The sequence below is a fragment of the Gossypium arboreum genome, chromosome 4 (genome assembly GCF_025698485.1).
Source record: "Gossypium arboreum isolate Shixiya-1 chromosome 4, ASM2569848v2, whole genome shotgun sequence".
NCBI lineage: Eukaryota > Viridiplantae > Streptophyta > Magnoliopsida > Malvales > Malvaceae > Gossypium > Gossypium arboreum.
The window spans coordinates 9,752,331-9,896,509 of NC_069073.1; the positions used below are offsets into that span (position 1 = coordinate 9,752,331).

The 144,179-nt window shown below is 32.0% G+C and overlaps 10 protein-coding genes and 1 long non-coding RNA gene across 15 annotated transcripts; 8 read left to right on the forward strand and 3 right to left on the reverse strand.

The window, feature by feature from the left end:
• Positions 1 to 334: 334 nt before the first annotated feature.
• Positions 335 to 1,188, forward strand: LOC108459987 (uncharacterized). The gene is made up of 2 exons (XR_001867448.2): positions 335 to 605; positions 850 to 1,188. It is a non-coding gene; the product is annotated as an uncharacterized LOC108459987 (long non-coding RNA).
• Positions 1,189 to 11,197: 10,009 nt separating this feature from the next.
• On the forward strand, positions 11,198 to 14,532 carry LOC108458480 (uncharacterized). Its single transcript, XM_017757901.2, has 5 exons — positions 11,198 to 11,819; positions 11,922 to 12,901; positions 13,388 to 13,804; positions 13,884 to 14,125; positions 14,209 to 14,532. The coding sequence occupies exons 1-5, from the start codon at positions 11,650 to 11,652 to the stop codon at positions 14,461 to 14,463; spliced, it is 2,064 nt and encodes a 687-aa protein (XP_017613390.1). The 5' UTR covers positions 11,198 to 11,649; the 3' UTR covers positions 14,464 to 14,532.
• A 4,251-nt stretch (positions 14,533 to 18,783) lies between these two features.
• Positions 18,784 to 21,233, forward strand: LOC108458122 (60S ribosomal protein L34-like). 3 transcript variants are annotated; one of them, XR_001867249.2, is made up of 5 exons: positions 18,804 to 18,997; positions 19,082 to 19,161; positions 19,997 to 20,106; positions 20,212 to 20,393; positions 20,856 to 21,233. XR_001867249.2 is itself a non-coding variant. In XM_017757392.2 (4 exons), the coding sequence occupies exons 1-4, from the start codon at positions 18,919 to 18,921 to the stop codon at positions 20,303 to 20,305; spliced, it is 363 nt and encodes a 120-aa protein (XP_017612881.1). In that variant the 5' UTR covers positions 18,784 to 18,918; the 3' UTR covers positions 20,306 to 20,613. The 3 variants fall into 3 exon arrangements, 1 of the variants encoding a protein (XP_017612881.1); XR_001867248.2 differs by having other exon boundaries at positions 21,003 to 21,233; XM_017757392.2 differs by lacking the exon at positions 20,856 to 21,233 and having other exon boundaries at positions 18,784 to 18,997; positions 20,212 to 20,613.
• A 236-nt stretch (positions 21,234 to 21,469) lies between these two features.
• Positions 21,470 to 22,969, reverse strand: LOC108458710 (putative NAC domain-containing protein 94). Its single transcript, XM_053027371.1, has 3 exons — positions 22,567 to 22,969; positions 22,157 to 22,464; positions 21,470 to 22,100 (listed from the first exon to the last, which is right to left on the reverse strand). The coding sequence occupies exons 1-3, from the start codon at positions 22,736 to 22,738 to the stop codon at positions 21,582 to 21,584; spliced, it is 999 nt and encodes a 332-aa protein (XP_052883331.1). The 5' UTR covers positions 22,739 to 22,969; the 3' UTR covers positions 21,470 to 21,581.
• Positions 22,970 to 45,303: 22,334 nt separating this feature from the next.
• LOC108459487 (uncharacterized) lies at positions 45,304 to 48,307 on the reverse strand. Of its 2 annotated transcripts, XM_017758862.2 has the most exons (4): positions 48,124 to 48,307; positions 47,705 to 47,823; positions 45,821 to 46,158; positions 45,304 to 45,746 (listed from the first exon to the last, which is right to left on the reverse strand). In XM_017758862.2, the coding sequence occupies exons 3-4, from the start codon at positions 46,123 to 46,125 to the stop codon at positions 45,485 to 45,487; spliced, it is 567 nt and encodes a 188-aa protein (XP_017614351.1). In that variant the 5' UTR covers positions 46,126 to 46,158; positions 47,705 to 47,823; positions 48,124 to 48,307; the 3' UTR covers positions 45,304 to 45,484. The 2 variants fall into 2 exon arrangements, with proteins under 2 accessions (XP_017614351.1, XP_052882820.1); XM_053026860.1 differs by lacking the exons at positions 47,705 to 47,823; positions 48,124 to 48,307 and having other exon boundaries at positions 45,821 to 46,265.
• Positions 48,308 to 54,674: 6,367 nt separating this feature from the next.
• On the forward strand, positions 54,675 to 56,564 carry LOC108458711 (uncharacterized). The gene has a single exon (XM_017758114.1). It carries the CDS (start codon positions 54,675 to 54,677, stop codon positions 56,562 to 56,564), a length of 1,890 nt encoding a protein of 629 aa, XP_017613603.1.
• Positions 56,565 to 65,250: 8,686 nt separating this feature from the next.
• On the forward strand, positions 65,251 to 67,263 carry LOC108457697 (40S ribosomal protein S9-2). Its single transcript, XM_017756777.2, has 3 exons — positions 65,251 to 65,392; positions 65,939 to 66,320; positions 66,906 to 67,263. Exons 1-3 carry the CDS (start codon positions 65,365 to 65,367, stop codon positions 67,087 to 67,089), a joined length of 594 nt encoding a protein of 197 aa, XP_017612266.1. The 5' UTR covers positions 65,251 to 65,364; the 3' UTR covers positions 67,090 to 67,263.
• Positions 67,264 to 68,861: 1,598 nt separating this feature from the next.
• LOC108459985 (uncharacterized) lies at positions 68,862 to 69,771 on the forward strand. Of its 2 annotated transcripts, none has more exons than XM_053026984.1 (2): positions 68,862 to 69,332; positions 69,448 to 69,771. In XM_053026984.1, exons 1-2 carry the CDS (start codon positions 68,954 to 68,956, stop codon positions 69,471 to 69,473), a joined length of 405 nt encoding a protein of 134 aa, XP_052882944.1. In that variant the 5' UTR covers positions 68,862 to 68,953; the 3' UTR covers positions 69,474 to 69,771. The 2 variants fall into 2 exon arrangements, with proteins under 2 accessions (XP_052882944.1, XP_017614863.1); XM_017759374.2 differs by having other exon boundaries at positions 69,502 to 69,771.
• A 22,411-nt stretch (positions 69,772 to 92,182) lies between these two features.
• Positions 92,183 to 92,764, forward strand: LOC108460050 (transcription factor PRE6-like). Its single transcript, XM_017759433.2, has 2 exons — positions 92,183 to 92,355; positions 92,430 to 92,764. Exons 1-2 carry the CDS (start codon positions 92,236 to 92,238, stop codon positions 92,583 to 92,585), a joined length of 276 nt encoding a protein of 91 aa, XP_017614922.1. The 5' UTR covers positions 92,183 to 92,235; the 3' UTR covers positions 92,586 to 92,764.
• A 9,644-nt stretch (positions 92,765 to 102,408) lies between these two features.
• LOC108457916 (uncharacterized protein At3g28850-like) lies at positions 102,409 to 104,485 on the reverse strand. Its single transcript, XM_017757127.2, has one exon. The coding sequence runs from the start codon at positions 103,800 to 103,802 to the stop codon at positions 102,648 to 102,650; it is 1,155 nt and encodes a 384-aa protein (XP_017612616.1). The 5' UTR covers positions 103,803 to 104,485; the 3' UTR covers positions 102,409 to 102,647.
• Positions 104,486 to 139,897: 35,412 nt separating this feature from the next.
• Positions 139,898 to 141,361, forward strand: LOC108460049 (homeobox-leucine zipper protein HAT7-like). The gene is made up of 4 exons (XM_053027260.1): positions 139,898 to 140,150; positions 140,221 to 140,325; positions 140,409 to 140,754; positions 140,839 to 141,361. Exons 1-4 carry the CDS (start codon positions 140,059 to 140,061, stop codon positions 141,130 to 141,132), a joined length of 837 nt encoding a protein of 278 aa, XP_052883220.1. The 5' UTR covers positions 139,898 to 140,058; the 3' UTR covers positions 141,133 to 141,361.
• The last annotated feature ends 2,818 nt before the right edge of the window (positions 141,362 to 144,179 follow it).

The window sequence follows — 144,179 nt, forward strand, 5'->3', positions numbered from 1 at the left end:
ATATGTTAAATAATATGTTCTTATTTTAAAAGGGAAAAGAAACTTCACTGTAAGCATAACAAAACTAAAAGGATAATCTATAAATAAAACTAATCATTTAAATAAAATTGCGGGCCGAAATAAAACGCGCACAAATAGTCGGGGATCAAAATTGAAAATGACCCAAATCACCAAAAACACTGTTCATGCGCGGACCAATTCGAAACAGTGCACAAACCTTTGGAGAGAAATGAAAGAGACATAATGGAGACAGATTAAAGGTAATGCAAAGTAGGAAGGACTGGCTGCGAAATTTACCCATTTAAGGGAGCATGCGCAGAACCGACCTGTCCATGTGCAGGCTATTTTTCTTTTCCCTAAAAGCTATTAAAATTAAGCCACCTTTTTTGAAAAAAAAAAAACTAAAACCTATTGAAAACCCAAATCCACCTTTTTAAAACCCCTTTTCCTTTTAACAATCAGCCCTTTGATTTTTTTTGAAAAGAACTTAAGAATTTTTTGAAATGTTCTCTCAACTCATGCACTCATTTTCTCCTCTTCATCAGACACCACCTCCGTCAAAGGTCCCATGTGCGATGGCCACCGACGACATGAGCACAACTCCGGTAAGACTTATCTCTTTTATACTTTGTCTTTGTTTTGGATCCGAAAAAAAAGAAAAAGGAAAACAAACAGAAATAAATTACAGCAAAAGCTCACCTTCAAAAAAATTTCTTCTTAGTTGATCTCTACTGATTTTGTGTTTCTTTTTGTATATCAAAAAACGTCCCCCCCTTTTACAATGAAAAAATGAAGGTTTTATAGCCAAAATACAAACAGTTTACTCTTATTTCTTTGCTCAAGTCGTAGGTATAATGGACGTGGGGCGTGGGTCCTGCTTCACGCTAGTTGGCCGGACATGCGAGGTGGAGTGCGTGGTGGTGGAGAACGTGGGTAGTGGAAGCATGGAGGCAGTTGGAGGCTAGGGTCTTGGCTGAAAATGTTTTGGGGTTTGTGGGTTAGGATTAAGTATTTGGGCTTCAAAATTGGGTCTGTTTTTGGTCTCTGGGATTTGTTTTTGGTTTAAAAATTTGGGCTTTAATGGTAAATGGGCCCGGGCAAAAATTGGTACCCACAGTACCTACCAGGATAAACAATGTTAACTTTTTACATAGTCTAATGAATATTTGATATGTGACAAGGATCAAATCATCATAATGTCATCATAATGTCATCATCCAATTTTTAAAAATATACAAAATCTAAAACTTATTAAAAATTATGCAAAAAAATTATAACTTTTCTAATTTTATATAAAATTATGTATTTTTATTTTTATAAAATTTATTAAAAAATGTTTTGACCCAATTAATATTTTCATGATTTTGATTTATTTTTTATAAAATTAAAAATTTATGTTTATAAAAACATTTGATTTTTATATTTTATTTCATAAAAATAAACTTTTCATAAAATATTATGAAAAATAATAAAAGATGTGTTTATAATTTTGAAGTGTTATAAATATATTTCAACTTTTTATATGTTTAATATTTTTTATTTACATTTGATATAATTTTAATTCTTTTATAATTTTTGGATATTGTAATGTCATCATTGTTACATGTCAAATATTAGATTCATTATATATCAATTATTCATTGGACAAAAAAAATTAATACTGTTTGTCTTAGGTACCATTTTGTATAATGGAAGTTGAACATAGACATTAAGATCAGTTGTATGTATTAATTATAAAATATTAAATATTTTTTATTTTTAAAAATAATTGTATATTTTTACAAATAATATAAAATAATATACTCTAAATATTGTATAAAATTTTTATATTGTTCAACTTATCAATTAGTTGAATCGATGAAATTTTCTTGATAAAAAATCATAATGTTTTCATTCTTTCAAGCTCTTTATATGAAAAGTAGAGAAATTTAAATATTTTAAAAATAAAAATACAAAGACTTAATTATAAATTTATGAAGAGTACGGTGAATTATGACATATTTTAACTTTAATATTAATTTAAGTAATCAATGTTTAGAATTGGAAAAAGAGCTTCATTCCCAACAAAATATTAAATTAGTAATATTAGTTAGTGTGTAAAAACAATACTAATTATATATTGGTGTACTTAATAACTTGTGAATTTTTGTACAAAACTAATTAATTAATTAACAATTTTTAAACAATTTAAAATTTCTGTTTAAAATTTTGTTTTTATTTTTTTAATTAAACAGACAATTTAACTTAAATTATTGGTTAACAAAAGAATATGATTTTTTTGTTTTTAAACATAATATTAATTATATTTTTAAATATTATTATAATTTGAATTAACATCTATTTTAAATGTGTTTATTTAATTTATTCTATAATATGTTTTAAACCATTTTAAACATATATGTAAAATTAATAAAATTAAAATAAATATGTAGTGAATTTTTAAGGAAATTTCATTTTAATTATGAATTACAAAATATTTATTTTTATGTAAACTATTTATGACCTTTGTATATGAAATGAATTTTTAAGAAAATTTGTAAATAAATTTTATTTATTTATGACCTTTGTGTACTTGTAATGGGCAAGAACTGATGAGTAGAGTCGCTCATTTGCTTGCAGGAAAGGGGAAGAAAGTGATATGAGCAGTGGGGTACTTGGTTATTTTTTAATGTGATTTTACCACAACTTAAAATTTATTAAAAACTAGCATTTATCTTTTTTATACAAAAAATTAGCATTAATCAAATATGCAATAAATAATAAAAAATTTCCTTTTTCAATTTTTATTGTAAAATAATTATACTTAAAATTGAAGTAAAGTTCCCCGCCGAAAAACACATCCATGTGTTGATTAAATAAACAAAGAAAAATAAGAGTCTAACAAGGTTGAAAGAGCAAACATAAAATCAACTCTACCAATGTTAGGCCGAATTAGAAATTAGGCAACAAGTGGAGTTGGCAAGCCATCTTTGTTTAAAATAAACACCAAGAAAGATGGTGGGTGATAAATAACATTGTAATTGCTCAAGAGATTGTGCACTCGATGCATACCAAAAGAGGGAAGAAGTCATGGATGACCGTCAAAGTGGATTCAGAGAAAGCATATGATAGACTCCGTTGGGACTTTATTGAGGACACTTTATTGGATGTTGGTTTTCCTTTGACCTTGGTTAATGTCGCCATGGAATGTATCACGTCAGTCTCCATGCAGATTGTGTGGAATGGAAGGCTTTCTAATGAGTTTGTTCCTAATAGGGGTATTAGGCAAGGTTGCCCATTGTCTCTTGACATCTTTGCTCTTTGTATGGAGAGATTAGGTTAGTTAATTTATAAAAATATTGAGGATAAGAACTAGAAACCAATTGTTTTGGGGAAGGATGGGCTGCCCATTTCACATCTTTTCTTTCCGAATGATCTCTTCTTGTTTGCTAAAGATAATGTTGATCAAGCGCATAGAATTAAGGATGCTCTTAATTCTTTTGGAGCGGCTTCAGGACATAGAGTTAATGGACTGAAAACTACGATGTTTTGCTCAAAAAATATTGATGTTATCAATGCTATTGCCATTTGTAGAATTCTTGGTTTTCACTACTCAAATGATTTGGAAACCTATCTAGGATTGCCTTTGTTTCACAAGCGAGTCACAAAGAATACCTTTAATTTTATTGTTGATAAAGTTACACGGAAGTTGGATAGTTGAAATGCTAATATGCTTTCAATGGCTAGGCTGGTCACTTTAGTTCAGGCTGTTATGTTATTGATACCCAATTATTTTATGCAAACTATAAAGATCCCTTATGGTATTTGTGCAGAAATTGAGAAAATTGCTAGAAGTTTTATCTGGGGGAAGATAGATTCTAGAAAGAAGATGTCTTTGGTTAGTTAGGGAGATTGTTGCCAACCCTTATCTAACGAGGGCCTTGGTTTACGATGCCTTAAATAACAAAATGATTCTTTTATGCTTAAGTTGGGTTTTAATCTCCTTACTAATAAGTAAGCTTTATAGGTTAGAGTCCTCCGAGCAAAATACAAGATTATTGAGGTAATTTCAAACGACATCTATCATAGTAAATGTACTTTTGTCTAGAAATCTCTTTCAAAGGTTTGGCCTTTGCTACACCAAAGTTTACTTTGGTCTGTTAGTGACGGGAATCTTTTGAAATTTTGAACTGATAATTTGGATAGCAGATGTGGGTCCTCTTCTTAATTTTTTTCGGGTTCCCATCCCTTATTGATGCTTTTATCACCTTGAGTGAGGTTGTTTCTACAGATAGTAATTGGAATTGGGATTATTTACATTGCTTCATGGATAGTGATACTCCTTCTTATATTTTCGAAATCCTGGCTCCAAATTCTTTGGTTGGCTAAGATGCTCTTATCTTGAAATAGTCTCCAAATAGTGTTTATACAGTCAAATCCGCTTACAGTATGCTTTTGAAGAATTCTTTTAACCTTCCGGATGAAAAGTGAAAGCTTGTTTGGTACTTAAGGAACGTTTATTGACTAATGTGGAACGTTGTAAACGAGGAGCTTCGACGGATCCTTCTTGTCCGATTTGTGGGAGAGCTGAGGAATCTTGTACTCAATTTTTAAGAGACTATTATCAAGCGCGCGAGGTTTGGAAACAGATTATTCCCTCCAGCCTCTTAGCTTAATTTTTTTCTTTTTCTTTGCAAGATTGGATTTCGGCAAACTTGAGGAATGTTTTTGGCTTAGAATACTAGTATGTGATGCAGCAATCTTTATTTGGTATTATCTACTGGAAGCTTTGGAAACAAATGAATCTTACGATTTTCTAAGGGGATTTTTTTTTATTTTGCTAAAGTTATACAGGCTTTATGGTTTTGGGCGAGTTATATTAAGTCGAGGCTTGGCAAGCCTAGTGGACTATGAGAAAACGACGTGAGAATTGTAGGTGGAGTCCACCATCTACTGGTTCTTATAAAATTAATGTTGATGGTGCCCACAATCCGTCTTCGGGTTTTGCATCTTCAACAGCAGTAGCGAAATATGAGCATGGTAGGTAGCTCTAAGGGATTGGGAGAAATATTGGAAGATGTAGTGTTGAACAAGCTAAACTTTAGGCTATTTATGATAGCTTTCATCTAGCATGGGATTTCAAGTGGAAAGAGGCTATCGTTGAGACTGATTGCGCTTAGGTTATTAAAGGAATTCATGGTCCCCACATTCTGGCAGGTCTAATGAAAGAGCTTTTGCTTGAGCCTTGTGTTTTTCATCTAGCCCCTGTTAAAGTTGTTGATCGAATCTGATCAGATAATCATCCCTTACTATCTAATTCTAATGGTGTCTCTATTTATTTGTAATTGACTCTCTATTTTTACTAAAAAAAGATTTGAAAAAATATATATCAAAATAAACACCGAAACGAAACATAAGTATCAAAAGTATGTTTTCCCAAAATAATGACAACAATATTTAAATTTTGGTCCTTAAAATGCGAATAAAAGAGATAACCACCCTTTATAATTTAGAAAATGAAAGATTTGCTTTTTTTTTTATTTTTTTTTATTTCTAGCAATAGACGAGGATCATGGCTGGAAAAATAAAATGTTAAAAATTTGACCCACTGTTATTGGGCTCATCGAATAATTATTGGGCTACCGAGGGTGACTCACTTTTTTCAACAATCCATTTGTATATAGTCTATTTGTTGATATATGCCTCTTACATATCTAAGAGACTTGGATTCTTGGTTAAGAAAATTAGAGAAATGTTTTTTATAATTAAATAAGTTATATTATATGATGATATTTTAATATTTTATTTTAATAGAAATTAATAAAACATATGGTGGGATTTGAATCCTTACCAGTTAAATTAATAAAACCTTAAATTTATCATTCAATTAAAACTTTATTTTTATTTTTATATGTTTTATTTTAATATACATAATTTATTACCTTCAACGGTTCTATATATTAATAATGTTTTTAATTAATTTAGTGTCATAAGTCAACTCGATACTAACTCATGATTGATGACAACACCGTAATAAATAATTATAGTACATTTAGTATTGTTAATCTTATGTATTTAAATTTTGTTTTACTTACAATTTAATTTAATTTTTTTTATTTTAATATCATGTATATTTCTTATGGTATCGAAGTCGGAAGCTAATATATTGACATGACTTCATTTAGAATAATGGAATCCATAGCTTGGTTAAAGAGTAAACGATATCCTCTCACTGGCATTTTATGGATTATGAAAAAGGAACATGATCACATGTCATTTGTCAGAAATGAATGGTTGTTTGTACTATTTTTTAGCAATAATCTTTTAATCGTGGAAGATTCAATAGTGACAATGAGATAAAATATGATTGAAATGGGTGTAGAAAAGAGAAGGAATGAGAGCTTTTAATTGGTGTAGGTATGGAGAACAAAGAATGTCATTCAACATCAAATTTAACAACCCAATTACTTAAATATCATTTTGTAAGTTTTTAAAGTTGAGTGACCAAAACGTAAATTTACTTATAGCTAAGTGACTTACGTTGTAATTTACCCTATTTTATTATTTCAAGATTATTGTTTAAGATTATATAAACATTAGATAATATTATTATATTAAAGTTGGTACTTAAAAAATAAACAATCTTATGATTTTTGGATATATATTAAAATAATAATTTATTTCATAATAATAGGTGTTATTTGCACACTTTTTTTGCAAAACCTTTGAATAAATCTTTATGGGTAAACTTTACAGTTTTTCTACATTTTTTTTTAATCGTAAGTTGCATGCAAAAGTAAAATTTAGAAATTTTAAAATCAAACGAGTCCTTCAAAATGTTAGTCCAACAATTGAAGAAATCCAATTTCTTAAAACAATGCCAAAAGACCTTTCCTTCTCTTTTAGGTCTTCCTCCATGAATGAAAAATCAATGTCCCAAATAATTACGTACAAAGTTTTGAATTTTGATCAAAGTTTTGTATATGGGAAACATTCAGTAAAATTAAAATAATTTTATATTTTTTAATATTTTTTCGTATGATTAATATTGTAATTATTTAACCGTGAAATTAAATTCATCTCTTAAATGGATCTCTCCCTTAGAAGCACACAAACCATAATAAAATTTTGATTGAGTTGGTGTCCATTGGAAGTTATCAAAAGTTTATATTTTACAAAGTTTTATTATTATGAGAGTATTTTATTTATTTTATAAATTAATAAATTTAAATTAACAACACTATAAATATGAAAATTTAATTTTACCATTAATAACTTTATTATTTTTAAAATTTTCACTCAGCCTGTCATAATCTAAATATATATTATAGGCTTGATTTCAATTTAGCAAAAGGTCAAAATTGTGGTCTTATCTCTGACCTGTCCACCAGCAAAATCGCCAACAGATTATTATTTTATTAAAGTTCTTTTAAATATTAATGTTTAAAAATTTTATTAATTTTTTATTATTAAATTTTAAATATTTTAGAATTAATTTTAATTAATTAATTAATTTATTAATTAAATTAATTTAAATTTAAAATATTTTTAACTATTCGAATGACAATGAAATATTGGTATTATTACTATTCCTATCGAGCGTAATTGGGCATATCAATTTCTAATCTCACTATATGTTGTTGTCATTGAGTATAGATTTCAGTTCAATAGATTAGTTTTAATACAAATTGTTTTGATTTTAACTTATTTAAATTTTATATTAATTTGGTTCTATTTTATAATTATTTTAATATGTATTTATAATTATACTACGATTTACAATAATATCTATACTATTAAATTCAAAAATATTTGTCAAGTTATAAATGAGTTTAGACTAAATGGTATAAAAGTTCTCAAATTTTCTAAAAAATAATTAAGTTTTTATTTTTTTGACACTCAATTAGATATTTCAACTTTTAAAATACATTAAAAGGACATTATTTTTTAAAAAAACAATTAAGTCTTTTTTTATACTCTATTAGGTACTTTAATCGTCAAAATATATAAAAAAACTCTCAAACTTTTTCAAAAATTTACGGTTAAAGAATCTTTTCTATGCATTTTAAAAATTAAGTGCAAAAAAACTCAACTAAGTATAAAAAACCATGGCTTATTTGTTTTTTAAAAGTTTGAAGATTTTTTAATATATTTTAAAAGTTTAACTGTCTAATCGAATGAAAAAAAAACTTAATTATTTTTAAAAAAAATGAAGAGGTTTGTACACACGTAAACCATGAATTTAAGAGTGATTTGTTGAAGGTGTGAAAAGAAACTTCCAATTTAATTTTCCTCGTACGTGCGTTGACTTCGGTTGGTGTATGGTTCTGGATATATAAAGATTCTCATACTTCTTATTTCTATTTTCTTTTATATAACGTTTATTTTTCGTCTTAAGAAAGCGTGTTGAACCTTTCCACATTCACCCACACTCTTTTAAGATGCTGCAAACTCCTTTTATTTACTCGTAACAATTTATTTACGTTAATTTTTTTAACTTTTAAATTTACGTTAATTCTTAAATAACATAAAATAGATGATAAAATCAATATTTGTTAATTTTGATTACATGACATATATCTGAATTGTCATATGGAAGCCATGTTAAGAATTAATTAATTTTAAATTTTAAAAATTTAAAAAATTTAGAATATTTTAATTTTAAAAATTTAATTAATTGTTGATGTGCATATACATGACAATTTACGTGTATCTAATATCTGCAAAGTTAACAAATCTATATATTTTAAGGTAATTTAACAAATAATATAATTTTAAGAGTTAATAGAAACGAAAAATATGTTTAGTTAAAATAATTTTATAAATTAAGTATTAAAATAATATAATACATCTAGAAATTTATAAGAAGTTTAGTTAAATTATGTTTCAATCTCTATATTTTTAAATATTTAGAATTTAGTTTTACTTTTATTCTAAGTAATTTAATTCTTTTATTTTTTAGATTTAAAAATACAAGTTCAATTGTTAATAATGCTAAAATTCTTTTTGTTATATTCGAGTCCTTTACAATGTCATTTCTTTTTTTGCATGGCTACCAAATGATCAGTATTTTTATTATTTCAAAATATCACACCAAAAAATTAATAAAATAATTCTAATGGTGTTAACAACGAAACCTGATTTTGTTAATAAAATAATTTTTTAGTCAAGTGCGCTAACATGAACGCTATTTATAAGTTAGAGGGGAAAAAAGTGCTGAACTTGACGCGATTTTTTGGTTTTTAGATTTTTAATATTTTTATATACTGACACCAAGTCAAAAAGAGCTTGTTGATTCGATGTTGTTAGGCGTATAATTGGAAGGAATAATACGATCTTCTATCGTATTCGGTCTACTGAAGAATATATTGGTATGTCTAATTAAGTGGTTGGTTGGATCCATCAAGTGAAATAACAATCGGATTTAAATGATCTGTGCGGTTGAGGTCATTAGTTTAAGTTGGGTCCTTCTAGTTCGCAAGACTACCGTTGAGCTAAATCATGGATGTGTGTTTTGTGGTTACTTGTTCGGTAAAGATTAGTTGTTGGGTGTTCTAGCAATTAATTTACACATGAAAGGATTGGTGGCTTAAGGCATCATCGATCATTATAATTGACTTATTAGTTGGAGGAGAAGACTTGTTATCAAAGTTAGTTCAAAACCGAAGCAAAACTCGAGCTTTCAATTTATTTTTGTTTCTATTTATATTTCATATTAAGATTTTTAATGAAGAAATGAATTTGTTAATTACACAAATTGGGCTGAATTCTGATTTAGGTTTAGGGTTGATGGTAAGAGAAACTTGGTTAGGAAGAAATTGTTAAATACTTGGAAAGTGGCACTTTAATTCCATCTAAAAATGCCTCTAATTTCAACAAAGCTTTTCCCTCTTTCATATTTTCCTTTGTTTTGGTTCATCTAATTCCATAAGTAGCATGCCCACATATCTAATCAAATGTCTACTTTCTATGTTCTCACTTTAGCTGCTTTTCTTGCAATTTTCCATTCAATGAAAATTTCATCTTCACAATAAAAGGAGTGTTGTTAATGCTACATTTGAATTCCAAACTTTATATAATATATATAGGGTAATTGTTTAGGATACAAGTCACGTGCATCTTTTTTTTTTTTTTAAATACAATTTAAAGGTACACGATAAAATTTAATCTATTTGTGAAATTAATTTTTTCATAACTAATGTAGCAAATAGTTATCATCATTTTGTATATTTTTGTATGATTAATATTTTAACGATTCAGCAATTGAATTTATCTATATAATTGTATTTGTTATGCATATAAATTTTTGAACCAACTGATATCTCTATCATGTCGATTCAAAATATTGTAATTGAACGATTGAAAGTTTTTTTAAGTAAATTATATAGTTAGAAATTTTAAATTTATGTCAAATTTAACATGCATAATCTATATGAATGGACTATAAAATATAACAACAAGATTATTAAAATGTTAATTGTATAAAAATTATAAAAGATATAAATCCACCTTAATTTTACTTTTACACCCATATAAGTAATTCTCTTATTAAATATTTCAAAAGATAAATTAAAAGGACTTTGAAATTTTATGTCAACAAAAACAAATTATTTATCATTACATTACACCTGACAAATTCCAAAAGTATTTAATATAAAAAATTTTGTTATAGAAATTAAAAATTGAGAATAAGGAAAAAATGTTAGATTGGAATTCTAAACCCAATGAAATATCATTTTATAATAATGGTTAAATGAATAAAGCCTACTATATTTTGCCAATACCCTTTAGAGCAATACTTAAATTACTCCATTTGACACCCAAAAACTAATATTGTCATCTTCTCTTCATATTGTAATAGTAAGAAAAGATGTGCTAAAATTTAAATTTATTATTGCATATATTCTTTAATAAATTATTATCATAATTCACAATATTTAACACTTAATTTAAGAAGGATTGTATGAAATTATGATACTATATCATCCTCATACTTTTTCAATAGAAGCATGGCAAATCAAATTTTTTCTCCTGATCGATAACATAGAATCATATTTTCATATAATAGTTTATCATTCTAGCAAATATTTGGCCTTAAAATATTCCTATTACTTGGTCAAAATATTTCTCCTAACTAATTTCAGCTTTCCAACCAAAATTTTCACATTCAACCCAAAAATAAAAATAAAAATAAAAAGAATAAATAAATAATGAAAGGCGTAAACATTCAATTTAACCCAATTATTTTTTGCTCTTCATACAAACACATTTTGCACACTAAAATACAAAGGCAACAAAGCCGACCTTTCAACTAAAATCAAAATCTTCTCTCAAAAATCTCTCATATAACGGTCTTAAGAATTCCCAGGGCTTTAAGCAATCCAAAGATTAGATCAAAATAACACCTTGTAGTAGCTGACATGTTCTTTTCTTCCCTTTATTTTTTATTTTTTCTAATTCTCACTTAATTAGGTCAGATTTCAATCACTTTTGATCCTTCTTCAATTTCATCATGTTCATGGGGTTTATGTTTTATTAATAGGTGAAGTGTCTATTTTCGAATCCAAGTTTTCAAAGTTATAATTAGAGTTCCAAGGGACTTCTGATACTCTGTTTTTTTTTTTTTTTGCTTCAACTTAAAAAAAAGAAAGAGATTGATGGTTTATATTGATGGGTACCCTGAATGATTTTATGATCAAAACCCATTTTAATTTCAAGAATATGAGTTCTTTTAACTTGTTTTTGTTTCAAAACCTGGTTCCTTTTGGTGGGTTTTTATTGATCTCCATCTCTGCCCTGTTTTCCTCTCTGTTTGCTATCTTCAGCAAAGCTTTGTCATGGTAAATCAATTTTTATTTCACTTTAGTTTTTTTAATGGAAATAATAGTTTCTTTCTTAAATAATTCCTTCTATTTTTTTATATATATTTTTCATGGTGTCAGGATTCAAAGTGATGAGATTTCTAAGCTCAATAATTCGATTCCAATTGAAACAGAGCCAGAGGATGTCACAGAAGAGAAAACGAAGGAAACCAAACCTGTGGCAACTGAACCGAAGGTTAAAGACACTGAAATCATTGAAGAAGATGAATCTCCAAAATTCTTTTTCAAGTTTCAGTTTCAAACTCAGACTTTCGAAGAATTCAGCAAGAAATTTGAAGCAAAAGAGAAATATAACCTTGGCCTAGACTCAATTCCTTATACAAGCACGAACAAGTATGAGTTCAAGTCAGGGGATGATCTTAGTTGTATAATGGAGAAGCCTGAGGATTTAAGCTTTTGTGTGAAAGAAATATATGCTGATTCCAGCAATGGGTTCTTGTCAGAACAAGATTTCATGGAACAAAATTTGAAAGACGATTCATCAGAGAATGAAGTTGATACCCAACAAAGTAAACCAATTGTTTGCGAAAATATTCCAGGGAATCTTGAGTTTCTTTCAGAGAAGGACACTACTGTTCCAGAAACTGATATGGGTTCCATTACTTCAAGCCCTGAAAACCTGAGTGGTTGTGAAGATTTTGAGGCTGATTCGTCAAGGATCATTGAAGATGAAGACACAATGGAAGAGCTTCAGAGCAAGAATAAGGATATACATGTTTTAGATAATTCAGAAAAGTCCAATTTAGAGAATCCATTAGCTTCAGATCCTGAGGATTCAACTGATTTGGAAACTTTATGGGAACATCAAGAACTGCTAGAACAGCTGAAAATGGAGCTGAAGAAGGTTAAAGCAACAGGCCTGCCAACCATCTTAGAAGAATCAGAATCCCCAAAGATAATGGATGATTTGAAGCCATGGAAAATTGATGAGAAGTTCCAATATGCAGATACAATGAGTGAACTTCACAAATTCTACAAGAGTTATAGAGAAAGGATGAGGAAATTCGACATCTTGAATTACCAGAAGATGTATGCAATAGGTCAGTCTTTATCTTTTCATTTCATTTCCTGCCTATCATTACAAAATTCAATGCTTAATCATGAATTATCTTCCTGCTTATCCATTTTCATGTGAAGTGTTTTTATATTTAAACATAAATTTTGATTTGTTAATCATATGTCTTGCATGTTTGCATATTAATGTCGTGCCAACAGCTCATGTCTTAGGATATTAGCCTAGTTCCAACATCTCATTCAAGACACCAACCATCTATGAGAAAGCTTTACCTAACACTATGCTCCACAAAATCTTTTTCAAAGCGCTTTAAAAGTAATGTGAACAAAAGACAACTTGGAAAGCTGTTTTTCATGAAAAATCACTTTGAACTTTTTTTTTTCAACAACTGGCTTTTCGGATTATGATTAATGTGTAAGTGGCCAATTCTGCCTGTTTTATACCTTTATTTGGTTAAATTATAGTTTAGGTTTCATGCAAAGTTAAGTCATGTTGCTTGACAATTTCATAGGGGTTCTTCATTCAAAGGATCCATTTCAATCAATTTCAACCCACAAATCATCTTCAGCTCCACCAATTACATCTCTCCTCCCTCAAAACCTTTGGCCAAGAAGGCGGAAAACATCGGATTCTGACCCCATGTCGAAGTTCATCAACGAACTCCACGGTGATCTGGAAATGGTGTACGTAGGGCAACTGTGCCTTTCTTGGGAAATACTTCATTGGCAATACGAGAAAGCCATTGGAATATGGGAATCGGATCCTTACTGCATGCGTCGATACAATGAAGTTGCCGGTGAATTTCAACAGTTCCAAGTTCTGATTCAAAGGTTCATAGAGAATGAACCCTTTGAAGGTCCAAGGGTACGAAACTACATCAAGAACCGATGTGTTCTACGAAATCTCCTTCAAGTTCCCGTCATCCGAGGTAAATATTTTGTTCTTCTTGCATGTTAATCAACCATAATTTCAATGAGTTACTAATGGAAGCTGTGATTGTGGTGTAGAGGATAGCTTGAAGGATAAAAGGAAAAGTAGAAGAAAAGGAAGAGATGAAGATGATAATGCAATTACAGCTGATGTGCTAGTGGAGATCATGGAGGAGGCAATAAGAATATTTTGGCGATTCCTTCGAGCTGATAAAGATGCGAACATTGTGAACCGTAAGATGAGGAAAGGTGCTCAAGTGGAACCTACAGAGCCTGATGAGCTTCAACTTCTAGCAACCGTTCAAACTAGTTTACAAAAGGTTAGTCTTTACTTGATTCAAGTATTAAGATACATGAATTCGAGTTACTTGAAGAAGTAACATGTTGGATGATGAAATTGCAGAAGGATAAGAAACTTAGAGAACTAGTAAGGAGTGGGAACTGCATATTAAGGAAATTGAAGAAGAATGAAGAGGAGAATTCGGATCAAGTGCTTCACTTCTTCTCTCAAGTGGATTTGAAATTAGTGGCAAGAGTTTTGAACATGTCTAATGTGACAAGAGACCAACTTTTATGGTGCCATTCCAAATTAAGCAAGATTAACTTTGTTAATAGGAAGATTAATGTTGAACCATCCTTTTTGCTTTTCCCATGTTGATATTTTTGAAATTAATACAGCATGTATATCTATTCCTCTCGCAATATACAACTACACTTTAAAATATAATCTAAACTAACCCATAAAACATATGAATAATCAAATATGTCTGAAACCATTTTTTTTTGAAAAACAGGAATCAACTTTGTTTGAAAGCGAAGATTAAAACAGGAATCGCCACCGATCTTTATTAGGTGTGGTCGGATTACCTTTGTTTTAATAAAACATTTTAGTTTACTAAAACGGTGTTTTTGGTCTACGAAACTCGAGAGAACAGGTTCGGGAGTCGGTTACGTGCGAGGAAAGATTAGCACCCTCGTCACGCCCAAAATTGGTTAGTTGGTGTCCTAATGTCGAAAGTTGAAAATCGGGAATAGATTTAAAATACGATCCTTTTTATTAACGTTGATTTTAAAAAATGCTTGAATTAGATCAAAATAATTGCTAAAGATTTTCTCGTCTCGAGATATCGGAGTATCACATCCCGTAAGTTAGGACGCGATACCATGAACTCCCGAGCGCAAGTTTGTCTTTGATTTTCATTGGAATTCCATGTATTTTAAAACTCGAAAGGATATTTGGCCATTTAGGATCGACGAGAAAATCGAAACCCCGTAAGTTAAGGCACAATTACTCGATGTTCCAAAATGCGAAACATTGGCTTATTTTGAAAATTTTTGTTTTTGAGCAATAGCAAGTACGATATTTAAACGACGTGCATTATTTGTTTGGATTAAAACAAAATGATTTATTGAATAAATGTAACGAGGCTTGATTCATGAAGTGATGATATGAAATAAAAATATAGTAATGAGCCTAGGACAATGATACATGAACACAACATTATATGAATGAATAACGATAATACAAAAATACGAAATAAACGAATTAAAATACACACAATGGCAATAATCATACAACATTTAGATAATAACTTCGATAGCTAAAGACCATTAATGAATTAAATAATAATTTTAAAAATAATATAAAATAAATTAAAACAAAATAAATGAGTACAAAACATTTTAAAATGGCAATAACGAATTTGAAATAAATAATGTGAAAAGGAAATCAATAACACGCTAAACGATAAAAATATATGTTTATACAAAAATTTAAGATAAATAGTATGTACATATATGTATAAAAGTGTGAAATGAATAATATAAAACAGCAAATAATAATAATAAAATATTTTGAAATAAATAAATAGAGTTTAAAATAAGATATGTAAAACAATTTAAAATAAGCAATAGATAAATCAATTTTAAAAATAATAGATAAAAGTTAAAAATAAAAGGAGATTTAAAGAAATAATATGCAAAACAGTTTTTTTTTAAAAATAATATTTATAAAAACAATTTGAAATAAATTATATAGATAATATGTGAAAAGAATAAAAAATATAATATATATAAAATAGTTTAGAATACATAATATATATAAAAAATAATTTAAAACAAATAATAATACAATTTTAAATAATCATTATATTAAAACAAGTTAAGATAAATAATGTACATAAATAATCTAATGTAAACATCATATAAAATATTTAAAATAACATATAATAAAATATTTTAAAATAAATAAATGAATTAAAAGGGCTTAGGACGTGATTGAAAATGACCAGAATTCAGGGTATAAATTTGTAATAACCAAAATGAAACAAAGGGCCAAATCACAACAAGCTGAAAATGTAAAGGGCGAAATAGCAAATGCCCCAGACCCCTCTATGCGCAACGTCTTATCCTAGGACCAAAATGAAATGATGCTAAAGTTTTAGGGTAAAATTAGAAGTCAAAGAAAATAAAATAGGGCTTAATCGAATGGCGCTACAAAAAGGAGGAACCAAAACTGAAAATAGCCCATTTGGGCCTTAAAAACACAGGGATCCCTTTCTAACCGGGTCGGGTCGCACACGGTTGGTCCAAAACGGTGTCGTTTTGGCACCTGGACCCCCACCCAAAAACGACGCCGTTTGAATGTTGAATAAAAGACCCAAATTTTTAAAAAAAATTCATTTTAGCCTTCAACTTCAAAAAAAAATCTGAAAGAACTTTTAAACTCTCTCTCCCTCTTTTCTTTCTTCGGTCGATTGGGGCCACTGTCTGGCAGCCGCACCTCCTCCGTGGACGGTGGTCGGAGAGGTGCAAAACGACCTCTTTAGCCCCCGTTTAAAATGTTTGAAGACTAAGCCTTCTCAACCCCAAAAAACGAAAGAGAAAGGCCTCTTCTCCCCCTTTTTGGAATCGACGACGGCATGGAGAGGAGGACTCCGATGATGCGGCCACAAGGTAACTCTGGTGAGCCCTCTCCCTTCTCCTTTTTAATTTCGTATTTATAAAAAAAATAAAAATAAAATAAACTTAAGTTTAAATAATACGAAAATCACCTTAAAAGTTTAGATCTTTTGTTTTTCTATTCCAAAATTTTGGGAAAAAAACCCAGAAGAAAATACAAGTATGTTGATATGGCTTTTATAGCCAAATTACAAGATTTTTTATTTTTATTTTTTGTTTCTTTGTTATTTGTTTTCTTTGTTTGTCCTTTCTGCTTGCGTTTAGATATTCGTTTTGCAGGTGGTGTCAGACGCGTGAAGGAGGCGTGGTAGTGTGCGGCGCTGGTCAAGGGCAAAGGGGCATGGGCGGCTGCACCTTGGGGACTAGGGTTTTGCTTGCTGTTTAGTTCTGTGCTTGGGCTGACTTGGGCTTTAGGGCTTTATTGTTTGGGTCATTTAGATTTGGTTTTAATTTGGGCCATGTATTGGACTGTAATAATTTAGATTTTATTATTGTTTTATTTGAGTTTTATTTTTTGTTGGCCAGGCCAAAATTAGCCTATTACAAAATAATTAATTGTTTCAAAGGATGACCAAGAAATATAAATTATTAAATATTTTAAAATATTAAATGGTAATATGATATAAATATTACACATGATAGTTTCATATGTGTTGAATATATTGTATTAATTACGGTGAAATTTTGATATGGTAAATTAAGGTTGAGTTGTTAATATGTTATTATATTCATGTTTAAATTTTATTACGTGCAATCAAGTTTGTTTTCTAATTATTTAGACATATGTTTATATTTGAAAAAAAATTATTCTTTCCAAAATATTATATTAATTAATTATTTTATATTTTTGTGATATGTATTTAACAAATTTTATATTCGTTGAATACATTATATTAGTATTTTATTATGTTTAAATTACCACAAAGTGATTAAATTTAATAGTAACAACTGTAGTCACTACTGTCAGCTGTTGATATATTGGTTTTGACTAAAAAATTATAATTTGAATAAAATAAAATTGGATAACAAATAATAATATATTTATTATTTATTGAAGGCAATTTTACTCACCCAACTTTTATAAGTTTTCATTTTAGGCATTGAGAAAACTTGCAAAACAACACTGTTGCTAATAATTATTTTCATTTTATTTACTATTATCAATTTGGAGTTAGACAATGTTATTATATATTCATTTTAATTACCACTTTAATATTTTGGTTATTTATTTTATCTTTATCGTATTATAGATATGTGTATTCATTTTCTTTCATTGAGAATTCTTTTTCCATATTTTTTATTTTAGTAAGGTTTTAAAGAGGCACATTATATCTACTAATGAACATTTAAAGAGAAGTGTTATGAATATTTTATTATTAAGTAGATGTTCATCGAGATCAAAATAAAATTTGATATATTTTTGGACTTTAATAGCCATTATCAATAGAGTTTTATATCATGTATACTTCTTATGTTTACAAATAAAGATTTTGGAAAAGTATCGTAAATCATCTCTATTCATCAATAAAATTTATACTCTCTTTTGCTCCCTTATTTATTGTTCTCTTACTTTCTTTGTTATTTATTTCATAACATTTTTATTGTTTTCTAATTTTCACATATTTTTATTTTTAAAAATCATTTTAACATTTTTAATCAAAAACACGTTTTCTTTGACTTATATTTACTAAAATAACCGGAATCTTAGTTTTCTCAATACATGAAATTATCTAAGTTTCTAACAAATTAAAGAAAATAAAAAAATAAAATGAGTGGCTAAAATAGAATTTATTAAAGTTACTTGACTACTAAAATGAATGTACAATAATATTGCTTTATCCCAAATTCATGGAGGATGACCAAAATGAAAACGGTTATGTCTTGTTGCAAATATTTTTTTGTGTCCAAAATGAAAAGTTTTTAAAATTAAGTGACCAACTATATAATTTACTAACAATTCTGCATAATCTTAACCGTTGATAGAAAAACCTTAAAACATAATCGTACGATCTAGGGCTTCCTTCCTAAAGGATCCATACTTATACATTGTCTTCTCTGGTACAAAACCCTTTGGTCTCCACTTTGTCTCTCTTAAGTCTTACCATAAAACAGAGCAGAGAAGGTAAAACCCGAAGTTTGAAAACCATCAAAAATGATTCAAAGGCTCACTTACCGTACTCGCCATAGCTACGCTACCAAATCCAATCAACACCGTGTCGTTAAGACCCCTGGTAAGTCTGCAAGTTTAGAGATTGGTGCCGCATTTTTATGGTCTAATTTTTAATTGAAATTTATGTTGTTTTTTCCTTTTAAAGGTGGGAAATTGGTCTATCAGACAACTAAGAAAAGAGCAAGTGGGCCTAAGTGTCCTGTCACTGGCAAGAGAATTCAGGGTGTAAGTACTTCCTTTTCCTTTTGAATTTAAATTCAGGTTTTTTTTGGGTTGAAATTTTGAGTTTATTGTTATTTTGATTCATGAGTATGATATTTAGGTATACTTTTGCTTACACAAAAATAGTACTTTCTCTTACACAAAAATAGTACTTTCTCTTTGTTTATGTTCATGTTGCTGCTGTTGTTTGCCTAATGGATTTTAGGTTCCGAATTAAGCATAAAAAAAAATAAAAAATAAAAAATAAAAAATAAAAAATATTGGGATGGTTTTATATAATTGCTTAAGATCTAATGGAGTTAGTGATGCTGATGGTATGTATAGTTTGTCAAATGTAATGTACAGAGTTTAAACGTTTCAAATCCTAAAATAAGGAAATGTATTAATCAAATCATTTCGGAACTCGCAAGAACTTTGGATTGTTGGAAATTTAATGTGTTGTTGGTCGAGTGTGCTTTTCGTGCTTGTGGATGTAATGAAAGCTATAGCAGTATATCGCTGTAAATGTTTGCTTTAACATCATATCTTGATTGATATTGAAATCCCCAGATTGCATAATCATATATGATGGGATGGAACCCATTTTAGCATACTTATATAAGATACTTCATCATAAGGATGTTTTCTGTATATGAGGGAACCCACTAGAGCATTTCACTTTGTATCCGTTTATTACGGTACTTCATCTGTATATTAAGTTGAAATGTAAAACCTTGTTGACCAAAATAGCATCGTGGGGTTGTTTCTTTAGATTCAATCAACTAGGGTCGTACTAAAGATTTAGGTTGTGAGGTTTTTGAGGGTGGTCTTATGGGTTACTTACATGGGTTCATTGCAGATTCCTCACTTGAGACCTGCTGAATACAAAAGGTCTAGATTGCCAAGGAACTGCCGGACTGTGAATCGTGCTTATGGTGGTGTTTTGTCCTGCAGTGCTGTTAGAGAGAGGTATAAATAGAAAGTAGTGCATTATTTATTTGCTGTTATATGATCATGGATGCTAGTTCTGGTGTTTGACGGTTCTCATTGATTCAAATCCGATTGTTTTCGAAGGATAATTCGAGCCTTCTTGGTGGAAGAGCAGAAAATTGTAAAGAAGGTTCTGAAGATCCAGAAGTCCAAGGAAAAGCAAGCTTCAAAGAGCTAAGAAATTAGATGTCGAATCATCATTTCAATTCTGATATGTGATCAGCAAGGCTTTGGAAAGTGCCACCAATGACTTCAGAAGATTAGAGGTTCTCTTTTTCTATTGGCAAATGGACTTCAATGTTTACAATGTTTTGATTAACGACAAATTTAGTCATTTTGGATTACGTTTTGATCATCGAATTTTAAAAAAATTATGGTATGATCGTTAATGTTATTAATTTATTGTATTTTGATGATTGAGTCATTAATTGTCATTTACACATGACATGTTATATCATCATTTTAGACAAAAAAATTAAGGTTAAATTGCATTAGTCCTACATTTCCTATTTACGAATTTCGTTCTTTAAACAAATTGAGACGCAAAGGAGATGAATAAGAAGAAAATTTTTATTTTTTATTTTACCAACATCAAGCGAACTAGATGATTAGTTATTGGTTAAAAAGGAAAATTAAAATTCCTTCAATTTTCTTCTATTTCATCCATAAATCCATTTTCAGCTTCTTTGCATCATCTACTTCATCTTCACTACTTATTTGCTTGGCAGCTGGACGGTATAGACGACCCACATTCTCTTCCACCTTGATCAATTGTCTCTCAGAGACCTCATGCAACCCTTCCAATCTAATCAGTCTTCTATATCTGTCTCTGTGAGGAAGAGTGAGTTTCTTAAATTTGGGTTATCTTGGAACAGGTGGCAAAGACTATTGGTGGGTCTCGTCAAGACTGTAGGGAGCATAGGAGAGAGTGAGTTTGGATGATAGTGGCAAGGATGAATCGGGAATGGGAAGCAAAGTCATGGTGGATGTAATTGTAACAATCTTGCTGGAAGAAGATGAAAGAGAAAATGTGTGACCAAACTCTTTGTATAATTTTAATATGAATTATAAGACCAAATTAAGTTTATTTGCTTTGCGTTCCCAAATATTTTGTTAAGAATTTTTTTTTTCAAGAACTCAAAAAACAAGTATAGTATCTAGTTATGCAATTCAACTTAATATTATCATGTTATATCAGCTTGCGTTAAGGATGAAGTAATTAAAATGTAACAAATTGATAATATTAATGACCATATCATAAATTTTAAAATTTATGATCAAAATACAACTTAAAACAACAAATTAAGTAATTAATTCTATAATCATAAATAAATTCGCTACTTTTATAATGATAATATCTACTTTTATAATGATAATATAAGTATGTATATTTCAAAAATTTCTATATGTTGAGAAGAAAAGGAAGTGAAGAGTAAAATAACAAGCAAGTATATTTATGTATAGTATTTGTCGGTTGAATATGTAGTGGACATCTCAGTTGGATATAGAGATGTATCCCATGGTAGATTAGGCTTCCATGAATCAAGCACATTTGGCGACATGCTAAATGGAAATCCCATTAATGGAATACTGCCCCAATCCCCATCATCATTCCTCGTGCCTTCCATATCTTGGGGCAACCTGATTGAGAAGCCATTAAAAATCTGTTGTTTCCCCTTGAAATCTATACTCTTGGAGTTGTTCCTAACATCATCAGCGATCATTGTTGCATCTGGGCTCAATACCACGGAAGGAGTATCGACCGTGCACTGTAAAAACATGGAGTTATTGTGAAGGTCTCCGTTGGGAACAGGCAATGAAGAAGTTGTCCATTGTTGTGCATGTTGCACTTCATTGAAGTGATTGAAAGGGCCGTAATGGTGGGGTATATCAGATGGTATGGAAGTATAGGAAAGAGCTCTTTGAGCCATGCAATTGGTCTTTCTAAATATCTTACATATAGCCCACGAATCCTGTAACGAAAAACAACGCAAAAATTTCAGACAGTTCATAATCAAAGAACACAAACATTGGAGACAATTGAATGGATTAATATCATTACATTAGCAGAAAGGGTTTTGTCCGAGAGGGAAGGTAGTCGAAATTCATGCATCATCCAATCTGTTTTAATCCCTTTGGCTGCTCTTCCTCGATAAAACACAAGGGATTTCTTTAAACCAAGACATTTGGTGGCATCGGAAGAGTAAATAGGCCTATCGGTGCCAGTGGCCTTCCAAAATCCGCCTCTCGTTACCCTGTTAGGCCTTGCACTGTTCCTGTATTTACGGTCTCTTGGGCAGTAGAAATACCACTCTTTCTCGCCTGATGCTGCTAGCTCTAAATAAATCAAAACACCCTGTTATGTATTAGTAAGGGTGTCAAACATTAATATTCTCAAGATTAGTGTAAAATAGTATAAAAAAGAAGAAAAGTACTCACTTGGAAGATCCCAGGGTTCATATTTGTAAATGTCAAGTTGGGTGATGAGTTGAATGGGTAAAGATTTCTGCTGAATCTTATTCTTGAGGTAAAACTCCACAAGCTCTTCATCTGTGGGATGAAACCGAAAACCAGGCAACATCACATCTTCAACCTTTTCAACATCATCCATGTTTCTTCTAGATTGAATGCAACTACTGAGGAAGATGACTTTGCTGAAAACTTGAGCTTAAACACTGGGTTTTAATGGAAACTCGAGTCAAATGTATTGAGAAATTAATTCAATTTTCCTTTCATTTTCAACACAATAAGATAATACAAAACTTGTTTCAATCCAATTTAATGATTTGAATCTGACCGCAATATCAACAATTCCTTTTTTTGAAGATCAAATTGTTTTCATGCACTCAATTTTAATTCATGGAAACCTTTTTGTTTTTTTTTTCTCCTGGAAAAAATCAGATACAAGACGACAAAGCAACCTTCTAGTATCATATACTAATTTTTTAACCTTAAAATTAGTCTTACTTCCTGAATTAAAAAAAAAAATACTTTTAAGTAAATTTCGTGTATAATGACAATTCAGAAACTAAGACTTTTCTTCTATTCAAATTAAATAGACTTAAATTAATTCATGTATCCAAATTAATCAAAAAATTTAAGTAATTATCGTGAATACATGAAAATTTATTTAAAATAAGTTATTATAAAAGAAAGAACATCACCTTAAATTTATGTTGTCAAAGTAAGGGACAATAATAGCTAAAATATGTAAATAAAATAACTAATACCAAGTGTTCAATATATTACCCCTAATTTGTAGCTAAGCCTCTTGCAAGAGGATGAACTTTGATAGAAGCTTTAGGATAATTCTTTGTCTTTCTTTTTCTTTTTCTTTTTTTGGCCAAAAGAAGTTTCAGTCAGAAATTCTTGTAAACAAGAGTCAAAAAGTGAAAACTCAAGTCAAAAGAACAAACCATGACCTCTATCTAGACCACAACTAGGAAAATTAACAATCACTAGGAGTTGGAAGCCTATCTTTGTCCAGGAGATGCACCAAGGGAGGTGGTGGCCTGTCAAGCCAACCATCAATCACGTCTCCCCACCCAATCTGCTACTCGATTTGCCTCTCGCTTAATATGTTTGGATTTTAACTTGTTGAATTTGGGAAATGAGCCCGTCCACCTAAAGAAGTATAGGCTTGAGCTTCCATCCACGTCTGGAGTTATGCTGAGTGCTCTTGGCAAACAATCTTCGAGTCAGATACAAGAATGATTTTACCATACTTCCTTTTTACAGCTAATTCAACACCTAATTTCACAGCTAAAGCTTTTATAACTTCAGGATAATCCGCAATTACCTTAGCTCCATCTCCATCAACCAACGAACCTTGGCCATTTCTAACCACTACTCCCAGTTATGCAGAACCAATCCCTGTGTCAAAAGCACCATTACAGTTCATTTTGAGCCACTGGTTTGATCCATCTCTTAGGCTCCGTTTGTTTACCAGTAAAATATTTTTTAAAAAATGATTTTTGAAAAATAATTTACTTTTCTGATGTTTGGATGAATCTGTGTAAAATATTTTATGATGTTTGGCAGATTTTCTAAAATATTTTCTGGAAAGTTGTTTTAAATAAATATATAATAATACTCAATTGTTAATAAATTTATATTTTAAATTGTTTATTAATAAATTTATATTTTAAATTATTTTTACATATATTACAATGATTTATTTATAAATAAATCAAATTAAATATATAATAATACTCAATTATTAAACTAGAATATTAACCGTCATAAATTGAAAACAACCAAAGTCAAATAAATTATTTCTAATTGTGTGCTATAGAAAAATAAAAAAGGATTAAATAATTATAAATTAGCTTCCAAACTACAATTAATACTAAAATTAATAATATTATCCAAATGCATAGTTAGTAGTACACCACATGATAACAACAACATTGTTCAAGTGCATAACTAAATATTACACCACATTAAAAGTATCAATATCTTTAACCTTGAGAAAATTTTTGAAACTAAGTTTTTCTATGCTTCTTACTTTTAACTAAAAAAGCTTTGGCCTCGGATTCATGACTCACTAGTTAATCAAACATAGAAGACAGGAAGTCATCATCAAATCTTTCTACCTCCATCGACATCACTTCTTCGTAAAGATGTGGTGTCTTATCCGCAGTAAATTATTCCAAAGCATTAGTAATTTTGCCAAGTTGTTTACCCACAAATTTAATTTGTTCATCAATGACACTTTCTTGAGCATTTTTTCTTTTATGTTTGGATGTGCCAGATGAAGATACTTTTGTTCTTACCTCTTCAGTTTCTTCATTGTCGCAGTCTATAGGCACTGAATCTTGGTTACCATCATCCAAATCTATGTCAGCAAATGTTTTGGCAAAACTCCCTATTGCCATATCTTTGCCAACAACTAAAACCATTTCATCATAATGATCAATGCTTTTATTCAGAAATGGTTCATACTTCTTGTGTGCCTATTAGATATTATACACAATTAGAATAGCAAGTAAAAAACAATTGAAATATACTTAACATATACATACATATATTACCATCACTGCTGCATCGTATGTCGCTCTATCACTTTCACCCCGAATTGTGCATATAATCTGCCACTGTTTTTTTACAGTCCTCAAATGATTTTCCACATGCTTCGCATCGCATTGGACTTGAAATCTTTTTGAAATAGCTTCGACAACTCGATTAATAGAAACTGTTTTGAAAGTATTAGAAGGCTTATTTCTTTTTTGAGCTTCCTCTGCTAGAATTTCAAGAAAAAGACGTTCCATCGGTTTTGTCCACCTGAATTTCTTGGAGGTCCCTTTTTTGTTGCTATTACCCATTCTACATTAATAATTGTCATTATCAATCATTTCAATATCGAACAACCTTAAAACATAATAAATTCAATATCTAACAAGCTTAAAACATAATCAATATCGAACAAATTCAAGACATAATAATTTCAAAATCCAACAAACTAAAATTTCAATATTATTATCCAACTAACATTAACAAAAAAAAAACCAATTTTAATACTAAAACATACATAACATAAAAACCAACAACCCTAAACCCTAAACCTACTTAATATTTCTATCCATATAATCAATCTACATAGTTTGTGCAATTTCGTCTCTCTTAGCAGACCATTCTCTTGCTTCTTCTCTTTCTTCTCGCTCCGTAAGAGTTGGTATTATCAAATCAAACTCAAGCTCCTCGTATAATCCTTGATTAAGTAAATCACTAGGATCAACTCCCATTATATGATTATGAATGATACAACAAGCCAAAACTATATCTACTTGAGTTTGAAAATTCCAAAATGGTTCAGCATCTAATACACGAAATTTCTTCAAAATCCCAAAAACACGTTCAATAGTGATTCGCAATGATGAATGACAAAGATTAAAGAGTTCCTTTGCATTTTCAGGCCCTGGGCACTAAACTCTTTTAAATGATATCGAACACCACGATATAGGGTAATATATCCATTTCGAATGCCATATCTAGCATCAGCAAGATAATATTTACCTATAATTTGACAAAACATAATTATTACTAATAAATTATGAGCTTACTAGAACTATTTGATATTTAATGTTTTATAATTCTTACCTTCCGGAATTCTTAATCCTCTTGGGCGTGAAAGTGCATCACTTAAAATATGAGAATCATGTGCACTACCTTTCCAACCAGCTAGAACATAGGAAAATTTCAAATCAAATGTAATGGCCGCCAATACATTTTGTGTCGTCCCCCTTACGGCTATGAAATCTTCCTTGAATGCTAAGTGGAACGGATGCACGAATATAAGTTCCATCTAATGCTCCAATACAATCTTTAAAATAAGGATAAAACCTTTGATTGTTTCTGATTTAACTAGGAGCTAACTCATTAGGTAATCAAATAACTAGCTTATACAATTTCAAAATAGCTCTCAATACAACCCTAAAGTAACGATGAATTGTCTCAATTGATCTATAATATCTAGATCCAATCACTCGAAACCTTACATTATGACCAATTATATGTAAAAATATAACTACTTGTTCCCTAATATTCACCGATCTAGTTGATTGTAAGAAATTATTCCTACTAAAAATATCACACAATAACTGCTATATTTATTTTCCTAATCGTAGACCAGACATCCTCATTTTTATCTTGCATCACTTTTTCACATCTCTTCTTCCATATCCCAGGTAGGTAGTGTATACAATTCTAATAGTTAATTCTTCTCCCCTTATATGTTTACCCAAAGCACCTATGATTTGAGTGAACCAAACATCAAAAGTACTAATACACTCTTTAGATTCTCAACCCTAGACAGGCTTTGAACCAAATAGCTCTAACCCAATTCAAAAGTAAATGTTCAATTGTTTCCTCTGCTTTTCCGCATATCTCACAGTGAGGGTTGGTTAGGCATCTTCTTTTCCATACGCCAAGCCTAGTAGGGAGAGTGTTAGAGCAACATTTATTAAAACCGTAAAAATAAGATCTAGTATAAAATTTATTATCTCAGATTTGTAATGTAAAATCATAAAAAATAAAATTAGATGCTGAAACGTAACTGAATTAATCAATTTTTTGAAATCTTCGAATCTAATCTTCCAAATTAACACACAAGCAATTTTGAGAAGGTGACTCTCTATTTTCCAAATATGGGATATTAGAAAAGTTATCGATATGTGTAATTTGGGGACCATAACCCTAATATATAACTTTCACACATTAACCCTAATATCTAATCAGTCCATCATCAATTAGAAATTAGTTACTAGGGTATCTACACATATTTGACTCATACTTTATTTAATAACTAAAGCCCAATAAACCTTAACCAAATTAGATCACTTTTAATTTGAGCTAATATTTTATGATAGTAAATAATAACATGTAATTATGCCTATTATACATGTGATGTCCATATTTTTCCAACAATCTCCCACTTGGACCACATATATATATATATATTGATTACCTTATAATTACTTGTCATTATATAACCTTATGAACTCAAAACCTTACTATCATATCCAAGAGGTATTCCAAATAATCCCGTCTATTAATTATATTAACATAAAACCAAGATGATTTTTGTTACATATATCGTAACTAAATCCATCCCTGATAACATATATTAACACAACCAAATGACATAGATCAAGTATGGATGTGTGGTATGGAAATTACATACAATGTGGTCATGGAAATTACATACAATGTGATCTAAACATATTCATTTCCAACTAGTCCTCCTTAAACCTTAATGGGATCAAACTTACCAAAATCAGAGTGTGGAAATTACATGCAATGAGTATGATATGTATTGCTAAATGACATGTGATATGTGATATGAATTGTTGATGGAAATGGTATGGTATTATGATATTGAATTGGTTTATAATATAAAATTGAAATATTGGTTATCCTATTAGCTATTCGAGTAGAGTTGGATATAATTAACATGTTATAGGGTCATGTATAATAATTAGAAGCCATCATTGTCGGAAAACCCGGAGTGGTAAAATGTACATGTTCTAATAGTCATCGTTGTCGGGTAATCCGGGATGCAAATGTTGGAAAAAATCCGATTTTGAAAATGATTTTCTTGCACAGTGAAAAATTAAAACCTAATAGATTGACCCCAAAATAGTATATCCAAATTATAAGAAATCCCATAGAAGCCACAAGTGCGGAATTTACATCTTGTTTGGGTAGACAAATCCTTGTCGTTCCCGACTTTCAACCAAATGATATTCTTTACTATTCTCGTGCCATGAATTGCTTCGAGTATGGGCTTGAACGATTCAAATCAAACACAAAAAATAGAAATAGTTTTCTTTTCTTTTGGGGCAAAAATAAAATTTCTCTTCTCAAATAAAAATCGACAGAATCGTTATTTCGAAAAATATATTTAATTCTTAGAGAATAAAAGTCTCTTTATTTCAGGCAGAATAACAATATCTGAAAGTTGTGTAAATAGTTCTATCGATGCCATCTATTTATAAGGAGAGAAGGCAGAGCCCTTATGAAATTAGAGAAGTTTATTTCAAATAGAAAAACGCTTTCTATTTAGAGTAGGATTAGGGTGGGCAGCACACCCCTAGTATTCCTACTAGGGTTGCCCCTTCATGTTCTATAAGGAGATTTTGGGCATCTCTCACATCGGGTCTAATTATAAGTACTTTCCAGATTTTTTGTCTCAGTACTTTGTAATTTGATCTAACCCGATTCTATTTTTTATTTCCTAAAATAAGCTTCAATATTTATATTAAATAAATTTCTTATCCCAATTTTACCCTCGATAAAATTGTAATGATTTTACTTCTGATAAAATTTTTGAAAATATATTTAATATTTCATCATTCAACTTGTTCACCATGATCGTGTGGTTCATTTTCATTTTTGGGCTTTAAAATAGCTCAAAAATATAAACTCAATCTTCGATCATTTATGAGAAATCCTTACTCATTTCTAAATGAATTCATTTATTATTTTCATTTTCTTTTTTGAGAAAACCTTAATAATTTCCAGATGTTTTTTATTTCTCTATTTTACCATTTCTATTTATTTCTGTTCATTTGATTCAACATGCAATTGATTTTTTGTTTCAACAAGGTAAAGAATGGACCGATTGGACATATGTAATTGAGGCTCAAATGATATATAATTAAGTTCCAGCTTTTCGCCTATTGATTATAAATTTGTTTTGTCACAAAGTCATTCGACTATAGTATCATGACTGAGCTCTCCTCAACAGCATATCATTACAAAAGCAACTCGATTAGTACTCATCCAATGACCTTGTCATAAGTGTGTTACCCTCATAAGATGATGCGAGCGCGCCCAGCGAACCCCGTCAGTCAAGTCTTCTTAGTCGAGCCTTGCATTGCTGGTAAGCTGATCCTAGTTCGTTTCCAGCTCCACGAGCTCCTTCTAGTTCAAATTCAGCTCATTTGAGCTCGATCCAGCTCAATACTTTAGTCTTTAATTATGTCTAGTTTAATTAAATGCATCTTTAGTTAATGTCATGAATTATTGATCTACATATTTTAATTATGACATGCATTATGTGTTCTGTATTTAATAAAGTCATGCATTATGTAACTCCCATGTTAGTATAAGTCAACATCATTAAATTAAGTCTTGCATTAAGTACTCATTTGTTCATTTAGTTTGCATTTCAAACCATGCATTTAAGCATCTTAGTTTAATAAATGAGTTGCTGGACATTTATTTAACTCATCTTAGTTTAATTAATAAGTGTATTTGTTGAACTTCATTTAATAAGTGTTGCTCTTAATTAATCTAGTTCCTAGGATTATTTATTGATGCATGAGTCAAGTGTACTTAATGATGTTTCTTTAATTAACTAGTTGCTGGAATAATTGATGCATAGTTCATTTACCTAAGTTAAGTATTAATGTGTGTTATGTTTAATAAGTGTTTACATGTGTTTAATAAGCTCATTTTAATATATTTATTGCGGGAGTCTTTTCAAGTCATAACCGTTACATTACAAGGGCTGTTACACATTAAATAAAGTGACTTTTTAAGTCATTTTTGGTTACAAATGAAGTGGCTGTTACAAGGGATGTTTTATACATCATTTTAAGGAGGTTTAAGGAGAATTTTATCATCCAAATTAATTTTGGCAGCAACCTTTCCACTACCAGCTATTTTTTCCATTTCAAAGGTTATTTCAAGCATTCAAACATCATTAAGAAACTGATTAAGAAGATGGTGTCCGTTCGGCTGACCAAGGGCTAACTCAAGAGTCATTTTTCAAGAACTTAAAGTCATTCATTCAACTGAATTAAAGTGAATTCAAGGATAGAGTTATTTGGCTCAAGAATGTGAAAAGACTTGAATTAAATTTCAGTTTTTAATTGGCACATTAAGTTGAATGTTTGTGACCATTCAACTAGCCTATTTTAGCACTATAAATAGGTGAAATCAGCCTTTGTAAAGGGATCTTTTTTTACTTAATTTAGAACATTATTAAACTTATATGAAATTTGTGAGATTTCTTTCTCTCATATTTCATTGAAGAACTCGTTGGCTTATCTAGGTCACTAGTGGCGTCAACCTGCCTTCTTCTTATCTTGAACTTATCACTATCAAATAGTGTGGCGTTCACCCTTATACCAAGGTTCCTACTTTGCTAAGTAGCGGGTCAGAGTTCTCCTATTCTCCATCCGACCACCTTGAAAACTTATAAGCATTTGGGTCAATATTTTCTAATATTGGTTCATGTTTGTTTTTGAGATTATTTTCATTCCATTCTATTCCATCCTTTCGTTTCATCATAATTGAACCATTAATTCACTTCACATCTATTTTTTGTTATCCAATTACTATATTTACCTCCATCTTTTATTATTTTTCTATAACTGAACCTACATAAACTTCATATCCATAAACCCTCCTTTGAACCCTTTTTACATAGCTTCCGCCATTATTCACTTAAAACATCCTTTGAACAAATCGAACGATACTTCTTCGTAGGCAATCGGGCAAACTCGCATACGACTCAACTCACCTTGAGGCGGATCGTTTCATTTGTATCAAAGCTATTAAAACAAGGAGTACCAACGTTCGTAGCATCACCTGAAGTTAGTTCGTAAGTAAAAAAAATTCAAAAAAAAAATAAAAAAAAGTGTGTTAAATTTTATTCTCTTTGTATTGATACATTTTTTGTCATCCTGATCAGGTACGTTCGTTTTCTACCATTCACCCCTTACCCCAACGCCACCCTTCAAAACCATTTCCATATTCTTCCAGCCAACCCTTAATCCCTCATCATAATCCTTTGTTAAACCATTTGAAACCGACCCATAAGCTACGATAAGGCCTTGGTGAGTCCGAATACGATACTTGGAGAGAAAGTTTGAGAGGTAAAAGGCACGAGTGAGTGAGTACATTCGAGTGGTGGTAAAAGCCAAACGAGTGTAAACACGAGCATAAGTGCAAACCATTAATTTTTCTTTCCGAGTGAAATTGTGAGGATTTTGTTGTGAGAAATTTAATTTTTGTTTTTACTTAATAAATTTCTTTTCAGCAATCAAATATGTCTTGTGAAGAATTTACTGAATTAGAGTTCCACTATTTGGTGCAAGAAATGCGTAGAATGGTGAATTCTAAATTCGATACATTGCACGAGAGATTAGACTGTGTGAAGAAAAGAGACCAACAGGAACAAATTTCTTCAAGTCGGAAAGTGGAATCAAAAATATCATGAAGACATACATTCAATGATCATTCGAGAAAAGATTTCCATTGTGATTCCAATTTGTCATCGACTTTGAGACCAAGAGATTTCAATCAAGATTTCTTTTCATCAAGGAATTCAAGACGACGAGAGTCTAACCGCGATTTTAAACCCGTCCAAGATGACATCCGAAGAGATAGGCATACCTCTTTCCGATTTTCAAAGAAATCCTACTCGGAGTATTTTTCACGAAGCATTGATTAAGATTCTTATGCAAATAATTTTCCTTCTTTTGAAAAAATCATTGTTTTTATGATTCCTTTGTATCTTCTTGTGAAAAGAAAACGAGAAAATCAAAAGAAGAAAAAGAAAAAGAAATAAAAGAGAGGCAAGAGGCGAGTAAGAGAGAAAATGAAAGATTCTTGAAAGAGCTCGAGAAAGTCATTGAAAAAGCCGATGAAAAAGAAAAAGAACAAAAAGAGAGTGAAAATGAGATTGAAAAAGAAATTGAAAAGGAGAATGAAAAAGAGTTTGAGAGAGAAAAAGAAGTTGAACAAGAACAACGAGTGGAAAAAGAGATTGAGGAAAAAGAAACGGGAGATCTCGAGAAAAAAGAATCAAGTGAAAAATAAAGTGAGCAAGTAAGGATTGTTTCCACTAACCCACCTGTTCGATCTTCTTGTGATGTAACTTTTCAAGTTCTTAAAGTATTGTATGATCAATTCTAGCTTCACTACCTTCCAATCGAGAGATATTTTCGGTTATTCGAGAAAGGTAAGTACGTGAATGACAACTATACACCTGTGAACAAAGGTAAGGAAGGTAAGAATTCTTTGTGTATTGAATCAAGGCTGTGTGATTTCAAAGTTGCTCATAAAGATTTTGATGATTTAATTCCTGAAAGACTTGTATCTTTTGACTTGGCTAGTCATTATCTATCTTTTGGAGTTAATGCTCTTGTTTTGAAAAGTGTCATGAAAAGCATTTCTTATGACATGTCTTATAATGGCAATTCTGTTGATTCTTTTGGATTGGTCAGCTTTTGCAAATTGTGAATGTTTGTGATAAAATTTTTTCACTTAAAAGTTTTGACGTCTTTGAACGCATAAAATCTTTGAATTCATGTGTTAAACCTTTCTGTTTAAACATGTCTGATCAGTTGATTTGCGATAGGTTTTTGCATGAAACATTTCATCCGATTGCTTTTTATCTTCAAGTTAAATCCTTAAATTTTTGTGCGAACTCTCCATGTCTTGATTTGTATTCCCAATTGAGGTTCTTGAAGCGTAGTTCTTTGCTTATTAGTCTACCTAGTATTGCCAACTCTACGCTCCTGATTGATCGAGTAAGGTTTGAATCATGTGATGGACTTGAACGTTTGAAAAGTTGTATGTTTACCACTTCTTTGATTGCTCGAGTGGAATTTTAGTCATGTGCTGAGTTGATTATATATTCTTCTAACATGTTGCCTGTTGGAATTCATGATCAAGTACGTGTGTTCAAGCCTGGCATATGTTACGTAGATTTGTTTTATGGAACATTTAAGTATTTTGCATCTTTTGCATTCAACTTATGTTTGCTTGATGTTCGAACTTTTGTTAAGGAAATGAAATTCAATGATTTGGTTTCCAATTTTGATTTGTTCTCTAATCATTTTGCTTGGCCACACATAAATGTTTTGTTTCATTTTGACAAGGTAAGGTCGACTTATGCTATGGGACTTGAATTAAATTCCAATTATGATTTATCTTTTCCATTTAAGCCCATTGTTTTCGTTAATACTAACCCCTCTCATTTTTCTGAATTCCACCCTTCGAAAAGCATGAGATGTCGTGGTGCCTCATTGTTCATTCAAATTGATCGAAGTAAAAGGTTTGTTTTACATTACCTTTCTGAGGAGAGAAGATTTGTTATGATTGAAAAAGGTAAAACTGTTCATGAGATTTCTTCTCTTAAAGGCCGTCAAGGTAAAGTTTCAGAAAATATTCGAACATTTTTACTTAATTCGAATAAAGTTACAAATCTTTGTGATACATTAATGTTTGAACCTTATTTGGATCTTGATGTGGTTGATTTTTCTCCTTGGCCTTGTAATAATCTATTTGTGTTAGAATGTGATAATGAACATAATGTTAACACAAATTATGTTAGTAATCAAATGATTGAAAGATGTTGGCCATGGTACACCTTGCGTGTACAATCACATAAATTTCTGTTTTCGAATAAACATATTAAAAAGTTTTGGATGTGGATTAGTATGCTTAACTTTTTGCAAATATTTATGACTAAGTACCATTTTATCCAATTGAATCCACATGTTTGCCTTGATGGAATAATGAAATTTTTCAATAAATTGAAGCATGTTTGCTTTGCCCAATTGAGATCATTGCCATATGATCTTTGGACTACATTCTATAAGGGCTATTTGGATTTGAATACTTTGCACTTGTCATTGTCAAAATTGGTAAGTCATTTTGGCAAAATAAAATCAGGTTTTTGCTTAGCATTTGGTTTATCTTTAGGTTTTTGTTGTTTTAACCTTCTGTTACTTATCTATGATGGTGATGTGCTTTCTTGTCCAATGATAAACCATTTCCAGGATTGTGTGATATCTTCCATCCCATTCGATCGAGGAAAGCTGAACGAGAGGAAATATTTTCCAATAGATGAACAGCCCGACTTGAGGACAAGTCGCCTAAAAGAGGGGGGAATAATGCGAGCGTGCCCAGTGAACCCTGTCAGTCAAGTCTTCTTAGTCGAGCTTTGCATTGCTGGCAAGCTGATCCCAGTTAGTTTCTAGCTTCACGAGCTCCGTCTAGTTCAAATTCAGCTCATTTGAGCTCAATCCAGGCCAATACTTTAGCCTTTAATTATGTCTTGTCTAATTAAATGCATCTTTAGTTAATGTCATGCATTATTGATCTACATATTTTAATTATGACATGCATTATGTGTTCTGCATTTAATAAAGTCATGCATTATGTAACTCCCATGTTAGTATAAGTCAGCATCATTAAATTAAGTCTTGCATTAAGTACTCATTTGTTCATTTAGTTTGCATTTCAAACCATGCATTTAAGCATCTTAATTTAATAAATAAGTTGCTGGACATTTATTCAACGCATCTTAGTTTAATTAATAAGTGTATTTGTTGAACTTAATTTAATAAGTGTTGCTCTTAATTAATCTAGTTCGTAGGATTATTTATTGATGCATGAGTCAAGTTTATTTGATGATGTTTCTTTAATTAACTAGTTGCTGGAATAATTGATGCATAGTTCATTTACCTAAGTTAAGTATTAATGTGTGTTATGTTTAGTAAGTGTTTACATGTGTTTAATAAGCTCATTTTAATATATTTATTGCAGGAGTCTTTTCAAGTCGTAACCGTTACATTACAAAGGCTGTTACACATTAAATAAAGTGAATTTTTAAGTCATTTTCAGTTACAAATGAAGTGGTTGTTACAAGGGATGTTTTATACATCATTTTAAGGAGTATTTTATCATCCAAATTAATTTTGGCAGCAACCTTTCCACTACCAGCCGTTTTTGCCATTTCAAAGGTTATTTCAAGCATTCAAACATCATTAAGAAGCTGATTAAGAAGATGGTGTCCATTCGGCTGACCAAGGGCTAACTCAAGAGTCATTTTTCAAGCACTTAAAGTTATTCATTCAACTGACTTAAAGTGAATTCAAGGATGGAGTTATTTAGCTCAAGAATGTGAAAAGACTTAAATTAAATTTCATTTTTTAATTGCACATTAAGTTGAATGTTTGTGACCATTCAGCTAGCCTATTTTAGCACTATAAATAAATGAAATCAGCCTTTGTAAAGGGATTTTTTTTTTGCTTAATTTAAAATATTATTGAACTTATATGAAATTTGTGAGATTTCTTTCTCTCATATTTCGTTGAAGAACTCGTTGGCTTATCTAGGTCACTAGTGGAGTCAACCTGCCTTCTTCTTATGCTGAACTTATCACTATCAAATAGTGTGGCGTTCACCCTTATACCAAGGTTCCTACTTTGCTAAGTAGTTGGTCGAGGTTCTCCTATTCTCCATCCGACCACCTTGAAAACTTATAAGCATTTGGGTCAATATTTTCTAATATTGGTTCATGTTTGTTTTTGAGATTATTTTCATTCCATTTCATTCCATCCTTTTGTTTCATCATAATCGAACCATTACTTCACTTCACATCCGTTGTTTGTTATCCAATTACTATATTTATCTCCATCTTTTATTATTTTTCTATAACCGAACCTACATAAACTTCATTTCCATAAACCCATCTTTGAACCCTTTTTACATAGCTTCCACCATTATTCACTTAAAACATCCTTTGAACAAATCGAATGATACTTCTTCGTAGACGATCGAGCAAACTCGCATACGAATCGACTCACCTGAGGAGGATTGTATCATAAGATATCCTTAATATCTTTGGTATAATATCGTTCTCCCAATATGATCCTATTTTATCTCATGATAATCGTTACATCTTTCTTCATTAAAATGTCAATCACATCAAATAGTGATCAAGTTATCCATCACAAAGACAAATGACCCGTAACCACGTTTACTTTCATCAACCATGTAATGCCAATGAGATGATATCATTTACCCATGCTTTGGATTATGAATTCCACTGTAAATGTGAATGACGCTACAAACTGTAGAGGTTTTACACCCATCGCACCAGCTTTCGGTTCCTTTTCTATTCGAACTTAGGTTTTTACTTACATCAAAATGTACAAATCATGCATACATAACCTGTCATCCACTTAGGATCTAGGTATGCCACACTATGAATGTCACAAATGAATAAATTCATAAACGGATTCAAGATCTATTTTTTTGGATCCAATCCAATGTATTGTCAGTCCAGTCAGTCACATATGTCTCTATCTTCTAGGAGTCATCCGCTCCGGTGCCCAAGATAAAGCATCTCCCTAATTGGACTTGATAGAAGACATACTAGTCTTTCAATTGGTTTTCTCATTTCTAATTAAACTAAAGACATGTTTAGGTTTGTCTACTAATATAAGTTGTCTTTCCATATTACAATCCGACCACGTAATATCGCTTTGTATTAGTTTAAACATTAGACAATCAATGAGCAACATTTGCTTCCATTTTGCTTTGCGTGCAAAAACCATATGAGGACAATCAACAAAGTATATTAATGTAATCAATGAATTTTTTTTGTTATTAAATCTATTCGAAAAATTTTGTAAGTTTACAAACGAATATACTACACTCAGGGCACCAGATCCAACAGACTGAATTGCAAATGTGCAATGAAAGTGATTGTATTTTGTCATTAGAAAGTATGGCATGAAATGTATAAATTGAGTTTCAAATTAAGATACTAAATGAAATTTGACATATGAATTGAAATGGTAATGTATGCATCATTTAAAGTAGAATGTTAACATGATATGTTCATTTAGATTTGCTAATTATGACAATGTATGAATTTAAGCCTATGACATGAATAGATAAAAATGAAATGGTTATGACTAAATCTTGTATTGAATTGTTTAGTTCATAATAATGTTAATGTTATTGACGGTTGAAAAAAATTCGGTTTGAAAATAATTTTCTTGCAAAGCGAAAAAATCAAATTTGAAAACCGAGTGGTTTGTGATATTTATAACAATAAACTTTTTCCTGAAAAATACTTGTTCTTTGTGCAAGACGAATCCTTAACGTTCCTGACTTTCAATAGAATAGTTTTTCTACTATTCTCGTATCACGAACTACTTCGATTGTGGGTTCGAACGATTTCAAATTTGTAGGAAAGTTAATCTCTCTCTTATGGAAACCGATAGAATTGTTGCAATAGGCCAATTTTGGCCTGGGCCCAAGACCCAAATTACAAATATAAAAACCAAAAAAACAAATAATAACCCAAAGTCCAAATGTCTAGTACAAGGCCAATATTAAAAAACAATGACCCAAATCTCTAACCCAAACTAAAACCAAACCAACCCAAATTATCAAGGCCCAAATAACCAAAACCCTAATAGCCCAATACAACCCAAACATTAGTAAGCAGAGACAAAAAACCCTATGCGCGTCGTGTAACGACCCAAAATCCGTGGGCATCGAAAAAGGACATTATCGGGCCTTCGTCTTAGTAAACCGAGTCCGTAAATATTTATTAGGAATAATTATAAGTCTAGTAGTGTGTTTAATTAGGTTTTAATTAAGTGAAATTAGCTCAATTTAGAGTAATTAGTAAAAAGGGCTAAATAGAATAAGGGGTAAAAGTTGAATTATAGATTAAAAAAAATATAAAGGATCGAAATGGAAATTCTGCCATAAGTAAAAGGTGAGGCGGCAAAGATTAAACAAAAATCTAAGATTTTTTTTGTTGGAATATAATTATGTAAATAAATTATTTTAGTTATAAAATAATATTAATTAATTTAAGATAATTATATCATAAGATTTTTATATGTTAAATAGAGTATGATTATGACAAGTGTAAGGTGATAAAATATACATATGTAATGATAATATTTATACAATTGTAAATTTTATTTAAATTAGTAGATATCTATTATTTATTATTATTAAAATTAAGAGATATTTATTAATTAAATAATTATAAAATAAGATTTTTATGTGATAATTAAATAAAATTATGACAAATGTAGGGTGATGATATTGGACAAATGTAAAACATGTGTCTGTACAATTGTTATATATAGAATTGCTATTAAATAGATATTTATTAATTAAATATAATATAAATTAAATAAAGTAAAAAGAAATAAAGCATAAAATAAATAGAAACAAAACAAAAGAAAAAAAGGAAAGAAAGCAGAGAAGCATTCGAAAGCTACAGGAAGAAAAAAGCAAAGAAAAATTAAAGGAAAAACTAGGGTTTTAAGGTTTGAAGTTTTAATAGCTAATATCGAGCCTAAAGCATCGACCCAAAAAGGGAAAGAAAAGATCGTCGAGGATTAAATCCGAAGAGAATTCTGGTTGTAGAAGTCAAGTACTAAACCAACATCCAAAGCCAGACCCGACTTCAGCAACTTTTGGTGATGCATATTTTCTTTTAGTAATGTGGCATGTACATAGGATGCGTATAAAAGTTATTATGTTTTGAACATAAATGGTTAAAATGTTAGTATTACAAGTCTAAGAATTATAATGGAAAAAAGTTTATCCATTTCAATTTAATTAGTACATTGATAAATTTAAATTGATATTATATTGATTGAGTTTGATTAGAAGGTATTTAGAATAGAAAATGAGTATGTGAAATGAGTTGGTTGAATTGGTTATGTTTGAAATGGATACGATTTAATTTGCAAGGGGTTTTATGTAAAAATAAGTAGAAATGTTGTCTAAATTTAAAAAAAAAAAGAAAAAAATTCCAGAGTACTTGAATGAGTCCCGTTTCACTTTTAATACCTGTTTTAGACTTCGAGAGTTCATTATAAGGACTTAGTTATTAAATTATACTATGAATATTATTTTATTTGTGAATTATTCGTAAGTTATCTGATATGTCTGGTAATGTCTTGAAACTCTGTCCGGCGATGGTTCGGGGTTAGAGGGCGTTACACGTTGTATGTCAGCAAGGCCCGCCCCGCACGCCATTGTCGGCCTCGCACGCCTCTGATGCTTCTCTGACACCTACAAGACAAAGACCAAAAAATCTACACGCAAGCAATACAAACAATGAAGAAAAGGACAAAAATGGCAGAAAACAAAACAAATATAGACAAAAACAGATCTTGTATCCGGCTATAAAAGCCGAAATAAATCCCTTTATAATTTTTTACACACATCAGTAAATCAAAACGCAGAATAGAAATTTGGAAAGGTTGTTGTTTGATCTTTTTGTTTCTTTTTGTTATTTTATTTTTTGCAAATTTATTTTAAGTATAAAAAGCGAAAAAAATAAAAAGAAAGAAAAGACTTACCTAAACTACCCCGCGATCTAGTCATCGGGAACCCTTCCCCCACACCGAAATCAGACCAAGAGGGGATCGGGGGTCCTTTTCTTGCGTTTTTCTTGGGGAGAGGAGATTCGGCCTTCAAAGGATTTTAAAAAGGGGTTAAAAACCCCCATTTTTACGTGACTCCGACCACTGCCCATAGTGGAGTCACGGCAGTCTGGCGACGACGCAATCATGGGTTATAAAACCCTAGCAGAGAAAAATAGGGAGAGGGGGGTGCTCTCTGAATTTTTGTAGAAAAGGAGCAAGAAATGGAAAAAAAAAATTAAAATAAAAAACTTGTTTAAATAGCAAGGCAAAACAGTGACGTTTTGCATAAGAGACCCCAGCGTCGAAACGATGTCGTTTAGGGCATGTCCGAGTGCGACCCGATCCGATCCAGGGGGACCCGCGTTTTTTTCCTTTTTGGGATATTTATCCCCTTGGTCCCTCGGCCTTTGTGATGCGTTACAATCTGGCCCTTTATTTACTTTATTTGTTTTTATGAATTTGGCTACATATTTCTCATATGTTTCGATTTGATCCCTGGCACACTGAGCTCTGGGAAACGGACGCGTGTCTGAATATTGGGTTATTTTTCCATTAGGTCCCCGCTTGTTTCAGTCCGTCTTATTTTGATCCTTATTAGCCTTTTTATTTTACAACTTGTACCCGAATTTCACTTTAATTTCAGCCTAGTCCTAGTTTGTTTAATTAATTAATTTATTTATTTATTTATTCAGTTTTTAGAAACTGTCTTATTATTTATTTTAAGTTTGTTTTCTTATATTATTTATTTTAAATCATTTTATCGTTATTTAATTTAATTTTTTACATATTATATATTTTAAACTATTATTCATTTTAACTTTTATATATATTATTTATTCTAAACTATCATACATATTATTTATTTTGAAATTTTTATATCCCTTTTATTTTAAACCATTTCAGTATATATGTTATTTATTTCTTATATGTTATTTAGTTATACTATTTTATATGTTAACTATTTTAAATCCTTTTTATTATTTATTGTAAACCTTTTATTATTATTTACTTTAAGATTTCATATATTATTTATATTAAATTGTTTTATACATATATTTTTATATATTATTTATTTTAAAATTTATTTTTCACATATTATATTAATGATTTTAAATTGTTTTATACTATTTACTTTAAATTGTTTTTTAGTATCTATTTTAAACCTTTTTATATATTATTCATTTAAAATTATCGTTGATTATTAATGTTGATATCAAAATAACTTGTGGTGTGATTATTGCCACAATGTGTTTTGCAATACGTTTATTTGTATTGTCATGTCATTGTGATTCATTATTGTAATATTCTATTCGCAAATTATTATGCCATGTTCAATATCATTATTCATTCTCGTTTCATTAAAATCATTTCAAAAGTCATGTTTTTCATATCCATAATAGGCTGTTTTATCTTACATTAAATAAAATAAACGCACATCGTTAAGTGTTGCATTCGGTATCATCCAAAAAGAAATTTTCAAAATAATGCAATATTTCGCATTTTGGGAATCTGAGAAATCGTACCCTAACTTACGGGGTTTCGATTTTCTTTTTAAACCAAAATAGCCAAATATCCTTTTAGATTTCAAAGTACATGAAGTTTTTGATAAAAAATTAAAGGCAAACTTGTTCTCGAGGATTCCAACGTCGCATCCTAAAAATTAAAGGCAAGCTTGTTCTCGAGGATTCCAACGTCGCATCCTAACTTACGGGATGCGACATTTTGTTATCTCGGGACGAGTGGGCCTTTGAAGCTCGTTTCAATCCAATTCAAGCATTTTTAAAATGAACATTGATAAAAAATGGGATTGTACAAATCATTTCAAAATTTCAATTTTCGATATTTAGACATTAATTAATCGATTAGATACTAATTTTGAGTGTGACGAGGGTGCTAACCCTTCCTCGCACATAATCAACTTCCGAACCCGTTTTTTCGAATTTCGTAGACAAAAAAAATCAACGTTTTAGTAAATGGAAACACTTTATTAAAACGACCAAATTACTAGGTGATCCGATCACACCTAATAAAAAAATATTGGTGGAGACTCTATTTTCATTTTTAAATAAAAGTCGACTCTTTTTCAAAAAAAAAAAAAAGGTTTCGACAATTGTTATTCTCGAAAAATAGAATTTATACTTAGAAATAATTTCTTACATTTTCAAGCGAATAATAATATTAATAGTGTTATCTATTTATAGGAAGAGGAAGTGAAACCCTAATTAAATTAGTAAAATTCAATTAATGTCTATTTAATAGAAAAATAATCCCGATTATATTCTTTATCTTTTATTAATATTAGTAGTTGCAATAACTTTGATTGCTTTTAAGTTTAAATCAAAATATTATCTACTATTCTTTTTTCTATTGTTAAGAGTGGTGATAAGCTCTAAATAAACAATTTTACTTTATTTTAGTTATGATTTGATTGGAAAATTTGTTTTATTAGTTAAAATATTAATATTATTTTTAATTATGAAGAATTCAATTTAAGAAAAAACTATTTTATTAATTAAATAACCATTCAATTTAAATTGATTTTTTCTCAAATTTGATTTGATACTGAATTAGATAAATAACCCAATAGATTACTGCAAAACCACGGACAATCATTCGAATTAATTAAAAAATACATGTGTTTTAGAAGGGCTTGCCATTCTCAAAATTTTGAAAAACTCTTTAAATCTTTTAAATTTTTACTTAGGCTCCCTCAACAATCTAAAAATTATAATTAAGTTTTATAAAAAATTTGAAATTTTTAATTTGAAAAAATTAATTAAATCTTAAAATTTTTAGTGAGACCCCAAATTTAGTGTCACATTCCACCATTGAACGTACACTCATTCGTGGGTTAAATTGAATCAAATTTGAATCAAATATATACAAATATCTATTACCTTTTTTTCTATTCAAGCCCAATGTAACTTAAATACGAACTCAATTTTTTTATCCAAATAAAAATATGAGAATCCATGTTTAGCATGTACTAAAATGACACTTCTATAACTTTGAAAATTAAAATTATTCAAAATAATCTACTAAAATCAAACTTGCAACTTAACATAATTCAAATTTTCAAAATAATCTTTAATGTAATTTAATTATGTAATATAATTTACTAAAATTACATCATTTAACAGCAGCAGAAGAGCAATGAGATTCTCCTTTTTGTGCACTTGTGGTAGCCTAAATCAAATAACTGAGCCAAGAATAGACAAAATTGCAATATTGGTCATAGACGACGTACTACATTTCAAAATTCAATGTACGAAAATACATACATGAATTACATAAATAAAGGAAGATGATTTATTTTCATAATATATGAGTATATGAATCCCCATAAAACATACTAATAGTTCTTTTATGTATCTTGTCATTCATGACATGCAATCTCCATGTACTACAACACTTTCCCTTTGATGATTATTCTTTACAAACAATCCACATGTTTTCTTAATATGTTGAATGATTGTCCTTAACTACATACATTCACGACAATTGTTTCATATATATATATATATATATATATATATATATTTATATGAATTGATAAGGTAACGGTGATTGTTTGCTTTACAAATCTTGCATGTAATATTAATAGAATTTTCATATCAATCCAAGACCATGATATAAAGATTAATTAATTTATTTTAATTAAAATATTAAAGGAATTGTTAATTCCATTTTGATGGTGAAGTTTTAGATTCCAACATGGTATTTCAAGGACTGGAAGCAAAAATATGAAGACAACTCAAAAATCAAAACCACACAAAAATGCAATAAATTAAAATTGAAATTGGGCCACAAAGGTTGAAATGGTTAAGTGATGTGACATTGGAAATAAATGATGTTATGAAAATAACATATACCAGCATGTTTATCAATTAAGTAATAGGTGGGTTGACGGATCTATTGGACATTTGAAGGACTTTTTGGACTGTAAATATAATACAATATCAAACTCGGAGCATAGAAATAAATCGATTTTGAAAAGAAAAATAAAAAACATTCTTTATAGTAAGCATTTTAAGCTGACATGTCAAAAAACGTTTTTTATAAAATAAATTTTTTTATTAGATGGTTAAATATTAGTGACTTTGCTATTAAGTTTTGGGTTTGATTCATTTCCTATTCATATTTATATTTTTTATTTTTTTATTTTTAATTAATAAATATATTGTTTTCAATTTTTAATTCATATTTTAATTTATAATCTTTTATTTATATAAATAAAATAATAAATATGCAATTATATAATGAAATTATACAATTTTTATATTTATCACTATGTTAAATATATTTTATTTTAAACTAACTTGTTTGATCTATTTTTCTTTATATATAATTTTTATATATTAAATATTTATTTTCTTCACCTACATTGTGGTATGGTGATTTCTAATACTATAAAATCAAATAATTATTTCAAATATCATTATTATTTTTATATGTAAAATGTTTCAAATATCATTTTTTCATCTACATTGTGGGTATGGTAAATTTTAATATTACAAAATTAAAATTAATTTTATTATATATATAAATAAAAGAGTTATTAACTAAAATATTTTTAACATAATGATATATATAATATACATTTTATTATATAATTACATATTTATTATTTTATTTATATGAATAAAAGGTTATTAATTAAAAGATGAATTAAAAAACTTGAAAACAACATATTTATTAGTTAAAAATATTAATTAAAAATTTAAAAGAAATTTAAAAACATAAAAAAATATAAATGTGAAAAAAATATAAATGTGAATTGGAGAAGAATTTAACCAACGACTCAAGAGCAAAACTGTTAACATTTAACCGTATAACTAAAAAAAAAAACGCATTTTGTAGAAAGCGTTCATGTTAGCCCCGTTTTTTGTGTTTTTCTCTCTTTAAAATCTGGCTCTTTCTCTAAATTTGAGAAAAAAAACTAACTTTAATAAATATATTTTAAAACCGATATTTTCTTTCTAATTGACCCTGTTTTGTATGGTAATTTCAATTTATTTACAAAAGAGATATAATATCAAAATAACGAGAAAGATTCTAAGAGGTTAAATTTCACATCATACACGTCAAATAAATTAAATAAAGTAGTTGAATTTTGTTTTTCATTTTTCTTTTATGAGAGTTAAAAGGAAACAACGTGTGAAGTAGATTAAGTAAAATAAATTACATTGGTATAAAAGAATTGATGTTAGAATTTTATAGTTAATATTGTTAAGAGAGATAATTAATAATTATTAAAAATTAAATTTCATGAATTAAAAAGAATATAAAAGATATTTTGATTCTAAAAATCAAATAACTTTTAATTATTAACGTGTTTTTTTTTACCAAAATATTTATCACGTGTTATGCTTTGTGTTTCAAATATTATTTCCTAATTTAAGTGGCGTTAATGCTGAATGATCCAAATATAATAAATAATTATCATAATCAAAGTGTAGAATTTAAGATTTAGAAGTAAAAGAAGGTGAAATTTAATTTTTCCTTTTCTGAAGAAATACTGTGAAATAGGAACAAAGTGTAAACCATATACAGAAAGATAAAGATAAAGATAGTTGGGGACAGATATTTGGGTGTTGATGAGGCATGAACTACATTACACAGCACCCCTATTGACATGGTAATCAGCAGCCATCTGGGAGAACCTGAGCTTTACTGTGTTTTTCAACATCATAAAAGTGATCATGTCGGGCATTATCAGCCAACATAAGGGCAACTAACCAGAAGAGGGCTGAATCCAGGGATACAAAGGCACCACCACCAAGGAGTCCAGTCTTAGCAGTAGGGCATGTGGTGGTGGGATTGTGATGAACATTGCGAATCAAGTGAAGGTGCTCCGTGATCGTTGGCCACAACAGCAGTGTGGCTGCTACCCCACTTGTAAACCTGCCATACATAATTAAGGAAATCATTGAATCACATAATAATAATGATGATGGACAGAGAGAGCAGTGGGTTACAAGGCAATGTTGAAGAAGACAAAGAAACTGGCGCTTTGAAAGAGGACAGAGTGTGGAACAGATTTCCCTTTGTAAGGGTAAAACAGAGACCAATAGCCAGCGATAGTCGATAGCATCAGAAATGCAACCGATAGGTAGCCCAGGGCCAGGGAGGGATCCTTTGGATACTTGCATATAACCACACCTTTACCAGGAATTGGGATTCCAGCTTCTGGCTTTTTGTTTTCGGCTATGACTCCCAATATGAATGATAAGACGCCAAGACCGGCAACGATAAGGGCCGCTCGCTTGATGGTCACAGCCATGATCGATTTTTATTACAAGATGATGATGGTGATCTGATCAAAGGAATGAGCACAGATGGGTAGTTAATATATAAAAAAGTTAATATTGTCAAATCAAGTAGGGATCAATAATAGCCAAAAATATATCTATTTGCGATTTTTTAATATATTACTCCTAATTTGTAGCTATCTTCAGGGCATTTATATGCAAAGTGAACTGTCCATGGCTGGCATAAGCAGGAATAGAATATATATATATATATATATATATATATTTATACTTAATTTTAATTCTATTTTGGGTGCGATTACATTTAAAAGTCTGTTTTATTATTTAAAGTATTTAATATTTATTTTAATAATTAAATTTAAATAAAAACATTTTATTAATTAAATAATAATTCAAATAAAATCAATCTACAAAAATAACCAAATAGATTATTCCAAAGCCACTAAAACCATTTGAACAAGGCGAAGGCACCGGGTTTGGAGGGATCACCCAAATTTTATGAGGATAAATTGCATCAAATGTCACTGAATTATTAGTATATTTATGTTTTGGTTATTTAACTTTAAAAATTATAAAATGGTCCGTAAATTATTTTAATAGTTCAATGACTTAAATGAAAGCTTTCAAATTAGTTTAATGATCATTTTATAATTTTTAAATTTAATGACTAAAATATAAATTTACTAATAATTTAGTGATATTAGATGTAGTTTACTCATTTCAAATTTTAATTTTATCCCTTATGGTACAACAATGAAAGTGTGAAAAATTAATAACAAATATATTTATCAAGAGTTGATATAAAAATCAATTAATGCTGCATGTAAACCCATTAACCAATCTCAAAGAGGATTTCAACTGGCTTCGAACGTTTCGTTCTGCAAGAGAGGAGAGGTCTGTGTTTAAGGTTTTCTTTAGTTTTCTGGTTTTTGGAATTGTTGTTTGCTTTTAATTTTCTTTTGGCTTTCTCGAAAATTTACTTTTTGTTGTTGGAACGTTTCAAGTCTCTTAACTTTTCTACCTTTGCTTATTAATGAAAGTCAGCTGTTATTAAAAAAAAATTTGGTTATAGTGGTAAAGTTAAATATTTATTATGCATGATGTTTTGTGTTCAAGTCTCATTATAATTAATTTTTATTAATTTATTATATATATAAAAATAAAAATACTCTCATAAAAATATAATTTAATTTGTATATGAGAGAATAATTTAGTAATTTCACAATTGAGTTGGTGTACGGTTTACTTATGAAACCAACTCAGTAAAAGACTTAATAAAATGTCACGTTTGTTTCACTAAAAACATCATCTGGAAATTGATTTCTGAAAAAGCTTATAAAGTGCAAAATATTTTCAGTTGTTTGACAAATTTTCCTAAAATTATTTTTTAAAAGTTGTTCTTTGTAAAACAAACACATCATAAATATATTTGTTAAAAAATATTATAATAGATTTTCTTCAATTTGTAAGTCATCTTTTTAAGAAAATAAGTGTTGGACCAATTTTCTTTGCCTAGCCCACTAATCAAACCCATTAACCACTAGCCCAATCATATAACCCAAAACAGCCCAAAACTAAAACAAAATTCACCTCAATACCCCAATCCCCACATCGTACGTGCCTCCACCATCCACCGCACCTCCGAGACGTGCGCTACCAGCAGTCCCTTTTTGTCACACCTCGTGCTTCCGAGATATCCGCAACAACACCTATAACAGGAAACAAACAGATAGCAACCAATAGAAGATTTTATTTGTTTTTCTAGGCTATAAAAGCCATTCTAAACATTGTAAAGGGGGTTTGTTTTTTTTTTTTTGGCTCATGATATAAGTACACTGGTAGAAATTATAGAGAAAAATCGGAAGTAAATCAAAAATCTGGTCTAAGGTTTGAAAGGTGATTTTTCATTCTTCTTCCTGTAACTTTCTTTTGATTCTTATTTTTTTCTTCTTTTTTTTGTTTTGTTTATAGATTGATTTTAAGTAAAAAAAAAAGAAAGGAGGGCTTACCTAGTCTTGATCCGTGAACCGGCGGTGGGGTGGAGGTGCGTGGCACCAATGATCCTCCAAGGTGGCGCAAGTTAGGTTGAATTCCTAGCAAAAATGGAGAGGGAGCAGGGGAGAAGAAGTATTCTGCTTCTTTTTTGAAAAATAAAGAAATAAAATGGGTTTTTAAAAAATGGCATAATGCCATTCAATAGCTTTTAATGGCAGGGGCCATGTGTTTTGCCCTTAAAGGGTCAATTTGCGCACTAAATCCCCGTGCATTTTCTTGCTGTCCAAATCTGTTTCACTTTTGTTTTTGAATTTCGTCCAGCAATTTTGTGCAGCTTTTAATTTGGTCCATATTAAATGTTGGGTTCAGGAATTTGGGTAAATTACATTTTTAAGACCCCTTGTTTCACGCGCGCTCCAATGTGGTCCTCCCTTATTTATGTTTTACCCCAGAACTCCCGTTTTGGTTCTAATTAAGCCCTTTTTTTTTTATTTCAAACACTTTTATCACAAAATTATTTTTTTTGGTATTATTATTATTAATCTATTATTACTATTTTATTTTATTTTTTACTATCATTTTAGCGATTTTCCTATTATTTATTATATTATTTTTTATATATTATTTTTATACTTATTATATCATTTTCATTATTATTTTTATTTATTTTCATTTAATTTAATCAATTTGAGTTATGTTTCACATTATTATATTATTTATTTATATATTTGTTGTATGCTTAGTATATGTATATATATATTTAAAGTAAAACTAATTATTTTACATATAAATTGTCATTATATTTATTACATTATTTGTTATATTATTTTCGCTTTTACTAATAATCATTTTTCTCATACTGTTTATTTTTAAATTTTTTATATATATTTTATTAAAAGTTAATAATTTTTAAATATAGTTTATTATAACGTATTATATTTTATTTTATTTTTTACCGCTTACTACTATTATTTTAATATTATTATTTATAATTTTTATATGTATATATTTTTCGCTAAAGTTTTTAATATAATTATTAATAGACCTACTATATTATTTTTATTATTTTTATATACCATAGTTTTTATCGAATATTTTTGTACTAAATTATTATTATTTATTATTTTCACTTTCACTAATTTAGCATTGTTATTTTAACTTTACTATTATCACTATATATATATATCATCATTCTACATATTATTTTCACTTCTATTATGCATTTTCGTATCATTAATATCTTTATTGCTATGTTTGTTATGTTATTATATTTATTACTATTGTTATAATTATTGTTGATTTTCCTTATATTTACTATATTCTAGGTATTAACATATACACCGTCAAGTTTATTATTATACCGCTATTTTCATATCGCATGTTATCATTTTTTTGTGTTGAGTTTCAACCGCCCAAATTCATTTTATTCAAAGATTTATCCTCGATTGTTTTCAAAATAAAGGCAATATTCGATATTTGGGATCCTCGGGAGGATTGTGCCCTAACTTACTGAGTACCAATTTTCCTCGTTGAACCTAAATAATTGAGTACCCTTCTTAAATCTAATTGTATGAGGTTCAAATAAAACCTATTCTTGAAATTGAGACGTTGCACCCTAACTCATCGGGTGTGGCATCGCGTTATATTGAGGGTAGTGATTTCCAAAATCAAGGCAACCTTCGGTATTTGGGAGTTCTGAGAGATTGAGCTCTAACTTCATCGAGTTCTAATTTTTCATAAGTCCCGGAGGACCAATATCCTTCTCTCGAACCTTCATACATGAATTTTAAAAATCGAAGACCAACTTAGTCCCGAAGGTCTGAAATGTTGGACCCTAACTTACTGGGTATGGCATTCTCTCCTTCGAAATGGGTAGGTCTTTACATTTTATTCGAACAATTTCGATTTTCTTTCAAATAAAAGGATCGTACTCTAAAATCTTTTCAAATTTCGACATCAAGACATTAACTAATCAAATAGGTACCAATTTTTGGGCGTTACGAGGGTGCTAATCCTTCCTCGTACGTAGCCGACTCCTGAGCCCATTTTCTCAAACTTAGTAGACCAAAAAGAATTATTGTTTTAATAGGCCCAGATGTTTTATTAAAACGATTGATTTTAAAGTGGCCCAATCTCACATTGGAAAAGATTAGTGGCGACTCCATTTACATTTTTAAAGTCGATCCACATTTTTCAAAACTTAAAAATGGTTTCGACAGCTTGGCGACTCCATTGGGGATCAATAAGAGAGTTAAGCCGCGATTTGATTACTTTTTGTCTTTTGTCGAAAGTTGAATTTGGTTTTGAGTCTATGATCCTCTTATTGCATTTCATCTGTTTGGTGTTATGTTTTTCTGGCATTTTTTTCAAAGTTCTTTTATATTTTCTGTCATGGCATTGCATGACCGTTGTGGTCACACCTATTAAGTGGGAGTGAGAAGCTATTTCCTTCGTGAGGTTTTCACCTCCGTGCAGGATAGTGGATTGCTTTCGGGATACATCCATACCTATGTCTTCTTGAGGTTTTCACCTCTGTACAGCCATAGGGAAATGTATCCCCCTGAACTGAATTCGGTCTATATGAGCCTATAATCGGTGAGGATCGAGGAATCTACTGGTTCAGGTACCTCAACTTTAGAACCAAACCACATATAGAGGAACTCTAAGGGCCCACCTTTGGAAGAACTACGCTAAACCCTAGTGATTACCCCCAATAGATGCTTGTTTCTATTTTCTTTACTTTGAGTTATGTTTCTGATATATGATACTAACTTGCTGTGTTTTGTTTTGCCATATTTGCATGTCATTCCACATTTGAAAGGTGTCAATTCGTGTTCAATTTTCTAAATTAGAAAGCTCGTCATGGGGGACAAATTCCTTGATAAGGTAGAAAATAATGCGGCTATCCGTAAATGGTCAGAGATAATACAATTAGAGAAGGGAGACAACCAGCCAATGGATACAAATCTGAGTTATGGGATTATACTCGCATTAGCGTGACTCAAAATAATAATCAGGAATTGAAGGAGATATGGGATTAGTGGGATGATGAGGCTAAATAATTATTCTACTGCAACTATGGAGATCTATCGTACTTACTTGGTATCGAAATAGAAAAACACTTATTCCGGGCATTTATTCAGTATTGGAACCCTGCATATAGCTACTTCATGTTTGGGAGGGTGGATTTAGTACCCACGGTGGAGGAGTATACAGCTTTATTAAATTGTCCGAAGGTACAAGTCGATAAGGCCTATTCGAGAGCTGCTTATGTTCTGGCGTTTTCAAAAAAGCTAATGAATATTACTGGAATGAGCGAACAGTGGGTTACGGTAAGGATCAAGCAGAAAGGGGAGTGTAAGTGTTTCCCATGGAAGAATTTGCGAGATTTGATCCTAACACATCCTGATATGAAGAAGAAAGTTGACGTCTTTGCCTTGAGTATCTACGGGTTGATGTTCTTCCCTAGGGCATTGGGATATGTTGATGAGGCGGTCATGGATCTATTCGACCGACTAGACAAGGGAGTCACACCAGTTCCTGTAATTTTAGCTGAGACATTCAAGTCCTTCAACGCGTGTAGAAGGACCGGCGAGGGCAGATTTATAAGGTGTGCACAGTTATTGTTAGTATGGTTTTACAGTCATTTTTGGAAGATAGACAAAGGTTATTATTGAGCTTTCTTTGAGAATTATTCCCCATTAAAAGAGATAGCAGCTACACCCAGAAGAGATGACATATCGGAAGAAAACTGGATCGCGCTCCTGCGGAATCTCCAAGGAGAGGACATTAAGTAGAAAGCACCTTAGTGGATGCCTAACAAAATTCTTTTTCGATATGGGAGTTTTGATTGGGGCCCTTTGCTTGGGATCTGGGGAGCCATTGGATATGCTCCATTGCTCATGCTTAGGCAATATGCAGCAAGACAGTTTATACCGATAACCCATGGGCTTGCTCAATGCGAATTTTCGTATAAGGGAGACTACAAGAAAATGGTTAAAGAGATTTCTAATGCTTGGAATCAGACTCGTCGAATGGAAGGGTTGGCTGCAGATCCGATGACGACCCCTGAGTATGATGGATAGTTGAGTAGACGAGTTAACAACAATATCTCTAGGTTGAGTTTAAAGGGTGCTCAACCTATAGAGGAGTATCTGTGAGTAGTTCCCTCCGAATTAGAAATTATAAAACAGGATTTTGAAAAGAGAAGTTTAAAGTTGGGGAAAAAGATAGAGCAACTCGAAGAGGAAAATGTATATCTTAAATTGGACATTGACGTCCAGAAATTAAACGTCGAGAAACTAAGAAAGGGGAAAAGGAAAGCTGAAGAAGACTTGGACAGTCTGAAGAATGATTACAAGGAGCTGCGTATGTCGATGAAAACTATCGGGTTAGGAAAAACATCAAAGCAATGGCAACAAGAAATCCAAGAAGAAAAGTCTAAGGCCGATTAATGGAAGAAGAGGTTCTGTGATGCTCGAGCACGAGAGGAAGCCTTGAAAAAAACTACATCAGAGAGTCAAAGCAAAAATGAGACGTTAAGAGCTCGAATAACAGAGTTAGAAAAGACATTGCATCAGCATCGTAGTCGCAACTCTGTAGTGGAATTAAAAGCTAGCTTAAGTGAGATCAAGAATCTGAAGGGGAAGATAAAAGAACTTGGGGTTGCGCTACAAGATTGTGAACACCGAATTGAATCACTAGAAGCAAATAGTAAGCAATTGGAGGAACAACTTCACCGGTCTCAGAATAAGGTTCGAGATAGAGATCGCCTCATGGGAGAAGCTATAGTTCAGATTCGAGAAGTGGCGGAACATTTACAAATCCTGGCAGTTCAAGCTGATGTATTAAGTGTAAAATATGAGTCAGTATCGAACCGAGGTCAAGAGCTGGCTGAACTTCTTAAAAAAGTTAGAGCTCTGGGCATAAGGGCTAGGCCTTATATGTAGTCTATTTTTTATGTAAAGGATTTTGTCTTTTAGTAAAGTTATTTTAAATAAAATTGAATCAGATTGACACCTTTTTGCATTCGTGTCATGTATTTGCATTGCATAGCATCATAAACATTAAATTGCACAAAAGAACCCTATTAATTAGTGATAATTTATCTAGTTACTCTGGAATATCGCTACTATACACGAAGGAAAACAAGGGATATGGATCAGAGGTTAGAGAAATTAGAACAAATACAAAAGGAGATGCAGGAGCAACTGCACGCTTAGATGCAAGAACAGCTGGCTAGGATCCAGCAGGAGATGAGGGATCACATGCTGGAGTCACAGAACAACATGATGAGCTAGCTGACATAGCTGCTGAATGGAGGGTCTGACAAAGGAAAAGGCCCTATGGGGGACACGAGAAATGACAATGAGGATTCCGCTTGTCCTACAAGTTTTATGCCAATAAACATGCAAACACAACCACCAAGGGTGTCTGTTAATGTCCAACCTCTTTATCAAACTGGTACCTCGGCACCAGTAAACTTTCCAACAGGATCGAGCACCAAGCCTGAAGATAATCTAGCAAACCCTCAGGTCCCTGACTTCGATGACGCAGCAGAGGTGGAAAAGATAAAGGCTGAGATCCCAAAACAATTTGAGGATGATGCAAATGGTTGGAGGAAAATTTCAAGGAGTTAGAGAATGCTGATCATTACGGTGGAATCGATACAAAGGAACTGAGTTTGGTTCCGGACTTAGTACTTCCCCCGAAGTTTAAAATGCCAGAGTTTGAAAGATATAACGGAACTAGCTGCCCTGAGGCTCACATTATGATGTTTTGTCGAAGGATGACGGGGCATGTCAACAATGATCAACTGTTGATCCATTGTTTTCAAGACAGTTTGAGTGGGGCTGCAGCGAAATGGTACAATCAGTTGAGCCGTGCTCAGGTCAAATCATGGAAGGATTTGGCATAGGTCTTCATGAAATAGTATGGCCATGTGACTAATATAGCACCTGATAGGATTACATTACAGAACACGGAGAAAAGGTCAGGTGAAAGCTTCAGGAAATACGCCCAGAGGTGGAAGGAAGTCGCTACGCAAGTCCAACCGCCACTACTGGAAAAAGAAATGACTATGCTATTTATTAATACCTTGAAGGTACCTTTCATTAATCATATGTTGGGGAGCGCAACTAAAAGTTTCGTAGACATAGTGATGTCTGGCGAAATAATAGAAAATACAATAAGGTGCGGGAAGATAGAAACAGGGGAAAGCACGAGAAGGTCAGCCCCGAAGAAAAAGGAAAACGAGGTAAGCAACGTGAGCTCAGGCTATTCAAAACCTGTCACCGTTAATCAATCGAGAACGATAGTCACTAGCCAGCAGGCCACACCAAGGCGAGAGCCTAACACAAGGTAGAATACAGAGAGGTTCCAGTTCACTTCTATACCAGTGACGTATAGGGAGTTGTACAAAAAGTTGTTCGACGCACACGCAGTGGCCCCTTTCCACTTAGAACCGTTACAACCCCCATACCCTAAATTGTATGATGCAAATGCTCAGTGCAAATACCACGCAGGAATTATGGGGCACTCGATAGAAAACTGTACCTCGTTCAAAATGTGCATAGAAAAGCTTATCAAAGCAGGTGTTGTAAAATTCGATGATACATCTGGTAAGGGAAATCCGTTGCCCAGTCATACTGATAAAGGGGTAAACGCGATAATTGAGAATATGGGGAGGAAAGTCAAGCTGAATATCGCAGAGGTGAGAATCCTATTGAAGCTAGTTTGGAAGGAAATACAGAAGAGAGGTTTAGTCCCGCAGGGGTTGGGGGATAAAATCCAAGATACACGGAACTACTGTGAGTTCCATCATGAGAAAGATCACGGGATCCAGAATTGTATTGAGTTTAGGGCCTTAGTGCAGGGTCTAATGGATAATAAGGAATTGGAGTTCCTCGAGTCTGTCGAAGAGGAGGATATATGCTCTCTAGGAGGAGAGTCAGGTGAAGAAGGCTGCAGAGCCAGCTGTCCAGTGATAATTATTTCAAAGCCCAAAATTAGTGAAGTAGAAGCAAAAGTTACACCAAAAGTTATAATTCAAAAGCTAACAGCTCCCCCTTATAAAGATAGCCGTAGGGTGCCTTGGAATTATAACTGTAGTATAGCAGTTTCAGAGAAGGAGGGTTCGATTGACACGCCAAACACAGAAGCCGAACTAGCAAAAGGGAAACCCGTCATGCTCAAGCAAGAAGTCGAGAGATCAGAACCACTGGTTAATGAGCCAGTAATGGAAAATGAAGCCAAAGAGTTCTTAAAGTTCCCAAGACACAGCGAGTATAGTGTTGTGGAACAATTACACCAACAACCGGATCGCATATCTATATTGGCTTTGCTGCTAAATTCGGAGGTTTACCGCAACGTACTGATGAAAGTGTTGAACAAAACCTATGTTGCAGATGACATTTCGGTTAACAAATTAGACCGTCTCGTCGGCAACATAAGCGCTGACAATTTCATCTCCTTCAGCAATGATGAGATACCTCTAGGGGGTAGGGGGTCTACTAAGGCTCTGCACGTTACTACACGTTGCAAGGGGTATACACTACCTGGAGTACTGGTCGATAATGGGTCCGCATTAAACGTATTGCCTTGGTCTATATTAAACCGTTTACCTATAGACAGCTCCCACATGAAGATATGTCAGAACATAGTGGGAGTGTTTGACGGTACAGAAAGGAAAGTGATGGGAAGGATAGAGATACCTCTCCAGATTGGCCCAAACGCGTACGAGGTGGATTTTCTCGCGATGGATATTAAGCCTTCCTATAACTATCTATTAGGAAGACCTTGGATTCACTTAGCTGGGGCAATGCCATACTCGCTGCACCAGAAGCTAAAGATGGTTACTGAGGGTCGGCTAATAACAATAAATACGGAGGAGGACATTATTACGTCAGTTACTAGTGATGCACCCTACGTAGAGAATGACAACGAAGAGGTTGAATGTTCATTTCGAGCGTTAGAGTTTGTAAACACAACGTTTATAGCTGAAGGAAGCAAAATTTCGATACCTAAGATATCAAGGGCTACGAAAATGAGCCTGCAGCTGACAGTTGGGAAAGGGGCATTACCTGGCAGAGGACTCAGGAGGCACCTCCGTGGACAAGTTAGAGTGCCAGTCTTGGTTGGCAAGTGGGATCGCTTCGGTTTGGGATTCAGGCCAGATGCAAGCCAAGTGAAGAAGGAGTTTGAAAGGAAACAAGAGCAGCGGAGAGCGAGATTGAGTGGGACAGAAGTCAGGTGGGGACCGATGAGCTTCCCTCACATTTCCCAAACATTTGTATCTAGAGGGTTTATTCATTCTGTACAGAAGAGGATAAAAGAAGGAATGGTCGAGGATGTGATAGGAATTTGGAACATCAATACCACGTTTGAAGAGGAAGCAATGGAAAGAAATTTATCAGACATTTGCCCGTATGAGCCTGGGAGTGTTTTGGATAACTAGACTGAGGAAGAAATTCCTGTAATCTTTAGAGCTAACACAGAGTAATATTTAAAACCCACTTGTTGTCTTCTAGCCTAGGGACAATAAGAATCTTTTGTGAAATAGGCTCATGTTTAAACATTATTATTTTCAATAAAAAATGCATTTTTATATATCAGTTCGAGCAATTATTCTTTCTTCTTTTTCATTTCATACACAATCATACCATACAAAGGAATTATTCATTTCATTTTCTTTAGGTATTCTCTTATACTCATAATAGGCCCCCGGATGTCAACGTCATGAGTAATGCTGATACGAGTCCGGAATCTCCTTTTGAGCGAGACATGTGCTTTGAGGGATTTCAAGATTTTGAAGAGGATGAGGATTGTGGTTTATCTCCCAATTTGTTAAGGATGGTGGAGCGAGAAAAGGAGCAGATCCTGCCACACAAAGAGACTACTGAGATTGTGGCCCTGGAAGAGGGGAAGAAAGTTAAAATTGACACTTGCATTAACGAGAAAACAAGACAGAACCTCATTGAACTGTTGCAAGAATTCAAGGACGTCTTTGCATGGTCATACCAGGATATGCCTGATCTAAGTACCAATATCGCAGTGCACCGTGTCCCTACAAAAAAAGAGTGCAAGCCAGTTCAGCAGAAGCTCCGAAGGATGATACCTGATGTAGCAATAAAATAAAGGAAGAAGTCAAGAAACAGTTTAAGGCTGGATTCCTACAGGTGGTCAATTATTCAGAATGGGTGGCCAACATTGTCCCTGTCCCTAAGAAAGATGGGAAAGTGCAGATGTCTGTAGATTACAGAGATTTAAACAAGGCCAGCCTAAAGGATAACTTTCCATTGCCTCACATAGACACTCTAGTGGATAATACGACAAGCTATTCACTGTTCTCCTTCATGGATGGGTTTTCCGGGTACAATCAGATCAAGATGCATCCTGAAGACATGGAAAAAACCATATTCATAACTTTATGGAGAACGTTTTGCTACAAGATGATGCCCTTCGGGTTGAAAAGTGCAGGAGCCACATACCAAAGAGCCATGGTAACCTTGTTCTATGACATGATGCATAAGGAAATTGAAGTCTACGTTGACGACATGATTGCAAAATCCCGAACTGAATAGGAACATGTGCGAGTGTTGAGGAAATTATTCCTGAGGTTAAGAAAATTCCAATTAAAGCTCAATCCGTCAAAATGCACCTTCGGAGCTAGGTCCGAAAAGTTACTCGATTTCGTAGTCAGTGAGAAGGGAATAGAAGTCGACCCTGATAAAGTCAAGGCTATACAAGAGCTGCCTCCGCCACAAACTCAGAAAGAAGCCCAAGGTTTCCTAGGGAGACTAAACTATATCGCACGGTTTATTTCGCAACTGACTGAGAAGTGTGACCCCATATTCCGTCTTCTTAAAAAGCACAATCCTGGGGTATGAGATGATGAATCCCAAAAAACCTTTGAAAAGGTTAAACAATATTTGTCCAGTCCCCCAGTGCTAACACCACTAAGCCCTAGTAGACCATTTATACTGTACTTAACAGTATTTGATAATTCGATGGGGTGTGTGCTCGGCCAACACGATGAGACTGGGAGAAAAGAAAGAGCGATATATTACCTCAGTAAAAAATTCACTAAGTGTGAAATGAGGTATCCGCCAATTGAGAAGTTATACTGTGCTTTGGTTTGGACAACATGAATGTTGAGGCAATACATGTTGTACCATACAACTTGGCTAATCTCAAAGCTAGACCCTCTCAAATACATGATGGAATCAACCGCTTTAAATGGAAGGATAGCCCGATGGAAAATTCTGCTCTGCTCTCCGAGTTTGACATAGTCTATGTAAACCAAAAAGCTGTGAAGGGGAGTGTAATAGCAGACTTCCTAGCCAGTAGAGCTTTGGAGGACTATGAACCTTTGAATTTCAATTTCCCCAATGAAGATCTAATGTATGTAGCAATCGCTGAAGGAGACATGCCTGAAGATCATTCTTGGAAATTAAATTTTAACAGAGCATCAAATGCCATTGGAAATGGAGTTAGGGCAATACTGATATCCCCAAATGGAGATCATTATCCATTCACTTGCAAGCTAGATTTTAACTGCACAAACAATATGGCAGGATACGAGGCATGTATCATGGGAATTTGAGCAGCTATAGACCGTGAAATCAAACTATTAGAAGTGTATGGAGATTCTGCATTGGTAATTTATCAGCTTAAAGGTGAGTGGGAAACGAGAGATCCTAAATTGATCAGTTACCGAAAGTTAATCCTGGAGTTAATTGAAGAGTTTGATGATATTACCTTTCATTACCTCCCGCGAGACGAGAATCAGATGGCTGACGCCTTGGCTACACTAGCTTTCATGATCAAAATAAATGAACAGGAGGATATGAAGCCAATTCAGATGAGTATTTGTAAGGCTCCAGCTCACTACTGTAATGTCGATGAAGAGGAAGAGAGAGATGATCATCCTTGGTATCATGATATCTTACAATATGTGAAAAGCCGTGCGTACCCAGATCAAGCAACCGAAAATGATAAAAGAACATTGAAGAGGTTAGCCAGTGACTATGTCCCAGACAGTGAGGTCCTATATAAGAAGAGAAAGGATCAGGTGTTGCTAAGATGTGTTGGCACTGTTGAGGCAAAAAAAATTCTAGAGGAAGTCCATGATGGTGTCTGTGGGACACATGCTAATAGTTTCACAATGGCTCGACAAATCATGAGATTCGGATATTACTGGTCGACAATGGAAGAAGATTGCATCAATTACGCTAAGAAGTGCCATAAGTGTCAAATTTATGCAGACAAGATCCATGTGCCTCCTTCACCCCTCCATGTTATGACTTTCCCATGGCCATTCTCAATGTGGGGCATCGACTTCATTGGGTCGATTTCACCAAAGGCTTCCAACAGACATCGATTCATTTTTGTGGTCATTGACTACTTTACCAAATGGGTAGAGTCTGCTTCGTACGCCAATGTCAAAAAGTCAGCGGTTAGCAAGTTCCTAAAGAAGGAGATCGTATGTCGTTATGGTATGCCAGAAAGAATTGTATCTGACAACGCGTTGAATCTGAACAATAGCGCAATAACAGAAGTCTGCAGTCGGTTCAACATTAAGCATCACAACTCGTCACCATACCGCCCGAAAATAAATGGGGTGGTTGAGGCAGCTAATAAGAATATCAAGAAGATTATGGGGAAGATGGCGGAGACCTACAAAGATTGGTACGAAAAGCTCTCATTTGCCCTTTATGCTTATCGGACATCTGTTAGAACTTCTATAGGGGCAACACCTTTCTCGTTGGTTTATGGGATGGAGGCAGTTTTACCTATTGAGGTCGAAATCCCTTCCCTCCGAGTTTTATCAGAACTGAAGTTAGATGAAGCAGAATGAATCCAATCTCATTACGATCAACTAAACTTGATTGAAGAGAAGAGACTGAAGGCTATTCGTCATGGTCAAATGTACCAGAAGAGAATGATGCGAGCCTACAACAAAAAAGTTCGCCCCAGGGTGTTCCATGAGGGGGACTTAGTATTGAAAAAAAATTCTCCCTATGCAAAAGGATTTTAGGGGGAAATGGATGCCAAATTGGGAAGGACCCTATGTGGTAAAGAAGGCTTTCTCTAGAAGGGCATTGATACTAGCAGAGATAGATGGCAAGAGCTTGCCTAACCCGATAAATTCGGACTCTGTCAAAAGATATTTTGCTTGAAGCAGTTGAGGTGAAAACCAGTAAAGGGCACGAAAAAAAAAAGGGAGAGGCCAAGGTGAAAACTCGTAAAAGGGCACCTTGAGACCAAAGGGGTTTTGAATTGAAAACTCGTAAAGGGCAATTCAAATTTTCGATCCAAACTGGGGCAAGCGGCAGTCTCACTACACTTGAATCGACAAAGAGGAGATAAGCTACATCTTGGGGCATCAACAAAATGCTATAGATCCCTTGAGCGCGTGCCAAGTTTAAAAGGGTCCTCGAGGAGCTCGTACATGAAAGCCTAAACTGTGAAATCTGGGGCACCTATTCTGTTCCTTTTCATTTGTTTTTGTATATCAAACAATGTCTGCTTCCTTTGTTGATACATCTTTCACAAATTTTGACTCGAATAAATTTCAGTTCTACCTATCATTATAATCTTTTTCGAGTATTTTTATTGAAATAATGATTAATGAATTAATAATGCTTTCAAAAGAAGGTTTTGCATATTACTTTGAAAGGTTTCTAAACAATACGAGAACCTGAAACAGGACAATTATTTAGAACTCACCGAGCTTAAAAGGGCTAAAAACGTGTGAGAAATAAGGAATTAACCGCATCTCCAAGTCCTCTTCTACCGAGTTGAACAAGAAGGCATATGTCAGGGATGTTACCTTAGTAAGCAACGAGCGATGACAACCCAAAAATTAAAAATGGATCATTCTCATGACATTTTGCATTTTGTGCATTTAACATCCATAGTACATGTAGTTAGGAGCATTTGATTCATATTAATCATGGCATCCTAATCATCTAGCATAAGCATATCACTCTTCTACAGATGGATTCCCAGTGGACAATGTAGCAGGATTACAGATATCATTAGCCTTATCTTCACTAGGCAGGAGTGGAGTAGGATAAATACCAGATCTTATCTTCACTGGGCAGGAGTGAAGCAGATCGAATTTTGGAGAATCTTATCTCCACGTACCAGCGATGGAGCAGATTCCAATCATCAACCTTATCTTCACTGAGCAGGAGTGGAGTAGGCTAAACATACCCGATCTTATCTTCACTGAGCAGGAGTGAAGCAGATCAAATTTTGGCGAGTCTTATCTCCATGTATCGGCAATGGAACAGATTTCAGCCACCAGCCTTATCTTCACTGAGCAGGAGTGAAACAGGCTAAACATACCAGATCTCATCTTTACTGAGCAGGAGTGAAGCAGATCAAATTACAGTAGATCTTATCTTCGCTGAACAGGAGCGGAGCAGATCAGATTTCAGCAGATCCCGCCCCACTGAACAGGAATGGAATGGATCAAGTCTCAATAAATCGTATATCTACAAAGCAGCAATGAAACATCTGGAAGTAATAGGATGCAGTGGGTTAAAATGAGGCTACTTGAAGAAAAGAGGCAATCAAGAAGTCAAGACATGATGGGGCCAGGCAAAATTGGCCCTTCTAAGTCTTTGTTCTATTCTTGTTACACGACAATGAGCAAAGAGGGGCAGCTGTTGGACCAATTTTCTTTGCCTAGCCTACTAATCAAACCCATTAACCACTAGCCCAATCCTATAACCCAAAACAGCCCAAAACCAAAACAAAATTCACCTCAATACCCCAATCCCCACATCATACGTGCCTCCAACATCCACCGCACCTCCGAGACGTGCGCTACCAGCAGTCCCTCTTTGTCATGCCTCGTGCTTCCGAGATATCTGCAACAACACCTGTAACAGAAAGCAAACAAATAGCAACCAATAGAATATTTTATTTATTTTTCTAGGCTATAAAAGCCATTCTAAACATTGTAAAAGGGGTTTTTTTTTTTTTGGCTCATGATATAAGTACACTAGCAGAAATTATAGAGAAAAATCGGAAGTAAATCAAAAATCTGGTCTAAGGTTTGAAAGGTGATTTTTCATTCTTCTTCCTGTAACTTTCTTTTGATTCGTATTTTTTTTCTTCTTTTTTTGTTTTGTTTATAGACTGATTTTAAGTAAAATGAAAGAAATGAGGGCTTACCTGGTCTTGATCCGTGAACCAGCGGTGGGATGGAGGTGCGTGGCACCGATGATCCTCTAGGGTGGCATAAGCTAGGTCGAATTCCTAGAAAAAAATGGAGAGGGAGCAAGGAAGAAGAAGCATTCTGCTTCTTTTTTTGAAAAACAATAGAAAAATAAAGAAATAAAATGGGTTTTTAAAAAATGGCAGAATGCCATTCAATAGCTTTTAATGGCAGGGGCCCACGCGTTTTGCCCTTAAAGGGTCAATTTGCGCACTAAATCCCCGTGCATTTTCTTGCTGCCCAAATCTGCTTCACTTTTGTTTTTGAATTTCCCCCAGCAATTTTGTGCAGCTTTTAATTTGGTCCATATTAAATGCTGGGTTCAGGAATTTGGGTAAATTACATTTTTAAGCCCCCTTGTTTCACGCGAGCTCTAATGTGGTCCTCCCTTCCCCTTTTATTTATGTTTTACCCCAAAACTCCCGTTTTGATTCCAATTAAGCCCTTTTTTTATTTCAAACACTTTTATCACAAAATTAAATTTTTTTGGTATTATTATTATTAATCTATTATTACTATTTTATTTATTTATTTTTACTATCATTTTAGCGATTTTCCTATTATTTATTATATTATTTTTTGTATATTATTTTTATACTTATTATACCATTTTCATTATTATTTTATTTATTTTCATTTAATTTAATCAATTTGAGTTATGTTTCACATTATTATATTATTTATTTATTTATATATTTGTTGTATGCTTAGTATATGTATATATATATATTTAAAGTAAAACTAATTATTTTACGTATAAATTGTCATTTTATTTATTACATTATTTGTTATATTATTTTCGTTTTTACTAATAATCATTTTTCTGCATTGTTTATTTTAATTTTTTTATATATATTTTATTAAAAGTTAATAATTTTTAAATATAGTTTATTATACATATTATATTTTATTTTATTTTTACCGTTTACTACTATTATTTTAATTTTATTATTTATAATTTTTATATGTATATATTTTTCGCTAAAGTTTTTAATATAATTATTAATAGACCTACTATATTATTTTTATTATTTTTATATACCATAGTTTTTTATCGAATATTTTTATACTAAATTATTATTATTTATTATTTTCACTTTCACTAATTTAGCATTGTTATTTTAACTTTACTATTATCACTATATATATATCATCATTCGACATATTATTTTCACTTCTATTATGCATTTTCGTATCGTTAATATCTTTATTGCTATGTTTGTTATGTTATTATATTTATTACTATTGTTATAATTATTGTTGATTTTCCTTATATTTACTATATTTTAGGTATTAATATATACACTGTCAAGTTTATTATTATACTGCTATTTTCATATCGCATGCCATCATTTTTTTTGTGTTGAGTTTCAACCGCCCCAAATTCATTTTATTCAAAGATTTATCCTCGATTGTTTTCAAAATAAAGGCAATATTCGATATCTGGGATCCTCGGGAGGATTGTGCCCTAACTTATTGAGTACCAATTTTCCTCGTTGAACCTAAATAATTGAGTACCCTTCTTAAATCTAATTGTATGAGGTTCAAATAAAAACCTATTCTTGAAATTCGGGATGTTGCACCCTAACTTACTGGGTGTGGCATCGCGTTATATTGAGGGTAGTGATTTCCAAAATCAAGGCAGCCTTCGGTATTTGGGAGTTCTGAGAGATTGAGCTCTAAGTCAACCTTCGGTATTTGGGAGTTCTGAGAGATTGAGCTCTAACTTACTGAGTTCTAATTTTTCATGAGTCCCGGAGGACCGAATATCCTTCTCTCGAACATTCATACAAGAATTTTAAAAATCGAAGACCAACTTAGTCCCGAAGGTCTGAAATGTTGGACCCTAACTTACTGGGTATGACATTCTCTCCTTCGAAATGGGTAGGTCTTTACATTTTATTCGAATAATTTCGATTTTCTTTCAAATAAAAGAATCGTACTCTAAAATCTTTTCAAATTTCAACTTCAAGACATCAACTAATCAACTAGGTACCAATTTTTGAGCGTTACGAGGTTGCTAATCCTTCCTCGTACGTAACCGACTCCCGAGCCCATGTTCTCAAACTTAGCAGACCAAAAAGAATTATTGTTTTAATAGGCCCAGATGTTTTATTAAAACGATTGATTTTAAGGTGGCCCAATCTCACCTTGGAAAATATTGGTGGTGACTCCATTTACATTTTTAAAGTCGATCCACGTTTTTCAAAACTTAAAAATAGTTTTGACAATAAATATAGATAGATTAAATATAAAAATATGATAAATTATGTATTGTCTCTCAAAAGTTTTTAATTTAATTTTTTAATTTCCTTATATAAAATTCATAATAATAGTTTGTGACTTTTTATCTCATGGAAAATTTACTATTTTTTATATATGTAAAAAAGGATTTAAACAAGAAATTTAGATTAAAGCATGAGAAGAAAACAAAGGAAATATATAAATCTAGAAGGTAAGCATTAGCATCTTCAATATTCAAACACATAATGTTAAAATATATATCTTAAATTAGGTGAATCAACTTCCTTTACAATATAATCTTCTTCTTTTAACTTATATCAACATTATTCAAATCATAATTGTTCGAATAGTATAAACATGAGGCTTCAAAATAAATATAAAAAAAACTATATATATTTATACGAAACTTTTTTTTTGTTGTCTAAAGTATCCAATGGAATAAGCCCAATGACTAACCCTTTGTGTTCAGTAAACCAATTAAAAAGTAGACATTAATCACGAGTTTTAAAGTTCCTCTATATCGACTACCGATGAAAAAATCACATATTTTAGTTATGGTTATTAAATTTCAATATGCCCAAAATTAAAAGACCCAACGGCCCACCTTTATTCAAATGGAGCAGCCCACTAAATCCCCAAAATGGAAGAGGATGGAAACATTAGGGTTTAGGGTTTCCATAATATATAATGATCTCGCTTCGCCTCCTTTCCCTTCCTTACCTCGGCTTCTTCCATCCTTCTATCTTTATTTTCTCGCCTGTGACGAGAAGCCGACGCTACCATGGTTCACGTCAGTTTCTACCGCAACTGTAAGATAACTCCATTCTCCTCTTTTTTCCTCGCTTTACCTTTTTTTTTTTTGCAGAATTTTTAGCTCAATCTATAGTTCCAACTAAGATTGTAGTATTAAAGTTTTGTTTTTTTTCCATTTTAATTATATTTGGTTGTTATAAATGGGTATATGTATTTAGATGTTATGATACTTTTATTCTCATTTTTGGTTAATAATGTAGCTGGGTTTATTTTGTTTAATCTAGCTTAGAATGTTAGGAATGATTTAAAGCTTGGATTATGCTATAAATTTAGTAATTATTAGCCGCTTTGATCTATTTGTTAGATGTTGATATACTTATTTTGAACACATTTTGGTAAATAAAGAGAAGATTATAGTATAATTGATTTAGCTGTTAGAAAGATACCAACTTTCAAATCTGGGGTTTGAATCTTGAGAAATGCGGGCTAATTGATGGTATTCTTGGATCCTAATTGTGAAGTACTTTTTAGATTATTGGTCCCTGACTTCCTAAGTAAAGGAGATTATTTTTTTCTATTATTAAATTGTTGTGTGGTTGTAGATGGGAAGACCTTTAAGAAGCCACGACGTCCGTATGAGAAGGAACGATTGGATGCTGAGTTGAGGCTTGTAGGAGAGTATGGGCTCCGATGTAAGAGGGAGCTGTGGAGGGTTCAGTATGCTTTGAGCCGCATCCGTAATGCTGCTAGGGACCTTCTCACTCTTGATGAGAAGAACCCTCGTCGTATTTTTGAAGGTGAAGCCCTTCTTCGTAGGATGAACAGATATGGACTTTTGGATGAGAGCCAGAACAAGCTCGATTATGTGTTGGCTTTGACTGTTGAAAACTTCCTTGAACGTCGTTTGCAAACGCTCGTGTTCAAGACTGGTATGGCCAAGTCAATTCACCATGCACGTGTGTTGATCAGGCAACGACACATAAGGTAGAAGCTTACTATATTTCTTATTATACAGTGCGTTCCCATATTTTGCTTCTCAAATGACATTGTAGATACAGTTGTCACTGTATTTAAATGTGAAAGTTGGTAGTTTGCCTGCAACAATTCATTTGTTTTATTCCCTCATGTTCATTTTATATATCTGTCAGCCGTCTTTTGTAATGTGCCCTTAAGTGATAAATGTTAGTTTGAACGGTATGAGTTTGCTTCAACAGCTTGAATGAGGCTCTGGTTTAGAGACGCTCTTGGAAAACATTCTTTCCCTTGAAACATTTATTTGTTAGGCTGCAACTAGTTATCTGCCAAATTCCTAACTGATTTCTGATATGCTGATTTGCTAGTTGTTGCAATTTATTGCCTTGTGCTTTGCATATTCCTGTATATGATTTCTTGTTGAGCCGTTTCATATTTGTTAAGCCTAGTTGTATAACCAGGTCGAGCTCTAGCTTTAAGAAGCTTGAGTCAACTTGGAATTTGAGGTTCAAAGCTTACTCGAGTTTGATTAAGTTGTATCCTGATGTTATAGATGTTTCTGAATGTTGTATCCTGATGTTCGGTATTTATTGATAGGGTCGGGAGACAGGTTGTGAACATCCCGTCCTTCATGGTGAGGGTCGACTCCCAAAAGCATATTGATTTCTCTCTTACTAGTCCGTTTGGAGGTGGCCGCCCCGGAAGAGTGAAGAGAAAGAACCAGAGAGCAGCTGCCAAGAAGGCTGCTGGTGGAGATGGTGATGAAGATGATGAAGAGTAAACCTTAGGCTACTATCAACCACCAGTAGGAACCCTTTAAAAGCCTTTGTTTGGAACATACAATATCCTCCATTGGTAGACATGGTTTTGAGTTTTGTTTCCAGAACTTTGTTGTAGTGGATCTTGATATATGTTTTGCATTTACTATTGCTGTTTTGGTCGGATTTGAAGTTAATTAAGTGTGCTGTTTTAAGATTAAAAAAAAAAAAACATGTTTATTATTGTGATCTCTGTACTAGCAAGCTCCACCATTTTGATTGATAATAGATATGTATTTTGTATAATCAACAGGCAGAAGATATATTTAATAAATACAAAAAAAAAAAATTAACATAATAAATATAAGATGTCATAGCTAACATCAAATCCCTTTCCTCTCCACCTGTGTCTCTTCCAAAATAAATTAAAGCGAAAACTGTTCTTTTCCAGCTGCTGCTTAAAGGCATCTCTCTCCTTTCTTCTCTTTGTTGCGTCCTTAAGTCTTTACCATCTCCCTTTTCCCCTCTCATTGTTGGGACCATAGGCAGGCAGCAGTCCGACGGCTCTTCTCATTGTTGATCACTCCTTTCTCATTTGCTTCATTGTTTCATCTTTCCATTTTTCCATTTCTCCATTTCGGATATCTCTTCAACCTCTAGTCTATTAAATTTTAAATTAGGTGTAGGGTTTGGCCGTTGGCTTCTCCCATTAGGGAGATATTTTAGGAGTCAATGAGATTTGATCATTTTGGTTTTTTGAATCCACGGTGATTTGGTTTTTTGGTTCAACCCAACTTGTTTTGGTCTATGCCTAATTCAAAGGATTTGAGGTTTTGTTGATTTTTCAATGACAAGATTGTCAGTGCTGGATCAAATACTAAGTTTGTGAGATTGGATCTGATTGTGATGCCCTGTGATATAATTCGTAATTGTGATGTTAGTATTTCTTTCTTGAGTCAAATTTGTTCCTTGGTATAACTTGACTTTCAATCTAAGCATTTGTATCGTTTCTTTACTCTTTTATGTCCAGTGTATTGAGATCTTTGTAACTCATTTTATTTATTTGTAATGATTTAATATTAATAAAATTTCCTCTTCCAATTTATATTTAATTGCTGTTTAGAATTTAATAGTTTAACATTTTTCTTATTATCAACAAGGCCTTAACTCAATAGGTAAAATTAAAATGTTGAGAATTTAATATTTTATGATTTTTTTATTTGTTACGTCTTTTAACATCTTTGAAAGCAAAGCAATGGTGAACATTCAACAAAAACCATAAAATTAGCTCAATATCCACATGAAAAATAATAAAAAGTATATGGTAATTTGGTGCCACATGTACAATCATGAACTTCTCCCACACGCATACATACCTTGCCACGTTTACTCCAATCAAATAATTTCAGTCTTTAATGCTCAATCATGCATGCAAAATACGATTTTTTGAAATAGACTAATCCTCCACTTATTTCCCTCCACCTCAATATTTTAAAACATTCCATTAAAACTTAAAAAATATTTATTTACCTTAAAGGGAAAAAAAATCTCGAGATGAAACTCTTATAACGTGGCAATAGTAAGCCACGTGGCGAATTCAATACCCTATGAAACTCCAAGCCTAATAAAACGGCACCGTTTCAGGACCCTTTTGACTAGTCCTTTTCATCACATGTCTTTTCGTACACCAAGTGATAGTTGCCTCTTGTCTCACTCTACTGCCAAGTGTCATTCCACAGGAAATTGCAGAACCCCACAAAAAAACTCACCGTTTTAATCTCTTCTTTCCCTCCTATAAATTCCCCCGCCACCCTAAAAAATCCCACGTTAAAGGAAAGAAGAACCAAAAAAAAAATAATAATAATAATAATAAGAGATACCGACTTGATGGAGGCGAAGACGGAGGTTCCGATTATGGAGGTGGAGAGTGGTGATTCGTCGACGGAGGAGGCGGAATCAGAGTCGCCGAGGTCTGTGGTGGTGCAGATGAAGAAGAAAGTGGAGAAAGTTCATAATCAGGTTTTAAGGATAAGAGAGGAAGAGTCGCATCTCGGCGAAGATTTCTTCGGCGGCGATGACGAGAATAATAAGAACGACGCCGTATATGGAGGAGGTGTTGGCGGTGGAGGCTTTGATGAAAGACGACGACGACGACGACGACGTGTCAACGTGGTTCTTGTTTCGAGACCGATCTTGCCTTGTTCGCCTCTCAGCGGCAAGAACAACGTTAAAAGGTCTTACACTGAACCTACCGAAATCAATCAAGGTTTGTTTTCTATTTTTCTTTTTTCTTAAAAACTTTATTTTTTCTCTTCGTTGTTTTCTCCTCAACCTGTTTGGATGCTAAGAAACGTTCGTTCTTTTTGAATTCTAATAATCAGATCCTCGCGAGAATGATTTTTGTTAATAATTGTATTAATTTGAAATTACGGCAGGGAGTTTTTAGAGAAGGATTAGCGAACCTTGCATTGAGGGAGACTTGCAGTGTTTAGCTTAATTAGTATGGGAAAGCTTGAAGATGAATTTAATGGAGTAGCGTTTAATTATGAAATCTTAATTAGTTAGGGTTTTAATTAGAAGGAGAAATCCTGTTTTTCATCTGTAGATCATGATGTACAAAACAGTTATCAAATGTACAATGGAATCATTCTACAGCTCAACGTAGTAAGTAATATTTTCTTTCTTTTTTTTCTTGTAAATAAAAATTCACTATTTTTCTCCTCCTTAATTATCCAAAATAAGTTACAATTTTGAAAAATCGGGATAAACTTTTATTCAAAATTACTCATCTCATATTAGTTGAGTACAGATAGTATGAATATTTTTAAAAATTATTTTAGAATAGTTATATATTTTAATTATATTTATATGCGTCAATTTATTTGAAATTTGAAATGATTTATTATCTAACTAATATCCAAAATTTAAATTGGTTATGTAAACCCAAACCCAGCCCAATGCTCCGACAAGATGCGGCACATCACACTAATGGTGGAAGCAATCCACTTAATCAAATTTTCAATTACACACATTAAAATATAAAATTTAAACATAAAAATAATTAATAAACAATTTAATAAAATCATCCTTATAAAAATAAAAATAAAAATCATGTTTATAAAAATAAAATAATTTTAAAATAACCTAACAATTAATCGATTTAAAATGATAAAATGACAAAATAATCTGATGGAACTAATTATATGTCAAAGTTAAATTAAGTGAAAATTGTTTTTATGGAATAAAAATTTCTGGAGATTTTTTTGACGATATTACTCCATTACGAACTCATTAATTATTTATAACTTGCGTACGAAATTAAATTTCTTTTTGATAATATTGTTATTGTGCACAAAAGTAAAAACCCGAATGTTAAGTTATTCGCAGTTTAATGGTGATGTCCAAATTTTAACTTAATTTAAAAACAAATTTTAAATACTTCCAGTAAGGTAAGCTTTACCAAATATTAAAATTCTTTTAAAACATATTTTAAACACTTCAAGTCCATGAAAATGACGGTTGAATGATTTCTCAATTCCTATAATTACATAAAATATTTTAATAGCAATTTGTAATTTTTCAATTTTCATAACGTATCAATATAAATAAAATTCATAATTTAAAATAATATAAATATGTTCAAACACATGAGTATCTTATAACAACAACAATATTTCAATATGAGTTACACGTGACTTAATTAATAATTAACTGAACACCAATACGTAAAGCGCAACAATAACAATACTCCTAGACGCACAAGGCAATAAACAATATGGGGATCCCTATACTCTACAACATATGTGTCGAAACCATTTTTTATTTTGAAAAATGGGGATCGAATTCAAGGCGCCCTTTGGTTTCAAGGCGCCTTTTGCGGGTTTTCGCCTTGGCCTCTCATTTTTCTTTTCTTTTTATTTTTTGTGTTTTTTTTAAACTATTAACTGTGACTGAATCTGAATTCATCGGGTTGGGCAGGTCCTTGCCATTCATTTCGGTCAATATCAATGCTCCTCCAGAACAGGCCTTCTTTACTACATAAGGTCCCTCTCAATTTGACATATTTCTTCCTTTGAAATCCTTCTATATAGGAAGGATCTTTTACAATATCAAGTTCTCCTTGTGGAATTCTCTAGGATAAACCTCTTTGTCATAAGCCTACATCGTCTAACTATGACGGACATCCTTTAAATTTGACTGAACATATCGGGATTGGATTCATTCTGCCTCATCTCATTTTAATTCTGACAAGATTCGGAGAAAAGGAATCTTGTTTTCAAAACCATTTTTATCCCAAAAACCAATGAGCCATGTGTTGCCCCAGCAAAGATCCTGGTTAACATTCAATAAGCATAGAGGATAAATGGTGACTTCTTTATGCCAATCCTTACAAGTCTCGGTCACCTTCCACAATCTCTTTTTGTTGTTTTTGTTTTTTTCTTTCCCTTTTTTGTTTCTTTCTTTTTGGCTGCCTTTGCTGTATTAGGATATGACTTCCGAACTTTGAGCAAACTACAAAGTTTTGATATTGCGCAGTTGTATTAGACATGATCTTTTCTGACATTACTTGTCGACACTTTTTTTTTGAAATTTGATGACTACCGACCTTGTAATATTGGCATATGAAGTGACCCTTACCCTTTTTATGAAGTCATCAACGACTACCAAGATAAATCGATGTATATTAGACGAGAATGGCCTGATAACATTCATGCCCTACATAAAGAAAGTCTGTTAAAAAATGAATGAGGTACATGAATCCTGTCTCAATAGTACCCAAACCTCATGATTAGTGTGGCTACCATGAAACCATTAACATATGTCCTTCTGACACCCGTATAGACATTTTTTGCATCTCCAGGTATATCTTGATATGATTATACGAAAACATCTTTGAATTCTTAGAATAACTCAATGACGATTTACTTTGTCTTTACGGTGACTCGGCTCCGATCTTTGCCTCCTGCTCACAATGTCCATTGACTCTTCATAAAGTAAGATCTATTTCTTATCTTATTCTACCATTCAGAACAAAATCAGGAGATAAGCTACAATCTCTGTCATCTTCAAAGTCTTGAGATCTACTTAAACACATATCTCACCCCAAAAGGGAGTCAGTTACAGCGTTGCTCCTGTCGTTGATATCTGGGGACCTATTGTAGGTACAAAGGCATATTTCCAAAGAATAAATGATTCTAATGATGATTATTTGTATGACATGATTATGAATGACATGAGAGAATAAAAGAATATTTGCTCAGAATGAGACACGAAAGTGCATTTTTTATTGAAAATAAAGATGTTTGAACATGAGCCTATTTCAAAAAATATTTTTGTTGCTTCTAGGCTTAAAACAACAAGTGTGTTTTGAACATTACTCTGTATTAGCTCTAAAAACTACCGGAATTACTTCCGCAGTCCAGTTGCTCAGAACACTTTAAAGCTCATAAGGGTGAATACCTGATAAGTTTCCTTTCATCATCCCCTCTTCAGATATGGCGTTGATGCTCAAATTTTTCATCATATCTTCATCTATCACGTTCACCCCATTGTCAGTATGATTGGGTAACGAATTTCCTACACCAGGTGCATCGTCGAACTTCACAACACCCATGTTGATAAGCCTTTCAACTAGCCTTTTAAAAGAAAGGCAGTTTTCTATTGAGTGCCCCACTATTCTCGCGTGATATTCACATTGAGTGTTCGCGTCGTACCACTTGGGATATGAGGGTTGCAACGATTTTAAGTAGACAAGGGCCACAACGTACGCATGAAATAGACTTTTGTACAGCTCCCGGTACATTACTGGAATGGGAGTAAACTGGAGCTTTTCTGTGTTTTGCCTTGTATTGGGCTCTTGTCTTGGCGAAACTTGCTGGCCCGTGGCTATCGTTCTCAGTTGATTGACCGTAATTGATTTTACATAACATATGCTCACATTGCTGACGTCATTTTCTCTTTTTTTGGGGGCTGACTTTCTGGTGTTTTCCCCAGCCTCTATATTTTCGCATCTTATCGCGTTCTCTATCATTTCACCGGACATTACTATGTCCGCGAAACTCCTAGTTGCGCTGCCCAGCATGTGATTAATAAAGGGGGCTTTCAAGGTATTAATGAAGAGCATGGTTGTTTCTTTTTCCAGAAGTGGCGGTTGGACCTGTGTAGCAACTTCCCTCCACCTCTGAGCATATTGCCTGAAACTTTCACTCGACTTTTTCTCCAGATTCTATAACGTGATCCTATCAGGCGCTATGTCCGTCACATGGCCATACTGCTTCATGAAAGCCTATGTTAAATCCCTCCATGATTTGACTTGGGTGCGATTCAGCTGGTTGTACCATTTGGCTGCAGCCCCAATCAAACTGTCCTAAAAACTGTGAATTAACAACTGATCATTATTAACATGACCAGTCATCCTTCGACAAAACATCATGATGTAAGCTTCAGGTAGCTAGTTCCGTTGTATTTTTCAAACTCCGGCATTTTGAACTTCGGAGGCAGCACTAGATCCGGAACAAGGCTTAACTCCTTAGCATTCATTCCACACTGATAATCAGCGCTTTCCAGCACTTTGAAGTTCTTTTCTAACTATTTGTACCGATCTTCTAGCTGCTTTGGGAGTTCTCTTTTTATCCGTTCTACATCTGCCATGTCATCCAGATCAGGGACACCGGGTTTCACCGAATTGTCTCCGGAGCCTGAGCTTGTCGGGAAGTGTGTTAATGTTGAAACGCCAGCTTGATGCTGAGGACCAATGTTGACGGACACCCGATGTGGTTATGCATTGGGTTGTGCAGGGGTATTTGTTGGGGCGAAACCCAGTGGATAGACAGGATCCTCACTGTCATCCCTGAGATTGATCATAGGGCTCTTTCCTTTTCCTGGCCCTCCAAGCAGTAACTAGGTTAACTGATTCATCATGTTCTTTTGCAATTTCAGCATCTGATCCTTCATATCCTGCTGAATCTTGGTCAGTTGCTCTTACATCTATTCTTGTAGCCGATCCTGTATTTCTTTCTGCATTTGCTCTAGTTTTTCCAACCTTTGATTCATAACTTTGGCTTTTCTCCATGTGTAGTAATAATGTTCCAGGGTAACTACAATATGATTTCTAATTAATTAGGGTTCTCTTGTGAAGTTTAATGCACATGATGCAATGCAATGCAAATGCATGGAATAAATGCAAAAGAAAGTAAGACGTTGATTCTGAACTCAATTCTATTAGAACAACTTTTCTAGAAAGCAAATTCCTTTACATAAAACGGATTACATATACGGCTTTGCCCTCATATTCCAGGCAATCCCTTTTTCTGTTAAAGTCAAACCATGCAAACTTCTAATAGATGCCTCCACTAGCTCCTTTTGCTTAATCTGGACTGCGACTTATTACTTACTTATTCTCACAATGCTTTTAGCTCCTTTAAGAAAGTCAGGACGTGACTACTCTCAAATAATCTTTATCAACTTGAATCTTCAGGTAAAGTCTTGTTTTCCTCCGCGAACTATCAGCCTTCTTCGGTTGTGTTTACTTCGACCATATTCAGACAACCGTATTATAATCCACTTTATCAATAAATTCGTTTTCTTATGACAAACTGTTCTATTTAGCAATCAAATATGAATCAACATCTCATTTCTATGTTGATGTAATGTAATGCAGTCATAATCAAAACAAACAAAATATGTTAGTACAGAAGAAATAAATAGCAAATAGAGCACCTATTTGGGTAACCACTAGGGTTTGGAGTGGCTCTACTTAGGGTGGGCACTTAAGGCTCACTATATACGGTTTAGTTCTAAAGACAGGTTACCTAAACCAGCAGATTCCTCGATCCTCACCCATTATAGGCTCATGTGGATCGAGTTCAGTTCAGGGGAATATATTTCCCTATGGCCATGGGGAGGTGAAAACCTCACGAAACATAGGTACAGATGTATCCCGAAAGCAGTCCACTAGCCCACGCGGAGGTGAAAACCTCACGAAGACATAGCTTCTCACTCCCACTTAAATGGTGTGACCACAACGGTCATGCAATATGCAATACAAGAGTATTCTATGGGACTTGAGCCAAAATAAATGTAGTAAAAGGATCGTATGTCAAAAACAAATTTTAAATTTTTGACAAAAGGACAGAAAATAATCAATTTTACGGTTTGACTCTCTTATTGTTCTCCAGTGGAGTCGTCAAGCTGTCGAAACCATTTTTTATTTTGAAAAACGGGGATCGACTTTTAAACGAGGTATGGAGTCGCCACCGATCTTTTTGAGGTGTAATCGGATCACCTTGAGATTGACTATTTTAATAAAACATTTGATTTATTAAAACAATAATTTTAAGTCTACGAAAATTGAGAGAAGGGTTTGGGAGTCGGTTACGCACAAGGAAGGGTTAGCACCTTTATAATGCCCAAACTTGGACCAATTGGTTATTTAATGTCCTATTGTTGAAAACTTAAAGAAAATTTTGCCAAAATATGATTCCTTTAAGAATGTGTGATCAACTCGAATTGGATTTTAAGATTCACTCGTTTCAAAGAAATAAAGTACCACATCCAGCACGTTAGGACACGATATTTTAAGCCTCTTGTAATATCCTGATTTTGGGCCTAGTCGGAATAGTGGTTTCGTGACCACAAAATCCCAGATAGAAATAATTATTTTATGATTATTTTAAGGTCTATGATATGATTGCATGATTGTGTGAAAATTTCGTGAAGAAATTTTATGCATAAAGTGCTTAAATTAAAATTAGGGACTAAATCGAATAATTTGAAAAACTTGTATTCTAGAAGTTTCTAGTATGCAATTGTTTTGAAATATTAATTAGGAGGTCTTAAATAGAAATTTTACCAATTTCTAAGTCTATGGACAAAAATTGGACATGGATGGAATTTTTGGAAAGTTTAGTAGTAAGGGCATTTTGGTCATTTAGGGGTAAAATGAATTAAAATACAAAATTAAAAGCCAATTTTGCTCATCTTCAACCCCATGGCCGAATATAGCAAGGAGAAACCATGGTTAGGGTTTTTCAAGCTTTCAAGCTCGATTGTAAGTCCGTTCTAGCCTCGTTTTTAATGATTTTTACGTTTTGGAGTCCCGTAGCTCGATTTAGCTTATGCTAGCAATAATTTAACCTAGGGTTTATATTTGGAAAAATACCCATAGGTGAAATTTGTGTATTTTGGTGTTTTATGATAGAATATGAGGTTTTAAATTATGTTAGACAACTTGTGCTACTCGGTTTTAAGTGAAAACGAGCAAAATGGCTTAATCGGTAAAAATACCTAATAGTCATAAGTACATGTTAGAGTGAGAATTTGATGTTTCCATAGAAGGGAAAAATGATCAGCATGTCATAAAACATAAGAAAATAGGCTGAAGTTTAATTTACGAGCTTTGAGGCAAAAGTGTAAATATGCAAAAGTTTAGGGGCAAAATTGTGATTTTTCTAAAATATGATTTTGGGTCAATTTGAATAATGTGAGTCCTAATTAGACTATATTTTAAATGATAGAGCAAGGAAAACTGAAATTGGGCTAAAATGGGGAAAATTCCAAGTTGTGGACGAAATGGTAAAAGTAGCCAATTTTCGCATACGAGGTAAGTTCATATGTAAATGTTGGTAACATAGTTATTGTTTTAAATGTTTTAATGTTATTTAAATGATATGATAATTATTATGAAATATCATAATTGTGACAATTGTTTGATAATATGTCAAATTATGTGATATACTTGGAAAATGTGAAATACTACCGAGTATCGGTATCGACATTCCATAGAAGATGGTTGAGACATATTATTAGAAAAAATGTCCTGTTGAACCTTAGGAATGGATTAGGATACAAGTGACATGTCACTGGGATATTTGGGCATCCGAACTCGTTGAGTTGAGTCCAAGTTCACTTATGGATGCGAGCGTCCGAACTCGTTGAGTTGAGTCTGAGTTCGAGAGATGTAACTAGGCATCCGAGCTCGTTGAGTTGAGTCCGAGTTCACTTATGGATGCGAACGCCCAAGCTCATTGAGTTGAGTCCGAGTTCACTTATGGGCCGGTTACATGGTAGCTTGGCTACATATGTGGCACTTATGTGCAAACTTTCCACGTATCCGAATTATTGTGTTCAACGGGTAAAGTTCTACTGAAATGGAGGAATACTCAAGATGAAAGGGACGTATTGGTAAGTGTTGTGAAATGGGTACTTTGAACAGGTATGTACTTAACCCTCGGGTTGAAAAATCGATATAACAACAATATGGTAAGATGATAAATGAAAATGTGATATGAATGTCTTGGTGATGATTATGCAAATGATGTTTTATGTTTGCTTATATGGTAATGTTACTTGCTATTTGCATGTGAACTTATTAAGCATTTATGCTTACTCCCTCCTTTTCATTCCTTGTAGTTTTGACAAGCCAGCTCGAAAATCGGGAACGGTCGGAGGCTCGCTCACACTATCCGTATACCATCTTGGCATAATGGCTTGTATATTTTGAGTATGGCATGTTTAGCATTATAATCATTTTGTATATATGGTCTTATGATATGGTTATTGAGTGGTATGGAAATGCTTGGTAATGACTAGCCATTGGAATGGCTAATCATGATCATATTTGGTGTTATGTATGTCAAATTGCTATCTACTCCATGGAAACCATGAAATAGGTAAAATTTACCATAAAATAGATTCAGATAGCAGTAGTGATGTGAATTTGAAAAATCACTAAAAATAGTAGAAATGGAATTAAATAATGAATAAGTTATGGAATCGAAGCTTGATGAGTCTATTTTCATATGGAAGAAGCGAAACAGGTATATGAGCTATATTTTATGAGATGTTTAAATTTTTGTGAAACAGGGCCAGAGCAATTTCTGGATCCCCTGTTCTGAATTTGGAAATTCACCATAAATTTTACAAAGATAATTAGAAGTCATGCTTTATATTTACAGATTCCTTATTGAGTCTAGTTTTATTAGAGACAAACAAAATAGTCATTGAAGCTCTGTACAGGGAGATATCTGATTCGTAATACACAAAGGTCAGAGTAGTTGAACCCTGAAACAGGGGAGACTTTAACTAATAAACTGTACTAATTGGCCCAACCAAAAATTCTAGAAAAAAATTAGTAGATATATATATGAGTCTAGTTTCATGAAAATTTTACGGAATTGGATTTTGAGTTTCGGAACTCGAGATATGATTTTTAAAGCGACTATGATGCAGTTAGCCAGCTTGTCTGAAAAATTTAAAATGAATTGTATGAGCTGTTTAAGTAATGAATTAAGTCCGTTAACACCTCGTGTTCGACTCCGGAAACGGTCTTGGGCACGGGGCGCTACACCTCTAAAGACTGAGATCACTTCATGATTTCCAAAACGCAATGAAAAGGGTATTCAATTATTTGGTCCAACGAAAAAACGAAACCCAGCACGTTAGGGCTCGATTTCTCGAATTTCTAAACATAGAACATTGCCTTATTTTAAAATTTAAAAAACATGAATAAAATTTTAAAGGAATATTTGACTATTTTGGGCAAACAAAAAATAGAAGCCCAGCACGTTAGGGCACGATTTTCCAAATTTTCAAACGCCAAACATTGCCTTTGTTTTAAAGAGTTTCCAAATATGCAATTATTAAACCGGCTCAAAATATATTCGTTTGGTTTACTTTAGGGTAAAAAAAAGAATAATGTTGGGTGAAAAGTTGGAACTTAAAAACATAACGCAATTACGAGCATCAAGCTTAATATTGAGCATGAAATAAAAATTCGGGGCAATATCATTACATAAATAAATCATGGGGAAACATAAAGGAATGAATTAGAGTACATGCAATGGTAATATATCATATGTTATATAAATTCAAACATTTAAAACCGAAAGCTAATGAATTAGAAGCTAATTTAGAGGAGATTTCAAGCAAATTACACTAGAGTAATATCAAGCTTTTTAAAATAAAATAAAATGGATAATCGAGAAGAGAGAAAAATTTTAAAAAACATTAGTATACAAACAACACAAAGATTTTAAAACAAGTCATTGATACCGAATTTTAAAAAGAAGAAAAATATAAATAGATAATATATTATTTAATAATATACAAATGAATTTTTAAAATAAATATCATAAAGTAAATAATTTACATGAAAGTTTGAAATGCATCAAAATAAAAACAAAATAGATAATATAATAATGCATAAATGAAATTTCAAAATGAATAATATATACATGTCATTTGAGTAAAAAATATATGCAATGGAAAAAGCTTAATATAAATAATATATATATAGATGTAAAATAATTCATGAAAGTGTTTAAAATAAATAAATATGTACATGAAAAGTAAAAAAACAACAACAGTGTGAAATCAACAAGAAAAACATGTTTATTTCTTTTAAAAAAAATTTAAAACTTAGTTCAAAAGAAAAACAAAATCAAAAGGGTAATCTATAAACAAAACGAACCATTAGAACAAAATTTTGGACCAGAATAAAATGCATACAAACGTTTGGGGGCTAAAATTGAAAATAAACCAAACCCCAAAACAAATTATTTCAACGCGGACTGAAATGAACATACGCACATTTCCAGGGATAATTTAAAAAAAAAGGAAAATATAAACAAGTTTTAATTACAAGTCAGCACAAAAAAGGGATGGACCAAAAGCGCAAATTAACCATTCAAAGAAAATATGCGCGTTAACCAAGTCAAAATGTGTTCTGTTTCTTCCCTCCCCAAAACGTTGTTTTAAAATTTTAAAAAAATAAAATAAAATAAATGAAGCCTTTATTTTGGTTTCTTTTTTTAAATATTAAAGCACCCTTTTAGAAAACCCAAAATTTTTAACCCTTTTTGCTAGGGTTTCAACCCAAAAATATGCAGCCACCAAACCACCACCACACGGTGGCCGACAGTGGGCAAACAATGGCCGATCTCGCCAATCAGAAGAGGATTTCGACCTCGAACATGAAGGCCAGGTAAACGTTCCTTTCTTTCCCTTCTTAATTTCGTCTAACAAGATGAAAATAGAGAAATCGAAAGAATAATGAAGGAAAACCAAGTGAAAATCACCTTTAACAAATATGGTTGCTATCGATTTTTACGTGTATTCTGTATTCGATTTGTAACCCCCCCGATTACAATGATTTTGTTTCGGCTTTTATAGCCGAAAAGAAAAAACAAAAACAACTTGCACTTTCTGTTACTGCTTCCCATTCTTTCGCAGGTATGGAGACGTGAGTGAAGCAGCTACATAGAGCGAACGTGAAGGCGCGAAGTGCGGGCGTGGCGTGGAGGTGGAGGTCTCCTGTGGCGCTAACTACTTTGGCTAGGGTTTCCCCTTTCTGAAACCGGAGTTTGGGTTGTTGGGCTTGTAATAGAGCTTTTTAATTTTAGTGATTTGGGTCTGTATCTTGGGCCGGGCAAAATTTGGGCCCTACAGCTGCCTCTCTTTGCTCATTGTCGTGTAACGGGAATAGAGCAAAGATTTTAAAAGGGCCAATATTGCCTGGTCTTGCTGAGTCTTTGACCTCTTTGGTGCTCCTTTTCTTTAAGTAGATTTATAGCAACTTCAGGAAGATAAGGTTTGTGACTTCAACCTTCTCCACTGCAACTTCAAGGAGACAAGGCCGGTGGCTAAAATCTGCTCCATAGCCGATACATAGAGATAAGACTCGCTATCTTCGATCTGCTCCATAGCCGATACTTGGAGATAAGATTCGCCATCTTCGATCTACTACATAGCCGATACAGGGAGATAAGATCTGCAATTTCAGTCTGCTTCCTTGCTACCTCAGGAAGATAAGACTTGTACCTTCAACCTGCTCTCTTGATACCTCAGAGAGATAAGGCTGATGGCTAAAATCTGCTCCAGAGCCGATACATTCAGATATGATTCGCCATTTTCGATCTGCTCCATAACCGATACATGGAGATAAGATTCACCATCTTTGATCTACTCCATAGTCGATACATAGAGATAAGATCTGTAATTTCAGTCTGCTTTCTTGCTACCTCAAGAAGATAAGACTTGTACCTTCAACCTGCTCTCTTGCTACCTCAGAGAGAGAAAGCTGATGGCTAAAATCTGCTCCATAGCCGATACATGGAGATATGATTCGCCATCTTCGATCTGCTCCATAGCCGATACCTGGAGATAAGATTCGCCATTTTCGATCTACTCCATAGCCGATACATGGAGATAAGATCTACAATTTGAGTCTGCTTCCTTGCTACCTCAGGAAGATAAGAATTGTACCTTCAACCTGCTCTCTTGCTACCTCAGAAAGATAAGGCTGATGGCTAAAATCTGCTCCATAGCCGATACATGGAGATAAGATTCGCCATCTTCGATCTACTCCATAGCCGATACATGGAGATAAGATCTGCAATTTGATCTACTCCATAGCCGATACATGGAGATAAGATCTGTAATTTTTAGCCTATTACCCTATTGCTTAGGGGGTTAAAGCTCGTATCTTCAACCTGCTCTCTTGCTACATCAAAGAGATAAAGCCGGTGGCTAAAATCTGCTCCATAGTCAATACATAAAGATAAGACTCGCCATTTTCGATCTGCTCCATAGCCGATACATGGAGATAAGATCTGCAATTTTTAGCCTATTACCCTACTGCTTAGGGGGTTAAAGCTCGTATCTTCAACCTGCTCTCTTGCTACATCAAAGAAATAAGGCCGGTGGCTAAAATCTGCTCCATAGTCAATACATAAAGATAAGACTCGCCATTTTCGATCTGCTCCATAGTCGATACATGGAGATAATATCTTTTATTTTCTGCTTGTTACCCTACTGCTTAGGGGGTTAAGACTCGTATCTTCAACCTGCTCTCTTGCTACCTTAGAGAGATAAGGTCGGTGGCTAAAATCTGCTCCATAGCCAATACATGGAGATAAGACTCACCATCTTTGATCTGCTCCATAGCCGATACATGGAGATAAGATCTGTAATTTTCAGCCTGTCACCCTACTGCTTAGGGGGTTAAGACTTGTGGCTAAAATTTACTCCATAACTGATACATAGAGATAAGACTCGCCATTTTCGATCTACTCCATAGCCGATACATGGAGATAAGATTTGTAATTTCACCGATGTCGCTACATTGCCTTCTGGGGAACATGCCCTGTAGACTCAGTTTCATGTCTATGTTTATGCCAAATGATTAGAATGCTACGACCGAAATGAATCAGATACTCCTAACCAAATGTGTTATGAGTAATATGAATGTAAAAATGTCATGAAAATGATTCTTTTTTAAATGCTTAAAGTGTTATCACTCGTTATTCATCAGAGTTTTATCACTATCGTATTATGCTGCCTTCTTGCTCGCCTAGTATTTCCGATGAAAACCTACAGAAACAACCCATTTTACTCAACTGGCTTGCCCCGCTGTAGTTTCAAAGTCTCTTCCACTGTACCTTCTGGGACATAAAGTTTATACTTCCCACTGCAACTTCAGGGGAATAATCATTTGATTTTTTCTATCCATCTTACTGCAATTCAGAGGTATAGGATTTGCATCATCTTCAATCAATTTGATCTGTTACACCATTCCCTGGGTGTAATGAACAGATGTATATGCCTAATATCTGCAAAAATACAAAATACCATTTTCCTTCTCACGAGAATAATCCCATTGCTCGTTCTTTGTCGGGATTGTAACACCAATGTAATTTTCTTTTTGCCCAACCAATGTCTTTGACAGAAAACCTAAGGAGATAATTTCAATTTGGGCTTAAATATTTCCAACCCTTTAAGCTTGGTGAGTTTTAAACAATAGTCTTGTTTTAAGTTCCTGTATTATTTAGAAGCTTCTAGAGTAATATGCGAAACTCCTTTTATGAAAGTATGATTAGTCCACTAATCATTATTTTAATGTAAAATGCTTGAAAAGGATCATAATAATGGACCAGAAAGAAATTAGGAGCATAGCTCGAAGCAAGTAAGCAAATGCAACTTAAGAAAGAAATTTATTGGAACGTATCTTGAAAAGAGTAAAGTAATCAAAGATAGCAAAAAAAAAAAAGAAAAAAAAGGTAAAATGGAAAAACTAGGTGCCTCAGATATCGTAGTTTGAGCTTCTCTATACCAACTTCTTGAGGACCATTTTGAGCTCAATCTGTGCTTAAGGGATCTGGAGTACTTTGTTAATGCCCCAGGACGTAGCATATTTCTTCATTGTTAATTCAGGCATAGGAAAACTACTGTATGCCCCACTTTGATCAAAATTTGAGCCGCTGTTTTCGGGTTTTCAATTCAAAACCCCTTTGGTTTCAAGGCGCCCTTTGCGAGTTTTCACCTTAGCCTCTCATTTTTCTTTTCTTTTTCTTTTTTGTGTTTTTTTTAAACTATTAACTGTGACTGAATCTGAGTTTACCGGGTTGGGCAGGTCCTTTCCATTCATTTCGGTCAATATCAATGCTCTTCTAGAACAGGCCTTCTTTACTACATAAGGTCCCTCTCAATTTGGCATATTTCTTCCTTTGAAATCCTTCTATAAAGGAAGGATCTTTTACAATATCAAGTTCCCCTCGTGGAATTCTCTAGGATAAACCTCTCTGTCATAAGCCCGCATCATCTGACTGTGACGGAAATCCTTTAAATTCGAATGAACATATCGAGATTGGATTCATTCTGCCTCATCTCATTTTAATTCTGACAAGACTCGGAGAAAATGAATCTTGTTTTCAAAAATATTTTTATCCTAAAAACCAATGAGCCATGTGTTGCCCCAGCAAAGATCCTGGTTAACATTCAATAAGCATAGAGGATAAATGATGACTTCTTTATGCCAATCCTTACAAGTCTCGGTCATCTTCCACAATCTCTTTTTGTTGTTTTTGTTTTTTTCTTTCCCTTTTTTGTTTCTTTCTTTTTGGCTGCCTTTGCTGTATTAGGATATGACGTCTGATCTTTGAACAAACTGCAAAGTTTTGATATTACGCAGTTGTATTAGACATGATCTTTTCTGACATTACTTGTCGACACTTTTTTTGAAATTTGACGACTACCGACCTTGTAATATTGGCATATGAAGTGACCCTTACCCTTTTCATGAAGTCATCAATGACTATCAAGATAAATCGATGTATATTAGACGAGATTGACCTAATAACATCCATGCCCCACATAGAGAAAGTCTATTAAGAAATGAATGAGGTATATGAATCCTATCTCAATAGTACCCAAACCTCATGATTAGTGTGGCTACTGTAAAACCATTAACATATGTCCTTCTGACACCCGTATAGACATTTTTTGTATCTCCAGGTATATCTTGATATGGTTATATGAAAACATCTTTGAATTCTTAGAATAATTCAATGACGATTTACTTTGTCTTTACGGTGACTCAGGCTCTGATTTTTGCATCCTGCTTACAATGTCCATTGACTCTTCATAAAGTAAGATCTATTTTTTATCTTATTCTACCATCCTTAACAAAATCAGGAGATAAGCTACAATCTCTGTCATCTTCAAAGTCCTGAGATCTACTTAAACAAATATCTCACCCCAAAAGGGAGTCAGTTACAGCGTTGCTCCTGTCGTTAATATCTGGGGACCTATTTTAGGTATAAAGGTATATTTTCAAAGAATAAATGATTCTAAGGATGATTATTTGTATGGCATGATTATGAATGAAATGAAAGAATAAAAGAATATTTGCTCAGAATGAGACACAAAAGTGCATTTTTTATTGAAAATAAAGATGTTTGAACATGATCCTATTTCAAAAAAGATTTTTGTTGCTTCTAGGCTTAAAACAATAAGTGTGTTTTGAACATTACTCTGTATTAGCTCTAAAAACTACCAGAATTACTTCTGCAGTCCAGTTGTTCATAACATTTCAAAGCTCATAAGGGAGAATACCTGATAAGTTTCCTTCCATCACCCCCTCTTCAGATATGGTATTGATGCTCAAATTTTCCATCATATCTTCAGCTATCGCGTTCACCCCATTTTCAGTATGATTGGGTAACGAATTTCCTACACTAGGTGCATCGTCGAACTTCACAATGCCCATGTTGATGAGCCTTTCAACTAGCCTTTTTAAAAGAAAGGCAGTTCTCTATCGAGTGTCCCACTATTCCCGCGTGATATTAACATTGAGTGTTCGTGTCGTACCACTTGAGATATGAGGGTTGCAACGGTTTTAAGTAGATAGGGGCCACAACATATGCATCAAATAGACTTTTGTACAGGTCCCGGTATGTTACTGGAATGGGAGTAAACTGGAGCTTCTCCGTGTTTTGCCTTGTATTGGGCTCTTGTCTTGGCGAAGTTTGCTGGCCCGTGGCCATCGTTCTCGGTTGATTGACCGTAATTGGTTTTACATAACCTATGCTCACATTACTGACCTCATTTTCTCTTTTTTTTTAGGGCTGACTTTCTAGTGCTTTCCCCAGCCTCTATTTTTTCGCATCTTATCGTATTCTCTATCATTTCACCGGACATCACTATGTCAGCAAAACTCTTAGTTGCGCTGCCCAGCATGTGATTAATGAAGGGGACTTTCAAGGTATTAATGAAGAGCATGGTTGTTTCTTTTTCCAAAAGTGGCGGTTGGACCTGTGTAGCAACTTCCCTCCACCTCTGAGCATATTGCCTGAAACTTTCACTCGACTTTTTCTCCAGATTCTGTAACGTGATCCTATTAGGCGCTATGTCCGTCACATGGCCATAATGCTTTATGAAAGCTTATGCTAAATCCCTCCATGATTTGACTTGGGTGCGATTCAGCTGATTGTAATATTTGGCCGCAACCCCAGTCAAACTGTCCTGAAAACAGTGAATTAACAACTGATCATTATTAACATGACCAGTCATCCTTCGCCAAAACATCATGCTGTGAGCTTCAAGGTAGCTAGTTCCATTGTATTTTTCAAACTCCGGCATTTTGAACTTCGGAGGGAGCACTAGATCCGAAACCAAGCTTAACTCCTTAGCATTCATTCCACACTGATAATCAGCGTTTTCCAGCACTTTAAACTTCTCTTCCAACTAATTGTATCGGTCTTCCAGCTACTTTGGGAGTTCTCCTTTTATCCTTTCTACATCTGCCATGTCATCCAGATCAGGGACACCAGGATTCGCCGGATTGTCTCCGGAGCCTGAGCTTGTCGGGAAGTGTGTTAATGTTGAAACGCCATCTTGATGCTGAGAACCAATGTTGACGGACACCCGAGGTGGATATGCATTAGGTTGTGCAGGGGCATTTGTTGGGGCGAAACCCAATGGATAGACAGGATCCTCACTGTCATCCCCGAGATTGATCATAGGGCTCTTTCCTTTTTCTGGCCCTCCAAGCAATAATTGGGTTAACTGATTCATCATGTTCTTTTGCGATTCTAGCATCTGATCCTTCATATCCTGCTGAATCTTGGTCAGTTGCTCTTGCATCTGTTCTTGCAGCCGATCCTGCATTTCCTTCTACATTTATTCTAGTTTTTCCAACCTTTGATCCATAACTTTGGCTTTTCTCTGTGTGTAGTAATAATGTTTATGGTAACTACAATACGATTTCTAATTAATTAGGGTTCTCTTGTGAAGTTTAATGCACATGATGCAATGCAATGCAAATGCATGGAATAAATGCAAAAGAAAGTAAGACGTTGATTCTGAATTCAGTTCTATTAGAACAACTTTTCTAGAAAGCAAATTCCTTTACATAAAACGGATTACATATGTGGCTTTGCCCTCATATTTCAGGCAATCCCTTTTTCTGTTAAAGTCAAACCGCGCATACTTCCAATAGATGCCTCCACTAGCTCCTTTTACTTAATCCGGGCTGTGACTTATTACTTACTTATTCTCGCAATGCTTTTAGCTCCTTTAAGAAATCCGGGACGTGACTACTCTCGAATAATCTTTATCGGCTTGAATCTTCAAGTAAAGTCTTGTTTTCCTCCACGAACTATCGGCCTTCTTCGGTTGTGTTTACTTGGACCATATTCAGACAACCGTATTATAATCCACTTTATCAATAAATTAATTTTCTTATGACAAACTATTCTATTTAGCAATCAAATATGAATCAACATCTCCTTTCTATGATGATGTAATGCAATGCAATCATAATCAAAACAAACAAAATATATTAGTACAGAAGAAATAAATAGCAAATAGAGCACCTCCTTAGGTAACCACTAGGGTTTGGAGTGGCTCTACTTAGGGTGGGCACTTAAGGCTCGCTATATACGGTTTAGTTCTAAAGACAGATTACCTGAACCAGCAGATTCCTCAATCCTCACCCACTATAGGCTCATGTGGATCGAGTTCAGTTCAGGGGAATATATTTCCCTATGGCCATGGGGAGGTGAAAACCTCACGAAGACATAGGTACAGATGTATCCCGAAAGCAGTCCACTAGCCCACGATGAGGTGAAAACCTCACGAAGATATAGCTTCTCACTCCTACTTAAATGGTGTGACCACAACGGTCATGCAATATGCAATACAAGAGTATTCTATGAGACTTGAGCCAAAATGAATGTAGTAAAAGGATCGTATGTCAAAAACAAAATTTTAAATTTTTGACAAAAGGACAAAAAATAATCAATTTTACGGCTTGACTCTCTTATTGGTCTCCAGTGGAGTCGTCAAGCTGTCGAAACCATTTTTTATTTTGAAAAACGGGGATCGACTTTTAAACGAGGTATGAAGTCGCCACTGATCTTTTTGAGGTGTAATCGGATCACCTTGAGATTGACCATTTTAATAAAACATTTGATTTATTAAAATAATAATTTTAAGTCTACGAAAATTGAGAGAAAGGGTTCGGGAGTCGGTTACGCACAAGGAAGGGTTAGCACCCTCATAACGTCCAAACTTGGACCAATTGGTTATTTAATGTCCTATCGTTGAAAACTTAAAGAAAAATTGCCAAAATATGATTCCTTTAAGAATGTCTGATCAACTCGAATTGGATTTTAAGATTCACTCGTTTCAAAGAAATAAAGTACCACATCCAGCACGTTAGGACACGATATTTTAAGCCTCTAAAGACTGAGATCACTTCATGATTTCCAAAACGTAACGAAAAGGGTATTCAATTATTTGGTCCAACGAAAAAACGAAACCCAGCACGTTAGGGCTCGATTTCTCGAATTTTTAAACATAGAACATTGCTTTATTTTAAAATTTAAAAAACATGAATAAAATTTTAAAGGAATATTTGACTATTTTGGGCAAACAAAAAATAGAAGCCCAGCACGTTAGGGCACGATTTTCCAAATTTCCAAACGCCAAACATTACCTTTGTTTTAAAGAGTTTCCAAATATGCAATTATTAAACCGGCTCAAAATATATTCGTTTGGTTTACTTTAGGGTAAAAAAAAAGAATAATGTTGGGCAAAAAGTTGAAACTTAAAAACATAATGCAATTACGAGCATCAAGCTTAATATTGAGCATGAAATAAAAATTCGGGGCAATATCATTACATAAATAAATCATGAGGAAACATAAAGGAATAAATTAGGGTACATGTAATGGCAATATATCATATGTTATATAAATTCAAACATTTAAAACCGAAAGCTAATGAATTAGAAGCTAATTTAGAGGAGATTCCAAGCAAATTACACTAGAGTAATATCAAGCTTTTTAAAATAAAATAAAATAGATAATAGGAAGAGAGAAAAATTTAAAAAACATTACTATACAAACAACACAAAGATTTTAAAACAAGTCATTGATACGAATTTTAAAAAGAAGAAAAATATAAATAGATAATATATTGTTTAATTTTAATCTTAAATAAATTTTAATCATTCTAAGTCAGATTAATTTATAATTTAATCTAAAACCTAACTCAAATTATTTTATAGTGAATTAAGTTTAATTTAATCATATTTTAAATTAGACTAATTCTCAAAATACCTCTTACTCAAATAAAATTAAACCTAAAGCTGAACATAATCTAAACAAGCCACTTTAATCCCTTTAAAAAAGTTAGCTTCAAGATTAGTTTCCCATAAGTTGAAAATCAATTTAATCATTAAAAGTCAAAATTTAATTTAGTCTTAAAATTAAAATAAAAAATCAATATACTGAAAACTTAAATTTAATCATTTTATATGAAAATTTTGGAATAATTTATTGTATTAAAAAATTATTTAATTTATTTTGATTGGACGTGAAAGTTGATACCAAAATTTTTGAAATATTATAGGCTAGATATTCAAATCTATTAATTTCTTTTAAAAATATATTTATAAATTTAAACAAGAATTAAATATGTAAATGAGTATCAAATTTAAATATTCAAATCAATTATCCATATAAATAAAGTAAATACAATATCAACGGAATTTTATCATGATTGATATTATTGTTGTTGTAACTATTTGAAAAATCTGAATTTACATATGTTTAAACGCGTAATATCTTATTGGAGAATTATAAATAATTTAAGTATTGTATCATGTAATATATTTAATGATTCTTTATATATATATATATATATATATATGAATATGATGGAATTAAATTATAAGTTATTTAAACTTATAATCCTTATGCCCATGGTTGTTGAAATTGGGTTGGTTAGATTGAGAATTAGTCAGAGGTATTTTTTCGGAGAGAGGCATCAAATCAGTTGACTTAAGAATTAGTATAGATTGATTGTACCTAATTTTCTTTCATAATTTTTTATGATTTATTGAATTAAATCGGACGAATTGATTAGACCAACTGGACCGAAGAATCGATGGCCTAATTAGTTTGACCATCAATCTAATTATGAAAATCTTGTTTATGTCTTGTTTTTTAAGAGTCTGTCAATTTAGAATATCTTTTAGTACTTCCATTTCTATTAAGCCATTTTTTTGTTGTAATAGAAACAACAACAACAGCAACAACAGCAATAATAACAATAACAACAACAAAAAAAATAAATGAAATTTGCTTGGATTGGTAAAATTAAAGTTTTTGAAATTATGATGGCTTGTGTTCAAGTTTGACCATCTATTGATTTAAATAGTTTTTTTTAATAAATTTTATATAAAATATAAAAACACAAAATATTCTCAAAATATATTTTTTTGGTAAAAGAAGGAGCTTTCTAGTAATTTTTCAACTGAGTCAAGAGGCATTTAATTAATTTATGACACCAATTCAATCTACTACATAATAATAAGTAGATTATGGTACACTCACAATGTGGGTGAAAAAATTATATAACAAATATATTATTAAAATTGATGTAAAAAATAAATGAGGCTTGCGTAAATGAAGTTAAAATATTGAGGATTATGGCATTTTAGGTTCAAATCCTATGTGCAATTTTTAAAAAATTTTGTATAGAATATAAAATGACAACATAAAATATGAAATGACAAAAATATTCTTATAGCAATGTTTGTTATTTTATAAAAGATTTGAGTATTTTCGTAATTTCTTAATTGTTAAATGCTACTATTAGTCCCTATAGAGAAAGTTGTGGGTTTAACCCTTATACTTTAATTTTATCGTTTTAGTCACTATGCTTTTTAAATTTTAAAATTTTAGTCCTCACCAAATGGTAGCTGTTAAATTCATTAAGTTGAGATATGTTATTTTCAAAATCTGATGCAACAAATATATTATCATATGTGTAATGCCATGTTGGCTTATTATTTTAACATATTACTCACTAAAAATGTAGTTAATGGACTAGTGTAGATTATTTGCGTCAAGATTAAAATTTCAGAATTCAAAAAGTATAAGGGTTTAGAATGATTCAATTGGAGAATTTAGACTATCTATAATTGTATGCATAGTACATGATTAAAAATTTAATTTAACCAAACAGATATAATTGATTCAAAAAGTATAGGGATTAAACTGACCAATTCAAAAAGTACAAGGGACTAAAAGTGATCAAATTAAAGTACATGGACTAAATCCACAACTTTTGCAAAGTACAAAGACTAATAATGAATTTCAAATTTTTTCAATTAAGTTAAGACCCAATTCATAAGCGGTACCAATTCAGTTAGTCTTTTAAATATTATTGATGATAGTGATGATATCTGTAAGTAAATACTCAATATCCAAAAATGGAAGGTGTCATTTGTTTCCATTCATGAAAATAAGTATATTCCAATGGTAACAATGTGCTAATCTACCAAGACATTTGGTATGACAATGCTTTGGTCGATCATGATGTCAATGTCAAAGATGTTGGTGATGCGCGAAACTAGTCCTCAAATAACCAACCTCTTTTATCTTCTCTAAAACAAAAAAAAACTAAATTTAACGATAACTAAAAAAGATACTAAAACCATAAATAATAACACCACCACAACTTTCAGAGAAAGCATGGTCGACTATTGGCACCACCATTGCTTTCAGATGAGTGGATTATTATCTATGTAAATATTTTGCTTGGTAGTGCTTAATGGGTCTTATCCTTCACGAGAACTATCGTGAAAGTAGTTAAAATGTGACATAGGTCTTTATATTCTTTATAAATTTAGAATTTAATTATTCTACTTTTATAAATTTAAAATTAAGCTTTCTATTTTTAAATTTTAAAATTCAAGTTTAGTTGTTAACACTGTTATTTTAAAAAAAAATTGTGGGTGAGACATTTGAAATAAAAAAAAAATCACTTGGTATCCATGTAACTAAAAAATGACGTTGTAATGAACCTGAATTTAACAAAATAAATTTAACGATGTTAATAGTTGAACTTAAAATTTAAAATTTGAAATTTGAAAAGTAAAAGAACTAAATTTCTAAAAATAAAAATATAATGTTTTAAATTTATAAAGAATACAAACATTTATTACGTATTTTAACCAAAATTATAACGAGAAAAAGAAAATGGGTTGGTGTTTAATACAAAATTTAAACTTCAGTAAAGAAAATAATTATGTGTTTGTGTTTTTAAATTACACAAAAAAATTGATTTTGTTGAAAATAAACATATTTAAAATTGGGGATGGCGTATTAAGACATGCACGTGAAGGCCCACAATGTAAGCTTGAATACAAACACATATTCAAAGCCCACTTTATATCAAACCCTAAATTGGTAACAAAATCTACACACTATGGTTGATTGTCCCCTTCTTTCTGTGCCTACAAATTAAGACATTCACATTATAAATAGGCCGTTGATTTCCATACAACATACTGAACCCCTAGGGTTATAGGCAGTGATAAGATGTCAAGCAGAAGGTGGAGGGAGTCGTCCAGGACCAATATTTCAGAGGAGCAGATCACTCAACTTCTCTCTACCTTACGCCAACTTCTTCCCGAGATTCCTCATTCCCATTCTCACAAGGTATATTACTTCTCCATCTCTCTCTTTCAATAACAACATGCTGCCATTGGATTTTGACTGTATATTCTCTGCAGGCATCATCAGCGGCCAAGGTTTTAGAACAGACATGCAATTACATAAAAACCTTGCATCGTGAAGTTGATGATCTGAGTGACCGGCTGTCCCAGCTCCTAGCCACCATCGATGCCGACAGTGCCGAAGCCGCCATCATCCGAAGCTTATTTAATTAATACAAAAAAAAAAAAACCTCCTTCTGTATTCCTTCAATTTTCTCTGCTTTTTCTATACTTTTAGTTTTTACTAGCTAGGCTCTAATGAATCATTACATCGTACACACATGACTATATATTTTGAGACACTATGCTTCCCTTTCGTGAGACTGTAAATAAAAAATATTTGCACTAGCAAACGCCTTTTTGCTTTAATGCTATTTCTTTTTCATAAATATATACTGTAACGTAAAACTTAATAAATTAAGATTTATTATGTTAGATCATCATTAATAAGGATTAGAAGAGGAAGCTTATCTAAATTTACTGATATATTCAAACTTCAAGTCTTGTGGCTTAAGTATTTTAAAATTAGCACATACTTTTTTTAAAGAATGTGATTCTTTTTTGAATATGAGATGTCAGAAAAGTTATATATATATATAATTTGAGATATAATCTTAATATATAATTTTTCACATTAATCTTTTAACTTCTAATTGATTAATTATCAATTAAAATTTAATTACTCAGTATATATGTATTTTTATCTATACTTTATTTAACAACCAAACCTCCTTAAAACTTAATTTTAATATAAACTAACATTTTATAATAGAAAATAATAACATTTAATTATTCTTATTATATATATATAAAGTCGATATGGAAAATGGGCCTAAATGTAAAACATGAAAAGAGGAAGGACCTAAAAGTGAAATGTTCCAAAAATGATAAAACGTGCGTTATCCTTCCAATCCAAATAAGCTTCTAAATCAAAGTCGACGTTCACATCATTTATCATACAAACAGTCGATAAAATAAAAAATAAAAAATTGATATATAGTTCTTCGCTTGAATTTTTTTTAGAAATAACCTGTGTTCAATTTATCTCAAGTATTTTAATTTGATTAATTTTAGTTTATGTATTTTTTATTGAGTCAATTTTAGTCATTATATTTTTCAAATTTTGGAATTTCAATCTAAACTAAACAGTAGCGTAGTTAAATTTGTTTGGTTAAATTTTGTTATTAGTTTTGTATTATGTATAAAGTTATAAATTTAGTTTATGTTCTATAATTGAATCATTCTTATTCCTTATACTATTTGAATTTGAAATTTCTATTTTGATACAAACAACAATCATTAGATCTAAAAGTTGGTATATTGAGTATACGACTTTTGCATGATGTAACATCATTCTACAACAGTGGAATTCAAAGCTTGATAGAGGATAAATGATATCCACTCATTGGCATTACATGATTGATGAAAAAGGAACGTGGCCATGGGTCATTTTTTAATAAGAAAAATGATTTAATTGCTATGTGTTAGCAATTGATTTTATCAGAAGATGTAATGAAAATAATGAGATAAAATAGAATCTTATTGGGAGAACAAATTTTATCCAAAATATATTAAGGATATCCTATGAGTAGCTCACTTTTGACAAGGTCATTGGGCGTGCACTTAATAAAGTAGCTTTTATAATGATATATGATAGGAGAGAGTTCAATCATGGTACTATAGTAGAATGACTCTATGATTAAATAAGTTGTAATTAATAGGCAAAGAGCCAAAACTTAATTACAAATTATTTGAGCTCTAATTATATATGTCAAAGCGGTCCATCCGTTAGCTCAAGATAACCTGGAACAAAGAATCAATAGGTTGTGGAATGAATGAAAACAATAAGTAAGAGAAATAGATCGCATGTATCACTATTCGCAGTGAGTGTATTTTCTCGCTAAGTGAAAAAGATGACTTATCAGATTATTATTTGATTAATTGTAATTAAATAATTAAAGTTTGAAGAAATACTTAAATTAATTAATCATCATAGATTTGTTGAATAAGACAATTAAATTAATTTCTTCATAGATTCTAACACAATAAAATTACCATGACTTTGATGGAATTTAAATTGGGTTTAGAAAATGATTTAATTGAAAAACTAATTTAATTAATATAAATTAATTAAATTAATTGGTTAAATGAATAATCTTTTGAGAAATAGAAAATAGTTAATGGGTTGGATAAAAATCTAGATAACACATATAATTAGACTTAATACATGAAAGGTCCAACTAAGCACTATTACATAGGGTGGCAAACCTTAGTATTTCCCTAAAGGTGTCGTCGCCCCTAGTACTACTACTTAGAGTAGAAGTTGTGATTTCTATTAAAATATTATTATTTAATTAGACCTTATTTGAGCATAACTCTTGCACTAAATCTCTATAAATAGAAACTATGCAATGAACATATTATACACATATTTTAGTGTCGTTATTCTATAAAAAAATAGTGAAAATCATTTCAAATTTTATTTTCTAAGAAAAACACATAGTTTCCGGTTATAAAAAAAATTTCCCATTGAAAGGTAAATAAATTTTTCATTCTATGCATTGATTCGATTTGTTTGAGGCCACATTCAGAGTAATTCAAGGTTCAAAAATAATGGAAAAGATTGATTAATTGAAAGCTAAGAAGCAATCTAGACTGCTTTCGCACAAAGCATATGTATAATTTCGATTAAAGTTTATTACTATAAATAACATAATAACTCAATTTTAAAAAAATCATTTAAACTTTCGTTGGGTCTAAAAACATTGTTTTCTAAACTGATTTTTCCAACACTTATTGTGTAAGTGCAATTGAATAGTAAACCTTAAATGATTACAGTCTAAATTCTTAGAGGGGAGATTTAGAGTTGAGTGTTTTAGTTTTTAGGTACAAAAACAGGATCTTTGTACTTGGGGAGTGATAGAGTGTGAGTCGCTTTTGTTTTGAGGATTAAAGATAGTGAAATTATTCATTGAACTAGACTTTGCTTACGTAAAAAAATGGAATTGTGTAAACAAACCGTGATATCCTTTATTATTTTATTTACACAGTTTTCACAATGCCAAACCATAGTGACAACTACAAGCAAATACTTCCATTTTTAATCGATAATTTAAACAACTAACAACTTGAGATTCCAACACAACTACTAAATCTATAATTTACGTAACTTTTAAGTTTTCATCCGACTTATACAACATCAATAAAGAAAGAAACTGAATTTAACCTTTAAATTTACCCACAATAATATTATTTCACAAGTGTGAGAGGCGAGATTGATTAATAATCCGATCCCTTCCCATGACCAGTCCAAAGCCGAACAGGGTGTGCTAAAGCTTGAGCAAACTTGTTCATCTTTTTTTAAACAATTAAACATGATTTGAATGGATGTATAGCATGCTACTTCATTTGTCAAAAATAAACATTTTCACTTTTATCGTGTGCTTATAAAAATTTTAGTAAGATTATTATTTCATGTTTGACTTAATTAATTTCTTTTAATAAATTAATATTAATTTGTCACCTTTCAAAATTATTATTATTATTATTTTCAAATCAATTTATCTACTATCGATAATAGTGACTAATCTTCTCGTCGTAAGTGTTTTCCGACAATAGTGATTAATTCCCTTATCGTAAGTATTTTTTGAAGAGGTAAACAATTGATTATGAAATATGCTCCATTCTTATAAGTAGAGATCAAATCCTCAATTACATAATTTAAAAAAAAAAAAAAAAGTAAAGAACCACCGCATCATACATCATGATTAAAAACTATTATTCTTGTAGAGTAATTGTTTCTATCCATAAATAAAAAGTAGGAAGAAAATTGTTTTCACTCATTATTAACCTCACCACCCAAGATACGTTTTTGTTGTAAAATGTTTTACCTTTTTCCTGGTTTTCAATATCATGGAAATTTTGGTAGTTCAGTAGTCTATAAATTGTGTTGTTTGATGTTAGCCAGAAAGTTTGATAATCTTTGCTTCACGCTTGCATTGTTTGACCTTTTACAATGAAATGCTTTGGAGGATTGTAAGGGGCTATGGTTGTCCCCTTTTATTACTTTTGACCTAAATTACAAGATTTTTATCCTACATTCAAGCATATCTTGGAGTTGATTAAGGCACTTTGTATGGGTTTATAGAGTTTAATTTCCACAAATACAAAAAACAAAAAACAATAATTACCTTTCTTGACTAATGTATTTGCATTTGTAAACGTTGTACTTGCTGTTTTTGTAGGAGAAAAAACAAAAGTGAAGTTGTTTTGTCTGAAATGATATCTTGTTGGATAATTGATACATAATCTAACATCTGATTTTTATGGAAAAATCTATCTTTTTCATTTGAATTCCTTCGGATTATGAGTCCCATAATTTTGTAGAAATTGTAATTTAGAAGCAATGAAGGAAATTTCATTATGATCAAACTGTTTTTAACTTTTAGCTCCTCTTTACCCACTCTTTCAGGAGAAATTCCAATCCAGAAAAGTTATTTTGTCTGAAAAGCTTTTCGTTTCGGAACTTGTTCTTTACTTCTTATCTCATTTACCTTGTCGGAAACTGTTTCATCCATTGTCTTTTTATCTATGGTTGGGCTAATAAAAATCAAATTAAATCATAATATTTGGTTTGGTTTCCCTACAGCCTACAACTTGCTTCTACTTTAATTTGGTCTAGATTTCATAAAGTTACCCTGTATCATTTACACAGAATATATAAATATCAAGGGTTAAATCTGTTATTATATCAATAAAAATTATGTATAATTGACATAAAACATTAATACTATAATTAGTTGTCCTTAATTATTTTTCTTTTAAAATTGGCACAAATTAAATTACTTCAATTTTTAAAAAGATCAATTTGCTCAGAGACATATTTTTATATATTTATTCAATTTTATGAAAATATAAATTAATTTAAACTAATAAAACAACTTAAATATAATATATCGAAACAGAATGACATTTCATTCAATTTGATTTAATTTTTTTAAAATTTGATTGGTGGGTAATAATCACAACCTTTTTCAAAATTAATTTGAATTTTCACTCGCAATTATTCTTCACACTAGTTTTATGGGGCTAGAACTTTCATCTTATAATTAGTGTGGTCTTAGACAATTTTTTGAGTTCAAATCCATATAAGCTAGTCTGACTCTCGTAAAATGAAAATTCTCGATAGAAATTCTCCAAGACACCAAAAATAAAGCTAAAACAAGTCAAAACGAAAGAGCAACGAAAGAACAGAAAATGCCACTTTGTTTGAGTAAATGCTCTCAAAGTATCTCTATTACCTTGAAGGATTCTTGATTACAAATGACATAAAAGACTTCTATTTATAGTTGAACTCTCCCAAAAACTAATGGTACAGATTGAGTTATATTGACGATGAAAGCAAAGTTTATCTACAATTGAGATTATTAAGTGATTGACTTAATTTTTTAATATTACAAAATAAAATCTTCTAGGATATCACATCTTTCAAGATAAGTTTTTATATTTACCATGGTGACCCTAATTTTCCATTAGTGCTTCACTAGACCACCAAAGCTTCAAGTAGATGAGCTTCTCCACATGTATCATGAATCAGGCCAGTTCAAGTGGGTCAAATGAGCCCCATTTAATTAATTGACTTCCATGAAATGCTCTTTGCGCATTTATTACGGACTTTGATTTCCGGCCCGTGACACTAACACATAATCAAGCCGTCTTACAATTACAACTACAATTATAATAGATTAGTAAAATGTACAAATATGATTATAATTACAATTAATTTGTTTATATAATTATAATTAGAATAAATAGTTATAGCACATACCACAAAAGAATTAATTAATAAATAAAATATCTCTGAATTTAAATTAAAATAAATCTAAATAAAGCATATATGAGTAAGTGTGAGCAAAACTCGATTCGATTAAAAAAAATTCAATTTTTTTTTGAATTTCGAGTTAATCGAATCGAGTTATTTGAATTATTCAAGTCAACTCGAATAACTCGATTTGAATTTCGAGTTCGAGTTGAGTTAAATTTCACAATTTTAATAACTTGAATAATTAGAATAACAAAATGGTGCAAATATTCTTTTGGTCATTGTCAACTTTTAAAATAAGCAAATTGGTCTTTCTCAACAAAATTATAAAAAAATCAAAATAATTTTTCAAAAATTAAAAATAATTTTAAAATTCAAAATATTTATAAAAATCAAAATTTATTTTTTAAATATAAAAATTCTAAAAAATATATAAAAAGTTAAAATTTAAAATTTTCTAAAATTTATTTATTATTATTATTTTGCTTTGATTTTTTTTCAAATATATATGGTTTCAAATTTATGTGATTCAATATGGAATTAGTTATATTATAACAATATTTTTATTTGACAAGTTTAATTTTTAAATTAACTTGAATAATTATATTCGATTCGATTCAACTTAAATTTCATTTTACTCAACTCGATTAAAAAATATTTCAAATTAAGTTAGGATGATAAAACAGGACACGTAAACTCGATTAACTTATAATTTTTTCACTCAATTCAATCATACACTCACCCCTATATACAATGATACTCAGAATCAAAATAAACAAGAAAAAAACCTCAAAAATCCGTAAATTTGAAACATTGTCATCAAATCGAATAAGCAGTGTGGTTCATTGTTTAATTGGAGTTTAATGTTTAGGGTAGGCTATTGGGGCTAATTTTCTAAGCTGGATTGTTGAAGTCCTCCAACCCCTTTTCTTCCTTAATACATAGGTGACCCCAATATCTCCCAGCTCCGAACCATTTATTGTTATTTGCATGAAATTGATGCTTTCTGAAAAAGAGGGCTGCGTTCATTACTGAAACAATGAAAGCTAAGGCCTTCCATTAACTTGTCTGTAAAATGACATAATGATACTAAAGAGGAGTACAGATACAGAGCCATGTACCTGACATGAACAACTCAAGTGAGGTCTGTCATTTAGACTTAAACAAATACTACAAGCTTTGAAGTTTCAATAACACCTTTTTGTCTTTTAATGGGAATTCACACCATCACTAAACCGTCATCATGCTGTGAGTCAGTTTGTAGAAGGGACCATTAGTGATGGTCCAGCTATAAAGTTGTCAACTGCTTTAGCCACTGACTAATGATCTTTATACACCCTACAAATTAACAAAGCCAAAGCCAACATGCAGTTGAGTCAGTCAACTCTCCTCACTAGAATTCATCATGGTCTGTATCATCGGTTTAAATCCAAAAGTTTACTTTAAAAATAAGAGAGTTTAAGTAAAAATATAGGTTTAAAAAATAAATTTTAACTAAAAAGATAACATTTATTTTTAAATGGGTCGGGCTTTGAGTAGGATTTTTTTTGCTCGGGCTGACCCAGCTTAAATCAGTTGTTTTGCTACTATATTGTTAATATATTGTTGTTATTGTTCGGATATTGTATAACTCTTATTGTATTATTAATTTTGCTATTATTTTAGAGGCATTTACTTGTTAAATTGCAATTATCTTAGTGTTACTTAAATATAAAGACTTTTTAAATATATTTTTAATTTGTTAAAAATAATTATTTTAATATTTTTACTCTATTTAATGTACTGTATTTTAAAATTTATTTTTATATAAAACAAACAATCTAAAAAAAATTAATACTGGCAGATTGGACTCAAATTTAATATTTTTAATCTGGGCTGAATTTAGATAAAATTTTAAATTTTTTGGACCCAACTGGACCTGAAAACAAAATAGATCTAAAATTTATATATGAATTAAAATTCTACATTTCAATATCACTTCCTCTTTTCCTTTCTAATTAAAATCTATAGTATAGAAAGATAGCTATAGCTTTGTACTGATTACTTGTTGCTTTCACATTTATGAAGTTGGTTCAATATTGCTCATTTTCTTCCTTGTCTGATTTTTGTCTCATTTTCTTCAGCTGGGTTCAACTCAAATTAATATTTATAGAGAAATTATTCCAGAATGAAGTTTTTAAATTTAAATTTATTTAGATTTAATTATAAATATTGTAAAAAAATAATTATAAATATTAAAATAAATAATTTTTTTATTTGTTTTAAACAATAAATTGAGTTTTGAGGTAGATTCAGCGGGACAATGGTAGATCGGAGCCAACAATATTTCTATCGCTAACAAAGCTTTATGTCTCAATGCATAAACAAACCATGTAGATTTCATAAAAGATGCCACTCTATACTATAAATTATTACCTATTATAATCGAATCAAGTTATTCGGTATATTTTCTTTCTCTTTCTCTTTCATCTCATGATTTTGTGGTACAAGACAAATAGAATAATTATCAGGCTTTGATTCTAACGATTAGGTTGTTTGATACATTTGGAGTTTAACTCAATTATAGGGTCATATTTAAAAATTCACCCCCCAAAGTCTTACTAAAAAAAGTAAAATATATCCAAAGTTATTAAACTATTAATAAATTTATATTTTGATCATTTAACTTTAAAAAGCTGTAAACTAGTTATTGGACTATTAAAATTGATATTATATGGCATTCTCTCATTCTCTTTCTTATACAATTTAATTTTATTTTTTCATGAAACAACTTTAAACGTCATGAATCTACAAACCAAAATCAAACAACTTTCTGCTTTGATCTACGACACTAACTGTCAGATCGACTTGAGTCTAATGTATGTTCTTCTACTCATTGATGAGTACTGATCTACTATATTGATTGAAAAACTTAATAGTTTAGTGACTTAATTGAAAACTTAACCATTTTGTAATTTTTTGAAGTTAAGTGATCAAAACGTAAATTTATTGTAGTTTACCTAATCATTTAAAAGATAGGATCTATATTTTATATTTTTCAAAATCATTTAGGATTGAATTATTTATATGGAATCTTAAAATATTCTTTCCTTGATTGATTGAAAGAGGGGAAATTGGGGGAGTGAATGAGAAAGCAAGGTCATGATTGATGAAAACAAGACATAAACATAAGAAGAGGAGAAGGAAGCAAAAATTGTTTGGATTATCACAGATGTATTATGGTTAATGTCATTTAGCAGCACCGTCTTTTATTAATGGCATAACCATATCACATGATCCCTTAGATAAGTGGCTATACAAATTTCAAATCAATATCCAATGCATGTAACTTTGAAAATCTTAGCTTCGACAGTCAAATTTTGACTATGGCTTTTTCTTCTTTATTTATGCCTCAGCTACAACTCTTGTCATTTTGTTGGTGAACATATCTGCTATAATTTGGATACTCAACTAATCATTTGATTCTGGGATTCTTAATTCTTGGAATTCTAAGGAAATTTGAGAAACTCTGTTTTTTTTTTTTAATTTAGATGAATTTAATTATTAATCTTTTAAAAAAATAAAGTATTTTTTAAGATTAAAAAAGTTACTTTTTATTTAATAGAAATGTTTAATTATGTCTGACAGTGATTTGTGTACTTTATGTTAACATAATATTTTTTATTTTCTATGTCATGTTAATGAATAATTTATCAAGTGATCGAATGTTTATTTAATTTTTTTAAAGTTTAAGGATAAATAAAAGTATAAATATTAAGAGCAAAATTTATAATTATGTTATTAAAATAATAATTCAAATATATAAAAAATAAATAATAAATGAAATATCCTAACTAGGGAGTGGGAATGAATGGCTTGATCTGTAGTGTAGCTCTCAAAGAAGGAAATGACCTTAGTCCATGGGTGTTGAATGCTGAAACACCTTGAAAACAATGAAGCCCAACCACCAATCTTTTTGAATTTTGATTTGAAAACAGGATTTGACCATCCGTGTCCCTCTGCTTTCCGCCACTCGCCGACCCACCTCCATGCAGTCTTCACCCCCACTTTATATTATTACACCATGTATGATGCTATATTATAATCCAATCCACTAGGGTTTGTTTGGAAAGACAAGTCCCCCACTCAACCATTTCTATTAAAATCACATTTTAGTATTGGAATGCAAGAATAATGTTTCATAGAATAATTGCAATCTCTAGAAAGTATAATCTCTCCATTTATAGGAAAGTATACAAAGTTTCCATTTAGAAAGGGAACATAATAATAAGAAGTATACACCCATTTGATATACTCAAATTACATCATGAAAATTCCTCACTGTACACCAAGCAAACTCACAAAAGAAAGATCAGAACAAAAACCAACTCCAATAATAAGGCCAAATTTTTTATGTTTTTTCATGAAGTAATAATTCAGTAGCAGCAAATTGGACATCGAATGAGTCCATTTTCATTACAATCAGGACATCTTTGGAATCCATACTCACCCTTTTCACCTCCATTCTCATCATCATCATCATCATCATCATCATCATCATCATCTTCTTCTTCTTGTTGTTCTTCTTGTTCTTGTTCTTCCCTTTCATCATCTTCATAATACACTTTACAACTCCCTGAACAAGTCTCACATGGCACGAATCTGATATCCCCACAAGCTTCACAAGCTCCACTACCTCCCCCATTGCCATCACCATCATCACCCACCATTTCACACCCTTCGACAGCCTTCTCTAGCTCACCTTCTTCATGCATTCGCCTTATTTCTTCAGCTCCACCGATGTATTTTTTCCCCACAAATACCCTTGGTAATCCACCTTTAAACCCTTCTCCTATTAGCTCTTTCAATTCCTCTTTGAACCCTGAATGCATCGAAACATCTCGTTCATCGATACGAACTCCCAAGCTTTTCAAAATCACTCTAACATCACAACAATCCTCGTATGTCTTTCGAACACCTCTTAAACTTGTAAAATACAGAACAACCTTATCCTTTTTAAGTGATTCCCTAAAGCTAGAAATGATTTCAGGGTCGAAATCTGTGACCCCCAAATCAGCTTCATTATCATCAGTGTCTTGAATTTGAAGCCACTTACTCTTTGGAACATCAAAAGAAAAACTCCTGAAATGACCTGGAGATCGAAGGGGACTAATATCTTCAAGCCCTGCCATCATTTCCCATATATTGATTGTTTCAGGCTCTCCAGGAGGAGTCCGAATAGGCGTCTTGGGGACAACTTTTGGAATCTTATCTTCAAGCATTTTCGACCATATTTTGGCTTCAATCACTTTCATATTCAACCCTTTACTCTCTTCTTCAACTTCCTTCAAATCCCCATTGATTTTGGAGCCGTTTTCAAAAGCTGCAACGTTGATGGTGCCGCCATTGCTGTGGTGGTTGTCTTCTAGCTTGAGAGTGCCTAATGTTGTGGATGTTAACGCTACGACATGGTAACTATCGCCTGTGTGCTGAGCCGGATGATGAACATGCATCGAATAGCTTCTTGGAACAGGCGAATAAGGAGCCCGGCAATGGCGGCATCGTTTCTGCTTGGAACTAGCGCAACCCATAAAAAAAACAGGGGAAAAGAAAAAGGGAAAACAGTGAAGAAAAATATGGGAATTTTGAAATGTGATTTGATGAATAAGACTAAGAGAGCATCCCTTGTTAAATGAGCTGGATTTGTGAGGTTTTGGTGGAGATTAAATCATTAAAAATTGGGGATGAAATAAAGAAATGTTGTTGATGATGCAACAAAGGAGAGAAAACCCAAAAAATAAAAATAAAAAACCAGAGAATTCCTAGGAAGCTTCACTTACAGAAAAGATCCAATAAACAGACATGATTTTATTCATCATTTACCAGAATCATCTAATCAAATAAAGTTTGAAAAAGAAAACTGAAGATACCCAGATGAGGAATTGGATGAATCAAGTGAAAAGAAGAAATGGGTTTCAGAGATCTCGGGATTTGGAACAGAAAAGAAGAGCCAAAAAAAAAAAAAGGTGTTCTTTTGCAGAAATGATTGAGAAGAAAACAACAAGAGGAAGAAGAAGAACAATGGGAATGCAAAACAAAGTCAAAAAGTAAGAAAATATATATGAATTTGAAGTTTATAAAAACAAAAGGGGGAAATTTTTTCAGAAAGATTGATTATTCAAAATCAACATTCAGCAGCTGATTAATGATTTTTTATTTTATTCCTTTTTGAATTGTTGAGAGATGGGAGTGAGAGACGGAATTGTAGGTGAGATGAAGCTTTTAATGAAAAAATAATTGCTCCTGCTAAAAAAATAAGAGAGTAAAATATTAAAAAAATTAGAGAATATATTTTATTGATCAAAGATAATTATAATATTTTATTAAAATTTATATTTATAAGTATAACAAGTATAAAAAAAGTAGATATTTAATTTTAATTATTATTAAAATTTAAAATATATCATAATTTTATTCTGATCATAATTGACATCTACTTAATAAAATATTTATAACATATTATTCATTTTTCTACTTTTCTTTTATTATTAATATTATTGCAATAACTTTTTTTATTTTAATTTCATAACTTTGCTACCCAACTTAGACTGACTCAAATGTTTTTAAAATATTCAATATTTTATACTTTTCATAATTTCAATTAAAAATATTTGTGATGAAGTTTTAAGAGAAAAATTAATTTGTTTTTGATATAATATGTAAAGATTAATTTATTTATTTTTAATAGAATGATATTGAGACTTCTCCAAACATTTATGTACAAAAAGCAAATTATAATTTGTGCAAACATATATTGAAGTTGCTCGATTCTTGTTTAGGTATAAAGTATTTTTTATATTATTTTAAATTTATCATTATTTTTTAAAATTTATTTTATTAATATATACATAATTTGTTTAAAAGTGTTAATTCTACTTGACAAATAAAAAATAATAAAGTGTTTTGAGTGAAGTTTTAGAAATTTGTTGGTGTTTGGATTAAGAAATGATTCATAATCTTTTAATTTACATTAAAACACTTAATCAAGTATTTGATGTTTGTCTTTTAAAAAAGTTAGGTTTTTATTGGGAGTATTAAGTATTAATCTACCTCAACTAAATATTATTATTTTTTAATTTTAAAAATAATTTTGGATAACATTTTATTTAGCTATTTAAATTTTAGGACCAGTTTATATTATTTCTAAAAAGTACTTTTGGGCAAAAAAATATTTTTGGGAAGAATTTAAAATTTTTGCTTGTGTCGAAAATATTTTTGGGCCAATTTTGAATTTAAAAAATTCTCAAAAATATCTCGTTTAACAATATCTTTATTTCAAAGTATTTTTATTCTAAAATACTTCTTAAAATAATACTAAACAGATCTTCTAGTAATTTTTCTAATGTTATATTCTTATTAAAACACATTTAATAAACATAGAATATAATAACCATAATCAAATATATTTAAATGCAATTAACATGATATATTTATTATATCTACAATATTTATATAATTAAATACTTTTATTATATTAATATTTAAGTAAAATTTATGGGTTAGTATTTTAGCTAAAAAATGACTAGAAGACTAAACTTTGAATAATAAAAGAAAATAATTGAAACGATTATAAAATTTAATGGAATAATTATAAAGGTCAACAAAACGCGGGAATTAATGCTTAAATGACTATCAGTCTTTTTCTACGTATACCAATCGCGTACTACGCGTGAATCAGTTTTTCAATCTTACGGTTATTCATAGATTCTACTCACTGATCTAAGGGGATATTGACCGTCCGATAGTTTTTGCATTCGAGTGCCTGTCAACGCGCGTGGGGAAAGCAACTTTTGAAACGAAAACTCTTTGATTTTGTTTTTGTTTTTATTGTTTCGCATAATATCAAATTTAGTTATCAACATTTACATTTTTTTTCAAATTGACCATTATTATTTTTAACTAAATTTGATTCTCAATCTTTTAAAAAAAGTCACATTTGACCATTAAGCTTTCAAAATTAGTTAAATTGTTATTTTTTAATAGAAATACTGACTAAAACATTAATTTTTAAACATGATAGCTCAAATGACAATCCATATGTAACACCCCTCACCCAGTCCAGTTAGCAGACCCAGGCCATGGGACGCTACAATAAATAAAAAAAATTGAAACATGCAATTTAATTCAAGTATTTTATTCAAAACAATATTGAATTATCATTTCGCTAACAAATCAAGTCTTGCATGCAAAATTTGAACTTAATTCGAGCTTACGAAAGGTTTAAAGTCAATTTTGAAACATACAGGGACTAAATTAAAACATTTCAAAAAAAATTAGGTAAAAGTGTAAAATAGGGTCACACAGCTGTGTGATAGGCTCAAGCCATGTAAAGTGGGGTCACATGATTGTGTTGTTAGGTCGTGCGAAAGATTGTGATCGTATTCAACCAAAACCACCCTGATAATACAGAGCACACAGCTATATCACTTGCCCGTGTGTGACACACGACCGTGTGGAAGCCCGTGTATGCCAAAATAATGTCTTAACGTGCAAATTGCCAAATCAACCATTACATATGTCAAAAGTATTCACTTGGCCCATTCTTTTAACCTCTTCAAAATGCACCAAAACCATACCAAAATGTACCATTTCCTAACTCGAAGCCTCAAGGCACCTCAATCACATTCAACACAACATGTAACATCTCAATTCATTTAAACATTTAATACCAAACATTCATTCCATTCAACACCAACCATACATAAATGCTCATCCCATTCCCTAATTTCATCGACTAAATATTCATTTGACCATTCACAAACACAAACAAATTTCAAGGCTTATAAGCATACCATATAACATGTTAGAACTTTACTCATTTAAGCACCTTATACCATTTCCATTATCTTACCATTTCACCTCATTTAGCAATCAATTGACATTCACATTTATACATTTCATCACATTGATCACATATCAAAACAACATTCAAGATAGCACAACCATTTAGCAAGACTTATAAGCATGTCATCTTATAAACATGAACAAGTGATTATGCACATATCAAAACATTACCAACCAAGGTGACCTTTATACATAATGAGCTTATATGCATGCCACAAAATCAATCCATAAACCATAAAAGATCTACCGAGTCAGAAGTTGGATGGTATGAGCTCTTAATTAATCCAATCTTTACGTTCCACAAAATATTTACATGACAGAAAACACAATACAAGTAAACATTATAAATGCTTAATAAGCTCATAGGTATTAAAATCGTAAACTTACCTCATAACAGAACTAACAAAACAAAATAACAAGTTTAATTATGTTTCCTGTCACCATGTCACAACCAAATGGCATACTACAATATGATAAAGCACGTTTTGTTGCAAGTACTTTTAGGACACACTTTTGTTTTGCCGTCAGCTCAATTAGCAAAAATGAATTATCTTTTTAAATAACCTATTAATTATACCGTATTTAAATTATACTTTTAATATTTCGTTATTGGAAAATAATAAAATGAATTATTTGAATATGACGGAGGTGGAACTTGACTTTTCTTTAAAGAAAAAAAATCGGCTCAGATTAGTATGCTTCTAGATACATAATTTTTAGAAGAATGACTTTGAACAAACCATTAACAAACCTTACCTTTTATCCTTAAAAAACAACAAATTGGCCTAAACATTTCTCAAAATTAATGATTTAACAAATAACGTGTAAAATGGAACAATATGTATTAAGTTGGTGAAAGGATTATGAAGATTTTATACGTTTTCATGATGAATTTTCTTTTCAATCTTTTTGTAAACTTTATTGAATAATTTTTATCAAATATTTTCCTTTTAAAAAAAAAATGAATCATGCTTTGAAAAAGATATCAATGTTGTGGGATCATCATTCTAATTAATTAAAAAATTTTAATGGCAAAGTGTGGTCTCGATAATTACATTTACATGCCACCAACTTTTTGGTAACCATGAATGCTCCTATAAATTATCTTCCTAACTTACAAAATGGGTGAATTTTATTTCAAGATAAAATTAATTGCCTTTTAACAGATTCATTAATTAATTATTGTTCATGAATGGGGTATTGGGTTAATGATGTTTGTTGCTATAATAAGTTACATGTCAAAATATAACGACCCAATTCTTAATTAAAAATATTCTACTTACAATTTTTTTCAGTAAAATCATGCCAAAAGAAAAATGGAAAACTCATTTTGAACTAATAAAAAAACAAAATTAAATTTTGACAGCAAGGAGTACACGTGTATCCATGCATGGGGATTGGCTGAACTAATTATTACATTTACGTGAGCAGTGGAATGAATAGCTTCACCATGTCCACATGGTGGAACGTGTCAAAAAAAGGTGACGAAAATTTAACAATTAATATAAAAAAGTTTTCTTCAATAATGGCTGCCCGCTTTCTCCATTAACCTTTTTTTTTTCTTAGTGATGCGTAAGTTTTTTGGGTTAAAATTTTTTTATCCATTTATTTTAGAATTTAAAAATAGGGTAAATTTAAAAAAATAATTATTTTTGTTTGTCTTATATTATATTTTGATTATTTATTTTTGAAATGTTACGTTTTATTTCGTTTTGTTACGAAGTGATCACTCTACCGTTAAACTCTGTTACCTCCCTAACGGCAGTCTTACGTGACAGTCCAAATGGGTTTTAAATGCTAACTTGGATGTCCAGTTGCGGGGATGAAAATAGGTTTTTAATTAAATAAATTTAATTTGGATTGTCACGTAAGACATCTAAGTTGACATTTAAAATTCATTTGGACTACCATGTAGGACTATCGTTAGGGAGGTAGCAGAGCTTAATGGTAGAGTGACCACTTTGTAACAAAACGATAATGTAAGTGACTAAAACGTAACATTTCAAACATAAGTAATTAAAATATAATTTGAAACAATAAAATGACTATTTTATAGTTTACCCTTTAAAATATAAGTTCAATTGTTAACCTATTAAATTTTTTTGTTAAATTCAAGTTACTTTTTCTATATGATTGTGAAGTGAGTTTTTATTTTTTATTTTTATTTTTAAGTGTTACGTCAGTAAATTGAATAAAATAATTTTAATAGAATTAACAATTAGACTTAAATTCTGAAATTTGAGAAGTAGAGGAATTAAATTTATAAAATTAAATTAAAAATTTAAATTTCAAATTTACAAATACTACATAGAATTAAAATAATTTTAAAATTTTTAAATAGATGAATGAATTAAAAGAAAAAATCTTGCAAATTAAAAGTTACTTAACTTCGACAGTTCATGTTGTATAAATTCAAATTCAATAATTTAACCAGCAAATGTGTAATTGTGATGAGTTGAATTGGAAACATTTATATTAATCACATTAAAATTTATTTGAAAATAATTTTGTTCTCGATTGATGTTTAAAAACGTAATTTTCAACCTGATTTGCTGTTTTAGAATAATATTTTGATATGATTTAATCGTACTGTAAATAGATTAACGTTTAAAATTAAAGTATACATAAAAAAAAAATAATGTCACCTAAAATATTTTTGGTAATAAAAGAGGGCAAACGCCCTAAACTAACTAACTAATCAATCATTAATAAAACGAAGAAAGAAAATTCTCATAGAATCATCCAGTAACAAGTGTATGAACACTTGGGTTGAACGCCAAAGTTCAGTTCCCCAGACTCGTTCTCCTGCCAAGTACTCTTAAATAACCCCAACTAAACAATAGAGAGGATGCCACTCATGAACTCCATTGTTTATCATACCAATTATTCAATTTCTGTTGATACAAAGAATCAATAAGGAAGAAAGAGACAAAATAAAAAGTGGTGATTATAAGGAGGTAAGTTCATCTATGATAGGTGGAGAGCCGAATAGGGAAATGTGAGTTAAGAGAACTGAGGGAGAAAAGAGAGGAGGAAGCTGGAGAATGCTAAGCTATCAGGTGGAATGCTTGGGGAGGAAGAAGAAGATTCTCGGTATCTTGTGCATTAGGGTATATATAGGGGGTCTCTTTGTCATGTAGTGTCATGTTACCAATAATACAGAGATGGTCTGCTATTCGTGTGGTCGGCTAGGTGATAGGTCCGTTATATGTTAGTTGTTGCCATGCAAGGTACTATATGATTCTGCTCTAGTATTTTCCTTGCAAAGATTGTATAAGATTATTATACCTTAGTGGTCCTTTAATGGTCCTCCATTGGAGGATACAAGCAGGTGACTTCCCTGCAGGTGTGTGAAGTGCATGGGTAATTGGTCATGACGAATTGGATGGTCACCACTAAGAGTACAAAGTGAAGGGTCAACCATGAGTGCCTACTTAGCCATTCCTCATCTTGCCCCGTGTCCAAGCTGCGGTAAGTGTAAAACAAGCTCAGTTGATCTAAAGGCTTTGTTCCAAGCAAGAACTAGACCTTGATACAAACCCACATCTCTTCCAAACCAATACTGCAATTGCCACATATTTTTTGGAATCCGACAATCCTATTATTATAGTTGTTATGTATAACGTTGCTAGCACCAGCTTTGGAATTTATCTAGTCCCAACTTCCATCAGTATTAATCTTCAACCTCCCTTCTTTCTGTTTCTCCCAACTTAATAAAATTTCCCTCCTTAGCCATATATTAACACTATTCCTAGCTATCAATCCAGATTCATTTAGGCTCTTGCAAATGGCAAAAAATTTCGATTCAACGAGAGTACTCACATTGGCCAAGTTGAATTCAATTCGCCACTTCCAACAAGCAACAACAAAAAAGGACACTTTACCTGGGTGCATTTGAAGGTTCAAGCTCCACCAATCTTCCACATTACTATTGGAGAAATCTAGATTATCATTTCCTCCCAAGAAAACCATCCAAACCACCTCTGCAGCAAATCAAGATCAGAGAATATGTATAGTGTCTTCATTAAACCACCTACGTATCCTACAACTCCCATCTTTATTCATTTTTCTACTTTTTCTATTAGCATTGGTGATGATTTCATTTTGACAAGCTAGTGATAAGAACATTTGCACTCTAGGTTGACATTATATTGAAATCTCCAAATTAATTTTGCAATATGGCATTCCAAGCTTCTCTTAGTTGCAAGAATCATATAGGTTGATTTTGTTGAGAAAAAAATCATTAGAAGTCTCACCCCATATCAACTTAACATTAGGGAGTTTACAGAGTAACTAAAATTTTATTTTATATCAAAATCCAACTTTAAAATAAAACTTAATTAAGCTTGGATTTAGCTTCAAATCAAACACGAATTTCTCGTAATCAGGTGAAATAAACCCTAGCAGCTATTGATTGGATTTCAAATGGAAAGCTGATGTATGCTTTACGAATTAAAAGATGCAGTTAGGGTACATAAATTTGATATATTATAGATACATGGTGTTGCCCAGTTGTGGCTACAAAGTGTGGTTCCATTAAAGTATTCATACTTTGAGTTGGGAATTCAAATGGGGAAGAAGAAAAAGGTATTACTTTCAACCAATTAAATATTTATATTTAACATTCCAGTTTGACCACTTTTCAGGCTTAATAACAAGCAATTGAAAAATTAAAAATTAAAACATTTGACGGAGGTATTGGCTTATTGGATGGAATGTCTGTCGGCTAATTGCTTCTAATTTAAGTTCTTGGGTTCCCACTAAGTCTTTTTTATTAAATAATAATTTAACTTTTAAGATTTATATCTTGTTTATGTATTTGGTAGGTTTAACATATAATTTGTTTTAAACAATTTTATTATAAATTCTAATTATATCTGTTTTTTATATAATATCTAAAATTATTTATAATTTCCTCATCAAGTATATATAAATAAGAGAATAATGCACTTCAAAGACATTTAATACTCATATCTATCGTACTAAGACTCAATTAACAGATATAATATTTTAAATATACATAAATTGTATAAAAATATTTTCATTTGTACTTAAAACATTTTAAATAACACATTTGGATTTGGTATTTCTTTTTGAAATATAATTTCTCTTGAGCTTTTTCTTCAATTTTGTTTTTAAATATAAATACTGAAAATTATTGATAATCCTTTCTCAATTTTTAAATAAGAAGATAAATAAACTTCAACATGATCGAACTTATATCCTCTTCCTAAACGACAAAAATATTAATACCAATTGAGTTAAGACTTAATCAACTAATTTTATTTTTAAATTATTTTAATAGTTTTTGTTAAATATATTGATTAATGAAAATATTTAAGTCTCAAAATTATGAATTTTTGTTTTAATTGAAATTTGAATTAAAATATGGTAATAGAAGAAAAGCAATGATTTGGTACATGGGATTGAAATTCCTCTGGTTGGAGTGAAGGAGAGACCAAACATTGATTGTTTCACGATAAATTACACTGGTTCTCGTATATTTATTAGTAAATTTATTTTTGGTCACTTAAATATAAAAATTACAAAATAGTTATTCAATTATTTAATTTTTCTTCTTTAGTCTCCAGCTAACAATGACAATTTTGAAATTAACATAATAATAATTTTATCCTTAACATTTATATATTGTATCAGTTAAGTCTTGATTTTAAAACTCAAACTCTCAACATTTATACATTGCGTATTTTAGTCTTTTTGCAGTTTTACTTTTCTTTGTGACTCTTTCACCTAAAAAGCTAATAGAAAAAAATTTATCAACTAAATTTGATTGAAAATAAACAAAAGTGTAAACACCCAAAAATCTAATATAATAATTTTCATCTTTTCTTTTTCTTTTCTTTTAAAATAAACCCTTAATATCATAAAGAAAAGCAAAACTACAAACAAAAGGATCAAATTACACAATGTGTAAATGTTAAGGGTTAATTTTTTTTAAATCAAGATTAATTTGACACAATTTATAAATGTTGAGTGCTAAAGTTATTATTATGCCAATTTTAAAAGTTATCACCATTAGCCATCTGTGATCGAAAAGGACAAATTTGAATAATTAAGTGATTATTTTGTAACTTTTATTAGCTGAGTGATAAAAAAATTTACTATTAGTTGAGTGAATACTAGTGTAATTTACCCTTTTATTTATTAATCAACACGCAAAATCTAGATATTTAATTTTGAACATGCTAGTTATGATGCTGATGAAATTTTTAAAAAAAATGACAAAACAATTTGTATATATTTGAAAAAATGGTGAGCTACATGTTGTTATTTTGGTGACCAATTTTAAAAATTTTCGGTTTGATCACTAACATTTTGAAATTTATGTATTTTTATTATTTTATAAATTTTAGAATTAAGATTAAATTGATATAATGTATAAATATTGGAAGACTAAAGTTGTTATTATGCTAATAAAAATAGTCGCATTAGACTTCCATTAGTGACTTAACGACATGGTATAAAAAAAACAATTTAAAAACATTAGTGACCAAATAAAAAAAAAATTATAATTGAGTAACCAAAATAGAAATACCCTCATAGTTGAATGACTATTTGTATAGCTTACACTGAAAAATATTATGTGATGGTGTAAGATGTGTCCATGTTCGAGTCATATAAATATAGGATTTTATTATTAACAATAAAATTGTTTTATCGTATATTTTATTGGCATAATAACTTATTTGATCCTTCAAATTTACAAAAAATTCATTTTAGCTCTTATTTATTTTTTTGTCGTTTTTAACCTTTAAACTTTTTTTTGTCAAATCACCCCAAAGTTAATGAAAAAATTAATATTTTTTAATTGATGTGACATGCACGTGGATTGCCATGTGGATGACACACCAACATTTAATTGATTTTAAAATTTAAAAATTTAAAATATATAAAATATTTTTAAAATTACAAATCATTAAAATGATTAAAAAGTATAAAAATATTTTTAAAATTTTAAAAATTATTTAAATACTAACGTGTCATTCACACGACAATCCACGTATATGCCATGCTAAAAATATTAATAAATGTTAACTTTTCACTCCATTTTGGGTAATTTGACAAAAATTTCAAGTTCAAAAATTAAAAGACGAAAAATTAAATGAAAAACCAAAATGACTTTTTTTCGTAAAATAAGAAGATCGAAAAAATTATTATGTCTTTTTATTCAATAATTTTAAAATAAATAAATTTATTTTATTTTATTATATATTATTTAATTTAATTACTATTTTTATTTTTATTTAACAAATATATTTTATTTTAAAATTTAAAATAAAAATATTTTATGAAATCAAAGTAACTTAATTTTTTTTTTTGAAACACTGATGAAGATGAGATTTACTTGATATCTTAGCAACTCTTTTATAACATCTAAGTTCCAAAATTGGTATTTGAAAAAGTTGGTGTGTATGAGAATGAAATAACACTTGAAATCCAAGTACCAACCCTCCTCCTCCCCTATTATTGCATCAAATATGAAATTTCAAACTCATTGTCGACTCTGATTAGGTTTTTTCTACTACATCAGCTATGATTTCATCCAATAATTTAATCCCACATGTAATTTATCATTCCCAATTTTGAAGAAACTTTTTCCAAAAATTTTGCAACTTCCCACCCCAAACGTCTCACCTTTCACCATTATTTCCCCTCCATCCATCGACACTACCTTCGTCTAGGGAAAAAAAAAATATGGACATAGAGTTTCTCTTTTTTTCAATCTATTTCTTTTGTGATTAAAAAAAATAAAAATAAAATCAAGCTCAATTGATTTATTTTTTTCACTTTTGCTGTGTTTTTTAAACCACGATGAATGCTAGATTGATAACTCTTCATCTTCGATACGACTACTGAGCAAAATACTTCAAAAAATGAAAATCTTATAAAAAATAAAAATTATTTGATTTTATCACATCAAGTTTAGATTTAGGTTTAGTTAGCCAAAATATGGCCTTCTTTATCTGGGTTTCAAAAACTAAAAAAATAATAAATAAATAAATGAATAAAAACAGATGGTGATTGGAAGTGAGGCGGTGAAGATTGCATGAATGGTGATTAAGAATGGAAATTGGGTCAAAGAGTTTGCAGGGCATTAAAATTTTTTTACTCATGAAGGGTATATATATATATCTTCCATCGCTATTCTTTTTTCTCTCTAAACGCATATTAACGGAGACAGGAGAGGGAATGATGCAGGGAAGATAAGTTGCAAAATTTTTGGAAAAGATTTTTTTTTTTTTGTTTAAAAAAGAGCCGTACAAACTATCACATGGCAATTAGTCTAGTAGTAGATAAACCGTTAAAGATCTTCATGCAGTGCATTTAGAGCAAAATTAGGGGGTTGAAACCAACAATGAACGCGAATGCTCATTTTTTCTGTAGCCTTTACTAAACAATTAGTCTGCCTATTGCTTTCTCAATGCACATATTTTAAGTTGGTATCCTAATTACGGCTCAACAAATCTCGAATTGCATTAACGACATGTGATTCCGACTGATGTCTAGTCAAGTTCACCTTAATATGGTGTAGTGCTTCCAAACAATTTGTTTCTAACAAAACATCTCGACATCCAAACTTCCAAGCCTGGTCAAGACCATTCAGGATGCCTTAGAATTTTGCCTTATACTTATTACACATCCCTATGTTTCTCAAAAATCCCAAACACCACAAACCAATTGTATCTCAGATCACACCATTTGCTGTACCTATTCTATAAACCAAGTTCTGGCCAACATCAACATTTATTTTCGATTTTCCAACTGGTGGCAGAGACCATGAAAGTTGTGACCATTGTAGAGTCGCAAAAATTTCGCTTTGGTCGCTAATTGAGGCGATTATTTGAAAATTTGAAAACGGAATTTCGGTTTTAAAGAGAAAAGGAGTCGTCACCGATCTTTTTTTCTAGGTGTGATCGGACACCTAATAAATCCCTTTTTTAAAAAGAAATTTGTTTTTTGAATAAAAATGAGGGCCGAATTTGTGTCTACGTGAAAATCTAGAGAAAAATAGGGTTCGGGAGTCGGTTACGCACGAGGAAGTTATTAGCACCCTCGCGACGCCCAAAACTGGTATCTTGTTAAACACGCGTTGTCTTAATTCACAAAAATACAAGTTTAATTTAATATTAAATCGCGATCCGATTGAAATACGAGAATTGAAATTTTTGTTTTTTTTTTAGAAGGACGTCTCGTTTTTTTTAACACGAGCCAATGATATCCACCCAACATAGCGATGAAATTAGCGACTTAGTGTTGAAATCGGTACGTTGCCTTATTTATTGAAATTAATTAAAAACATAAAAATATCATTTGCAATAGGAATTTGCAAATAATGCAAACTATGATACAATTAATGAAAATATTAAAATATAATATTAGAATAAAAATAACAATAGTATTCACAATAAAGAAAATAATAAAAAAATAATGTTCTAATAATATAATAAAAGAAATAATATATTTGTAATAATAGTAGAAAAAACTAATATGTACATGAAAAATACACATGTATATATATGTTAATAATGATGATAATGATAATAATACTAACAATAATAATGAAATACAAAAAGCAAATATAATATAATAATAATGTTCAAATAAAGTAATTAAAATAATACTATATATAAATATATATATACATATATAATAAAATATACATTAATGTTAATAATAATAATGATAGTAATAATATTAATAATATTACAAATAATAATAATATTTAATAAAGAAACGAAAATAAACAAAAAAGGACTAAAATTGAACTTAAAATAAAGTTTTGGGGCAAATTTAAAAAGAAATAAAGGGAAAAGGATCAAAATGCAACACGTGCGTAACCTGGAAGGACCGAAACAGAAATTATTCCTTCCTCTCAAAACGCAGCGCAACACGAGGGACCAAATTGCAGAGCACAACAAATTTGGGGGCCAAATTAAAATAAATAGAAACTTGATTGCAAAACATAAAAAAAGCGGAAGGGCCTAATGCGCAAATAGACCATTAAGCAAAAACACGCGGTTCCTGAGGCGGGTTCGGGTCGGACGGATTAGGTATGCTCAAAACGACGTTGTTTTAGATGTTAATGACTAACCCCAAAACGACGTCATTTTAGGGGCTATAAAAAGTCATGTTTTTGAGAAAAAAATTCATTTGTTAGCGTGAGAGAAAAAAAGAGAGAGAGAAGAGAGAATTCTCTCTGAGCTAGGCCCCAACTCCGGCCAGGAAAGGCCCCGTCGCCGCCACTGGTCCGCCACCGCCGGCCACCATACGCGGTGGCCGGAAATCTAAAAAAAGTTATTTTTTTAGTGTTTTTTTTTGTTTCTTTTTTGCTTAATAATATGCATATATTTAAGTATAAATTTGCAAATAAAAAAGGAACAAAAAAAAAGAGATTCGGTTAAAAAATGAATCACCTTAGGCTTTCAATCTTGAGTTTTTTTTTTTGATACTTAGATCCTCTGATTTGGTCTTGTGCTTCTGATTTGGTATTATTCTAGTCGCTGTTTTTGTGTTTGGAAATATAGTGTATGTATTAGAACTAGAGCTGATCATGGGCCGGGCGGCCCGCTCGAAAAATGGGAGAGTTTGGGTAAAAATATAGGCCCCAAAATGGGCTGGGTAAACGAGGCCTGTTTAGAAAAGGAGCCGCCTCTAATAAGAGTTTTTGGCCCGAGCTCGCCCTACCAATTATATATTAATATATATATTTTTATTTTTAAAATTATTTTAAATTTTAATATAACTATTTTTATTATATTGTCAATTTGTGTATTGTTTTAAGAATTGTTTTAGTATTATTTTTATTTGTTTTAATATTTGTTTTTATGTTTTAAATATATTTGATTTATTATATTTTTAAATTTTTTATTTAATAAAATAAGAAAAAATTTAATATGGGTCGGTCGGTAGGGCTCGGGCTTAGTAATTTTATTTGGGCCTGGCTTGGATAAAATTTTAGGCCCATATTTTGGTTGGGCGGGCGGGCCCGGCCTAGTAGACGGGCCTAAAATTTTATCTTGGCCCGGCCCGAACCCGGCCCGACCCAGCCCATGATCACCTCTAATTAGAACTGCTGAACCTGTTTACAATATTTGGCTTGGCTTTTATAGCCATTTTTTACATGCTTTTATTATTACTTTTTGCTATTTCTTTCTTCTGCCTTGCGTGTTTGCTTCCTTTTTGCAGGGTATGGCCAGTGGAGGTGACTGGTGGAGCAGGTGGCGCCAGGGGATGGTTGCGGCAGTCAGTGCAAGTGGCTAGGGTTAGGTTTTTTTATTTTGGGTTCTTGGGTTTTTCTTTGGCTGACCTGGTATTTGGGTATTGGATATTGGGTTTTGGTTTGTGGGTCTTTGTATTGGGTTTTGATGTAATGGGTTAAATGGGTTTAAATTGGGTGTAGGTTTTATGTATATGAGGTTAAAATTGGCCTACAACAACCATCTTTTCCAATTATTTGTGGAAACTTAACCCTAATTCAATTGATTGGCATATACAATCTCATCTTTATATCTCATGCAACGATAAATGAATCCTTCATTATCCACACAATCATATTTAAAAATACAATAATTTCTTTTCTTCGACAAAGACCAGCAAGTGACCGCAAAGAAAATATCCTAGTCTTCCGTATTACTCGAGAACAACCAAGGTTTGCTAAGGTTAAGAGCAAGCCAATCCTCAATTTTTAAATGTTAAGAATCGACTCGATTAAGCAACGAACAAGAAAATAGCGAAATAAATTGAGAAATTGAACACACAAATTTAACGTGGAAAAACTCCTCCAAAGAGGATAAAAAACCACGAGCAAAGATAATTTTACTATAATGGAAAAAGAACGAAGAGTACAAAAAAGATAGAGATTAAGACTAAACCCCGAAAACCCAAAAACAAAGAACCCTCAAAACGTAAACACAAAATTCTCTAAATGTGTTATGAGTTCTAATCTCTAATGGGTTTATTTTTCTAAGGTTGTAAAAGAACCTATTTATAGGCTAAATTCATAGGTCAAATAATAATAAAATAATCTAAACTAATTAGTATTTGACTGAAACAAGTAAACAGAGTTTAACTAAAAGATTATTTCTCAAATTTGACTGAAAAGAAGTCATATTTAACAAATCTCCACCTTGACTCATATTTTCACAACGCCATCCTTGCCAAAGCCTGCCACGAGCCTATCTTGAACTATGCAGGGAATTAACTGAGTCAAATTTATGCTTAGAAACTGGAAGACTTCTAGCCTTCGACTTGTACACTGCCAAATCAAAACTAACCCGCGTCTGATTTTCATGAACACAGTGCCTTAACTTTTCAAAACTTGCATCCAAAAGAGAACCTTTCTTCAACGAAACGGCCATACCTTTTTCCCTCCTATGACCAAGTTGCCTCCGCTCCAAACAAGTTGACTTCAACTCCATAATGGACGAGGGACATCCGATTTCACCTGTCACTATATAACCTTCTAGAATATAAAGACTGCCGGTTCTTTTACCTTTTAACAAAACGAGAGCTCTACGAGATACTTTAATGCCACTCAACTCGATGTTGATTTTGCATCCTTTCAAGTCTAAAATACTTAAGGAGATGAGATTCTTTCGTAAATCAGGTACATACCTGACATCTGAAAGTGTCCTAATCATCCCATTGTGCATCTTAATTTTAACAGTACTAATACCAATTACCTTACTAGATGAATCGTTTCCCATGCGCACAACTCCACCTTCAACTGAACTGTATGTGGAGAACCATTCTCTATTGGGACACATGTGGAAAGAACATCTTGAATCTAGGATCCACTCAAAAGTGAGATTGGAGTTATCGCTAGTTGACACTAACAAGAAATTATCACCACTTTCATCGGCCAAGTTAGCACCAGCTACATCTTCCTCGTTACTTTCAGCAGCTCTTTTATTTCGCAGTTTATAACAATTTGCTTTGACGTGACCTAACTTTTACAATAGCAACACCTTTTGTCTCGTTTCTTTGATGTTACCAAAATGGAAGGTTTCCTATCTGCCTTGCTATCCAAACCAAACTCATTTTCGAGTTTGTCTCTACTCAAAAAATGACCTTTCACATCTTCGAACGAGAGTTTGTCTCTGCCATAAATTAGTGTCTCCTTGAAGACTTGTATGAAGGGGGTAAAGAGTACGATAATAGCATAGCCTGATCTTCATCGTCAATATGAACCTCAACATTATTTAAATCATTTAAAAGAGTAATAAATTGACTGATGTGATCTCTAAGAGGCTCATCTTCATTCATGCGAAACGTAAATAGACGTTGTTTCAACACTAAACGATTAGCCAGAGACTTAGTCGCATAAAGAGTTTCTAACATTTTCCACAAGATGGATAAGGTCTTCTCCATCAATACCTCCTACAATACCGTATTCGCGAGGCACAATTGGATTACAAACAAAGCCTTTTCATCAAGCTCTTCCCATTCTGTTTTATTTAGATTCTCAGGCTTTTTCCCAGTAATAACCTTTTTCAAACCGGATTGAACTAGAATTGCCATCATCCGAACTTGCCATAGATTGAAATTTGTCTCACCATCGAACTTTTCAATTTCAAATCTTGTTGCTGCCATCTCTGAACGGGCTGATCTATGAAAATTAAACTAGCTCTGATACCACTTATTAGGAATCGACCCGATTAAGTAACAACAAGAAAATAATGAAATAAATTGAAAAATTGAATACACAAATTTAACATGGAAAAACCCCTCTAAGGAGGATAAAAAACCATGGGCAAATATAATTTTACTATAATGGAAAAAGAACGAAGAGTACAAAAAAGATGGAGATTAAGACTAAACCCCGAAAACCCAAAAACAAAAAACCCTCAAAATGTAAACAAAAAATTCTCTAAATATGTTATGAGTTCTAATCTCTAATGGATGTATTTTTCTAAGGTTGTAAAAGAGCCTACTTATAGGCTAAATTCATAGGTCAAATAATAACAAAATAATCTAAACGAATCAGTGTTTGATTGAAACAAGTAAACAGAGTTTAACTGAAAGATTATTTCTAAAATTTGACTGAAAATAGGAGTCATATTTAACATTAAATTATAAAATTATGCTAACCTATCTTGGACTACAAGCGAGCATTTCTGTAACATCCTTAACCTGTATCTATCGCCAAAACAGGGTTACGGAGCATTACTAGAGTTTACAGATCTAACAAACAGAAATTTTAAATATTTCATATCAAATAATATTCACGTTAGAAACCAATCAAAATTGTCGAAACCATCTTTTGAAAAACGGGAATCGACTTTGGTTTTGAAAATGAAAACGAAAAAACGGGAGTCGCCACCAATCCTTTTTGATGAGGTGTGATCCGGTCACCTCAAATTAATCATTTTAATAAAAATTAAGATTTACTAAGACGATAATTTTTGGTCTACGAAAATCAGAAAATGAGTTCGGGATTCGGTTACGCACGAGGAAGGATTAGCACCCTCGATACGCCCAAAAATTGGTACCTAGTTGATTAATTATTGTCTTAGTGTCGAAAATTGAAAACTTGAAAGACTTTGAAATACGATCCCTCTTTTGTAAAAAACGCTTAAATGTTAAAGACCTTCTCGTCTCAAAGTGATGAAATGTCACATCCAATAAGTTAGGACACGGCATCTCGAACTTTTGAAAATGAGCCTGCCTTTTACTTAAAATTCATGTATTTTAACCCCCTTTTTTAAAAGGATATTCGGTTATTTAGGGTAAACGAGAAAAAATTGAAACCCAATAAGTTAGGGCACGATCTCTCAAACTTCCAAATACTGAATATTGCCTTTATTTATTTTATTTTTTAAAAAAAATTTTATCTCAAAGTGACAAGATGTCATACCCGGTAAGTTAGGGCATAACGTCTCGAATCTGCGAGAGTAAGCATTTTATTCGAAACTCATATTGCGATTTTAAAAGAATATTCCGTTATTTGGGTTAAACAAGAAAAATCGAAACCCAGTAAGTTAGGGCACAATTTTCTCGAATCTCGAATCTCAAAATATGAAATATTGCTTATTTAAAACAACATTTTAATGTATCAAGTAAAAATATGACGTGATTTATAGTGAAATATAAAAGTAAATTATGGTACTAATACGTATAATAACATAATAATAGGTGTGTGATTGTCAATAACAATAATATGAGCAATTATAAAAGATGAAATATAAGCAAGGCTAGTAATATAAAAATATAAACAAATGCATAAGAAAAATGAAATAAGCAAATACATAAAAATATAAAACATGACAAAATAAAATGACGATGATAATGAGAACGATAATAATAATAATAATAATATTAATAATAATAGTAATAATAATAATAGTAATAATAATAATAATAATACTAATGTTAATAATAATAGTAATAATAAGAATATTAATATTAGTAATAATAATGATGATAATAGTAATAGAAAATAATAATAATAATAATATAGTGATAGTAATAAAAGTAAAAGTAATAGTAATAGTAATAGTAATAGTAATGGTAATAATAAATAGTAATAATAACAATAATACAAATAATAAATAATCTAAAGTTGAAATTATTTACAAAGATATAAATAAAATAAATGATGAAATGATAATAATAAGAGTAATGATATATAAACAAAATAAGTGTGCTAAAATATATATATTAAATTAGTTGATATAAAAATAATAACGTATAAGTAAATACAAAAATAATAATAATAATAGTAATAATACAATAGTAATAATAATAATAACAAAAATAGTAATAATAATGTATTAAATGGTAAAAGAATAATAGTAACAATAATTTTAAAAAATGATAATAGTTATAAAATAAGATAATAATAATAATATTAATAAAAATAAGAATGAAAAGGATAGTAATAATATAAATAATAATATATATGTATGAATAATAATAATAATAATAATAATAATAATAATAATAATAGAAGCAGTACTAATTATAATTAATAGTAATAATAAATGACAGAAAATAAGAATAAAAATAATTAATTTGAAAGTAAAACAGCAAAATAACAAAAAAATGGACTAAATCAAACTTAAAACGAAATTTTGGGGCAAATTCAAAATGAAAAAGGTAAGAAAGGACCAGATTGTAACACACGCACAACGTGAAGGGACGAAAAAAGAAAATATCCCCGTCTCTCTAAATGTAGCGTTTTGCACGGGACTAAAATGAAACAAAAAAAAAGCGAATTATTAGGTGAAATTAAAAATAACAAAAAATTTAATTACAAAATGGTAAAAAGCGGAAGGGCTAAAATTGAAATTAGCCCTTCCATTATAAAACACGCGGATCTTCAACTGGAGCGGGTCGGATCGGGTTGGGCTAGGGCGAAACGACGTCGTTTTAGGCATTTAAGGCCAGTCCCAAAACGACGTCGTTTTGGTGGCCTATATAAGTTAGATTTTTTTTTAAAACTTCATTTTCTCTCTTCTCTCTTAAAAAAAAAAGGGAAAACTCTCTCAAGTTCTCTCCTCCCCTCCGATCTTAGGCCAGGAATCCGGCCAAGGTCCGGCCAGCTGCCACCGTGGGCTCCGCCGGTGGCCGAAACTTCAAAAAAAGGGTTTTTTTTGTTATTTTTTTAGTTTTATATTTAGAATATATGCATAGTCTCCTTTTTTTTAAAAAAAAAGAAAAAAAAAGAAAGAAAAAAAAAAGAATATAAACAGATTTTAAAAAACGAAAAAAACAAATTTTGCTCCTTTCAGACTCTTTTTCCTTCGCTCTGCTTTGTTATTGTTTTCTTAGTGTACTTGAATCCCTTTTTTTTGTATTAAATGAATCTCTCTTAAAAAACTTACAAAGGATTTTTCATGGCATTTATAACCATTTTTTACATGATTATTTTATTGTTTGCTGTCTCTTCTTCTTTAAATCCTTGCAGGTGCAAGTGGTGGCAGAGCAGTTAGCATGGCAGTGGAGTAGGTGGGCGGTGCAACAAGTTGGTCAGAGGCGGCAGCTACTTGGATTAGGGGGCTAGGGTTAGGTTTTCTTTTTCTTTTTCTGAAAATTTTGTAATGTTGGGCTTATGGTTTGTTTGGGCTTGTAAATTGGTTTTATCTAGTGGATAGGTGGGTTTTTAGTTATTTGGGTTAGGTCTGTTTAGATTGGTTTTTTTTTGTTGGGTTAAAGGTTGTAAAATGGGCCCGGGCAATTTGGGCCTTCTACAGCTACCCCTCTTTGCTCGTTTTCATGTAACAAGAATAGAGCAAAGACATAAAGAAGGGCCAATTTTGCCCGGTCTTGTCGAGTCTTGACTTCTCTAGTGCTTCTCTTCTTTAGGTAGCCTCGTTCAGCCCAATGCATCTTGTTGCTTCGATCCATTCTACCGCAACTTTAGAGAAATAAGATCTGTTGTTTTCAGCCTGCTCCACTGCAACTTCAAGGAGATAAGGTTTGTTATGATCTACTCTATTGCAATTTCAGAGAGATAAGATCTGTGATTTATAGCGTCAATCTGTTCCACTGCAACTTCAAAGAAATAAGATTTGCTATCTTCAGTCTGCTCCACTACAACTTCAGGGAGATAAGACTAGTAACTTTGACCTACCCTACTGCAACTTCAGGGAGATAAGGTTTGCGACTTCAACCGTTCCAATGTCATTTCAGGGAGAAGAGATTTGTAGCTTCGATCTACTCTGCTGGAAATTCAAGGAGATACGAATTGTGGCTTCAAGCCTCTCCAGTGTCATTTCAGGAAGAAGAGATTTGTAGCTTCGATTTACTCTGCTGGAACTTTAAGGAGATACGAATTGTGGCTTCGAGCCTCTCCGGTGTCATTTCAGGAAGAAGAGATTTGTAGCTTCGATCTACTTCGCTGGAACTTCAAGGAGATACGAATTGTGGCTTCGAGCCTCTCTAGTGCCATTTCAAGGAGAAGAGATTTGTAGCTTCAATCTACTCCGCTGGAACTTCAAGGAGATACTAATTGTGGCTTCGAGCCTCTCTAGTGCCATTTCAGGGAGAAGAGATTTATAGCTTTGATGTACTCCACTGGAACTTCAAGGAGATACGAATTGTGGCTTTGAGCCTCTCTAGTGCCATTTCAAGGAGAAGAGATTTGTAGCTCCGATCTACTTCGCCGGAACTTCAAGGAGATACGAATTGTGGCTTCGAGTTGCTCTAGTGCCATTTCAGGGAGAAGAGATTTGTAGCTTCGATCTACTCCGCTGAAACTTCAAGGAGATACGAATTGTAATTTCCAGCCTGTTACCCTACTGCTTAGGGGGTTAAGGCTTATCATCTTCGATCTGCTCCACTACTACTTAGGGAGATAAGATCTGTAATTTTTAGCCTGTTTCCTTACTTTTTAGGGGTTAAGGCTCATTGTCTTTGATCTTCTCCGCTACTGCTTAGGGAGACAAGATCTGTAATTTATAGCCTGTTACCTTACTGCTTAGAGGGTTAAGGCTCATAGTCTTTTATCTGCTCCGCTACTGCTTAGGAAGACAAGATCTGTAATTTTTAGCCTATTACCCTACTGCTTAGGGGGTTAAGGCTCACAGTGTTCGATCTGCTCCGCTACGACTTAAGGAGACAAGATCTGTAATTTTCAGCCTGTTACCCTACTGCTTAGGGGGTTAAGGCTAGTAAATTCACCGATCTAGGGACATGACCTGTAGGATCGGTTTCATGTATCTATGCTTATGCCAAATAATTAGGATACGATAATTGAAATGAATCAAATGCTCCTAGCTAGATGTAATGCTTATGTCAAATAATTAGGATGCTATGATCGAAATGAATCTAATGCTCCTAACTAGATGCGTCTTGAATGATATATAAATGCAAAAAATGTGAATGATCATTTTTAGAAGGCTTAAGGTATCATTGCTCGTTGTTCATGAGGGCCTTATCACTAACGTATTATGCTGCCATCTTGTTCAGTTGGTATTCTTGATGAAAAACCCTAAGTAACAATCACATTCTGCTCAGCAAGCTTGCCCCGCTGTAATTGCAAAGTCCCTTCTACTGTACCTTTTGGGACATAAAGTTTGTACCTCCAATTGAAAACTTTAGGGGGATAACATTTGGTTTTATCCATCCATCCTGCTACAACTCAGAGGTATGGGATTTGTATCATCTTCAATTGATTAATTTGTTACACCATTCCCTGGGTGTAATGACCAGATGTATATGTCTGATATCTGTATGAATGCAGAGTATCATTTTTCTTTTCCCAAGAATGATCCTCTTTTACACTTTGGTTGACATTGATCGTTATTTGGTGAGGTTGTATCACCGATGAAACGTCTTATCTTTTTGTTCAACCAATAAAAATTTCAAAGAGATAGTCATCTTTCTCCAATATTTCCAACCCTTAGGCTTGGTGAGTCCTAAACAATAGTCCTGTTCCAGGTTCTTGTATTATTTAGAAGCTTCCAAAGTATTATGCGAAACTCCTTTTATGAAAGTATTATTAGTCCACTAATTGTTATTTCAATGCAAAATGCTTGAAAAAGATCATAACAATAGACCGGAAGGAAATTAATCTGGAGCATAGCTCGAAGCAAGTAAGTCAATCAAGGGTAGCAAATGTAATTAAGAAAGAAATTTATTGGGACGTATCTTAAAAAGAATAAGGCAATCAAAGATAGCAAATTCAAAATGGGTAAAATGGAAAACTAGGTGCCCCAGATATCGCAGCTTGAGCTTCTCTGTACCAACTTCTTGAGGACCTTTCTAAGCTCAATATGTGTTTAGGGGATCTGGAGTACTTTGTCTATGCCCCAAGACGTAACATACTTTTTCATTGTTAATTCAGGCATAGAAAAACTACTGTATGCCCCATTTTAATCCAAATTTGAGCCGCCCTTTTCGAACTCGAATCCTCTTTGGTCTCAAGGTGCCCTTTGCGGGTTTTCGCCTTGGCCTCTCCCTCTTTCTTTTCTTTTCCTCTTTTTTTTTTAAGGTCTCCAAAACACCCTTTGCGGGTTTTCGCCTTGGCCTCTCACTTTCTAGGTGAAATACTTCTTGATGGAATCCGAATTCACAGGATTGGGCAAGTTTTTACCATACATTTCGGCTAGAATCGATGCTCCTTCAGAATAGGCCTTCTTCACTACATAAGGTCCTTTCCAGTTTGGCGTCCACTTTTCTCTGAAGTCCCTTTGTATAGAAAGGATCTTTTTCAATGACAGGTCCCCCTCGTGGAATTCTCTAGGATGAACCTTTCTGTTGTAAACTTGCATCATTCGCTTTTGGTATGTTTGACCATGATGAGTAACTTTCAACCTCTTTTCTTCAATTAAATTCACTGGATCCATTCTGCTTCATCCAATTATCGACTCAATCGAAACTTGGAGAGAAAGAATCTTGATTTCAATAGACAAACCACTTTCATTCCATAATAAGAAATGTGCTGCCCCGACAAAGGTCTTGGCCGACGTTCGATAAACATAGAGGGTAAAAGGTGACTTCTTATGCCAATCTTTACAAGTCTCGGTCATCTTCCCCATGATCCTTAGTTTGTTGTTTTTGTTGTTTTTTTCTCTCTTTCTCCTTTTTTTTTTGCTGCACTGCAATATGGCGCCTAATCTTTGAACAGACTGCAAACTTTTGACATTGTGCAGTTGTGTTAGACATAATCCTTTCTGGCATTCTTTGTTGGCACCCTTTTTTTTTCTGGAATTTGATGACTGTCGACTTAGTAACATTGGCATATGAAACAACTTTCACCCTTTTCGTGAAGTAATCGGTGAGCCCAAAGATGAATCAGTATCGGTCAGAAGCTTTTGATGAGATCAGCCCCATAATATCCATGCCCCACATATAAAAAATTTGTGAAGAAATTGAGGAAGCATAAAAGTCTTGTCTTCCTCCATTTGGCATTCACGGCTTGACTGATACAATCCCTTTCCATGGTGGATCAGCAGTACCTAAACCTCATGATTAGCCTAGCTAACGTAAAACCATTAGCATTTGTCCTGCTGACACTCATATAGACCCTTTTTTAGCATCCACAGGCCTTAGTGACCCTGACATATCTTGATACGATCATGCAAAAATATCTTTGTATTCTTGACATCTCACTTTGTCTCTGTGGTGATATATACTCCAATCTTTACCTCTTTCTCTTCTCTTAAGTTCGCGATGTCCATTGCCCCTTTGTAAGGTAGGATCTATTTCTCATCTTGTTCTACCATCCTTGACAAATCAGGAGATAGACTACAATCTCTATCATCTTTAAGGTCTTGAGATCCCTCTAGACACATATCTGGCTCAAAAAGAGACTTGGAGTCAGTGACAGCGTCGCTCACGTCATTGATATCTGGGGACCTGCTGAAGGCAGATTCCAAAGAATAAATGATTCTAAGGATGATTATTTGTATGATATGATCATGAATGAAGAATAAATGAATTTTTGAAAGAAAGTCCAAAGAACAAAGGAATCTAAGAACAAATATTTGTACAGTATGAAATGAAAAAAAAAGAATATTTGCTCAAAAAGATGCATTTTATTGAAATAAAGATTTTGGACACAAGCCTATTTCACAAAAGGATTCTTATTACTTCTGGGCTTAAAACAACAAGCGTGTTTTGAATATTACTCTAGATTGGCTCTAAAAATATAGGGATCTCTTCCACAGTCACATTATTCAAAACACTCCCAAGTATGTAAAGGTTTGGAGATTTTTATTCCTCGGTTCCCTCTTCGGATATATCATTCAAATTCCCCGATATTCTTTCCAGGCTTTTGACTTGTTCAAGGCATTGCAACTCTTTTGCCCCCACTTTCAAATCGCATTTACTGCATTGTCGGAGCAATTTGGTTCTGAGGAATCGTCAAACTTCACAACTCCCATTTCAATTAACCTTTCGACCAACTTTTTAAATATAGTGCAGTTTTCGATTGAGTGTCCCGTTATTCCAGCATAGTATTCGCATTAAGCATTCTCATTATACCATTTTGGGAACGGAGGTTGCACGGGTTTTGAGTAAAACGGAGACACCACATGTACATCAAAGAGATTCTAATACAACTCCTTATATGACATTGGGATAGGTGTAAACCGGAGCCTTTCTGTATTCGACTTCGAGTTAGATTCCCGCCTTGAAGAGCCTTGATAGCTAGTGGTTACAGTCTTCGGCTGACCTATGTTAACCGATTTGGAATACCCTTTGCTCACATTGTTCACTTTATTTTCATTTCTCTTTGGGGTTAACCTCTTGGCGCTTTCTCCTGCGTCTATCTTCCCGCTCCTGATTGCATTTTCAATCATCTCGCTGGACATTACTATGTCTGAGAAGCTTAGGGTAGTGCTTCCCAACATATGGGTAATGAATGGGGCTTTCAGAGTGTTGACGAAAAGCATCATAGTTTCTTTTTCTAAAAGAGGTGGCTGGACTTGTGTCGCTACCTCTCTCCATCTTTGGAAATACTGCCTGAAGCTCTCACTTTGCTTCTTTTCCATATTCTGTAGTGTAATTCTGTCGGGTGCCATGTTAGTCACGTGGCCATATTGCTTCATGAAAGCCTGTGCTAAATCCTTTCATAAATTGATTTTAACACGACTTAATTTATTGTACCATTTAGCTGTTGACTCGATCAGACTGTCTTGGAAGCAATGAATTAATAATTGGTTGTTATTAACATATCCAGTCATCCTTCGACAGAACATTGTGATGTGAGCTTCAGGACAACTAGCCCCATTGTATTTTTCAAACTCTGGAGTCTTAAATTTTGGCGGGAGTATTAGATCAGGGACCAAACTCAGATCCTTGGCGCCAATCCTACAGTAGTAGTCAACATTCTCCCTTGCTTTAAAATTTTCTTCCAACCAATCCTCGAGATGCTTTGGCAATTCCCTCTTTGTTTTTTTTTCCATTTCATCCAAATCAGGAACTACAGGATTGGTTGGATTGCCCCCTAGATTGGAGCGTAAGCCTATCAGGTAATCCACTGGTGCCGAGGTACTGGTTTGATATTGCTGGGTTCTGATAATAGGTACACTTTGCGGATCTGTTTGAGCATTTGTCGGGGTGAAACCTGGAGGGTAGAGAGGCTCCTCATTGTCCTCTTCAACATTGATTATGGAGCTTTTTCCTTTTTCTAGCCCCTTAGTCCGCAATTGGGACAACCGATTCATCATATCCCTTTGGGACTCTAGCACTTGGTCCCTCATATCTTGCTGGATTTTCACCAGTTGCTCTTGCATTTGCATTTGCAGCAGGTCTTGCGTCTCTCTTTGAAGTTGTTCAAGTATTTCCAATCTTTGATCCATATCTTTTATCCTTCTCCGTGTACCGTAAAGATGCCTAGTCGTTTGACTTTTGTCGGTTCCCAAGTTAACTGAAATAATTTTACCTAATTAGGGTCATTTAGTGAAAGTCTAATGCAAATGATGTTATGCAATGCAAATGCATGGAATGAATGTAAAAGAAAGGAAGGCGTTGATTCTGAATTCAATTTCATTAGAACAATTTTTCTTGAAAACAAATTCCTTTACATAAAACAGATTACATATACGGCCTTTCTCTTATATTCCAAGCGAAGACACCTATTTCCTCTTCATATCCGGATGTTATGGTCGAGTTTTGCGAATTCTCCAAAAGATGTCCATATTAACTCCTTTTTGCTTGATCTAGGCCATGACTCATTGATCACTTATCCCCACGATACTCGTCAACTCCTTTAAGAAAGTCAAGACGTGACGGCTCTCAAATAATCTTTGTCAGCTTGAATCCTCAGGCAATAAAATAAAGTTTTGTATTACTCCGCAGACTTTCAACCTTCTTTCGTTGTGTTTACTTGGACTATATTCGGATGGTCGTATTATATTCCACTTTATCAAGAAATCTATTTTCTTATGACAAGCTCTTCTATTTAGCAATCGAATATGAATCAACACCTTCTTTCTATGATGATGTAATGCAATGCAATCACAACAAGAGAAAAAATGTTAGCACAGGAGAAATAAACAAAATAGAGTACCTATCTGGGTGACCACTAGGGGCTCGGAGTGGCTCTACCTAGGGAGGGCTCTTAAGGCTTGCTATATGGGGCTCGGTTCTAAAGTAAAGGTACCTGAACCAGCAAATTCCTCGATCCTCACCCATTATAAGCTCATATAGATCGAGTTCAGTTCAGGGGAATACATTTCCCTATGGCTGCACGGAGATGAAAATCTCACGAAGACATAGGCACAGATGTATCCCGAAAGTGATCCACTATCCTACATGGAGGTGAAAACCTCACGAAGGAATAGTTTCTCACTCCCACTTAAAAGGGTGCAACCATGTAGTTATGCAATGCAATGTGCAGGTATATACAAAAAAGCTCGAAGCAAAGAAAGAAAATATGAATAAAATGATGAAGATTGTAACACAAAACGGATGAAATGCAATGAAAGGATCGTATATCAAAACCAATTTTTTAATTTTCGACAAAAAGAAAAAAGTTAATCAACTTGTGGCTTGACTCTCTTATTTAGGTCCCCAATGGAGTTGCCAAGCTGTCGAAACCATCTTTTGAAAAATGAAAATTGGCTTTGGTTTTGAAAATGAAAACGAAAAAACGAGAGTCGCCACCAATCCTTTTTGATGAGGTATGATCCGATCACTTCAAATTAGTCGTTTTAATAAAAGTTAAGATTTACTAAGACGATAATTTTTTGTCTACGAAAATCAGAAAGTGAGTTCGGGAGTCGGTTACGCACGAGGAAGGATTAGCACCCTCGATACGCCCAAAAATTGATACCTAGTTGATTAATTAGTGTCTTAGTGTCGAAAATTAAAAACTTGAAAGACTTTGAAATACGATCCCTCTTTTGTAAAAAACGCTCAAATGTTAAAGACCTTCTCGTCTCAAAGTGATGAAATGTCACATCCAATAAGTTAGGACATGACATCTCGAACTTTTGAAAATAAGCCTGCCTTTTTATTTAAAATTCATGTATTTTAACCTCCTTTTTTAAAAAGATATTCGGTTATTTAGGGTAAACGAGAAAAAATCGTAACTCAGTAAGTTAGGGCACGATCTCTCAAACTTCCAAATACTAAATATTTCCTTTATTTATTTTATTTTTTTAAAAAAAATCTTATCTCGAAGTGACAAGATGTCATACCCGGTAAGTTAGGGCACAACGTCTCGAATCTCCGAGAGTAAGCATTTTATTCGAAACTCATATTGCGATTTTAAAAGAATATTCTGTTATTTAGGTTAAACGAGAAAAATTGAAACCCAGTAAGTTAGTGCACGATTTTCTCGAATCTCAAAATACGAAATATTTCTTATTTAAAATAATATTTTAATGTATCGAGTAAAAATATGACGTGATTTATAGTGAAATATAAAAGCAAATTATAGTACTAATATGTATAATAACATAATAATAGGTGCGACAAGTGTCAATAACAATAATATGAGCAATTATAAAAGATGAAATAAAAGTAAGGCTAGTAATATAAAAATATAAACAAATGCATAAGAAAAATGAAATAAGCAAATACATAAAAATATAAAACATGACAAAATAAAATGACGATGATAATGAGAACGATAATAATAATAATAATAATAATAATAATAATAATAATAATAATAATAATAATAATGATAATAATAATAGTAATAATAAGAATATTAATATTAGTAATAATAATAATGATAATAGTAATAGAAAATAAAATAATAATAATATAGTGATAGTAATAAAAGTAAAAGTAATAGTAATAGTAATAGTAATAGTAATAATAATGGTAATAATAAATAGTAATAATAACAATAATACAAATAATAAATAATCTAAAGTTGAAATTATTTACAAAGATATAAATAAAATAAATGATGAAATGATAATAATAAGAGTAATGATATATAAACAAAATAAGTGTGCTAAAAATATATATATATTAAATTAGTTGATATAAAAATAATAACGTATAAGTAAATACAAAAATAATAATAATAATAGTAATAATACAATAGTAATAATAATAATAACAAAAATAGTAATAATAATGTATTAAATGGTAAAAGAATAATAGTAACAATAATTTTAAAAAATGATAATAGTTATAAAATAAGATTATAATAATAATATTAATAAAAATAAGAATGAAAAGGATAGTAATAATATAAATAATAATATATATGTATGAATAATAATAATAATAATAATAATAATAATAATAATAATAATAATAAGCAGTACTAATTATAATTAATAGTAATAATAAATGATGAAAATAAGAATAAAAATAATTAATTTGAAAGTAAAACAGCAAAATAACAAAAAAAAAGGACTAAATCAGACTTAAAACGAAATTTTAGGGCGAATTCAAAATGAAAAAGGTAAGAAAGGACCAGATTGTAACACACGCGCAACGTGAAGGGACGAAAAAAGAAAATATCCCCATCCCTCTAAATGTAGCGTTTTGCGCGGGACTAAAATGAAACAAAAAGACGAATTATTGGGCGAAATTAAAAATAACAAAAAATTTAATTACAAAATGGTAAAAAGCGGAAGGGCTAAAAGTGAAATTAGCCTTTCCATTAGAAAACACGCGGATCTTTAACTGGAGCGGGTCGGATCGGGTCAGGCTAGGGCGAAACGACGTCGTTTTGGGCGTTTAAGGCCAGTCCCAAAACGATGTCGTTTTGATGGCCTATATAAGTCAGATTTTTTTTTAAAACTTCATTTTCTCTCTTCTCTCTTAAAAAAAAGGGAAAACTCTCTCAAGCTCTCTCCTCCCCTCCGGTCTCAGGCCAGGAATCCGGCCAAGGTCCGACCAGCTGCCACCGTGAGCTTCGCCGTCGCCGGCCACCGCGTGCGGTGGCTAGAACTCCAAAAAAGGGTATTTTTTTTTTTTTATTTTTATATTTAGAATATATACATAGTCTCCTTTTTTTAAAAAAAAAAAAGAAAACAAAAAGAAAGAAAAAAAATGAATATAAACAGATTTTAAAAAACGAAAAAAACAAATTTTGCACCTTTCGGACTCTTTTTCCTTCGCTCTTCTTTGTTATTGTTTTCTTAGTGTACTTGAATCCCTTTTTTTTGTATTCAATGAATCTCTCTTAAAAAAACTTACAAAGGATTTTTTATGGCATTTATAGCCATTTTTTACATGATTATTTTATTGTTTGATGTCTCTTCTTCTTTAAATCCTTACAGGTGCAAGTGGTGGCAGAGCAGTTGGCATGACAGTAGAGCAGGTGGGCGGTGGAGCAGGCTGGTCAGAGGCGACAGCACTAGGGGCGATAGCCACTTGGATTAGGGGGCTAGGGTTAGGTTTTTTTTTCTTTTTCTGAAAATTTTGTGGTGTTGGGCTTATGGTTTGTTTGGGCTTGTAAATTGGTTTTATTTAGTGGATAGGTGGGTTTTTAGTTATTTGGGTTAGGTCTGTTTAGATTGGTTTTTTTTTTGTTTTGGGTTAAAGGTTGTAAAATGGGCCCGGGCAATTTGGGCCTTCTACAAAAATCATACACCGATTTCACTGAAAACGGGCTGTTACAATTTCCTAAGTATATAGTCGACATCTTTGACACTAGCATCACATATATGGCAACTCAGATCCATAGTTAAGCATCTCTTAACTCTTTCATCATTAGTTAGTAATTTTCCCTTACCAACCAACCATAAAAACATCTGAACTCATTATGGGCATCGAGATTTCTATATAACTTTCCATCGTGGACTTAAATGAAGTTCTGTTTGATTCATGGCTACATGTTGATTTTGTAGTAAAACAACGTCTTTTTTCCCATTTCCAACCGAGCCAATCCATGATCTCTTTGCCACAAGGAGGATAAGTAGCTGCAATCTTAATTAAGCATTGAGACGAAAGTAAAGAAGCAAATTGATCCCATGCCTATTGTGTATTCTTAGCCACCATATCTTAAACTGAAATGAAAAAACTCAGTAACAAGTTCGATTATGGACAATAACTCGCAAGAGGCTTCTTGTCCTGTAGCCAAGCGTCTCTCCAAATATCCATGGATCGTCCATCACCTAGAACCCAAATAATTCCATTTCGAACCTTGTCCCAAACTTTGCATAAACCCTTCCATAACCGAGTGCCATTTCTAGGATGAAAAACCTTCGAAATTTGACTATCATTCTTATACTTTGACTAAAAAACTTGTACCCATAGTTGATTCAAACAAGCCATCAATATATAGCCGTTCTTAACAAGAAAATTGTTATTCATTTGAGCCATGTTATGGAATCCAAGACCTCATTCATCAATCCCACGACATAAAGTTTCCCAATTGAAAAAGCTAACCCTTTTTGAGTCATTAGTCTTTCCCCACACAAAATTACGTAGCAATCTTTCCATCTCTAAACAAAGGCTCTTTGGAAAAATAGTTTTTTGCATAACATATACCAGTATAGAAGCTAGCACCAATTTAGCAAGAGTGATACGACTCACAAGAGACAATGTATGCACTTTCCAACCAGCTAACTTTGACTTTATTTTATGAATCACATAGCTATACGTCTCCTTGGTTACTTGTCCGTGTAGAAAAGGGACTCCTAAATATTTACCAAGGCTCTCAATAGTAGCAAAACCCAATTATTTGCTATAGAGCCCTTAAAAAACAAGTGAGTATTTTTAGAGAAATAAAATTTAGTTTTTTAAACACTAACCTTATGACATGATTGCAAAGAAAAATTTCGCAAGACACTATTAATCACCTTCATTTGATCTAAATTTGCCTCTGCAAAAAGAATGAGACTGTCAACAAAGAAAAGATGGGAAATTACCGGTCCAGATTGATTAAATTTGAAAGGCTTCCATCATTGCTCTTGAACTTCTTTTTGTATAGTGCGAGCAAGTCGTCCCATACATAAAACAAATAGGTAAGGCGATGGATCTCCATGCCTAATACCATGTGAAGGACAAAAAACCTCAGAAAGGTCCCCATTCCAACTCAATTGCAACAGAATACACATAATTCATAATGAGCTTCCTAATGTTAGTCGAGATCCCAATATCCAAAAAGGTATCTTCAATAAAGTTCTAATCCAACCTATCATAAGCCTTTTCCAAATCAATTTTCATTACCATAAATCCTTTTCCCCTTTCTTCTACATGGTGTGTATAATTTCTTGTGCAATAATAATATTATTCGAGATAGAATGACCAGGAATGAAGCTAACTTGATTACGTTGAACCCAACTACTCATGAACTCTTTCATACGGTTAACCACATAGAGAACGTTGCAAAGACTTATCTGTCAGAAATGTTGAATCTATTATTTTTTCCACATTTGGAATGAAAAAATGACTATACGGTTCACCCAATCATCGATATTCCTATCCAAGTAAGCACCACGAAAAAATAAACAAATAGATCTCCCAACCACTTCCCAATTCTTCTAATAAAACATTGCATGGATCCCATCAATGCCCAGTGATTTTTGTGGATGTATATCAAACATAGCCTTCTTGATCTTATCGTTGATTACCTCAGCAGATAATTTTTGAAACGACTGTACCTCTAAAGGAGGAAAACAACCCATCATAGCATAAAAACACATCACCGGATCATCTTTGGTAAGCAAGTCTTTGTAGAAATTTACAGCCAAGGTTTTTAATACACAATCGTCATCACATCACTCACCAGAATCGAGTGCAAAGCATGAACCTTATTCATACGATGTCTATGTGATGTAGTGAGATAAAAAAAACTGTGTATTTTGATCTCTTTCCATGATCCATCGAGAGCAGGCCCGTTGCATCCAAAAGCTCTTTTCTTGATTCAAAACAATATCTAATTCTCTTTTCAAGTCCTTTTTCCAGTTGGAAGAGGAAAACTGAATTAGACTTATCTAGAGCACATTTAATTCCCGCTAGTCATCGAAAGATATCTCGTTTCCGCTTACCAATATGCCCAAACACCTTCACATTCCATTTCTTCACATCACGAGTAAACAAGTCTATATTCATAAGAGCATCTTTATCTGAATCCCCAACTGATTGGAGAAAATCTTTAAAAAGAAAGTGATTTTGCCAAGGCGCCAAAAACCTGAATTTATTACAAGGTCTATTGAATCTGTTATGGATAGTCAAAAGAAGCGAACGATGATCTGATCCAATTCGTTCCAAATGTTTCACCAAAGAGTTGGGCAACATATTAATCCACTCCTTATTACCAATGCATCGATCAAGCCTTTGAAAAAGATTCCCTTTTCCCCATGTAAATTTTGGACCTACATAGCCAAGGTCCAACAAACCCCCTTGAAAAATAAAATGCTAAAAGGAGCATTGCCCAAATACCCATTTCTAGCACCACCTCTTTGTTCATCAGTTGAGACAATCGCATTAAAATCACCCCTAAGGACCTAAGGTTCATTGTCAGGAGGGGCTATACTTAACAATTGGTTCCATACCACTGCTCTCTTTTTTGGGTTAAGGCTCGCATAAACCATGGTAGCATAGCATGAAAATTTATGACAATCAAACTTGCAAAAGTATACATTTCAGTTCAAAAGTATATATTTTTCAAATGTTTTATTTTCTTTCCTTCCATTTTAACTCCACCAAGCAATGAAATGAACTATTTTTTCATCTCTCTTACCAAGCACACATATGAAAAGAAAAAATATATTTTTTGTGCTTCTAGTTTTCCACCCCTTCAATTTTCCATCTTGAAAAAAAATTTGGGTGATCACTTTCCATCCTAATGCATTAAAATCAATCATTTCAAATTGAAATAATGAGAGGAAAAAAAAAATGGAAGAGAAGTGTATATTAGTTCAAATTATATATTTTTAATTATTTTATTTTAGTTTCTTTTATTTCACTTTTCAACTCTACAAAGAATAGAGAGAAAGAAAATTAGTTTTTCTTTCTATTTTCTTATCTTTTCTACCAAACACACATATGAAAAGAAAATTTATATTTTTCATCCTTCTAATTTTCCACCTTTTCAATTTTTCAATTTTTCAATTTTTCAATTTTTTAATTTTCTTTCCTTCGTAAGCAAAGTCTTAAAGTTCCCACCATACACTCATGCCTTGCGTGAGTTTTAATCTGAGTTGGTCAATTTTGTCTTAATTTTTTTCAATTCTTAACCCATTTGTACATGGAAAAGATATAAAGTATAATTATAAAAGAAAAGTTTTAGTTACAGGAAAATAGAAGAGAAAACAAGTTGACATGCGAAGGAGGAGGCATGTGGAGAGGATTGATGTGAGACAACCAAGAATAACAGTGATCCATCCTTATTTCAAAGGGTACAAAATTTCTAATAAAAAAGCATGCTCTTGGCCAAATTAAAATGTACATTCCAGGATCCAAAGAAGGGATGGAAGTTATCACAATTTAGCTTGTATTATTTTTTTTTTTTTCATTTTGGATCTTGTTGTATCAATTCTTTATAGTTTTTTTATTTTAAAAGTGACACGCTGAACCAATGAAAATACATCTAATATCTTTACACATGATAATTGATGATATATAAAAAGATATATAAAGTTTCAAAACATATAAAAGAATTATAAAAAATTGAAATTCAAAATTGAAATTTTTAGAATATATAAAATATAAAAATCCAATGTACATAATTATTCCAAAATATATAAAATTCAAAAAATATAAACTATAAATTTTATTAAATCCAAAAATTAAAATTTATTATTATAATATATAAATATATAAAGTCAAAATTATTAAAACATGATATAAAATTAAAAATATTCAAAAAATAAGAACAATAAAATTATAGAAAATATAAAAATTATTAAATTAAAAATTCAATTTTTTTATAATATGTAAAAATTATAAAGAATAAAATATAATAATACATTCTACAAAATAAAAATAATTCAAAAATCGGTTGGTCGAGATACTAGTCCAGAATAAAAGGTTGGATCTGTTGACGTGCAAACCGACAATTGAATTGATTTTTTCTATTGTTTAAATTTTTTTAAAAATAATAATTTATTCAATTTAATTAAAAAAGATAATAAAACATTCTAAAAAATAAAGTTAATTCAAAATTCGGTCGGTCGAGGTATCTATGTAGAATAAAGAGTTGTATCGGTTGATGTGCGAACCAATAGTTGGATTTGTTTTCGCTATTGTTTAATTTTTTTTAAAAAAAGAATTTTTTTTAAATAATTGATTCAATTGAACCGACAAACTAGTCAAATTAGGAACTAATGATCTGATTGGTTCAACCACATCAATTCTGAAAATATGGAAAGATAATTTTGTTGTAATGCCAATAAAATAAAAGCCAGGTCAGACTTCTGTTATCTACTTAAAGGAAGAGGACAAAAAATTTAAAATTCAAAAAATGTTGATGACTAAATCAAAAACTTTCTTAATTAACTTAAATAAAAATATTCTCAAAATTAAATGACTATTTGCATAATTTACCTTAAATATTGATATTCAAACTCCTGATTTAATGTAACTTTTTAAAAATGCACAAAGAGTAAAATATGATTGTACAAAAACCAACTAAATTATGTTTTTGACAAAAAAATTTTACCCCGAACCCTAAACTCAAATCCCAAACTTTAAATCTTGAACCCTAAATTTAAATTCGAACCCTAAATCTTAAACCTCGAATTTCAAGAAAAGTTTGAGATTCGAGGTAAAATTTTTTCCAAAATTATGTATCAATGACATGGGAAAAATTACTTAAATCTCATTAAATAATTGGAAAAGAATTATAGATGATATGGTAGGAAAAGTTTATAAAATAATTTCTCTTTTAAATTAAAAGGCAACTATTTTAAACCAAAGACTAGTTAACTAACTTTATGGTTTTGGTCGGTAAAGTGAAAAATAAAAAAGAAAAATAAAAAATTAAAGTGATAGAAAATTAGAATAATAGAAAATATAATTTTTCTTTCTATAAGTTTCTATAAGTGTGCTTAATAGGAGTTAAAATAGATTCATCTTTTTTTCTCTTTCGTCTTTTCAATTTGGAGAGAGATGATCTTACATAATGTCGCACGCCTCTCCATCGTTTACACTGTTGATGATGATCATATCTCAATTCTCGAACTAAAAATCGCTGTCTTTTGGTATGTCCTAAGCTCCATCACGTTATAACCATGATATAAATCATATCCGTAGCTTATGAATGAATTTCAGGCTAACATTGCCATGGCGTTTCCTCATTCTTTCATCTTCCCGCCCAATGAAGATCATAGTAATGATCATCTCTTTCCCCTTCTTGCCCTCCCCAACTCTTCCTAGGTATGATCTCTCTCTCTCTCTTTCTCCCCATCTGTCTATACATGTATATTCTTTGTTTATGGTGCACCTTTTATGATGAAAAGATCAGAGTGTTTCTCAGGTGTTGAGCAAGTTCTTGTGGAGGATGAATCATCTGATGATGATGGATCGCATGTTGGTGAGAAGAAGAAGAGGCTTAAGTTGGAACAAGTGAAGGCACTGGAGAAGAGTTTTGAGTCGGGTAACAAGCTGGAACCGCAGAGGAAATTGCAACTGGCTAAGGCTTTGGGGCTGAAACCAAGGCAGGTAGCCATCTGGTTTCAAAACAGGAGGGCCAGGTGGAAGACCAAACTATTGGAGAAAGATTATGATGTTCTGAAGAAACAGTGTGAAGCACTCAAGGCTGACGCTGATGCACTTCAGGCTCAAAACAAGAAGCTTAGTGCTGAGGTAACTACCGCTTTCTCATCTTCATCAACACTTGATCTCATCATAGCTTCCGACTAGGGTTTTAATTGTTCTATTGTCATGTAGTTGTTGTCTTTGAAAACCAAAGATTCAAACGAAATAAGCATTAAGGATGAAGTAAATGAGGGTTCATGGAGCAGAAAAAGCCTTTTCTCAACTTCATCAACGAGGCCAACAAGCATGGTTCAACTTCTCCAAGGCTCAACAAGACCAGACCTCCCATGCACTAAACCTGACCAAGTAGTTCAAGTAGAGGGATTTTGCACTAAACCTGACCAAGTAGTTCAAGTAGAGGGATTTTGTTATCTGTTGAATGAAGTTGATGAGCAGCAAGGTTTTTGGCCATGGGGTGAGCAATAAGAAAAGTTTCAATTGAGCCAACAGGCCAGGTTGAGCTTAGCAAGTTAGTTAAGAAGAAAATTTGGGAATTTTCCTGTCAACTTCAAATTCTTGTTTTGGTTGTTGGTTGGTGTACAGAATTGGATACATTTGATATTATTTGGGTAGAAAAATCAATATGTTGGTTTGGCTCTGAAATTAAACATTTTTCTTGTGAAATATATTTATTTGACATTGAGTGGTTTCCCAAGCTTCGGTGTGGATCATGAACCTAGGGTTTGATCTAGTTGATTCATTTCTGTGTTGAGTTTTTTTAACCAAAGGAATGCAGCAAAGGTCCAACCCAATATTCACTCAGTAACCATGTTGGAGAATATGTGACACATCACATAGAAAAAGAATGTAGAAGGTCCCATTTTTTGCATTCTGTGTAACTCAGAAATTTGCAAAACAAAAAACAAACTTCTTGGATTCCCTACTCAATGGAGCCTACAAGTTTGTGCTGTACATTCACAGATAGCGAGACGCACGTGTCCTCTTCCGCAATTGGCCCTCTTATATGTTTTATTCATTATTTTTTCCTTTCAAATGCTCAAGTTTGGTATCTTTGTGAGAAACATAATGATTCATACGAATATATAATCTCTATGCTAGTGGACGGGGCCAAAATTTGATGGTTGTCAAGTACGCAAAAATAAATTTTTATGTCTAAATAGTATATAAATAGGAGTACAAGGAGAAAATTTGATTCTACAGAAATTGAGATATTTAAAATTATTCTTCGATTTAATTAAATTGTGTGTCTAGGCAGTTGGTATGTTCATGATATGTGATAATCTATACAAAAAAAAAAAGATGATTTAAATATGATAAAAGTAAAAATAATTAAAATTGAAATAATTATAGTAAAAATAAACAGAAACGATATAATGATATTCTAGCTTCAAGCTCGATTTTGGCTTTGGTTTCGAATTGGTCCTCGATAAAAAATCTTCTCATTCAACTGATAAGTCAATTATAGTGATCGAGTACATCTCTGACCACCAACCCTTTCATGTGTAAATTAATTGCAGGAACGCCCAACAACTAACCTTTACCAAATAAACAACCATGAAACACACGTCTATAATTAAGCTCTTCAGTAGCCTTTTGAACTAGAAGGGCCCAACTCAAACCAGCGATCTCCACCGCACAGGCCATTTAAATCTGATTGATATTTCCCTTGACGGATCCAACCAACCACTTAATTGGACATGCCAATATGTTTCTCGATATACCGAATATGACAAACGATGTATCGGTTCTTTTAATTGTACGCCTATCAATAATGAATCAACGAGCTCTTTGTGACTTGATGTCAATACAACTTTATAAGATGATAGTGTCTATTTTTTAATCCAGAGAAATAACAAATACTAAAATAAAAGTTATTTAGGTAAGGTGGAGATCTCACGGCCTTCTCCCAGATTGTCTACCCGCCTAAAAGTTGATTAAAAAATTAGCTACTCATGAAAAGAAACATATACGAACGAAAGTTTCAACAAATTGAAAATAAAAATAAAAGAAAGAAAAGTTAAAAAGGGAAATGGCGCAAAATTGCGCAGGTAAAAGGAACTGAATTAAAATAGTGAAAAGGGAAAATTGATTTCTTAATTCAGTGTCAGGCCATCACGCGGATATATATATATATATATATATATATATATATATGTACATGTATAAACCTTAATTCCAGTTAAACTCATCAATTTAATATTGAAGTTATTTAAAAATAAAATAAAAGATAAAATACTAAAAATTAAAATATTTTCCTAATGAAAAATTAAAAATATTATTTTAACAAATAAGTCTAAAATAAAAGTTCTCAAAATAAATCGTTGTCCATCAATTTATTCTTCAATGTAAAACTTGTACGACAACTCATATTTTCGACTTTTTTTTTATTTTCTAAATTTACTTTTTTACACCTAATCAAAAATTAAATAGTAGGCCCAAAATTAATAACATCTCATCCATTATAACTTGGCTCTTGATGCTACATCTTTAGAGGCACATTCCTTTCACAAGTTTTTCAATAATTTGGGTTTCATTATAAATATTTTCCATGTTTCGTGCAAAAGTCATGAAGAAATACAAGCTGCCCAAGAAGTTAAAATTGCACACGTGTTAACTAATAACAAGCTTAAAATTGAAAAAAGTGCAAATCAAATTAACACTTCAAAATAGGTTGGATATACTGCATTACTTTTATTAGACTTTGATTATAATAAGTTTTTAAATTTATAAATAGACGTAATTGTCTCTTCTCTTTTATTATTCGAATTCAACAATTAGTGAATTTTTCTTTTCTTCTGCCCCCGTTATTTTTCCCGAAAAGATTTCATTGTAAAATCTGTGTGTTCTATTTTTCTCTCTTTTTTTTACAATTCATTGTCATTATCGACATTCGTTTTTCACAGTATTCAAGTTGATTCAATCATTTAAATTCATTCTTAGTTGCATTTTTGAAAAATGTCATAGGCATTTTGTATATATTTTCAAGCTTTGCAACAAAAGTTTCGAGACATTATAAATGCTATGCATTTGGTTTTAAGTACAAGAAGTTGATTTGGAATTTGAGAGAAAATGGTTAGAATGTTGTGATGAAAGATGTGTTATCATTGTGTGAAAAGAATGGTTTTGTTGTTCTTGTTTAAATCCACATTATGTTGAAAGTAGATGTTGAAAACACCAACAAAGTCAAATCACTATAGAACACCATATTGACACAAAATAAGGAGGGGTAAATTTATTTGACTTCAAGTCTAGAACATTATCCAACTTGCAACCCATTTTTAGATGAAATTCTAGCATTTTTGGTTTAGTTGTTCTTATAGATTGAAGATGTAACATTCCAAAACCCCCCCTTAGTTGTAAATAGTGTAATTTCGGAGAAAATATGTGATAGATTCTTGATGGTAAATAAAATAAAAATTTATCAAAAAGCTAATGAATACCAAAGGAAATTGAGTAAAAAAGTAGGTCATGATGTATTAATTTAAGGTAGGAACTAAAATGAAAAGTGATGT

Bases quoted from the DNA above. Each gene is read 5' to 3' on its own strand.
- LOC108458711 (XM_017758114.1), top strand. From the start codon at position 54,675: ATGTGCATAGAAAAGCTTATCAAAGCAGGTGTTGTAAAATTCGATGAT.
- LOC108459487 (XM_017758862.2), bottom strand. From the start codon at position 46,125: ATGGCTGTGACCATCAAGCGAGCGGCCCTTATCGTTGCCGGTCTTGGC. The intron at 45,747-45,820 runs GTAACCCACTGC...TATGTATGGCAG, and splicing joins GTCTTCTTCAACATTGCCTT to GTTTACAAGTGGGGTAGCAG.
- LOC108458710 (XM_053027371.1), bottom strand. From the start codon at position 22,738: ATGGATGATGTTGAAAAGGTTGAAGATGTGATGTTGCCTGGTTTTCGG. The intron at 22,465-22,566 runs GTGAGTACTTTT...TGATTTATTTAG, and splicing joins TGAACCCTGGGATCTTCCAA to AGCTAGCAGCATCAGGCGAG. The intron at 22,101-22,156 runs GTTTGTGTTCTT...TTTTCGTTACAG, and splicing joins TCCATTCAATTGTCTCCAAT to GATTCGTGGGCTATATGTAA.
- LOC108460050 (XM_017759433.2), top strand. From the start codon at position 92,236: ATGTCAAGCAGAAGGTGGAGGGAGTCGTCCAGGACCAATATTTCAGAG. The intron at 92,356-92,429 runs GTATATTACTTC...TATTCTCTGCAG, and splicing joins CTCATTCCCATTCTCACAAG to GCATCATCAGCGGCCAAGGT.
- LOC108459985 (XM_053026984.1), top strand. From the start codon at position 68,954: ATGGAGGCGAAGACGGAGGTTCCGATTATGGAGGTGGAGAGTGGTGAT. The intron at 69,333-69,447 runs GTTTGTTTTCTA...TCTAATAATCAG, and splicing joins ACCTACCGAAATCAATCAAG to ATCCTCGCGAGAATGATTTT.
- LOC108458122 (XM_017757392.2), top strand. From the start codon at position 18,919: ATGATTCAAAGGCTCACTTACCGTACTCGCCATAGCTACGCTACCAAA. The intron at 18,998-19,081 runs GTAAGTCTGCAA...TTCCTTTTAAAG, and splicing joins CCGTGTCGTTAAGACCCCTG to GTGGGAAATTGGTCTATCAG. The intron at 19,162-19,996 runs GTAAGTACTTCC...GGTTCATTGCAG, and splicing joins CTGGCAAGAGAATTCAGGGT to ATTCCTCACTTGAGACCTGC.
- LOC108457916 (XM_017757127.2), bottom strand. From the start codon at position 103,802: ATGGGTTGCGCTAGTTCCAAGCAGAAACGATGCCGCCATTGCCGGGCT.
- LOC108458480 (XM_017757901.2), top strand. From the start codon at position 11,650: ATGGGTACCCTGAATGATTTTATGATCAAAACCCATTTTAATTTCAAG. The intron at 13,805-13,883 runs GTAAATATTTTG...ATTGTGGTGTAG, and splicing joins TCAAGTTCCCGTCATCCGAG to AGGATAGCTTGAAGGATAAA. The intron at 14,126-14,208 runs GTTAGTCTTTAC...ATGAAATTGCAG, and splicing joins TTCAAACTAGTTTACAAAAG to AAGGATAAGAAACTTAGAGA.
- LOC108460049 (XM_053027260.1), top strand. From the start codon at position 140,059: ATGATCTTACATAATGTCGCACGCCTCTCCATCGTTTACACTGTTGAT. The intron at 140,151-140,220 runs GTATGTCCTAAG...AATGAATTTCAG, and splicing joins CTAAAAATCGCTGTCTTTTG to GCTAACATTGCCATGGCGTT. The intron at 140,755-140,838 runs GTAACTACCGCT...ATTGTCATGTAG, and splicing joins ACAAGAAGCTTAGTGCTGAG to TTGTTGTCTTTGAAAACCAA.
- LOC108457697 (XM_017756777.2), top strand. From the start codon at position 65,365: ATGGTTCACGTCAGTTTCTACCGCAACT. The intron at 65,393-65,938 runs GTAAGATAACTC...GTGTGGTTGTAG, and splicing joins CGTCAGTTTCTACCGCAACT to ATGGGAAGACCTTTAAGAAG. The intron at 66,321-66,905 runs GTAGAAGCTTAC...ATTTATTGATAG, and splicing joins ATCAGGCAACGACACATAAG to GGTCGGGAGACAGGTTGTGA.